The following is a 144,179-nucleotide window of genomic DNA, read 5'->3' as shown; positions in this document are numbered from 1 at the left end:
TCTGACCAAGTCTGTGCAAAACAATTTCTGCCAACCTTCGCTGCCACCGCTCAGAAATCCGGACGGATCGCTAGCTCACAGTCCGCAAGAGCAAGCTGATCTCCTGGCTAAACTCTTTGCCGACAATTCCGTCATCGATGATTGTAGTGCACTGCCACCTACAATACCTGCATGTGGCCATACGATGCCTGACATTAAAATCAGGCAACGTGATGTGCGTGCGGAGCTGCAATCACTTGATGTACGGAAAGCTAGCGGTCCCGATGGAATACCAGCCATAGTGCTGAAGAAGTGCGCAGCGGAGCTGTCTCCTGTGTTAACGCGCCTGTTCCAACTTTCTCTCTCTTCGGGAAGTGTGCCGGAGGCTTGGAGAAGAGCTAATGTGCAAGCGGTTCCCAAAAAAGGGGATCGGTCAGACCCGGCAAATTATCGGCCAATAGCTATCACCTCAGTACTTTGTAAGGTGATGGAACGGATTTTAAACAACCAACTGATCCATTACCTAGAAGATCACTGTCTGATTAATGATCGTCAGTACGGGTTTCGACCAAAACGGTCCACAGGTGATCTTCTAGCGTACGTAACACACCTCTGGGGTGAAGCTATCGACAAGCATGGAGAATCGTTGGCTGTCAGCCTCGATATCTCCAAGGCTTTCGACAGGGTCTGGCACAGAAGTCTTCTCTCCAAGCTACCGGCATATGGTCTGCCTGCTCAGCTATGCACCTGGATTGCCAGCTTCCTACACAAGCGTAGCCTTCGTGTTTTAGTAGATGGTTGCGCTTCACAATTCTATGTAGTGAATGCTGGGGTCCCCCAGGGATCTGTGCTATCTCCCACACTCTTTCTTTATCAATATATAGGGAGAGCATATCAATGATATGCTCTCCCTTGGGAACATACATTGCTATGCAGATGATAGTACAGTGCATGGTGGATACCACGGACGCGCAGTGGCTGGGCGGGCGGAAACTGAGGAGAGGCGGGAGAATCTTGTCATTGAACTCGATAGGACGTTAGAGCTCATCGCCAAATGGGGCTCTGATAATCTTGTTGAGTTTAATGCCAAGAAAACACAGGTATGCGCTCTCACGGCGAAAAAGTCAACATTTTCCCCTCTCCCCTCCCTCTGTGGTACTCCGCTGGTGATGCAAAGCAAAATCGCCATGCTGGGGATTGACGTTCGCTGCGACCTTAGTCCAAGAGATTACATCGAGGCTGTTATAAAAACAGCTTCACGGAAACTCGGAGTTCTGAACAAGGTGCGGCGCTTTTTCACGCCTCAACAACTGTGCCTGCTGTACAAAACACAGGTACGGTCTTGCGTGGAATATTGCTCGCACCTTTGGGATGGCTCCGCTAAGTACCTACTTGAGGCCTTGGACCGGTTGCAGCGACGTGCCGTACGCATTATTGGCGACGTAAAGGTCACAAACACCCTTGAACCTTTACAATTGCGTCGTGAGATAGCAGCACTGAGCGCTTTCTATCGACTGTATCACGGCGAGTGCTCTGAGGAATTATTCTCTCTAATTCCTGCTTCCCCCTTCCTTCTTAAGTCCACGCGAGCTGGTTCTCGATGTCACCGCCTAACTGTGACATCAATTCCGTCGCGAACAAAGAAATTTGGCAACTCCTTTCTTTGTCGCACTTCCAAAAAATGGAATTCCTTACCAGCTCACGTGTTCCCCTCCTCTTACAACCCGGGTTCCTTCAAACGAGGCGTGAAGAGGCATCTTGCGGGCCGGCAAGGCGAAGGCGGCTAGTGCAGAACGTTTTTCCCGTCTGTACTGGCCGTCGTCACGTTTGGACTCTACTACCACTTACCATCAGGTGGAGTAGAGTCATTTGCCCTCCCGGCGAATATAAAAAAAAAAAAAAACATACATAAGAAGCCATTAGTCCCATATTATATTTTCATATATATATATGAAAATATATATAAAAGCGAGCTGGTTCTCGATGTCACCGCCTAACTGTGACATCAATTCCATCGCGAACAAAGAAATTCGGCAACTCCTTTCTTTGTCGCACTTCCAAAAAATGGAATTCCTTACCAGCTCACGTGTTCCCCTCCTCTTACAACCCGGGTTCCTTCAAACGATTTAATTTATAAGTGTTCGGTGAAGGAAATCCATGCATCGAAGCAGGTTGTGGAATAAGCTCAAACCTTCTCCTGAGAAGGAGAGGTTTTAGCCCAGCTGTGGGACATTTATATACTGTAACTGTTTTGAATCATGTTGGAATAAGTTTTGTTCTTAAGAAGAGATATCTTCGACCAACAGGCACTTTTGTACTTTACTAGCAAAACCCGGTAGGTGGCTGTTAATGTGGTACAGCGCCATCTAGCGGCGTTACAACGAAGAGGATATTATAAAATCATCCATGAGACATACATCTAAATTTCAACTATGATGTTGATTCAAACGGTCCGAACTCTATTAATCACAAACAGATACACAAACAGCCATTTTTATATATTAACGAAATTGTTTTGTTACAGAGCCATCGGCCGGGTCACGCAAACCTTCCCGTACATACCATGAATTCTATAGAACACGGCTCCAATGTAAAATTCGAGATCTCTCTAGAATATTCTAGATAAATTAAATATATTAATTGTATCTGTAACCAGTTTTCTTGTCGTGTTCACTTCATGATTGCATGGGAGGCATTTCGCCTTGCGGATTAAATTACAAAAACGACAAACGATGATGGTATTTTTATGTTACATAAAAACAGTGTTGCCAACCTCTTATAAGCATCCTCCTGACGGATGAATTGAAACAAATACAAAATACATTTATAATATGATGTTAAAAAAAAGCAAATCAAGTACTGCAAGTAGCATTAGTAAACTTGAAATATACTCAATTAAATGAAGCTGAAGAGTTAATCCCCGGAGAGAATTTCTTTAAAAAAATGTTCCTCCTAAAAAATGTCTGACCTGAAAATATCCTATTTGATTTCATCTGACATAGCCCTATTTAGGGGGAAAACCCCCAAGTTGGCAACACTGTATAAAAAAATGTGGACCATCCATATAAACTTTCATATATTTAACACTAGCGGACAAATTTTTAATAAACCATCATATGTGATCGAGCAAATTTTCACTCATAACTCATTTTTATTCAGTCAGTTAATTAATCAGTGTCAGAGTTTTTATTACGTATATAACATACATGCAAAACGTCTATGCTTATGTATAAATAATATTGCAATATATAAAGGCTTATATATATATATATATATATATATGAAAATATAATATGGGACTAATGGCTTCTTATGTATGTTTTTTTTTTTTTTTATATTCGCCGGGAGGGCAAATGACTCTACTCCACCTGATGGTAAGTGGTAGTAGAGTCCAAACGTGACGACGGCCAGTACAGACGGGAAAAACGTTCTGCACTAGCCGCCTTCGCCTTGCCGGCCCGCAAGATGCCTCTTCACGCCTCGTTTGAAGGAACCCGGGTTGTAAGAGGAGGGGAACACGTGAGCTGGTAAGGAATTCCATTTTTTGGAAGTGCGACAAAGAAAGGAGTTGCCAAATTTCTTTGTTCGCGACGGAATTGATGTCACAGTTAGGCGGTGACATCGAGAACCAGCTCGCGTGGACTTAAGAAGGAAGGGGGAAGCAGGAATTAGAGAGAATAATTCCTCAGAGCACTCGCCGTGATACAGTCGATAGAAAGCGCTCAGTGCTGCTATCTCACGACGCAATTGTAAAGGTTCAAGGGTGTTTGTGACCTTAACGTCGCCAATAATGCGTACGGCACGTCGCTACAACCGGTCCAAGGCCTCAAGTAGGTACTTAGCGGAGCCATCCCAAAGGTGCGAGCAATATTCCAAGCAAGACCGTACCTGTGTTTTGTACAGCAGGCACAGTTGTTGAGGCGTGAAAAAGCGCCGCACCTTGTTCAGAACTCCGAGTTTCCGTGAAGCTGTTTTTATAACAGCCTCGATGTAATCCCTTGGACTAAGGTCGCAGCGAACGTCAATCCCCAGCATGGCGATTTTGCTTTGCATCACCAGCGGAGTACCACAGAGGGAGGGGAGAGGGGAAAATGTTGACTTTTTCGCCGTGAGAGCGCATACCTGTGTTTTCTTGGCATTAAACTCAACAAGATTATCAGAGCCCCATTTGGCGATGAGCTCTAACGTCCTATCGAGTTCAATGACAAGATTCTCCCGCCTCTCCTCAGTTTCCGCCCGCCCAGCCACTGCGCGTCCGTGGTATCCACCATGCACTGTACTATCATCTGCATAGCAATGTATGTTCCCAAGGGAGAGCATATCATTGATATGCTCTCCCTATATATTGATAAAGAAAGAGTGTGGGAGATAGCACAGATCCCTGGGGGACCCCAGCATTCACTACATAGAATTGTGAAGCGCAACCATCTACTAAAACACGAAGGCTACGCTTGTGTAGGAAGCTGGCAATCCAGGTGCATAGCTGAGCAGGCAGACCATATGCCGGTAGCTTGGAGAGAAGACTTCTGTGCCAGACCCTGTCGAAAGCCTTGGAGATATCGAGGCTGACAGCCAACGATTCTCCATGCTTGTCGATAGCTTCACCCCAGAGGTGTGTTACGTACGCTAGAAGATCACCTGTGGACCGTTTTGGTCGAAACCCGTACTGACGATCATTAATCAGACAGTGATCTTCTAGGTAATGGATCAGTTGGTTGTTTAAAATCCGTTCCATCACCTTACAAAGTACTGAGGTGATAGCTATTGGCCGATAATTTGCCGGGTCAGACCGATCCCCTTTTTTGGGAACCGCTTGCACATTAGCTCTTCTCCAAGCCTCCGGCACACTTCCCGAAGAGAGAGAAAGTTGAAACAGGCGCGTTAACACAGGAGACAGCTCCGCTGTGCACTTCTTCAGCACTATGGCTGGTATTCCATCGGGACCGCTGGCTTTCCGTACATCAAGTGATTGCAGCTCCGCACGCACATCACGTTGCCTGATTTTAATGTCAGGCATCGTATGGCCACATGCAGGTATTGTAGGTGGCAGTGCACTACAATCATCGATGACGGAATTGTCGGCAAAGAGTTTAGCCAGGAGATCAGCTTGCTCTTGCGGACTGTGAGCTAGCGATCCGTTCGGATTTCTGAGCGGTGGCAGCGAAGGTTGGCAGAAATTGTTTTGCACAGACTTGGTCAGACGCCAGAAGCTACGGGAGCCCCTAGGATGCGAAACAAGGTCATGACCAATCTGTACAATGCGCTGTGCATCCGCTCTCGTGTATGCCTTTCTACAGGACTTGGAATTTTTATTATAGTTTGCTTTCAGTGAGTCAATGTTAGATGCCCCGCTAATACAGCCGTTGATCCACTTGCGATATGCCGCCTGCTTAGATGATACAGCATCGGCACATTCACGAGTGAACCAACGGTTACGCGTACTCCTACTGACGAGATCTGAGCTAGGAATGTAGTATTCCATTCCCAGCATGATCTCGCCAGCAACAGCAGCGGCACTAGCTGTCGGGTCATTCCCACTGAAGCAACGTTCCTTCCAAGGGACCGACGCATGGTAATCGCGCATACCGTCCCAATCTGCCGACTTATAGTGCCAAACGCGACTTTTGCATACCGCTAGTGGCGGCAGCTTGGCCTGTGGCAATCTGGTAGAAATAAGGCTGTGATCTGAAGAGCCAAGAGGAGCCTGAACCACAACCTGATATTCCACAGGGTGAGAAGTCAGCAGAAGTCTTCCGGACTGTACTGGCCGTCGTCGCGTTTGGCCCCTACTACCAGTTACCATTAGGTGGAGTAGAGTTATTTGCCATCCCGGGCATATATAAAAAAAAAAAAAAGTTAGGATTACAGTGTTAATGTACCAGGAGATCATAAACAGTGTGTCGGTCTTACCGAACGATTAGATTAAAAGAGTCAATTAGTTCCAGTTAGGATTACAGTGTTAATGTACCAGGAGATCATAAACAGTGAGTCGGTCTCACCGAACGATTAGATTAAAAGATCATAAACAGTAAGTCGGTCTCACCGAACGATTAGATTAAAAGAGTCAATTAGTTTCAGTTAGGATTACAGTGTTTGCATTTGTGTGCATGAACATGTCTGTTTGTATTTACATAAGAAAAGTAGTATATGTAGTGTTGGAGGAAGACTAATATTTTAATTCAGCAACACCACACCTGCCTATATAAGACGAGATGTTGGCGATAAGAGCTCATTATTACGTTAACTTTTGAAGTGTGCGGAAGCTCTGCCCGAATAATTACCGATTTAATTAAATTACTAATTATTTTATGTTTGTTTAAAGTCATAAATTGTGTATGTACTTGAAGCCGAAGGCCAAATAAATCTTTTTTTTATTTTAATAATTGTTTGATTTATAACATCAGAAGCGGGATTCGAAGGCTGTTATAGCCGCAAACACATTTCTGGTGCTATAGATGAAACTTAATTCTACCCTCCCACGCGGTTTAGTAATTTAAATATTCGGGCAATGCTTCCATCCGTGTAATGTCGAACAACGATAAACTTAACAAACGAAGACGTCGAGGACAAACTCCACCCAACTCAATGGAAGAGATCCTGACCAGACTGCGCGCTTTGAGAGCAGTCTCGTGCGTCTGTGGAGACGCAAGCCAGTGCATCAGTCAGTGCTGGCACTAGTCGCGCTGTCGCGCTGCAAAGCGCCACACCAGCAGCCGCATCGACGCCTGGGGCGCCGACTCCGCCACGCGACCACGTGGTTACGCCGCCACCGACTCCGCAAACCAGCCAGACGGGGTTATCGCAGTCCGAAGATGTGGTGACGAATGCTGCCGAGCGGCTCTTGACCGCTATCGGCTGTGCTCAGATCAGATCCAATCGATATGTGATATGTGATGAGGTAGAAAGAGCGCGTATTTTGAACCAATGGGGTGACAAAGAATGCCTTGCTCGCATCGGACATTGTCTGAAAGGGGAATCTCGTACCTGGCTTAGCCAATGGACAAGTGATATTCGCACATGGTCCAATTTCAAACTAGAATTAAAAGCCTTATGCCCACGCTCTGTCGATGTCGCGAATATTCTTTATGACGTTATGCGAACAGAGTCCGACAAATACTCCACATACGCCGAATATGCTCGTAGATCGCTTTTAAGGTTACGCATAGTTAAAGGTCTAAGCAACGAGCTACTTACTGCCATTATTATACGTGGAATCGTAGACCCACAAATCCGCGCTATGGCTATTAACGCTAAATTATCGCCCGATTCTATAGTGGAGATTTTGTCTAGCTTTGTTAAACCTTCTAACAATTCAAATAGAAAAATATCTACTAACTATAGTCGGTTTGATAAATTCTCTAATAATAATAATTTAAATCGCAACCTTTTAAAACGCAAATACAGTTCAAACGATTCAAAATCAATTAAATGTTATCATTGTAAGCAATTTGGCCATAAAAGTGTAGATTGTAGTAAACGATTGAATACAACTACAAATAATAATTACCGATTTAATTAAATTACTAATTATTTTATGTTTGTTTAAAGTCATAAATTGTGTATGTACTTGAAGCCGAAGGCCAAATAAATCTTTTTTTTATTTTAATAATTGTTTGATTTATAACATCAGAAGCGGGATTCGAAGGCTGTTATAGCCGCAAACACATTTCTGGTGCTATAGATGAAACTTAATTCTACCCTCCCACGCGGTTTAGTAATTTAAATATTCGGGCAATGCTTCCATCCGTGTAATGTCGAACAACGATAAACTTAACAAACGAAGACGTCGAGGACAAACTCCACCCAACTCAATGGAAGAGATCCTGACCAGACTGCGCGCTTTGAGAGCAGTCTCGTGCGTCTGTGGAGACGCAAGCCAGTGCATCAGTCAGTGCTGGCACTAGTCGCGCTGTCGCGCTGCAAAGCGCCACACCAGCAGCCGCATCGACGCCTGGGGCGCCGACTCCGCCACGCGACCACGTGGTTACGCCGCCACCGACTCCGCAAACCAGCCAGACGGGGTTATCGCAGTCCGAAGATGTGGTGACGAATGCTGCCGAGCGGCTCTTGACCGCTATCGGCTGTGCTCAGATCAGATCCAATCGATATGTGATATGTGATGAGGTAGAAAGAGCGCGTATTTTGAACCAATGGGGTGACAAAGAATGCCTTGCTCGCATCGGACATTGTCTGAAAGGGGAATCTCGTACCTGGCTTAGCCAATGGACAAGTGATATTCGCACATGGTCCAATTTCAAACTAGAATTAAAAGCCTTATGCCCACGCTCTGTCGATGTCGCGAATATTCTTTATGACGTTATGCGAACAGAGTCCGACAAATACTCCACATACGCCGAATATGCTCGTAGATCGCTTTTAAGGTTACGCATAGTTAAAGGTCTAAGCAACGAGCTACTTACTGCCATTATTATACGTGGAATCGTAGACCCACAAATCCGCGCTATGGCTATTAACGCTAAATTATCGCCCGATTCTATAGTGGAGTTTTTGTCTAGCTTTGTTAAACCTTCTAACAATTCAAATAGAAAAATATCTACTAACTATAGTCGGTTTGATAAATTCTCTAATAATAATAATTTAAATCGCAACCTTTTAAAACGCAAATACAGTTCAAACGATTCAAAATCAATTAAATGTTATCATTGTAAGCAATTTGGCCATAAAAGTGTAGATTGTAGTAAACGATTGAATACAACTACAAATAATAATAACAACGAAAGAGCAATCGCGCTACCGGCAACGTCTCGTGTTGATGTGTTGAAGTGTACATTTTGTAAAAAAGTAGGTCATTCCGAGAATATGTGTTTTGCCAAAGAACGGTCGAGTTCACGAAACAATAATGGTGTTAATTTTTGTCGCGAACTTGTGGGTAGTTATAAAAATCGTGACGTAACAACTGCTGTTATCTCGGGAATCCCGTTAGATGTTTTGATCGATAGTGGTTCATGTGTCTCTCTAATGTCGAAAAATATTGTTAAACATTTTTCATGTCAATTAAGACCTACAAATCAATTATTACGTGGCTTAGGTGATATGGAAGTGAAATCAGAATCATATGTAACGTTGCCCGTTGAATTCAGTGACTTAACAATAGAAATTGATTTTTATATCGTCGATGATAATAATTTAAATGTACCTGTAATTATTGGCACCGACGTGTTAAATAGAAAAGGCATAACTTATGTTAGGACCGGTGATTGTCAGCGTATAATTCGTAGTGAACCTATTGAAAGCAATATTTTGCCAGTAAATTCAATTTGTTTATCCGAACAAGTAAATACGTCTGTGTCTGGAAAAGATAGGGAACGATTATTAGAGATTCTAGCCAAGTATTCAAAATTCTTTTTAAGTGGTACCGCGATCACAACTGTAAAGGATAGTGAAATGCATATTAAACTGACAACTAATGTACCCGTGTATTATAGACCCTATAAATTATCACACGATGAAAAATTAAAAGTTCGCGAAATAGTTAAAGATTTGCTTAATAAAGGTATAATTCGTGAATCTGACTCGGAGTACGCTAGCCCAATTCTATTGGTGAAAAAGAACGATGGTTCTGATAGAATGGTGGTGGACTACCGTGCACTGAATCGGATTACTGTTAAAACTAGACATCCCCTACCGTTGATTAATGACTACATAGACCGATTAGGTAAACCTCGCTGGTTTAGTTCCTTAGATATGGTATCTGGGTTTCACCAACTTAGAGTTGCTGAGGAGTCTATTCATAAGACGGCATTTGTTACCCCGGAAGGCCACTACGAATATTGTAAGGTCCTCTACGGATTAGCAAATGCACCGATTTTTTATCAGAAAACTATTGCTAAGACGCTAAAATCCTTTATTGAGGCCGGACAGGTTGTAGTCTATATCGATGACGTACTTATATTGACACAAAGCATTAACGAAAACCTTATTTTATTAGATTCGGTAATTAAAACTTTGACAGAGGCAGGATTTTCTATCAACTTAAAGAAATGCACTTTTCTAACCAATGAAATCGAATATCTCGGTAGGATTATACGCGATGGTCAGGTTAGGCCGAGCACTTATAAAATTGACGCGTTAGTTAAATCACCACCCCCGAATAATGTCAAACAGGTGCGGCAATTCCTAGGCCTCGCTGGGTATTTTCGTAGATACATATCTAATCACGCGATTAAGACCGCGCGCATTGCAGCCCTAACTAGGAAGGGAATAATTTTTGACTGGACCGACGAACATGAAACGCACGTCAGGAAATAATTTCTTATTTAACAAATGAACCAATTCTAGCTATATTCGACCCTGACTTAATGACCGAATTACATACTGATGCCAGTTCAATTGGCTATGGCGGTATTCTTATGCAAATACATAAAGACGGTTTTAGGCGGGTAGTCGTATATTTTAGTAAATTAACTGCCGGCGCGGAGTCCAAATACCACAGCTATGAGTTGGAGACCCTTGCCGTAGTAAAATCATTGCAACATTTTAGACAATATTTAATTGGCAAAACTTTTAAAATAATCACAGATTGTAATGCGCTAAAAATGACGCAACGCAAAAAGGATCTCCAACCCAGAGTTGCAAGGTGGTAGATGTATATGCAGGATTTTGATTTCTCGCTAGAATATCGTAAGGGCACACTTATGTCACATGTCGATTATTTAATCAGAAACCCGGTCAATGTTGTCGATATCATTCGAAAGCCCCAAAATTGGGCTCAAGTGGCACAAGCAGGTGACGAGGAAACCATTTCTTTGTTAGAGAAATTAAATAACGGTGAATTAGATAACACGCGTTATGTAAAACGTAATGACCTCTTGTATTATAAATACGACGTCACGAGTGAGCAAGCGCGATTCTTGTGTTATGTACCAAAAGCATTTAGATTAAGCTTGTTACGCGTTTTCCACGATGAGCATGAACACATCGATATAGACAAGACGATTGATCTGATCCTACGGCACTTTTGGTTCCCCGGTCTAAGACGATTTGTCGCGAAATATGGCACACACTGCGTTATTTGCATTTCTCATAAACAAACTCGCCGAGCACCTTTACAACCTATATCTTCGTGGCAAAAAGATTCGGTACCATTTGACGTGATACACGCCGACTTAGTCGGGCCGCTGAGAGATGGCAATGGTCATAAACACGTTTTCATTATAATTGACGCATATACAAAATATTGTTTACTGTTCGCGTTAACACGCCAAGATAGTAGTGAGCTAAAGCGTGTAATAACTCAAATTATATCGCTGTTCGGTACTTTTAAAAAGCTAGTGTGCGATAGAAGTCGTATGTTTGATAATTACGAATTTATTAACTGGATATCTGGTTACGGTGTCGAAGTGCATTTTATTACTCCCGAAATGCACCAAGAAAACGGCCAAGTTGAACGTTACTGCCGCACAGTACTTAATATGATAAGGGTTGAAGTAAATTATAATAAAAATGATTGGTCAAAAGTATTGTGGAAATTACAACTAGTATTAAATATCACTAAACATAAGACAACCCAATACCCGGCACTTAATCTTCTCATTGGCACCGATTCGACTACTCCGTTAATAAATAGCTTGATTAAAGACATAACCTACGAAGGTTCAAATCCAAATCGCGACGCGACTCGCGAATTAAAATGGCAACGAGCTGAAGAGCTTATTCGCAATAATTGAAACAAACAAGATGCTAATGTTAATAAAAATAGAAAACCTCCTAAAAAGTATCAAGTAAATGACTTGGTTTACGTGATCAAGAATTCTCAAAGCACCGGGAAACTTGATAGTGGTATGAGAGGCCCTTATAAAGTAACGAAGGCGCTCCCTAATGATAGATACGAAGTCCAATTGTTGGCTGGTGCCTATGGCAAAACTACTCAGGTAGCTGAAACTTGTGCTGCATTTTTTGAAGGTATTTACTTGTTGTGCATGAGTTGTTATTTGTCTTGACTTTATTTATTTATTGTGGCATGTAAATGTGAGACGTGCTAGTGGAAAAGACCCATGTAAAACCTGTGCGCGCGGTATTGGGTTGACCACAATGGTTTCTGGGGTGAGTCAGTTGCGCAGCTGACAACAGACCTGTGTAAATCCATGATGTATAGGTATCTGGGGTGACCTACTATAGACTGATGTAAAACCTGTTCGTACACACGACTTTGTGCGAGGTATTCGGTTGCGTGGGAACAGACCTGTGTAAAACCTATGTAGTCTATTCAAACTGACTTGTGTAGTTGACAAATATACAAATATATGCCTTATTGAGTAATAGAACAGACGTGACTAATGATGGATTTTTGTGTGTTTATTTCCTCAGAAACCAATGATAACAATGCTGAGCAGTTATCGGATGTTGTGGGTGTTACCGGTCCATCCACAAGTTCATCTGAGGGCTTCAGGGACGCAACCCCGTCAGGAGAGGCCGTGTTGGAGGAAGACTAATATTTTAATTCAGCAACACCACACCTGCCTATATAAGACGAGATGTTGGCGATAAGAGCTCATTATTACGTTAACTTTTGAAGTGTGCGGAAGTTCTGCCCGAATAATTACCGATTTAATTAAATTACTAATTATTTTATGTTTGTTTAAAGTCATAAATTGTGTATGTACTTGAGGCCGAAGGCCAAATAAAACTTTTTTTTATTTTAATAATTGTTTGATTTATAACAGTAGTATATCAGTTGTCTGGTTTCCATAGCACGAGTTTTGTACAAGCTTAATTTGGGATCAGATGGCCGTGTGTGAAAATTGTCCCAGGATGTTATTGTTATTAGTTTCAAAGATTTAGAATTAGGATAACGTTGTTAATGTACCAGGAGAACATAAACAGTGAGACGGTTTCACCGAACGATTAGATTAAAAGAGTCAATTAGTTTCATTTAGGATTACAATGTTAATGTACCAGGAGATCATAAACAGTGAGTCGGTCTCACCGAACGATTAGATTAAAAGAGTCAATTAGTTTCAGTTAGGATTACAGTGTTATTGTACCAGGAGATCATAAACAGTGTGTCGGTCTCACCGAACGATTAGATTAAAAGAGTCAATTAGTTCCAGTTAGGATTAGAGTGTTAATGTACCAGGAAATCATAAACTGTGAGTCGGTCTCACCGAACGATTAGATTAAAAGAGTCAATTAGATTCAGTTAGGATTACAGTGTTAATGTACCAGGAGATCATAAACAGTGTGTCGGTCTCACCAAACGATTAGATTAAAAGAGTCAATTAGTTCCAGTTAGGATTAGAGTGTTAATGTACCAGGAAATCATAAACTGTGAGTCGGTCTCACCGAACGATTAGATACACACGTGTGGAGCTGTTAGTTAGCGAATCGTTTAATTAAAATGAATTTTGATAGGCGATTGACATTCAGCGAGATAATTTTTTTTTTATAGAATAGTAAGGCGGACGAGCATATGGGCCACCCGATGGGAAGTGGTCATCGACGCCCATAGGCATTGGCATTGTAAGAAATGTTAATCATCGCTCACATCATCAATGCGCCACCAACCTCGGGAACTAAGATGCTATGTCCCCCGTGCCTGTATTTACACTGGCTCACTCACCCTTCAAACCGGAACACAACAATACCGAGTACCGCTGGTCTGCGGTAGAATATCTGACGAGGGGGTGGGACCTACCCGGACGGGCTCGCACAAAGCTCTCCCACCAGTAAAAATATATCGTATTGTCACCCCGACACCTCAACACGTGCCCCCCCCCCCCCGCAGCTGAAGTGGCGGCTGCGCTCGGGTGGCGGCGCGGCGGTGTACGTGGTGGGCGTGCGCGACTGCGGCGCGCTGCGGGCGTCGCTGCGCGCGCTGCGGGACATGGCGCGCGCGCTGGGCGCCGCGCTCGTGGGCGCGCGGGCCCGCCACGTGGCGCCCGCGCGCGCCGTCGCCGTGGTGTACATCCGCAAGGTGGGCACGACTGGAACTGGTACACTGGGGCCGCGAGGCCGCGATCGAGACGGAGATAGTTTGTCGATGTGTGCTTATAACGTTGCCATAGTGCCCGCGTTCCCTGTTTTGGAAGATTTTCGGGACTTAATTAAAACTAAATAGGGTTATTAAATTTTACTTTTTAATGTTTATTATACATTTTTTTTAATTATAATATTTTTTTGTTTTCCTCCTAAACCCGAAAACCGTTGCATTGTTTGTTTTTGTTTCCGTTATCAATAGTACTTCGGCATCTTTATATGGTACTGGATTAGCGTTCTCCTCATAAAATGGTTGCCACATATATTTCTATTATACCTTTATTAAGCAAATCTTTAACTATTTCGCGAACTTTTAATTTTTCATCGTGTGATAATTTATAGGGTCTATAATACACGGGTACATTAGTTGTCAGTTTAATATGCATTTCACTATCCTTTACAGTTGTGATCGCGGTACCACTTAAAAAGAATTTTGAATACTTGGCTAGAATCTCTAATAATCGTTCCCTATCTTTTCCAGACACAGACGTATTTACTTGTTCGGATAAACAAATTGAATTTACTGGCAAAATATTGCTTTCAATAGGTTCACTACGAATTATACGCTGACAATCACCGGTCCTAACATAAGTTATGCCTTTTCTATTTAACACGTCGGTGCCAATAATTACAGGTACATTTAAATTATTATCATCGACGATATAAAAATCAATTTCTATTGTTAAGTCACTGAATTCAACGGGCAACGTTACATATGATTCTGATTTCACTTCCATATCACCTAAGCCACGTAATAATTGATTTGTAGGTCTTAATTGACATGAAAAATGTTTAACAATATTTTTCGACATTAGAGAGACACATGAACCACTATCGATCAAAACATCTAACGGGATTCCCGAGATAACAGCAGTTGTTACGTCACGATTTTTATAACTACCCACAAGTTCGCGACAAAAATTAACACCATTATTGTTTCGTGAACTCGACCGTTCTTTGGCAAAACACATATTCTCGGAATGACCTACTTTTTTACAAAATGTACACTTCAACACATCAACACGAGACGTTGCCGGTAGCGCGATTGCTCTTTCGTTGTTATTATTATTTGTAGTTGTATTCAATCGTTTACTACAATCTACACTTTTATGGCCAAATTGCTTACAATGATAACATTTAATTGATTTTGAATCGTTTGAACTGTATTTGCGTTTTAAAAGGTTGCGATTTAAATTATTATTATTAGAGAATTTATCAAACCGACTATAGTTAGTAGATATTTTTCTATTTGAATTGTTAGAAGGTTTAACAAAGCTAGACAAAAACTCCACTATAGAATCGGGCGATAATTTAGCGTTAATAGCCATAGCGCGGATTTGTGGGTCTACGATTCCACGTATAATAATGGCAGTAAGTAGCTCGTTGCTTAGACCTTTAACTATGCGTAACCTTAAAAGCGATCTACGAGCATATTCGGCGTATGTGGAGTATTTGTCGGACTCTGTTCGCATAACGTCATAAAGAATATTCGCGACATCGACAGAGCGTGGGCATAAGGCTTTTAATTCTAGTTTGAAATTGGACCATGTGCGAATATCACTTGTCCATTGGCTAAGCCAGGTACGAGATTCCCCTTTCAGACAATGTCCGATGCGAGCAAGGCATTCTTTGTCACCCCATTGGTTCAAAATACGCGCTCTTTCTACCTCATCACATATCACATATCGATTGGATCTGATCTGAGCACAGCCGATAGCGGTCAAGAGCCGCTCGGCAGCATTCGTCACCACATCTTCGGACTGCGATAACCCCGTCTGGCTGGTTTGCGGAGTCGGTGGCGGCGTAACCACGTGGTCGCGTGGCGGAGTCGGCGCCCCAGGCGTCGATGCGGCTGCTGGTGTGGCGCTTTGCAGCGCGACAGCGCGACTAGTGCCAGCACTGACTGATGCACTGGCTTGCGTCTCCACAGACGCACGAGACTGCTCTCAAAGCGCGCAGTCTGGTCAGGATCTCTTCCATTGAGTTGGGTGGAGTTTGTCCTCGACGTCTTCGTTTGTTAAGTTTATCGTTGTTCGACATTACACGGATGGAAGCATTGCCCGAATATTTAAATTACTAAACCGCGTGGGAGGGTAGAATTAAGTTTCATCTATAGCACCAGAAATGTGTTTGCGGCTATAACAGCCTTCGAATCCCGCTTCTGATGTTATAAATCAAACAATTATTAAAATAAAAAAAAGATTTATTTGGCCTTCGGCTTCAAGTACATACACAATTTATGACTTTAAACAAACATAAAATAATTAGTAATTTAATTAAATCGGTAATTATTCGGGCAGAGCTTCCGCACACTTCAAAAGTTAACGTAATAATGAGCTCTTATCGCCAACATCTCGTCTTATATAGGCAGGTGTGGTGTTGCTGAATTAAAATATTAGTTTTCCTCCAACACTACATATACTACTTTTCTTATGTAAATACAAACAGACATGTTCATGCACACAAATGCAAACACTGTAATCCTAACTGAAACTAATTGACTCTTTTAATCTAATCGTTCGGTGAGACCGACTTACTGTTTATGATCTTTTAATCTAATCGTTCGGTGAGACCGACTCACTGTTTATGATCTCCTGGTACATTAACACTGTAATCCTAACTGGAACTAATTGACTCTTTTAATCTAATCGTTCGGTAAGACCGACACACTGTTTATGATCTCCTGGTACATTAACACTGTAATCCTAACTTTTTTTTTTTTTTTATATATGCCCGGGATGGCAAATAACTCTACTCCACCTAATGGTAACTGGTAGTAGGGGCCAAACGCGACGACGGCCAGTACAGTCCGGAAGACTTCTGCTGACTTCTCACCCTGTGGAATATCAGGTTGTGGTTCAGGCTCCTCTTGGCTCTTCGGATCACAGCCTTATTTCTACCAGATTGCCACAGGCCAAGCTGCCGCCACTAGCGGTATGCAAAAGTCGCGTTTGGCACTATAAGTCGGCAGATTGGGACGGTATGCGCGATTACCATGCGTCGGTCCCTTGGAAGGAACGTTGCTTCAGTGGGAATGACCCGACAGCTAGTGCCGCTGCTGTTGCTGGCGAGATCATGCTGGGAATGGAATACTACATTCCTAGCTCAGATCTCGTCAGTAGGAGTACGCGTAACCGTTGGTTCACTCGTGAATGTGCCGATGCTGTATCATCTAAGCAGGCGGCATATCGCAAGTGGATCAACGGCTGTATTAGCGGGGCATCTAACATTGACTCACTGAAAGCAAACTATAATAAAAATTCCAAGTCCTGTAGAAAGGCATACACGAGAGCGGATGCACAGCGCATTGTACAGATTGGTCATGACCTTGTTTCGCATCCTAGGGGCTCCCGTAGCTTCTGGCGTCTGACCAAGTCTGTGCAAAACAATTTCTGCCAACCTTCGCTGCCACCGCTCAGAAATCCGAACGGATCGCTAGCTCACAGTCCGCAAGAGCAAGCTGATCTCCTGGCTAAACTCTTTGCCGACAATTCCGTCATCGATGATTGTAGTGCACTGCCACCTACAATACCTGCATGTGGCCATACGATGCCTGACATTAAAATCAGGCAACGTGATGTGCGTGCGGAGCTGCAATCACTTGATGTACGGAAAGCCAGCGGTCCCGATGGAATACCAGCCATAGTGCTGAAGAAGTGCACAGCGGAGCTGTCTCCTGTGTTAACGCGCCTGTTTCAACTTTCTCTCTCTTCGGGAAGTGTGCCGGAGGCTTGGAGAAGAGCTAATGTGCAAGCGGTTCCCAAAAAAGGGGATCGGTCTGACCCGGCAAATTATCGGCCAATAGCTATCACCTCAGTACTTTGTAAGGTGATGGAACGGATTTTAAACAACCAACTGATCCATTACCTAGAAGATCACTGTCTGATTAATGATCGTCAGTACGGGTTTCGACCAAAACGGTCCACAGGTGATCTTCTAGCGTACGTAACACACCTCTGGGGTGAAGCTATCGACAAGCATGGAGAATCGTTGGCTGTCATCCTCGATATCTCCAAGGCTTTCGACAGGGTCTGGCACAGAAGTCTTCTCTCCAAGCTACCGGCATATGGTCTGCCTGCTCAGCTATGCACCTGGATTGCCAGCTTCCTACACAAGCGTAGCCTTCGTGTTTTAGTAGATGGTTGCGCTTCACAATTCTATGTAGTGAATGCTGGGGTCCCCCAGGGATCTGTGCTATCTCCCACACTCTTTCTTTTGCATATCAATGATATGCTCTCCCTTGGGAACATACATTGCTATGCAGATGATAGTACAGTGCATGGTGGATACCACGGACGCGCAGTGGCTGGGCGGGCGGAAACTGAGAAGAGGCGGGAGAATCTTGTCATTGAACTCGATAGGACGTTAGAGCTCATCGCCAAATGGGGCTCTGATAATCTTGTTGAGTTTAATGCCAAGAAAACACAGGTATGCGCTCTCACGGCGAAAAAGTCAACATTTTCCCCTCTCCCCTCCCTCTGTGGTACTCCGCTGGTGATGCAAAGCAAAATCGCCATGCTGGGGATTGACGTTCGCTGCGACCTTAGTCCAAGGGATTACATCGAGGCTGTTATAAAAACAGCTTCACGGAAACTCGGAGTTCTGAACAAGGTGCGGCGCTTTTTCACGCCTCAACAACTGTGCCTGCTGTACAAAACACAGGTACGGTCTTGCGTTGAATATTGCGGCTTATATATATATATATATATATATATATATATATATATATATATATATATATATATATATATATATATATATATAAGCCTTTATATATTGCAAAAAATGTTCCTCCTAAAAAATGTCTGACCTGAAAATATCCTATTTGATTTCATCTGACATAGCCCTATTTAGGGGGAAAACCCCCAAGTTGGCAACACTGTATAAAAAAATGTGGACCATCCATATAAACTTTCATATATTTAACACTAGCGGACAAATTTTTAATAAACCATCATATGTGATCGAGCAAATTTTCACTCATAACTCATTTTTATTCAGTCAGTTAATTAATCAGTGTTAGAGTTTTTATTACGTATATAACATACATGCAAAACGTCTACGCTTATGTATAATTAATATTGCAATATATAAAGGCTTATATATATATGAAAATATAATATGGGACTAATGGCTTCTTATGTATGTTTTTTTTTTTTTTTTTATATTCGCCGGGAGGGCAAATGACTCTACTCCACCTGATGGTAAGTGGTAGTAGAGTCCAAACGTGACGACGGCCAGTACAGACGGGAAAAACGTTCTGCACTAGCCGCCTTCGCCTTGCCGGCCCGCAAGATGCCTCTTCACGCCTCGTTTGAAGGAACCCGGGTTGTAAGAGGAGGGGAACACGTGAGCTGGTAAGGAATTCCATTTTTTGGAAGTGCGACAAAGAAAGAAGTTGCCAAATTTCTTTGTTCGCGATGGAATTGATGTCACAGTTAGGCGGTGACATCGAGAACCAGCTCGCGTGGACTTAAGAAGGAAGGGGGAAGCAGGAATTAGAGAGAATAATTCCTCAGAGCACTCGCCGTGATACAGTCGATAGAAAGCGCTCAGTGCTGCTATCTCACGACGCAATTGTAAAGGTTCAAGGGTGTTTGTGACCTTTACGTCGCCAATAATGCGTACGGCACGTCGCTGCAACCGGTCCAAGGCCTCAAGTAGGTACTTAGCGGAGCCATCCCAAAGGTGCGAGCAATATTCCACGCAAGACCGTACCTGTGTTTTGTACAGCAGGCACAGTTGTTGAGGCGTGAAAAAGCGCCGCACCTTGTTCAGAACTCCGAGTTTCCGTGAAGCTGTTTTTATAACAGCCTCGATGTAATCCCTTGGACTAAGGTCGCAGCGAACGTCAATCCCCAGCATGGCGATTTTGCTTTGCATCACCAGCGGAGTACCACAGAGGGAGGGGAGAGGGGAAAATGTTGACTTTTTCGCCGTGAGAGCGCATACCTGTGTTTTCTTGGCATTAAACTCAACAAGATTATCAGAGCCCCATTTGGCGATGAGCTCTAACGTCCTATCGAGTTCAATGACAAGATTCTCCCGCCTCTCCTCAGTTTCCGCCCGCCCAGCCACTGCGCGTCCGTGGTATCCACCATGCACTGTACTATCATCTGCATAGCAATGTATGTTCCCAAGGGAGAGCATATCATTGATATGCAAAAGAAAGAGTGTGGGAGATAGCACAGATCCCTGGGGGACCCCAGCATTCACTACATAGAATTGTGAAGCGCAACCATCTACTAAAACACGAAGGCTACGCTTGTGTAGGAAGCTGGCAATCCAGGTGCATAGCTGAGCAGGCAGACCATATGCCGGTAGCTTGGAGAGAAGACTTCTGTGCCAGACCCTGTCGAAAGCCTTGGAGATATCGAGGCTGACAGCCAACGATTCTCCATGCTTGTCGATAGCTTCACCCCAGAGGTGTGTTACGTACGCTAGAAGATCACCTGTGGACCGTTTTGGTCGAAACCCGTACTGACGATCATTAATTAGACAGTGATCTTCTAGGTAATGGATCAGTTAGTTGTTTAGAATCCGTTCAATCACCTTACAAAGTACTGAGGTGATAGCTATTGGTCGATAATTTGCCGGGTCAGACCGATCCCCTTTTTTAGGAACCGCTTGCACATTAGCTCTTCTCCAAGCCTCCGGAACACATCCCGAAGAAAGGGAAATTTGGAACAGGCGCGTTAACACAGCAGACAGCTCCGCCGCGTACTTCTTCAGCACAATGGCTGGTATTCCATCAGGACCGCTAGCTTTCCGTATATCAAGTGATTGCAGCTCCGCACGCACATCACGTTGCCTGATTTTGATGTCAGGCATCGTGTGGCCACATGAAGGTATTGTTGGTGGCTGCGCACTACAATCATCGATCAGAGTTGTCGGCAAAGAACTTAGCCAGAAGGTTCTCCTGCGCACTGTGAGCTAGCGATCCGTCCGGATTTCTGAGCGGTGGCTGCGAAGGTTGGCAGAAATTGTTTTGCACAGACTTGGTCAGACGCCAGAAGCTACGGGAGCCCCTAGGATGCGAAACAAGGTCATGACCAATCTGTACAATGCGCTGTGCATCCGCTCTCGTGTATGCCTTCCTACAGGACTTGGAATTTTTATTGTAGTTTGCTTTCAGTGAGTCAATGTTAGATGCCCCGCTAATGCAGCCGTTGATCCACGTGCGATATGCCGCCTGCTTAGATGATATAGCGTCGGCACATTCACGAGTGAACCAACGGTTACGCGTACCCCTATTGATGAGATCTGAGGTAGGAATGTAGTATTCCATTCCTAACATGATCTCATCAGCAACAGCAGCGGCACTAGCTGTCGGGTCATTCCCACTGAAGCAACGTTCCTTCCAAGGGACTGACGCATAGTAATCGCGCATACCGTCCCAATCTGCCGACTTATAGTACTTTGGCACTATAAGTCGGCAGCAGCTATTAGTCGCGGCAGCAAACGTGACGTTTGCATACCGCTGATGGCGGCAAATTGGCCTGTGGCACTTTGGTAGATATAAGGCTGTGATCCGAAGAACCAAGTGGAGCTTGAACCACAACCTGATATTTCACCGGGTGAGAAGTCAGCAGAAGATCCAGTAGAGAAGGCGCTTGCCCATCAATGTCTGGGATCCTGGTGGGCTGATCAACCAGTTGAGTCAAGTCGTGTGTGAGAGCAAAAGCATGAGCAGTTCTTCCAGCATGGTCAGTTTTGAGGGATTTCAACCATGATTCATGGTGAACATTAAAATCCCCCAAAAACACCAATTCCGCGTTAGGAAACTGCTCTTGCGCAGCATCTGCCACCCGACTAAGATGGTCAAATAATCGGCTTGTCTCCAAGTCACCATTCTGGGATCTGTAGAGGCACACGTAGACTCGAATCTGACGAACCAGGTCCACACGTACCACCAACATGGAGAAGGGGGGTCCTCCAAGCAGCGCAATCGGTGATAACAAACACCCGCCCTGACGAACAAGCATACTCCGGCTTTCGCTTAAAAAGATTCTTCTAGCATGTAGCCGGGATAGTTAAGGTAGCTGGTGTCGGCAGGGCGGAGTATTTGCGTCTCCGTGAGAAAAAGCATTGATTATAATTGAAACTAATTGACTCTTTTAATCTAATTGTACGGTGAAACCGTCTCACTGTTTATGTTCTCCTGGTACATTAACAACGTAATTCTAATTCTAAATGTTTGAAACTAATAATAATAATATCCTGGGACATTTTTCACACACGGCCATCTGATCCCAAATTAAGCTTGTACAAAACTCGTGCTATGGAAACCTGACAACTGATATACTACATATACTACTTTTCTTTTGTAAATACATACTTATACAGAAAATTACACCCAGACTCAGGACAAACAGACATGTTCATGCACACAAATGTCTGTCCTGGGTGGGAATCGAACCCACAACCTTTGGCGTGAAAAGGCAAGTATCTACCAACCGCGCCAAACGTCTCGTCAAAATTAACTCTTTTAATCTAATCGTTCGGTGAGACCGACTCACTGTTTATGATCTCCTGGTACATTAACACTGTAATCCTAACGGAAACTAATTGACTCTTTTAATCTAATCGTTCGGTGAAACCGTCTCACTGTTTATGTTCTCCTGGTACATTAACAATGTAATCCTAATTCTAAATCTTTGAAACTAATAATAATAATATCCTGGGACATTTTTCACACACGGCCATCTGATCCCAAATTAAGCTTGTACAAAACTCGTGCTATGGAAACCTGACAACTGATATACTACATATACTACTTTTCTTTTGTAAATAATACTTATACAGAATACTTATACAGAAAAATACACCCATACTCAGGACAAACAGACATGTTCATGCACACAAAGGTCTGTCCTGGGTGGGAATCGAACCCACAACCTCCGGCGTGAAAAGGCAAGTATCTACCAACCGCGCCAAACGTCTCGTCAAAATTAACTCTTTTAATCTAATCGTTCGGTGAGACCGACACACTGTTAGGTTAGGTTAGGACAGGTTAGGTTATATTTGGGGTGCATGTCAGTCACCTCCACGTGGTGCACCCTGGGCAACGGGGTCGACCAGCAATCCGATGTTTTTCCGGAATGCTTGTCGATCGCGGCTGAGACTGACGCGGCGGAAGTGTCGCGGGCCGCTCCTGGGACTTCTCTGTTGCGCAGAGTTGACCAGCGAGCGGCTCCGTGGCAAATAGGAGGACTCCGGGGTACTTTTGGGCCGCCGGAGAGAGAGAGGAGGAGTTGGTCTCCGGAGTCCTTTCGGGCTGCCGGAGACAGGAGTAGAGGAGTAGAGGAGGAGGGAGAGGCGGGTTCGTCCAGTTTCGGTGTCGATGCTGGGCGGACAGACTTCGGTCACCGCCTTCTCGAACTCGTTTCCCCATCTAGGCGCCAGCCTGTGGTGGGACCGAGGGCCTTGCCTTCACCGGCCGGGTCGAGAGGAGAAAACCTCAATAAAAAACAACAGGTGGGTCGCTCACCCAAAGCGACGGCCGCAGGTGGGGTCACGGTGGTGTGCTAACGCGTTCCCGTAACCCCGCCACCATGCGGTGAGAAGGAAACGAGGAGGTTTTAGTGGGTAGGACGATGGCCTTCTGCCCCGTGAGTCCCACATACCCGTCCCGGTCGTGTCCGGGCGGCAGGCGTAAATGCCTTTCCTCCTCGAAAAAAAAAAAAAAAAAAAAAAAAAAAAAAAAAAAAAAAAAGTTTAGGTTATATTTGGACTTTTTATTTCCCCCATACTCGTGGGATTATACATGGATAAACAAAACAAAACATTTAAAAACAACGGACTCGGCGATAACTTTGACAAAGATAACATGGCGGTGGAGGCGGGCGCCCCGATGGCGCGCGCCGAAACCAAAGACCCTGGCGTGTGTAAAGAACTGGTGGTCCGATTGGAACGACTCTCAGACTCCGACTCGTCGGCCACCAGCATGGTGATGGTCTCTTCAAGAGACCCCGCCTGTCGTCGGCGGAAGGGCGAGAAGCGGCCCCGTCCTGGGCCGGAGAGCTACTCCGGCTCCGAGAGCGACGCGGGTATGAGCGAAGGCGGCTTCTCGGGGTCAGGCATCAGCAAATGGCTGAAGCCCTCCCCCAAAAGGGGGCGTGGTTGACCGCCCACGACGGGCGAATACGTCGGCCTCGGGCGCTCCCGCGAGGAGCTGAAAGCCGCTAAGGCAAAGGAGCGGCGGTACGAGGCGGAGGACGCACTGGCCGCGTACAGTGCGGCGGCCAAGGTGGCCACTGAAGAAAGGGTGGCCCAGATTCTGCAGATTGCCGACAGGTCGGGCAACCTGAAGGGTACGTTCGTTCGGGCCCTGAAGTCCGCCGCCGTCACCATTAAAGGTGCGGTGGCGGATCTAAGGGCCCTCACGGTGACGGAGGAGGTGGCGCGACTGGAGGCGGCTAACACGCGACTCTCCGGCCAACTGGCCGAGTTGCGCCGGGAAGTCGCTGAAATGCGCCAGCGGCCGGTGGCGGCGACGGAGGCGAACCTCCAAAACGTCATGGAGGAGGCGCTGCGCGCGAACCGCGAGCAGTTCAGCACGTTGCTGAACGCTCGCCTCGAGGGCCTCGAGGGCCGCCTCCTTCCGGAGCCTCGGCTGCGGCCTCCACTCGCCGCTGACCGTAGGGTAGCGCAGGCAGCGGCCGTAGCCGCGGCGGGAAAGGAGGCTCCAGCCGCCTCCCACGCAACTGAGGGCGTCGAGGCCAGCGCCGCCAAGCCTGCTGCTGTCAGGCCGAAGCGGCCTAAGAGAAGTATGGCTGCCCAAGAGGCGGCAGCCAGATCAACGTGGCGGTGGTATCGGAGCCCTATTTCGTTCCCTCGCGGGACGACTGGGTCTCCGACCACGAACGGGTCGTGGCCATCGTCGCCCCTGCGGTCGCTGGCGCTCCGGCCATCGAGGGTGTGGCCAGGGGCAGGGGGTGCGTGCTGGCCGTCGTCGGCGGTGTGACGGTCGTCGCCGTCTACGCCTCGCCCAGTCGGAGTCTCGCCGAGTTTGAGCAGATGCTGGCAGAGGTCGGGACTCTGATCGGGCAAGCGGCGCCCGCACCGGTGTTGGTCGCGGGGGACTTCAACGCCAAATCAACGGCTTGGGGTTCTCCTGTGACCGATGCCCGGGGTGAGGTGCTCGAGGAGTGGGCGGTCTCGTTGGGGCTGGCGGTCCTCAACAGTGGGTCGGAGAGCACGTGCGTGCGGCGGCAGGGCGAATCGATCGTGGACGTTACGTTCGCGTCCAACGCCCTGGCCCGCCGTGCTCAAAACTGGAGGGTCGAGACTGGCGTGGAGACACTGTCGGATCACCGATATATTCGGTTCGATGTCTCTGCGTCGGCTCGTTGGGATGTTCGGCCCACTGTTGTCGGAGGAACGGAAGGTCGTCCGCGTTGGTGCCTGGGCCGCTTCGACGGACAGTTGGCGAAGGAGGCGGCCATCGTCGAAGCTTGGGGGGCCGGTTCCGACCCGGTCCTCCGGATCGACCAGGAGGCCGACCGGATCGACGGCGCCCTGTCCCGAGTGTGCGACGCGGCGATGCCGAGGGCTAAGCCGCACCCGCAACGTCGGCGGGTGTACTGGTGGCGTCCGGAGCTCCGTCGGCTGCGCAAGGCGTGCGTGGCGGCACGGCGACGTTACGTTCGGTGTAGGAGACGAAGGGTCCGTGATGACGACGCGGAGGAGGTCTTCTACACCGGATATAGGACCGCCTGCCAGGCCCTACAGAAGGCCATAGCACAGGCCAAAGAGACGGCGTGGGAGGAATGGCTGGAGACGCTCAACGGCGATCCGTGGGGGCGTCCGTATCGGGTCGTGAGACAAAAGCTCCGACCCTGGGCTCCTCCGCTGACCAGCAGTCTCCAGCCGCAGCTCTTGGCGAGGGTTGTGGACACGCTCTTCCCCGAGCGGGGAGAGTTCGTGCCACCGGCCATGGCGCCGCCCGCGAGCAGGCCCCAAGAGGAGGACGACGGGTCACCGGTGACTCCGATCACCGAGGCGGAACTGCAGGCGGCTGTCATCAGACTAGGGTCGAAAAAGACAGCCCCTGGGCCCGACGGAATCCCCGGTCGAGCCCTGAAGATCGCGTAGGAGGAACTCGGCGAGAGCATGCGGCGCCTCTTCACCGCATGCCTGTCTCAGGGTAGGTTCCCGCGACGGTGGAAAACGGGCACGCTCGTTCTGATCCGCAAGGACGGGCGTCCGTCCGATCAGCCGTCAGCCTACCGCCCGATCGTGTTGCTCGACGAGGTGAGCAAGCTCTTCGAGCGGGTGCTCGCTGCCCGTCTCGTCGGCAGTATGGAGCCGGGACTCGACGAGCGGCAATACGGGTTCCGTCCCGGCCGCTCGACGCTCGACGCGATCGCCAGGGTGAGGGGCCTGGCCGAGGAGAAGGTGTCTCGGGGCGGGGTTGTGTTGGCAGTGTCGCTGGATATTTCCAATGCCTTCAACACCCTGCCCTGGGAAACGGTGATAGAGGCCCTACGGTTCCACGGTGTGCCGGGCTACCTGCGGCGTACCGTGGCCGATTACTTCTCGGGCAGGGCGGTGGCCTTCCCGACTGCGGACGGATGGGCCGTCAGGTCGTTGTCGTGCGGTGTTCCGCAGGGGTCGGTACTAGGACCGCTCCTGTGGTGCATCGGCTACGACTGGGTGCTGCGCGGGGCCACGTTGCGGGGGGTCAGCGTCACGTGCTACGCTGACGACACCCTCGTGTCGGCCCGCGGCAGTTCATACCGGGAGGCGGCCTATTGCGCCACGGCTGGGGTGGCGCACGTGGTCCACCGAATCCGCGCGGTGGACCTCGAGGTGGCCCTACACAAATCCGAGGCCCTCGTCTTTCACGGGCCTCGGAACGCGCCACCTCCGGGGGCGGCGATAACGGTGGGCGGAACTTCCATCGCCGTCGGGTCGACGATGAAGTACCTGGGACTCGTGCTCGACGGCAGGTGGAAGTTCGAAGAGCATGTGGCGTCCACCACATGTGCATCCCACTAACATACATACTTACACACATATTATAAACATACATCCAAACAGACATACTACACAACACATTCCAACTCAACATGGAATATTGAATTGACGACACAACGGACGATCGAACGTACACAGTGGACAACCGCATTGTTTATCTCCGTTGTGACGTCGTCCTTTGTTCTATGTTGAGGCCCCGCCTACCGGTGCAAGCGCATTGGAGCGACGGATTTTTTATATGGGCTACGAATGATCCTACCAACGTTTACGACTTACGCATTATTCATTATTCTACCACCGTCATAACCGTTACTTGCGCTTCAAAATAATTCGCTTTGTGTTTAAGTATTGTGTTCGTGTTTATGTGTACATATGTGATCGTCTATGCCTGTATAACGTTATTTCTTCTGTGCGCATATATTGTGTGTATAACGTGTGTATAATATACACGTTTATGGACCATCTGCGTGAGTTTCATTTCTTATTATAATATTCTCACAGACCCTAACACACGCATCATCCACCCATAAGCACTTCCGGCGCTTGGCCCTGGACGGTTTTATATTATAACTGTATGTAGGTATTTTTATATTCGCAATAAATCAGTCACCATCTTGCTCCTGTGTTTGATTGACGTTCCACTGGCGACGAGTCGGTTACATACCACGCGTTTATTTAAAAAGTTACAAATTAGTGTTTCAATAATGCCTATTGGAAAATTAGAACCATTCGATGTGAATTCTAAGCAGTGGCCGGCGTATATTAGAAGAGTAAAACAATACATTGTGCTAAATGAGATTAAAGAGGAACTGCATGTACCGTTATTAATAACGGTTGTAGGAGAGGCTACCTATGCATTAATGTGCGATCTATGTTCGCCGGCACTTCCCGAAACGAAAAACTTCGATCAATTGGTAAAACTATTATCCGATCACCTAGAACCACAACGCTCAGAAATAGCCGAACGCCACGTGTTTCGGTTACGTAGACAACGCCCCGGCGAGCCTCTCATGGATTATCTTCACAACCTTAAATACCTGGCAACAACATGTAATTTTGGGAGTACGCTGGAAGAAAACCTACGAGATCAATTTGTGTCTGGATTGGTCAATGAAGTGATGCGGTCTAGAATATTCGCGGAGAGAAATATCAAATTTAAGGAGGCGGTGGAGTTGGCTCTGGCGCTGGAGGCTGCAGAGAAGCACGCGGAGGTGAGCGGGGCGACGTCGGTCCCGACTACGGCCTCGTGTGCAGGCGGCGAGGGCGCAGAAGCCCTGCATCAGGCGAGCGACCGGCGCTGCCCGGCGCGGCGGCCCTCGGCTGTGGCCGGCGGCGGCGCGCGCGCCCGCGGCCGGAGGGATGCGGACGAGGTGCGCTGTTGGAGATGTGGGAAGTCTCATAGTGCTAATAAGTGTCGTTATGCGCAATATAGTTGCGATAAATGTCAAAAAAAGGGCATTTAAAAGTTATGTGTGAGGAAGTGCGGAATCGTGCATTTGGGCGCAATAGCTATAATAATTATGTTTTAGACGCGAGTGCCTCCGAGGATGAGGACTTCTTCAATATCGAATTGGCGGCTAAAGGTAATGGACCCTATTTTATCAAAGTGATAATCGACGGTCATGTATTAGAATGTGAAATAGACACGGGGAGTCGTATCTCTGCCATTAGTGATCAACTTTTTAATAAATTATTCCCTAATAAAAAAATTAATACAGATAATCTCATTCTACGTTGTTATTCCGGGACTCAAATTAAGTCCCTTGGTTATATTAATGTAAATGCTACTCTTAACGAAATTAAGGCGGAAAATCTAGCTTTATACGTCATAGAAAATGGGTCGCACCCTTTAGTGGGCCGTGATTGGATGCGCGCTTTGAATATTAAAAAAATAACGTTAAAAGAAATTGTAGAAGATAATTTTATAGACTGTTTAATAAACGAATTTCCTGAAGTGTTTACAGATAAGTTAGGTACGTGTAAGAAAACAATTCAATTGCATCTCACAGATAAGGAACCGGTTTATGTAAGGGCACGCCCCGTTCCCTTCGCGCTGCGCGGCCGCGTCGAGAACGAGCTCGAGCGCCTCGAGCGCGAGGCTTATACCTACCGCGTGGACCACTCGGAGTACGGAACTCCGATCGTCCCCGTGGTGAAGGAATGCGCCGAAATACGTATTTGCGGGGACTATAAAATTACGATAAACCCGAAATTAAAACGTGATTATTACCCTTTGCCTCGTATAGAGGAATTGTTTGCAGTATTGAGTGGGGGTGAGGAGTTTTCAAAAATTGACTTGAAACACTCATATCAACAAGTCCTTTTATCAGAGGAATCTCAACCTTATACCGCGATCACTACTCATATCGGCACCTTCGTATATCGCCGCACACCTTTCGGGTTATCATGTATACCGGAAAAATTTCAAAAAATTATGGAAGAGACGCTCCGAGGGGTTCCCGGTACGGTAGTGTTTTTAGATGATATATGTGTGACAGGTTCTAATAGACAAATACATATGAGTAATTTACGAGCTGTGCTGGAACGGTTACGGTCTATGGGTTTCACGGTAAAATTAAACAAATGTAGTTTCTTGAAATTTAACGTCAAATATTTAGGCTTTATTATAGATAGATTAGGCTTGCACCCCGATAATAAAAAAATATCAGCTATATGCGATGCGCCACGACCGGAAAATGTTACTCAGTTAAAGAGTTTTTTAGGAATGCTAAACTATTATGGTAAATTCATTCAAAATCTTAGTATAATTTTACATCCCTTACATAGTTTACTAAAAAAAAATGTTGAATGGAATTGGAACGCGGATTGTGAAGCGGCTTTTTCTAAGGCTAAGAGTGTATTGACAGGGGATAAGGTGCTGGCACACTACGAAGAGGGCCGGCCGTTGGTGTTGTCGGTGGATAGCAGCGCGTACGGGCTGGGCGCCGTTCTCGCGCACCGCTACCCGGACGGCAGTGAGCGCCCCGTGAGCTGTGTGTCGCGCACGCTTAATAGTGCAGAAATTAATTATAGCCAACTTGATAAAGAAGCGTTAGCTATCTTTTTTGGGATTATTAAACATCATCAATATCTTTTCGGTAGACGATTTGTACTACGAACGGATCATCAACCGTTAAGTTACATTTTTAGTCCAAAATGCGGTATCCCTCAAACGGCTGCAAGTCGCTTGCAGCGCTGGGCGGCGCGGTTATCGGCTTACGAATTTTCGGTAGAATTTGTGCGTTCGTGCGAGAACAGTCCGGCCGATGCGTTATCCCGCTTACCCCTGCCGTGCGAACACCGATCATCATCGCCTGCGCCGTTAAGTTATATCAATATAATAGACGATAACTTACCCATTAATTTTAAAGATATTAGTCGCGAAACAAAGAAAGATCCATTATTAAGTAAGATCGTTGGTTATGTGTTGTTTGGATGGCCGTCTTATACGAAATGCGAGGAAGAAAAAGCTTATTTTAGTAGGAAAAACGAAATTGTTTTAGAATTAGGTTGTTTAATTTATAAATATAGAATCATAGTACCGCCACAATTACGTAAAAAGATCTTGAAAGAAATACACGAAGGTCATCTTGGTATAAATAAAATGAAAAATGTATCAAGAAGTTATATCTATTGGCCTAATATTGATAGGGATATAGAAAATTTGTGTCGGAATTGCGAAGCGTGTCGCATGGTTCGAGACGCACCCCCGCGGGCTACTTTGCATCCGTGGGAATTTCCTCTTCATCCGTGGCAACGCTTACATGCGGACTTCGCTGAATGTGCAGGAAAAAAATATTTAATATTAATCGACGCGCACTCCAAGTGGCTGGAAGTTGTATGTATGTTACGAACGGACGCAGATTCGACCATTTCCGTTTTAAGAACTATTTTTGCGAGATTTGGGCTTCCATCGCAACTAGTTACGGATAACGGTCCCCCTTTCAGTTCTTTAGATTTTAATAATTATTGCATTTTAAACTGTATAAAGCATATAGCAACGGCACCATACAGACCTCAAGGTAACGGCGCGGCTGAGAATGCCGTAAAAACCGTAAAAAAAGTCATAAAACGTGCAGTATACCTAAAAGAGGATGTGTCTTTGTCCCTATTGAAATTTCTTTTTCAGTATCGAAACTGTGAAAATGCTACTACGGGAGTTTCTCCGGCCGTCGCGTTGTTAGGACGTCGCTTACGAGGACGTCTGGACGCGTTACGCCCGAACGTGTCAAAGGTTGTGGAGTCGGTGCAAGATAGGCAGGTTGCTAATAAAATGGGGTCAACACGTCAAATTAAAGTAGGTGATGACGTTATGGTACGCGATTATACTAAGAACGGAACTAAGTGAACAGGGGGAACTGTAACAGGTCAATCGGGTCCAGTGTCGTATAAAGTAGACGTGGGACATGGAGTAACGTGGCGTAGACATCACGATCAAGTGATTAACCTAAATAAAAAAGATCGGTTTTCTTTATCGCGGACTAATCAGCACGGCTCGGTAATTAACAAAGGGAAAAATGAGATCGAAAATGTTAACGGGTCGGGGTCGGCTGATAGTGAGGCTGAGGAGGAGAGGTTTGAGGACGCGGCAGGGGAAGCCGAGGACAGTGGCCCGGAGACACGTTCATTGTCACCTGGACCGCGTCCCCCGACGCCTCCCCCTCCGAATGCTACTGCTAGAGATTTGCGCGCTTATAACCGCAGAATAAAAAAAACATTGTTAAACGTAATTTTAAGAGGTGTTTGTTTGTTTAGTTAGTTTAAGTATATATATATTATAATACATGTATAATTGTATATACATACATACGTATATATGTACCTAGAACCTAGATGTAGTTTTTATACCGTTAAATATTGTTTAAATACTGTTTGTTAATTAATAAGAATATAAACTTTACTGTTATAGCTATACTTTAAGTGTTTAAGTAATTTAAAAAGGGGGAAAATGGACGGTTTTATATTATAACTGTATGTAGGTATTTTTATATTCGCAATAAATCAGTCACCATCTTGCTCCTGTGTTTGATTGACGTTCCAGGCCCCAAAGTTGGTGGCTGCAGCCGGGGCGCTAGGGAGGATCCTCCCGAACGTGGGTGGGCCAGGAGGTGCCTGCAGGCGCTTGTACACCGGCGTCGTGCGCTCGATGGCGCTCTACGGGGCGCCGATATGGGCGGACGCTCTGAGCGCCCGTAACGTCGCCTCGCTGCGACGTCCGCAGCGAGCGATGGCGCTCAGAGCGGCTCGGGCGTACCGCACGGTGTCGTACACCGCGGCGTGCCTGCTCGCCGGAAGCCCGCCATGGGACCTCGAGGCCGAGGCTAACTCGAGGGTCTATTGGCGGATCAAGGCGTTACTGAGAGCGGAGGAGAACCGGCCCCACCCACGTGAGGTTCGGACGTGGCGAGAGGAGGCCCGCGAGAGGGTATTCGCCGAGTGGTCGGAGAGAATGGGTGTCCCGGGTGCTAGCCGGGACCTCGTTGCGGCCATTCGGCCGGTGCTGAGGAAGTGGGTCGAGCGCAAGCACGGCCCACCCATGTATCACCTCACACAGCTTTTGACCGGCCACGGTTGTTTCGGCCGGTACCTGTGTGAGGTGGTCGGTAGGGAGCCGACGGTGGAGTGCCACCATTGTGGCGGAGGAGCCGTGGATACGGCGGAACACACGCGCGTAGAGTGCCCGGCTTGGGCGGAGCCTCGCGCGGTCCTATCCACGGCTGTAGGTGGGGACCTGTCGCTTCCGGCCGTCGTCGAGAAGATGGCCGGAAGCGAAGAGATCTGGGCGGCAGTGTCACGGTTCAGCGCATGCGTCATGTCGCAAAAGGAGGAGGCAGAGCGGGAGCGGGAGGACGACGTGGACTCGCTCCCGCAACGAAGAAGGAGACCTCTTCGACGGCGACGTGCCTTCGCAGGCCGGACGCTGCCGCAGAGTTAAGGTGTGGTTGGCGGCGGAGCCAGTTTGTTGATCCGCCGCGGGGCTTCAAGCCCTGACGCCCAGCCTCCAGTGGCGGACTCGGGGGAGTCCGTCACGTAACAGGACGGAAGCACAGAGAGGAGGGAGGCGCGCCCTAACATCCTGGCGCGCTCTCGAGATGGGTCGCCTTATGGCGACGACCGCTGGCGGGGTTGCGGTTGTAAGTCACAACGTTCCCGTGACCCCGCCGCCTTGCGGAGAGACGGAAATCCGGGGAGGTTTTAGTGGGTAGGACGGTGGCCCCTTCCTCCCCGAAAAAAAAAAAAAAAAGGTTAGGTTATATTTTCTGGTTACATTTTCTGTATAAGTATGTATTTACAAAAGAAAATAAAATTGGTCTAATTTTCTGTATAAGTATGTATTTACAAAAGAAAAGTAGTATATGTAGTATATCAGTTGTCAGGTTTCCAAAGCACGAATTTTGCACAAGCTTAATTTGGGATCAGATGGCCGTGTGTGAAAAATGTCCCAGGATATTATTATTATTAGTTTCAAAGATTTAGAATTAGGATTACGATGTTAATGTACCAGGAGAACATAAACAGTGAGACGGTTTCACCGAACGATTAGATTAAAAAAGTCAATTAGTTTCAGGTAGGATTACAGTGTTAATGTAGCAGGAGATCATAAACAGTGAGTCGGTCTCACCGAACGATTAGATTAAAAGAGTCAATTAGTTTCAGTTAGGTTTACAGTGTTAATGTACCAGGAGATCATAAACAGTGAGTCGGTCTCACCGAACGCGGATGGCATTAATCGAAATAAGATCAATGTTCAATATATTCGATTTGGCCCTCAGAACATCCGACGCCGACGATTCCGGCGACGAGTGCTACGGGAGTCTACCCCCGGAGCCTCGTTTCGGAAACGTCGAGTACAAACTGCAGCTGGTCTCGCCGTGCGAGCGACGCTTCCAGCACCTGGTGACGAAAGTGAATAATAAATAATATTAAATATATAACATTATATATAACTTAGGTAGCTAACTGGGTAGGTATCAGCCACTCATCAGATATTCTACCGCAAAACAGCAGTACTTGGTATTGTTGTGTTCCGGTTTGAAGGGTGAGTGAGACAGTATAATTACAGGCACAAGTAACATAACGTCTCAGTTCCCAAGGTTGGTGGCGCATTTGCGATGTAAGCGATGGTTAACATTTCTTACAATGCCTATGTCTATGGGCGTTAGTGACCACTTACCATCAGGGGGCCCATATGCTCGTCCGCTTTCCTATTCTATAAAAAAAAATACCTATGATATCACGGTTATTAATTGATACAAAAGAAACACTTTATTAGGAAAACATTTTCCTTGTTCGAAATATTTTATTAAATCACGACGGTTTTAAAAATATATTAATTTTGACTTTTAACGCTGATAAAACGCAACCACGAGCTACAGTGTGTGCTTTCATACAGACCCTGTGGTCTTGACAGCTCAACGTCACGAGGTAATTCATTTTATAACACGGATTAAAAAAAAACAATAGTGTTTTTATATGTCGCTTAAGCAATATATATGTATATTCAATTTGAGCGTATAATACAAACAATTTTATTGAGGTTGTGCTCGTGAAATATATCGATGCGATGCTCGTAGTTCCACTCGGGGCCGATAGGTGGCGCCGTTTCGAGTGACGTACAACGTTAAGCGGCATGTCAAAAGCATAATGATACACACGTGTGGAGCTGTTAGTTAGCGAATCGTTTAATTAAAATGAATTTTTTGATAGGCGATTGACATTCAGCGAGATAATTTTTTTTTTATAGAATAGGAAGGCGGACGAGCATATGGGCCACCCGATGGGAATTGGTCATCGACGTCCATAGGCATTGGCATTGTAAGAAATGTTAATCATCGCTCACATCATCAATGCGCCACCAACCTCGGGAACTAAGATGCTATGTCCCCCGTGCCTGTATTTACACTGGTTCACTCACCCTTCAAACCGGAACACAACAATACCGAGTACCGCTGGTCTGCGGTAGAATATCTGACGAGGCACCCCCTCGTACCCGGACGGGCTCGCACAAAGCTCTCCCACCAGTAAAAATATATCGTATTGTCACCCCGACACCTCGACCGACACCGACATGGCGCGCGCGCTCGGCGCCGCGCTCGTGGGCGCGCGGGCCCGCCGCGTGGCGCCCGCGCACGCCGTCGCCGAGGTGTACATCCGCAAGATGGGCACGCCTGGAACTAGTACACCGAGGGGCCGCGAGGCCGCGATCGAGACGGAGATGGTTTGTCGATGTGTTCTTATAACGTTGCCATAGTACCCGCGTTCCCTGTTTTGGGAGATTTTCGGGACTTAATTAAAACTAAATAGGGTTATTAAATTTTACTTTTTAATGTTTATTATACATTTTTTTTAATTATAATATTTTTTGTTTTCCTCCTAAACCCGAAAACCGTTGCATTGTTTGTTTTTGTTTCCGTTATCAATAGTACTTCGGCATCTTTATATGGTACTGGATTAGCGTTCTCCTCATAAAGAATGGTTGCCACATATATTTCTATGTTACCCTCTTGACTCGGAATCTAATAATATTATAAATTCATGAAGAATGTTAAATCATGTTGTCGTTAGAAAACTATAAATAGGATAACGAATAAATTAAAATAACATATATACATATAACGAAGCACTTTACTTTATTAATGGACTCCGTATTTATTTGTTTCATTGTCGACGAGTCGATATTTTTTATCGAATATCGGGACTTTTTTTAGCCGATGCTTTCAGAACTTACATGATAAATAATTATAGGTTATGAATAATAAAAACTGGAAAATCATATTATCTTTAGGATTTTAATGCGATATAAGGTATGGCATAAATAAACATCACTGAGAAACTATATTTTGAGACAAAATAGTCGTACTTACGCGTGAAAACACACGCCGGCAATTTTCTTCTTGCTGTCGCTTTAACATGAAATAATACGAAACTGCACCACTGTATAACCATCGCTATGATATAAAGATTGTTTCTCGGCCTTTACACTGGATTAGATTCGTTTTCTAACATAAATATAAGCGAAAATTGAACATAAAGCACAATGAACGCACCAACTGTCAAATTTGTTTCGCTACTTAAGTAGCGAAACAAACACCAACACTGGTTACACAATAAGGGTCAAAAGATTTGATAATTCTATCTCTGTCTAAACCTGTCTACGCTACAGTACGTACTCGGTTCGCAGCTGGCGGACACGCAGCAGAGCATCGAGCTGCAGGTCGCGGTGATGGGGGCGAACGAGGCGGGCAAGTCGACGCTCATAGGCGTTCTCACTCAAGGTACGTTCGTTATTATCTTGTTGAAGTCGTGAGTTCTAGTAACTAAATTAAATATTGAGTATTTAATTACAGGCACAAGGGACATAACATCTTAGTTCCCAAGGTTGGTGGCGCATTGGCGATGTAAGCGATGGTTAACATTTCTTGCAATGCCAATGTCTATGGGTTTGGTGACCACTTACCATCAGGTGGCCCATATGCTATAAGAACAATCCCCCACCCACTTGCAAAGCCCGGGCAAACACCACTGCACTTTGATGTGCTTAATTAATGGGCACATTGTCAGGAGATCTGCTTTTATGGGATGAAGTATTGCTATGTATATCCATCAACCCGCATTGAAACTGCAATTTAGAGCTCCAAATCACAAGTGGAGGGGAGGGCTTAGCCCAGCAGAGGCGTTATTTTTTTATAATAAGTCAATAGAAAAGAAAAGTAAAAGTAAGTTGTACACTAGAAGTGAGATTTGGAAGCATGTAAAGACATTGTTTGCGCCTGAACTCTCTCTAATTATCACCTTGGGATTTTATGTAAATGTCTAAGAAGCACAACTGTGCGCTTCAATGATTCTTAGGGCTATGCCAATAGAGCTACTCATGTTGGATTGGCCTAAGATGAGAAGACAGACCAAGAGAGATACAACCCAAGCCAAGGTGGAACAGCGTACGCCGAGGGCTCCATGGCTAAGGGGGTGCTTAGTCGTTAGTATGCGAACTTTAGAGACAAGGGGACCTCTAATTTAATTTACCCTTATCACAGTGAATGCAGGGCTCTGTTGTGATTGACTTTTATGTCCCTAGCTACTCGTGGGAATAATATGATAACTAGGTCTAAAACTAAAAAATATATACAGGCGAACGAGCCATCGTTAGAAGAAGAGTCCACGCAGACTTCTAATTCATCCTCTAAATCTTTATTCCCATCAATACCCTCTTCATCACCAATTTTGTATGCATCTTCACCAAATTCATCATTAACCGGTGCTCAACTGGCGGATGTTGCACAGGAGACAAATTTTGTCAGTGAACCTGTGCCCAGCACCAGTGGCGTAAAAAAACGTAAAAAATGGAGTATGGAAATGAATAAGTTCATCCTACGTACCTACCTATATCTTACAAATTTAGAATCATACACAAATTCATATATTTCTTCATTACATATAAAATTTATAGATAAATATCCACATATGGAAGAAAGCAGACAGAGAATTGGTGACCAACGTAGAGCTATTATACAAAAGAAATTATTATCACAAGAAACCATTGATCAGATTTACGATGAAGTTAAAACAGAATTGCAAGTAATCCAAACTCAGATACAACAAAACGCCACAAATCTTAAAACATCCCTTAACACACTAACAGGAAAACGTATGAAATGGACAAATGAATGCAATGAAGCAATTATTAGGATTTATTTCAAAATAACACAATTAGAGACTAATAAGACCGCTTATAGAAAACGTTTGTATGAAGAGTTTATAAACTTATACCCAGAGTTTACACACATTACAGAGCAAAGATTAGCGGATCAACGAAGGGCAATAATAAATAATAAATATATTAAACAAGATAGATTAACACTGATTAAACAACAAGTAGCAGATGAATTACATTATACACACACACTAACGGAAGACACAGATAATGAACATTACAAACAACAGAACAAAGTAATATTACACACTACGATGCATTCAAATCTAATTCAGAAACAAACTCACAAGCTAGGAAAATGCAAAACACTACAGTTACATGCACTGATTCCGTTACATCAACCCCTATCGATGAACAAAACATAGAAAGTATCACCCACGATCATGATATGACTTTAGAAGTAAACACTGAAATAGAGAACACATTCGTTCATGCTCTAGAACATTTTTGTGATACTGAACCACCTAGCAGACCATACATTTCTAAACAAAGGACTTCTAAAAAGTTTTCATTAATAATGAAATACATAGATACGATGATACTGACAAAATTTGTAAACACTGATACTGATTTTATCACTCTACAGACAATAATTTACTGTGCAGCATGGACAGCAACTAAATGTAATGGGGCAAGAATGACATTCTTAACACAAAACAACCATCAAAACAAATCATACAGAAAATCTAGCTGGCAAAGAAGATTAGAAAATAAAATAAGGAAGTTGCGAGTCAATATAGGCAGGTTAACACAATTTATTAGAGGAAATAGAAACCGAAAAGTAGTAGCTGCAGTAGAACTCATAAAGACACAATATCAATCACACGCACAATATGAAAATACAAACACGCATATAGAACACTTCTTAGATACCTTAAAACAGAAACTCAATGCAGCAGCTAGTAGACTTTAGAAAACAAAACATTTGCTAACAATGAAAAAATCTTCTATAGAAATTTATTATCTAACTGCAAAGATAATGAGCAAAATCTAGAAATACCTCCCCCTGAAATATTTCGACAATTCTGGGCTAAGACATGGGAAAACCCCATAGAACATAATGAACATGCAGACTGGGTTAACGAAATAACTACACATATTCCAGAGATGGAGTTCAACTTCATACCAATAGAAATATTTATAGATGTCATCAAACGAATGCACAATTTGAAATCCCCAGGCTCAGACAATATTCACAACTATTGGTACAAGAAATTTAGTAGCACACACTCATACATACATAAGTACTTAAATACATTCATTCAATCACCACATTTACTACCGAAATATATAACACATGGAATCACATACTCAGTACCTAAAGATAAACATGATACCACAAATCCAGATAAATACCGACCAATAACTTGCTTACAAACCATATATAAAATTTTATCAGCTTGCATAAGTGAAGAAATATACAAACATTTAACTAAACATAATATATTAGCCGAACAGCAAAAGGGGTGTAGAAAAAATAGCCAAGGTTGTAAGGAGCAGCTTACTTTTGATGCAATGATTTTAAGTAGAGCGGTAAAATCAAAATCAGATATCCGTACTATGTTTATTGATTATCAAAAAGCCTTTGATTCAGTCCCGCAAAGCTGGTTATTGTATGTCTTAAAATTGTATAAAATAAACCCAACCCTCATATCATTTCTTCAAAATTCTATGCAAAACTGGCAAACTGTATTAAAAATAAAACAATCGTCCATGAAATCTCTAACTACTGAACCAATTCGTATCCAACGAGGAGTTTTTCAAGGAGACGCTCTGAGCCCCCTCTGGTTTTGCTTGGCCTTAAATCCTCTTTCACTCTTGTTAAATAAAACCAATACAGGATTCACACTTTACGGTAATAACACCCAATATAACTTATCACACCTCATGTACATGGACGATATAAAACTTTACTCCACTGACAAAAACACGCTGCTTGAGTTAGCAAGCATTACGGAACAGTTCTCCAAAGATATTCATATGAAATTCGGTGTCGACAAGTGCAAAATTCTGTCAATCTCGAAAGGAAAAATCCTTAATAATAGCTACACACTCGAAACTGGTGAACAAATTGAACCAATGGATGAACAAAGCACATATAAATACCTTGGTTTTAAACAATCTAGGCAAATACTACAAACTACGACAAAACAAGAACTGCTTACAAAATTCTCGCACCGATTAAATCTCGTATTAAAGACACACCTTAACTCTAAAAACACAATAAAAGCTATTAACACATTTGCCATACCCTTACTTACGTACTCTTTCGGAATAATACAATGGTCAAAAAGTGACATAAAAAAATTGCAGCGTACTATAAACACTCACTTCACTAAATATAGGAAACATCATCCAAAATCTTGTATTCAAAGGCTCACACTACCACGCAAAGAAGGAGGAAGGGGATTAATAGACATACACAATTTACACAATAAGCAGATACTCTCACTCAGATCATACTTCCATGATAAATCCGAACACTCACCTCTACATAGACATGCAACAGAAATAGACAAAAAGCTTACACCATTAAACCTACATGACAAAAACACTCAAGTAAACGAACGTATCATAAGTACACACCAACAAATGTTGGCATGGACTGAAAAAACACTGCATGGAAGGCACCGAGCCTATTTGAACCAACCCCACGTCGACAAAGAGAAGTCGAACGAATGGCTCAAACGAGGTGAACTGTTCCCTGAGACCGAAGGTTTTATGCTCGCCATTCAAGACCAAATAATAGCAACTCGTAACTATAGGAAGTACATAATGAAGGATAATAATCAACCTACTGACTTATGTAGACAATGTAACGCAGCCTCTGAAACTATTCAGCACATAACGGGGGCTTGCAAATCTCTCGCACAGACCGATTATAAGCATCGTCATGATCAAATGGCTGCAATCATACACCAACATTTAGCATGCAAATATAAACTTATAACAGAAATGAATCCATATTACAAATATAAACCGGAAAGTGTATTAGACACTAGAAACCACAAAATCTACTGGGATAGAACAATAATAACTGACAAAACTATCTGTTATAATAGACCAGATATTACCGTTCATGATAAAATCAATAGAATCGTTTATCTTATCGATATAGCCGTTCCTAATTCACATAACATACAAACCACAATATCTGAAAAGTTAAGTAAATATCAAGATCTCGCCATAGAAATTAAAACGCAATGGAAAGCACAAACAGTACACATAGTCCCAATAGTCCTATCATCCACAGGTATCGTGCCAAAATCCTTGACACAAAGTCTGAACACCTTACAAATGCCAGCGTATATCCTCCATATACTTCAAAAAGCCATAATCCTTAACACCTGCCGCATCACCCGAAAGTTTATATCATCATCCACTTTATCATCAACGTTTTTAATATAAGCAACACTCCTTAACGCTTGACTGCAGCCCGCGTTTTCGGTTTAAACCCTTCGAAAGAAGAGAAACTTTAAAAGTTAAATAGAAATAATAATAATAATAATATTGGACATTATTCACACACGGTCATCTGATCCCAAATTAAGCAGAGCTTGTGTTATGGAAACCAGACAACTGATATACTACATATACTACTTTTCTTTTGTAAATACATACTTATATAGATAATTACACCCAGACTCAGGACAAACAGACATGATCATGCACACAAATGTCTGTCCTGGGTGGGAATTGAACCCACGACCTTTGGCATGAAAGGCAAGTAACTACCAACCACGCCAACCGGCTCGTCAAAAAATCAATACGTCAATACTATCGAAAAATCATTGATTATCGATAGTCCAACACTATCGATTTTATCGATAATGGACTATCGACATGCAACACTACCCGGTATTACTTATACCTAAAATGAGAGTCATATAATGTATTACATTCAAATAATCAGGGTAACGTCGTCAACTACGGTTGTTCCGAGCTGATGACAGCGGAGCGCATCGGAGAGAGGAGCGCCAAGCTGGTGTCTTTCCTGCACCTGGCGGGCCACAGCAAGTACCAACGCACCACGCTCCACGGGCTCACGGGTTACTCCCCGCACTACGCCATGCTCGTTGTAAGTATGTTTATTTATTACTAGTTCCCATACGTGTGGGGGGGGGGCTCAGATTTTAGGTATCCTAAGTCTTTTTCTATAGCCCTGATAACGTGTTTTCAAATTATTATTATGTAAGGATTTTTTTGGAGTCCTGACATATCAAACCAAAAGTTAATTTTCATTTTATTGAATAAATATCTTATCTTAATAATACATTTTTACAAACAGCTCAAAATCAAAATAATTTATTCAGGTAATAATATATAAACCTAACACCGGCTCAAACTGTAGATCCTACCAAAAATTCCCGGTGAGCTGCGTGCGCGGTGCCGGCCTCAACGCGCTGCACGCGTGCCTGCTGGCGCTGGCTCCGCGCCGCGACCTGCAACACCCCGAGGACGTGAGTGAACCATATGTTGCGCAGTTGACTAGTATCCTTTTTATTAAATTATAAATGTTATAATTTATGTCACTTTACAGGAGGCGTGCGAGTTTCAAATAGACGAAATTTTCCACGTAGGGGACTCGACGGGGCCCGTCGTGGGGGGACTGCTCGCGCGAGGGCGACTCTACGAGGGCGACGAAATTATCATAGGTGCGTTGCGTTCTGTTAGTTGTGAGATGAATAGAGCGACGTATATTTAACACCACCCCCCCCCCCCCAGGACCTCTGGAGTCCGGCGAGTTCGTGGAGATATCCGTGCGCACGATATACCGCAACCGCGTCCCGTGCGGCAGCGTGCGCGCGGGACAGTCGGCGTCGCTGGGCCTGGGTCGCTTCCCGCCGGGACTGCGGCAGGGCATGGTGCTGCTAGCGCGACCGGGGGGCTACGCCGCGGGACACGAGCGGCCCACCTTCGGAGGCTGTCCGCCCGGGACTTGCAGAGGACGACAGGTGGGTCGCTAATTCAAACCTTATTACTACATAAAAACTTACATGTATTTAAGACAGAATATATATACGCGGCCAGAAGTGCTATTCTAGAATTTTAGATTCATCACTCTCCGGTGAAATGTTGACATGATGATGATGCGTGTGGTGAAATGTTACAATTATTACCGTTTTCTGCGGTGAGTGAGAGAATGTTCTTACAGAGTACTGGTTTACTGGTTGTAGCTTTATATTTAAAATTATATTATACAAACGATTTATATAACGATTATAAGGTCGAGATGGCCCAGTGGTAAGAACGCGTGAATCTTAACCGATGAACGTGGGTTCAAACCCGGGCAAGCACCTCTGAATTTTCATGTGCTTAATTTCTGTTATAATTCATCTCGTGCTTTTCGGTAAAGGAAAACATCGTGAGGAAACCTGCATGTGTCTAATTTCATCGAAGTTCTGCCACATGTGTATTCCACCAACCCGCATTGGAGCAGCGTGGTGGAATAAGCTCCAAACCTTCTCCTCAAAATGGAGAGGAGGCCTTAGCCCAGCAGTGGGACATTTACAGGCTGTTACTGTACTGAAACGATTTAAAAATGCTTTTTGAATTACAATATATAAAGGCTTATATATATATATATATATATATATATATATATATATGAAAATATAATACATCAAATTTCTAGTTAATATTAAATAATTATATAACTACGTTTATGAAATAACGTACATACACAATGGATATTACATCTTGGTTCCCAATGTTGGTGGCACATTGACAATATAAATGATGGTTAATATTTCTTAAAACGCCAATGACGCGGTGGAGAATTACCACCAAAATTTGAACACATTTCTCAATATCGACGTCAGTTAAAGTGGCTTCCTATCCGACTTCGCCGGAGCTTGCACATATTATTGCTTCTTTTTAATATATTAAACCATGGTAGCCCTGATTACCTACATGAGCGTTTTCTGTTTTGTCCTGCTCGTGAAAGACCAGTACGAGCATGTGTGGCGTCGAAAACTCTTGAGGTACCATTTTTTAATACTACTTCCTTTGGTAACTCGTTTTCCGTTGTTGCCGCTCGCCTATGGAAGTCTCTTCCTGATAATATTTTCCATAATAATGTTACAATAAGATCGTTTAAAATCAGAGTTAAGCAACACTTTCTTTCCACTTAAGTTTAATTTATTTTATATGTATGTATATATATTTTTTTTGTATCTATGTAAGTTGAATGTATATATATATATTATAGATGATGGTATATATTAATATATTTATTTGTATTTAGTGTATAATACATTCATTTATCGTTAAGTCTACTTGAATTTTATAATATAAAACTAATTGATATTGTACCTACACCATAAATATGTATTACAAATAATCTCCACTAGATTCAGGGTTTCTGGAAGAGATCTCTTGTTAGAGATAAGTTATCCCTTTGTACACATTTTTCATTTATATAATTTTCTGTATACTCTGTTGGTACATAAATAAATAAATAAATAAAATAAATAAACAAAATTACATTAGTCTTCCTATTCGAAATTAAAAAAGAGAAACAGAAATAGCAACAGTAAAAGGTTATAAGTCTTTATATTTGAAAATATGTACATTCAAAAACAGTAAATTCTTAGTTATACCATGTTTGCCTATCTACCCTTCCGTGACGCCACGGTGACAGGACTATGATAATCTTATCGTATGTTAAATTGTTACAATAATAACTTATTTAGAAGTTAGTTGACTTAAAATTTCAAATAAACTGAGATTTAAATTAAATATTCTTATTTAAAATCAAAATAGCACTATGTACGTGTTAATATTGTATTTAATACACCTTTAACAATTAGTTGAAATGTATATTTAGTATATTCCAATCGTAGGAGTAAATATAAACTAACTTTATATTCCCATATCCCGTGATAGTCGCTAACAGCTCAGCTTAACTACTTTCTCGAATAAAACGCAATTTTTTCGCAAATCCATAATGAATATCACAGATAACTCAAAATCTCGACCAATGATATCGCGCCAATTCAATGTCGGTTGTTAATTTGCCTTTGTCTACTCTTGTGGCTTTAATACACTAGTTATTTTCTATTTAAATGAAATAACATATTTATATGCATACATATATAACGTAACTGTTTTTAAAATGATAATCACGCCCCAAGGAACAAATCTTTAGGTTTGTATTTTTTTTTTTTTTGTTAATGGTAGCTCTTACAATGCCGATGTTACTTTTGCATTAAGCCGCGCTGATATGTAAGACTCCAATAAAAATTGATTATAAATTTAAAACAATAATGTTGTACGGTAAAATAATTTTTGTATTTATTTAAAAAAAAAAACATGCTTAGCATTTTAAAAACACAAACGTAATGACGCCATTTTGAATTACAATTTTGGCGCCATTAATATAATCACTACCTCAAGAGGTAAACCAAAATTAGCTTTCATATTGTTAGTATTTAAACTTTGTACATTAAATGATATATCCAGTTCCTGTTTATAAATTGCAATTTAAGTTAATGATACATATTTATATAACATTACGATATCTAACTATCAATGATCGGATTATTTAATGCCGATTTTACTTTAGACGATATGACATTGACTTTTTATGATTTGTATTAATTAATATTTTTATAGCTATCTGTGGCATCGATATTAATTAAACTAGAATAATATTAAACATAATTTAATAAAAGCAATTCATGGTTGATAAGTATGGGATAAATCGTTTTTCAATATAAGGGCGCAATAAGATTTTTTTTAAACAAAGATAATTAGTATCATTTACGTTTTTGGTCTAAGAAAACGTGTCGCGTTAAAAGTTATTTTTTTAAATAAAAAAACATATTCAAACCTTTACTAACCTGATTATTATATTACACATAATAAATTAAAAAAAATTGCAGCATAAAATAATGTTAATTATATATAAATTAAAAAATAAACATCCAGGTATTTAGGTATAAGTTGTAATAACTCGGTCATATTTTTTTGAGAACTTCAGGCATTATAAGCACGAACTATTCCCGTCAATCATACTCTGATCAGTTATAAATATAAATGACATTTCGTCTATTACCTAACTTATGCAATACTAAATTTGAATATGTACCAAAACAAAATTATATATTACTATTTTGATAAATTTTTACAAAATTCAAGCGATTCATCACTGCTTGAAAATTATATTTTATTCTTATTAGGCGCCATTTTGAATATATAAGGAATGGCCTGTGTTTAAGAATCTGCGGCAACATGAATGGAAAAAAATACTGCTAAGCTAAATAACAATAATTATTAAAAGAATAGCAGACCTAACATCATAAATAGCATTTGAGTGATAACCATCCTCAAGAATATTAAAAAATGCTCTGTTATATCATATTCTGTTATTTTGAAAAGACCCCATTTTCAAATTCGTATTGTGTTATTTAAGTTTATTAAAATATTAAATATTTTTAAACATAATCATGACGCCATTTTAAATTTAAATTTTGGCGCGATTAATATTATTGTATTGTTGTATACATATCTTTTGTCGAAGTATTTAAATTTTGTACATTAAATCTAAATGATTTTTCTAGTTCCTGTAAGCTGATATAACTTGCTATTTTAAGTTAAATATACGTATTTATGTAACACAAACGTAAGACATTTTTAAGTGACACCATTTTGAAATTCAGAAATATTTATGGGAACAAAATTAATTAAATAATTTGCTGTTTCGTTTTTCATCTGTAAAAACAATTGTAAGTAAATATTTTAATTTATAATTTGTATGAACTAAAAATACCTAAAAAGTAATCCTACTAAAAAAATGTATATTTATAAGTGTATTTTTTACATTTACTCTATATTTATCATCAAATTTGTATTTTATATATATTCCACTAAGATTCATTTTAACTTTGATAAAGTAATGGTAAGCGATGAAATGATGGTGTTAAATAATTAATTGTGTATTATCTGTGGCAGTTCGCTTAGAATATTAATTTGAAACGTGTGTTTCTTTAATTTTTTAATTTTGTCAGAGTAAACGGCCAGTTTTAATAAAAGTAAGCTTCGTGACATCGATTTATGAAAATTTTAGGGTGCTATTAGACTAAATTAATCTTTTTATTTAATTATGCTTTGAATAAAACGTGTGATTGTGACTTAAAAAATAAAACAATGTTTTTTACTGACTTAGAAAAATGTTATATATTAGCAAAGATTAAAAAAAAATTTAAATCAGTCATTCAATATTAAAAAAAAATTAAAACATTTTTTAGCACATCATTAAACTATAATAAAAATAATTAAAGTATGTTGGATTTTTTATTTAAAATCTTTATAATTTAAGCTACACTTTGCAAAAAATAAATTGGCAATTATTGTGTCAACCCGCGTTCATAAGAAAGTTTCACGACAATGCGCGCTTGCTGAGTTGGTGATAATTAATCAAGTAGACTTATAAGTACATTCGAATTATTTCACAAAGGTTTAAAGCTACTAGTTGTGGATATATGCAGATTCTACCAAGAAGAACTGAACCGAAGAAAGAAACTCAATAGTAAATCTTGTAGCGTTAATCGAATTCCATACATTAGTATATAATCATAAATATCATTGTACCCATTTAGTCGATTATATGATTTAATTAATGATTAAACGAACTTACCATAATGTCTAGCATAATGTTACATGTAGTAGACACTAGATATCGCCAGTCTGCACTGTATTTGGATTTTTTATTATTATAGTAGTAGCACAACTTGGTGCTGGTGCCGCTTTCTACTATCTTCATTATGTTCAGAGCATCTTCTTTGCAAATATTGATATTTCAGTATCAAGTAGATGGTTAATATTTGTCTCTGGTCAGACACTCTCTGTCCAATAAAAAATAATGTATTATAAGGGAAATGGTAAATGGGGTGGTTGAGATGCTAATCTATTCTCTTCAAAGTCCTCGTATAATTATGACTGCCTCGTTGGTGTAGTGGCTTGATGTAAGGCAGACCCCCTCCGGGTCAATTCCCAGGTCGGGCAAATAAAAAAAGCTATTGGGTTTGTCTGTCAGAAAATTCTGAGTAGCAGCCCGGAGTCTGGAAGTTGGAAATGTGTACACTCCCGTGCCTCGGAAAGCACTTAAAGCTGATGGTCCTGCGCCTGAACACTTTCCGGTCGTATTGGATTGCCGTCCCATCGGATTATGAGAGTTAGGGAATAGGGAGTGCACCTGTGTTTGCGCACACACTTGTGCACTATAATATCTCCTGCGTATTTGGCTAATCAATCTTGAGATTGGCCGCCGTAGCCGAAATCGGTCTGGAGGACATTATTATTATAATTCAATTATAGATTAAAAGAGTCAATTAGTTTCAGTTAGGATTACAGTGTTAATGTACCAGGAGATCATAAACAGTGTGTCGGTCTCACCGAACGGTTAGATTAAAACTATAAAACTCCTGGTACATTAACACTGTAATCATAACTGAAACTAATTGACTCTTTTAATCTAATTGTTCGGTGAAACCGTCTCACTGTTTATGATCTCCTGGTACATTAACACTGTAATCCTAACTGAAACTAATTGACTCTTTTAATCTAATCGTTCGGTGAGACCGACTCACTGTTTACGTTCTCTTGGTACATTAACCACGTAATCCTAATTCTAAATCTTTGAAACTAATAATAATAATATCCTGGGACATTTTTCACACACGGCCATCTGATCCCAAATTAAGTTTGTACAAAACTCGTGCTATGGAAACCTGACAACTGATATACTACATATACTACTTTTCTTTTATAAATACATACTTACATAGATAATTACACCCAGACTCAGGACAAACAGACATGTTCATGCACACAAATGTCTGTCCTGGGTGGGAATCGAACCCACGACCTTTGGCATGAAAGGCAAGTAACTACCAACCACGTTAACCGGCTCGTCAAAAAATCAATACGTCAATACTATCGAAAAATCATTGATTATCGATAGTCCAAAACTATCGATTTTATCGATAATGGACTATCGACATGCAACACTACCCGGTATTACTTATACCTAAAATGAGAGTCATATAATGTATTACATTCAAATAATCAGGGTAACGTCGTCAACTACGGTTGTTCCGAGCTGATGACAGCGGAGCGCATCGGAGAGAGGAGCGCCAAGCTGGTGTCTTTCCTGGACCTGGCGGGCCACAGCAAGTACCAACGCACCACGCTCCACGGGCTCACGGGTTACTCCCCGCACTACGCCATGCTCGTTGTATGTTTATTTATTACTAGTTCCCATAAGTGTGGGGGGGGCTCAGATTTTAGGTATCCTAAGTCTTTTTCTATAGCCCTGATAACGTGTTTTCAAATTATTAATAGGTAAGGATTTTTTTGGAGTCCTGACATATCAAACCAAAAGTTAATTTTCATTTTATTGAATAAATATCTTATCTTAATAATACATTTTTACAAACAGCTCAAAATCAAAATAATTTATTCAGGTAATAACATATAAACCTAACACCGGCTCAAACTGTAGATCCTACTAAAAATAATCGGCAAAAAACTAAACTCTTTTGCTACAATTAAACTATGTAAGAGTTTAAACACAATTTTTTATCATATTTATAAACCCTTATCGAGCAATACGTCTTATTAATGAAAGTTTTTTAAGAGAGAGAGTTGGTTCCTCCTAACTGGCCTAGGCCAGTCTGGGTACGGGCCGCGGGGTTGCCCCTAACCTGTCGTGTCTTTAATTTTTGGCCCGAGGGGCCAGGGTCACAGCGACCCAGTGGCTGTAAGTTTTTTAATTCAGCTACAAGATAATATTATAGATGGCACTGTAGTCATATTATCAATTTGTACTATAAAGTTTTTTTTTTATTTCTAGATTTCGGCAACAGCCGGTATAACTCGCATCACAGAAGAACACATCGATCTTCTGCTGGCTTTGGACATGCCGTTCTTCGCAGTCATCAACAAGTGTGAACTGGTTAGCAACATCAATGCTGTTGTGGCGAGGCTGGCTCAATTGTTGGAACCCGCTAATAAGGTCAGTGATTTTATTTTAAATAGCATCTTTAAAGACTAGCTTATAAACTAGGTTATAATTTCTTACATCAATGCTTTTGGGTGATGGTGACCACTTACCATCAGGTGGCCCAATTGCACACATATAACATAAAGAGAAGCCGGGGGGGGGGGGGGAAGTTTAACAGACAAACAGATATATTTACTTTCCCATTTATAATATTAGTTTATATTGTAATTGGAAACATGCAGGTTTCCTCGCGATGTTCTTCAAGGAGCACAAGATGATAAATCAGGGATGCTGTATAATTTATAGATTTATTTAAATTTAAAGTAATGGTATAGTATTATTACAGAAACCGCTGTTAATAACTGACGAGAATATGGCAAGGAACTGCGTTGCGCCGCAAAAGTCGATACTGGACACCATAGACAATCTAGACGAGGAAATCAAAAAGGATGAGGAGTGAGTAGCTTCACAAGCCTTTATTTAACCCGAAGTGTTTCTGGGTGAACTCGTATGTATGACCTTAAAATGAGTTCCATACTATTGTTAATGGTAATAGTATTGTCTATAGCTACGCCAACCACCCTTGCTAGATACTTGCCTTTCACGCCAAAGGTTGTGGGTTCCGTTCCCACTCAGGACAGACAATTGTGTGCATTAACATGTCTGTTTTTCCTGACTCTGTGTGTAATTGTCTATACAATAGTATATCAGTTGTCTGGTTGCCATAGTACAAGCTCTGCTTAGTTTCGGATCAGATATATATATATATATAGTTGAACGCAAATCACAGTAGTGTCGGCCGGCAGGGTGGCCGTGTTCCCGGTGAGCTGCGTGCGCGGCGCCGGCCTCAACGCGCTGCACGCGTGCCTGCTGGCGCTGGCGCCGCACCGCGACCTGCAGCGCCCCGAGGACGTGAGTGAACCATATGTTGCGCAGTTGACTAGTATCCTTTTTATTAAATTATAAATGTTATAATTTATGTCACCTTACAGGAGGCGTGCGAGTTTCAAATAGACGAAATTTTCCACGTAGGGGACTTGACGGGGCCCGTCGTGGGGGGACTGCTCGCGCGAGGGTGACTCTACGAGGGCGACGAACTTATCATAGGTGCGTTGCGTTCTGTTAGTTGTGAGATGACTGGAGCGACGTATATTTAACACCCCCCCCCCGCAGGACCTCTGGAGTCCGGCGAGTTCGCGGAGATATCCGTGCTCACGATATACCACAACCGCGTCCCGTGCGGCAGCGTGCGCGCGGGACAGTCGGCGTCGCTGGGCCTGGGTCGCTTCCCGCCGGGACTGCGGTAGGGCATGGTGCTGCTAGCGCGGCTGGGGGGCTACGCCGCGGGACACGAGCGGCCCACCTTCGGAGGCTGTCCGCCCGGGACTTGCAGAGGACGACAGGTGGGTCGCTAATTCAAACCTTATTACTACATAAAAACTTACATGTATTTAAGACAGAATATATATACGCGGCCAGTAGTGCTATTCTAGAATTTTAGATTCATCACTCTCCGGTGAAATGTTGACATGATGATGATGCGTGTGGTGAAATGTTACAATTATTACCGTTTTCTGCGGTGAGTGAGAGAATGTTCTTACAGAGAACTGGTTTACTGGTTGTAGCTTTATATTTAAAATTATATTATACAAACGATTTATATAACGATTATAAGGTCGAGATGGCCCAGTGGTAAGAACGCGTGAATCTTAACCGATGAACGTGGGTTCAAACCCGGGCAAGCACCTCTGAATTTTCATGTGCTTAATTTCTGTTATAATTCATCTCGTGCTTTTCGGTAAAGGAAAACATCGTGAGGAAACCTGTATGTGTCTAATTTCATCGAAGTTCTGCCACATGTGTATTCCACCAACCCGCATTGGAGCAGCGTGGTGGAATAATAAGTATATGTAGTATATCAGTTGTCTGGTTTCCATAGCACGAGTTTTGTACCAGCTTAATTTGGGATCAGATAGCCGTGTCTGAAAAATGTCCCAGGATATTATTATTATTAGTTTCAAAGATTTAGAATTAGGATTACGATGTTAATGTACCAGGAGAACATAAACAGTGAGACGGTTTCACCGAATGATTAGATTAAAAGAGTCAATTAGTTTCAGTTAGGATTACAGTGTTAATGTACCAGGAGATCATAAACAGTGAGTCGGTCTCACCGAGCGATTAGATTAAAAGAGTTAATTTTGACAAGACATTTGGCGCGGTTGGTAGATACTTGCCTTTTCACGCCGAAGGTTGTGGGTTCGATTCCCACCCAGGACAGACATTTGTGTGCATGAACATGTCTGTTTGTCCTGAGTCTGGGTGTAATTTTCTGTATAAGTATGTATTTACCAAAGAAAAGTAGTATATGTAGTATATCAGTTGTCTGGTTTCCATAGCACGAGTTTTGTACAAGCTTAATTTGGGATCAGATAGCCGTGTGTGAAAAATGTCCCAGGATTTATTATTATTAGTTTCAAAGATTTAGAGTTAGGATTACGTTGTTAATGTACCAGGAGATCATAAACAGTGAGTCGGTCTCACCGAACGATTAGATTAAAAGAGTCAATTAGTTTCAGTTAGGATAACAGTGTTAATGTACCAGTAGATCATAAACAGTGAGTCGATCTCACCGAACGCGGATGGCATTAATCGAAATAAGATCAATGTTAAATATATTCGATTTGGCCCTCAGAACATCCGACGCCGACGATTCCGGCGACGAGTGCTACGGGAGTCTACCCCCAGAGCCTCGTTTCGGGAACGTCGAGTACAAACTGCAGCTGGTCTCGCCATGCGAGCGACGCTTCCAGCACCTGGTGACGCAAGTGAATAATAAATAATATTAAATATATAACATTATATATAACTTAGATAGCTAACTGGGTAGGTATCACCCACTCATCAGATATTTTACCGCAAAACAGCAGTACTTGGTATTGTTGTGTTCCGGTTTGAAGGGTGAGTGAGACAGTATAATTACAGGCACAAGGGACATAACGTCTCAGTTCCCAAGGTTGGTGGCGCATTTGCGATGTAAGCGATGGTTAACAGTTCTTACAATGCCTATGTCTATGGGCGTTAGTGACCACTTACCATCAGGTGGCCCATATGCTCGTCCGCTTTCCTATTCTATAAAAAAAAATACCTTTGATATCACACAACGGTTATTAATTGATACAAAAGAAACACTTTATTAGGAAAACATTTTCCTTGTTCGAAATAATTTATTAAATCACGAAGGTTTTAAAAATATGCTAATATTGACTTTTAACGCTGATAAAACGCAACCACGAGCTACAGTGTGTGCTTTTATACAGACCCTGTGGTCTTGACAGCTCAACGTCACGAGGTAATTCATTTTATAACACGGATTAAAAAAAAAACAATAGTGTTTTTATATGTCGCTTGAGCAATATATATGTATATTCAATTTGAGCGTATAATACAAACAATTTTATTGAGGTTGTGCTCGTGAAATATATCGATGCGATGCTCGTATTTCCACTCGGGGCCGATAGGTGGCGCCGTTTCGAGTGACGTACAACGTTAAGCGGCATGTCAAAAGCATAATAATGCCCCGGATACACACGTGTGGAGCTGTTAGTTAGCGAATCGTTTAATTAAAATGAATTTTGAAAGGCGATTAACATTCAGCGAGATAATTTTTTTTTTTATTTATTTATTTATTTAGTGTACAGGAAACAAACAGTGAAATAATTACAATAAAATAAAAAATATAAAACAATTCATAAACCAAAACAGTTTCCATTTATAAATTAATCATAAGTAATTACAAAACAAGACATTTTTTATATTTAATAGGTGCATGAAATTATATAATTCATTTATATAATTTAATTTAATATAAATTTAATTTTTAAATCAAGAAAACATAATTTAATAATAAATAATCAATTTATAATTAATTAATTAAAAATGCATGAGTAAATTAAGGCTCTTGAGAGTATAATATTTCTTTTACTTGCAGTTTGAATTTTTTAAGGGAGAGATGAAATATATCACATTCAATAAATGTTTTATTGTACTGTTTAGATGATCTATTAATAAATGCATTTGCTGCATATTTAGTCTTTGTCAATGGAAAATCAAAAATAGATTTATTGCGACTACCAGGGCGAGGACACTTGATATTTATTTTAGAAAGGAGATAAGGGGAATCAAATATGTTGTGGATCAATTTATATAAAAACACCATATCACGTTCAAGTCGTCTCTGTTCAGTTGTCGGTATCTTTTCTATTTGATTCAATTTATTTATAGACGCAAATTTTAAATATTTTAAAAACTTTTCCTGAATATTTTCGATGAATTCTATATATTTACTATACTGTGGATTCCAGACAGTGCAAGCGTATTCTAGAATAGGTCTCACTAATGATTTATATAAAAGAGCAAAAGTTGAAACACGCTTAAACTCTCTGGAAATCCTCAGCACAAATCCTAGCATACGAAACGCTTTAGAAGTTATGGAATTTATGTGTTCATCGAAAAGAAGTTTAGAATCGAGTGTTATTCCAAGATCTTTGACCACTGATACACGTTTTATATCATCTTCCTTAAATCGGTAGTTGTAAATGATCACTTTTCTTTTTCTGGTATATGTTATACAATTACATTTCTTTATATTCAAAAACAGCGAATTGGTAGTACAATAATCGCTAAGTAAGTTCAAATCTTTTTGCAGACTAATACAATCATCAACACTCTTAATAATTTTATAAGTTTTTGTATCATCAGCATATAATAGAAATTTAGAAGATGCAAATACCGAAACAACATCATTTATATATATATATTAAAAAACAGTGGTCCAAGATGTGAGCCTTGAGGGACTCCAGATGGAACGGGTAGAAAAGATGAGCAATATCCTTTCACAGTCACGGCTTGACTTCTATTCAATAAATATGACTTGATCCATCTAAGGAGGTCACCATGTACACCGATGAACTCCATTTTTGCTATTAAGATAGAATGAGAGATTTTGTCAAACGCTTTGGAGTAATCGGTGTACACAACGTCCACCTGATATCCTTTGTCCATTGCAGTCAAAACATAGTCAGTGAATTCACACAAATTAGTTTCAGTTGATTTCTTGTTAATAAATCCATGCTGCTGGTCAATAATTATGGGACGTATGCTTGGAAAGATTTTGTCATAAATTATACGTTCAAAAAGTTTTGGAATTGAACTTAATTTCGAAATAGGACGATAATTTTTGATATCATGTCTATCTCCATTTTTAAAAATAGGCACAACATAAGACTGTTTCCAAATTGAAGGCATAGTACATGTATGAAGGGAAATACAAAACAATAAATGTAAAGGAATAGATATAGTCATATAGCATTTACTTAGAAAAAGAGGTGGTATACCGTCGGGTCCGCTACCTTTTTTAATATTTAAGGTTTTCAAATACTTACGAACATCAGCAAGTGAAATATCAACAGATGACAAATTAATTGTATTAGCATATCCACTATTATTTTGACTGTTACAGGAAAAATTGTTAAGATGTGTACTATGTTCAAAGGATGTATAGAAATATTCATTAAATAGATTGCTTATTTGCTGACCGTCACTTGTTGAGATATCGTTATAATACAGCCGCTCAGGTATGTCATTTGTATTCTGTTTGGTCTTGACAAATGTCCAAAAACACTTAGAGTTTCTCAAAATATTATTTTCCGCAAAATCAAGATAGTTATCGTAGCATGTCTTTTCAACCCTTTTTTGTCTATCACGAAGTAATTTAAAAGTACTGTAATCACTGTAATTATCATACATTTTCCATTTTTTGTGATATTTTAGTTTTTCTTTAATAATTTTAATAAGTGCAGGAGAATACCACGCTGGATACTTACTAAGATCAACAACCACTTTAGAAGGAATATTCTTTGTAATTATATCATTGATTATGTAATAGAATTTCTCAACGGATGTGTCAATATCATAGTAATCAGAAATAACCGACCAATCAATGTTAGCCAATAATTCATTAATTATTTTATAGTCAGCTTTATGAAAAAGTTTAACAATACGAGGAGGGCTAAGAAAGCTACTAATGTTAATATCTATTAACATAATATCCAACGTGGGATGGTGTAAATCTTCCTTTACTAAAGGTGTTTCACAGCGCATAACCCTACAATTTGAGTTACTGAAGACAAGGTCTAATTGGCTATTATTGATGTTTGAGACTAAGTTATATTGGGAAAAGTTATTTAAGGACATGAAGGAAGACATTGCATTGACCATTGAGTTTCCAATATTCTCACAGAGCTCAGCGGATGTGGACGAAGGAGACCAAATAGCACTGGGAACATTAAAATCACCAACTATTAAAAATATATCTTTCGGATTCAATATCACTAGGTATGGAGTCAATGTAAACGGCGAGTACATCTCACACCTTCGATTTGCCGACGATATCGTCATCATAGCAGAGTCGCTGGAACAACTCACCGAAATGCTGCGTAGCCTAGGCGAGTCTTCCCGGTGTGTCGGTCTCGGTATGAACTTGGACAAGACCAAGGTCATGTTCAATAGGCATGTCGTGCCGAGACCGATATACGTCGAGGGGAAACCTCTCGAAGTTGTTAGTGAATATACCTACCTAGGACAGATAATACAAGTCGGTAGGAACAACTTCGAGAAGGAAGCCGATCGAAGAATTCGCTTGGGATGGGCAGCATTTGGCAACCTTCGTCAAGTCCTCAAGTCGTCTATACCGCAATGTTTGAAGACGAAAGTCTTCAACCAATGCGTCTTACCTGCCATGACATACGGTGCCGAAACGTGGACACTAACTGCGGGACTAGTCCACAAATTCAAAGTCGCTCAGCGTGCTATGGAGCGAGCTATGCTCGGAGTATCTTTGAAGGATAAGATCAGAAATGAGATTATCCGGAAAAGAACCGGAGTCACCGACATAGCTTGCAAAATTAGCAGGCTGAAGTGGCAGTGGGCTGGTCACGTATGTCGTAGGACCGATGGCCGTTGGAGCAGACGAGTCCTAGAGTGGAGACCGCGAATCGGCAAGCGCAGCGTAGGGCGCCCTCCAGCCAGGTGGACCGACGACCTTAAGAAGGTGGCGGGCACCAACTGGATGCGGAAGGCGGAGGACAGGGAGCTTTGGTGCACCTTGGGAGAGGCCTATGTTCAGCAGTGGACAACGATTGGCTGTTGATTGATTGATTGATTGATTCAATATCACTAATTCAGAGATACGTTCATAAAAGTTCAACTGATCTTGAAATTGTGAACCCGACTGAGGAAAATAACAACAAAAAAATCTACAATTAACGGGCTTACCTTTTGTCCTTAAAGCTATGCATAATGAAAAAACGTCACAGGAAACAATATCGTTTGACGGCAAAAAGACAGGGTCTTTAACAACGAGTCCGTTACGCACCGCAATCAGGACACCGCCTCCCATTTTATCGTTACGTTCATTGTAGTTACGATCACATCTATAGACCGAGTAGCGACTATCAAAAATTTCTGAATCAAAAATTCCAGGTAATAACCACGTTTCAGTTAGACAAATTATGTCATGTTCACAATTTAATATATTCGAAAAAAACTCAGAAGTTTTTGTTCTAAGACCTCGCACGTTTTGGTACAAAATCGCTATTTTGGATACCATTGCGAAATAAGTAATTTATAAATCATATAAGACTTAAGAATTATACTAAATACATTTAAACTGACCATTTCATCTAAATTAATTATAATAATTCTCCTTTCTAAAATTATACAAATAGAATAAACCTTAAACAGATTTAGTAGTTTCATCTCTCTCTCAAAGCCTAATAAAATTACAATCAAATAGAAAAGCCAACATAATTTTAGTAAATTTATAAAGAAGCCACCAAACGTACTTATATATAATATGTTGGATAAATTAATTGCGTGTATTACAATTTTTTTAAATCACATTCGTTAAGTATATGAATAACTGGGCTAGTGTCAGTTTTTCTAGCCATAATAGAACAGTTTTTTACCCAAATATACGTATATTTTTTATCGCGAGCTATTTCTTTTGTTTTACGAAGAAGCGCCTTATTAGCACTTGTTAGATGATCGTTAAAGTAAACACGATTAGTATTTCCCACGTAGCCAAGGTCGCAAGCCCTGATATTCTTCTTTGCTCGTAATCTAGCAAGGAAATCATCCTTCTTCCATCTAGACAAAAATCGAATAATTACGGGTCTTGGTTTTTTAGAATCATTGTTTTTAGGGGCCACGCGGGTTATAAAATCGATGTCCGAATGACTGTAAGCTGAGTGATCCACCAGTTCCGATAACTTATTCATTGTTGTCATTAAATTTTCGTTTTTGGATTCGGGAAGGCCAATAATCTCAACATTAGAACGCCTGGACCATTGTTCCTTATTATTAATTTCATTTTGGAGGTTTATCATAGATAATTGGCAGTTTTTTACATCGGAATATAATGCATCACACTTTTTTATCCCATTCTCGGCTGTTTCTAGTCTCTTAAGAATCGCATCATGAGTATCACTTAAAAATTTCACAGAGTTTTGGAGTGACAAAATTTCCTTTTTAACATCCTCAAGGATATTTTGAAATCCAGAAAAAGCCTCTTTAAACTCAGATTTAATAATATTTCGAATTTCATCTCTTGATATTTGTAGCGCAGTGAGATTTACCTTATGTGTATTTTTTTCAGAAGACGTACTCTTATCAGTTTTTTGCTTGGACCGCTTTGTGACATTGCGAATTGGGGTATCAGATTTGTTGTCCCGAGAATTATTTGAGGTACACGATGAACACCGCCAGGAGAGTCTAAGATCATCGTCCGGTTTTAGTTCTTGATCTTTTAGCTGTAGCATACAAGCTACATGGAATTCCCTATCGCAAGATGTACATACAATAGGATCTTCAGCATCTTTTATTGATTTGCTACAGCAGGCGAACTCCATATTATTACTTCGTAACCAAAAAAAAAAAAAAGTAACGATGCGCACAAGTGAGATTTGAGTATTAAGTTGACCGGGCAAAAATAGTTATCAGTTTTGTACGTTGTTTATGTGTGGTCAATGACCTATCGGTTGCGGTATGTTTTTTCAATATGAAGCTCATTAACGTCTTGACGCACGAAGTAGATCACGATGCACTTGTCCAACGTTAAACATATGTAAATCACTTTTATATTTGCAAAGTTATTGTTGAAAACTATTATATTTTGGCACTGAAATTGTTATAAGTTTACTTATTCTTTTAAACGAAGATATACTACGTATTTAGATCTTAATTTTCGAGAAAACTGTTAGCAAAATCACTGATTTTTACAACAATATTAAAGCACCAATAGTCAATACGTCTTGTCGCTATGTAACAAACAGTGCAACGGTTCCCCGGTCTAAGACGATTTGTCGCGAAATATGTCACACACTGCGTTATTTGTATTTCTCATAAACAAACTCCCCGAGCACCTTTACAACCTATATCTTCGTGGCAAAAAGATTCGGTACCATTTGACGTAATATACGCCGACGTACTCGGGCCGCTGAGAGATAGCGATGGTCATAAACACGTACTCATTATAAATGACGCATATACAAAATATTGTTTACTGTTCGCGTTAACACGCCAAGATAGTAGTGAGCTAAAGCGTGTAATAACTCAAATTATATCGCTGTTCGGTACTTTTAAAAAGCTAGTGTGCGATAGAAGTCGTATGTTTGATAATTACGAATTTATTAACTGGATATCTGGTTACGGTGTCGAAGTGCATTTTATTACTCCCGAAATGCACCAAGAAAACGGCCAAGTTGAACGTTACTGCCGCACAGTACTTAATAAGATAAGGGTTGAAGTAAATTATAATAAAAATGATTGGTCAAAAGTATTGTGGAAATTACAACTAGTATTAAATATCACTAAACATAAGACAACCCAATACCCGGCACTTAATCTTCTCATTGGCACCGATTCGACTACTCCGTTAATAAATAGCTTGATTAAAGACATAACCTACGAAGGTTCAAATCCAAATCGCGACGCGACTCGCGAATTAAAAAGGCAACGAGCTGAAGAGCTTATTCGCGATAATTGAAACAAACAAGATGCTAATGTTAATAAAAATAGAAAACCTCCTAAAAAGTATCAAGTAAATGACTTGGTTTACGTGATCAAGAATTCTCAAAGCACCGGGAAACTTGATAGTGGTATGAGAGGCCCTTATAAAGTAACGAAGGCGCTCCCAAATGATAGATACGAAGTCCAATTGTTGGCTGGTGCCTATGGCAAAACTACTCAGGTAGCTGAAACTTGTGCTGCATTTTTTGAAGGTATTTACTTGTTGTGCATGAGTTGTTATTTGTCTTGACTTTATTTATTTATTGTGGCATGTAAATGTGAGACGTGCTAGTGGAAAAGACCCATGTAAAACCTGTGCGCGCGGTATTGGATTGACCACAATGGTTTCTGGGGTGAGTCAGTTGCGCAGCTGACAACAGACCTGTGTAAATCCATGATGTATAGGTATCTGGGGTGACCTACTATAGACTGATGTAAAACCTGTTCGTACACACGACTTTGTGCGAGGTATTCGGTTGCGTGGGAACAGACCTGTGTAAAACCTATGTAGTCTATTCAAACTGACTTGTGTATTTGACAAATATACAAATATATGCCTTGTTGAGTAATAGAACAGACGTGACTAATGATGGATTTTTGTGTGTTTATTTCCTCAGAAACCAATGATGACAATGCTGAGCAGTTATCGGATGTTGTGGGTGTTACCGGTCCATCCACAAGTTCATCTGAGGGCTTCAGGGACGCAGCCCCGTCAGGAGAGGCCGTGTTGGAGGAAGACTAATATTTTAATTCAGCAACACCACACCTGCCTATATAAGACGAGATGTTGGCGATAAGAGCTCATTATTACGTTAACTTTTGAAGTGTGCGGAAGCTCTGCCCGAATAATTACCGATTTAATTAAATTACTAATTATTTTATGTTTGTTTAAAGTCATAAATTGTGTATGTACTTGAGGCCGAAGGCCAAATAAATCTTTTTTTATTTTAATAATTGTTTGATTTATAACAGTAGTATATCAGTTGTCTGGTTTCCATAGCACGAGTTTTGTACAAGCTTAATTTGGGATCAGATGGCCGTGTGTGAAAAATGTCCCAGGATGTTATTATTATTAGTTTCAAAGATTTAGAATTAGGATTACGTTGTTAATGTACCAGGAGAACATAAACGGTGAGTCGGTCTCACCGAACGATTAGATTAAAAGAGTCAATTAGTTTCAGTTAGGATTACAGTGTTAATGTACCAGGAGATCATAAACAGTGAGTCGGTCTCACCGAACGATTAGATTAAAAGAGTCAATTAGTTCCAGTTATGATTACAGTGTTAATGTACCAGGAGATCATAAACAGTGAGTCGGTCTCACCGAACGATTAGATTAAAAGAGTCAATTAGTTCCAGTTATGATTACAGTGTTAATGTACCAGGAGATCATAAACAGTGAGTCGGTCTCACCGAACGATTAGATTAAAAGAGTCAATTAGATTCAGTTAGGATTACAGTGTTAATGTACCAGGAGATCATAAACAGTGAGTCGGTCTCACCGAACGATTAGATTAAAAGAGTCAATTAGTTTCAGTTAGGATTACAGTGTTAATGTACCAGGAGATCATAAACAGTGAATCGGTCTCACCGAACGATTAGATTAAAAGAGTCAATTAGGTTCAGTTAGGATTACAGTGTTAATGTACCAGGAGATCATAAACAGTGAGTCGGTCTCCCCGAACGATTAGATTAAAAGAGTCAATTAGTTTCAGTTAGGATTACAGTTTTAATGTACCAGGAGATCATAAACAGTGAGTCGGTCTCACCGAACGATAAGATTAAAAGAGTAAATTAGTTTTAGTTAGGATTACAGTGTTAATGTATTAGGAGATCATAAACAGTGAGTCGGTCTCACCGAACGATTAGATTAAAAGAGTCAATTAGTTTCAGTTAGGATTACAGTTTTAATGTACCAGGAGATCATAAACAGTGATTCGGTCTCACCGATCGATTAGATTAAAAGAGTCAATTAGTTTCAGTTAGGATTACAGTGTTAATGTACCAGGAGATCATAAACAGTGAGTCGGTCTCATCGAACGATTAGATTAAAAGAGTCAATTAGTTTCAGTTAGGATTACAGTGTTAATGTACCAGGAGATCATAAACAGTGAGTCGGTCTCACCGAACGATTAGATTAAAAGAGTCAATTAGTTTCAGTTAGGATTACAGTGTTAATGTACCAGGAGATCATAAACAGTGAGACGGTTATTATAATAATAATGTCCTCCAGACCGATTTCGGCTACGGCGGCCAATATCAAGATTGATTAGCCAAATACGCAGGAGATATTATAGTGCACAAGTGTGTGCACAAACACAGGTGCACTCCTTATTCCCTAACTCTCATAATCCGATGGGACGGCAATCCGATACGACCGGAAAGTGTTCAGGCGCAGGACCTGGGAATTGACCCGGAGGGGGTCTGCCTTACATCAAGCCACTACACCAACGAGGCAGTCATAATTATACGAGGACTTTGAAGAGAATAGATTAGCATCTCAACCACCCAATTTACCATTTCCCTTATAATAAATTATTTTTTATTGGACAGAGAGTGTCTGACCAGAGACAAATATTAACCATCTACTTGATACTCAAATATAAATATTTGCAAAGAAGATGCTCTGAACATAATGAAGATAGTAGAAAGCGGCACCAGCACCAAGTTGTGCTACTACTATAATAATAAAAAATCCAAATACAGTGCAGACTGGCGACATCTAGTGTCTACTACATGTAACATTATGCTAGACATTATGGTAAGTTCGTTTAATCATTAATTAAATCATATAATCGACTAAATGGGTACAATGATATTTATGATTACATACTAATGTATGGAATTCGATTAACGCTACAAGATTTACTATTGAGTTTCTTTCTTCGGTTCAGTTCTTCTTGGTAGAATCTGCATATATCCACAACTAGTAGCTTTAAACCTTTGTGAAATAATTCGAATGTACTTATAAGTCTACTTGATTAATTATCACCAACTCAGCAAGCGCGCATTGTCGTGAAACTTTCTTATGAACGCGGGTTGACACAATAATTGCCAATTTATTTTTTACAAAGTGTAGCTTAAATTATAAAGATTTTAAATAAAAAATCCAACATACTTTAATTATTTTTATTATAGTCTACTGATGTGCTAAAAAATGTTTTAATTTTTTTTTAATATTGAATGACTGATTTAAAAAATTTTTTAATCTTTGCTAATATATAACATTTTTCTAAGTCAGTAAAAAACATTGTTTAATTTTTTAAGTCACAATCACACGTTTTATTCAAAGCATAATTAAATAAAAAGATTAATTTAGTCTAATAACACTCTAAAATTTTCATAAATCGATGACACGAAGCTAACTTTTATTAAAACTGGCCGTTTACTCTGACAAAATTAAAAAATTAAAGAAACACACGTTTCAAATTAATATTCTAAGCGAACTGCCACAGATAATACACAATTAATTATTTAACACCATCATTTCATCGCTTACCATTACTTTATAAAATTAAATTAATTCGGATTAATTGATACTTTGAGGCAAGTCGAGATGGCACAGTGGTAAGAACGCGTGAATCTTAACCGATGAACGTGGGTTCAAACCCGGGCGAGCACCTCTGAATTTACATGTGCTTAATTTCTGTTTATAATTCATCTCGTGCTTTTCGGTGAAGGAAAACATCGTGAGGAAACCTGCATGTGTGTAATTTCATCAAAATTCTGCCACATGTGTATTCTACCAACCCGCACTGGAGCAGCGTGGTGAAATAAGCTCCAAACCTTCTCCTCAAAAAAAGGGAGAGGAGGCCTTAGCCAGCAGTGGGACATTTACAGGCTGTTACTGTTGAGGCAAAGAGATCTAATAAAATACGTACTTAAAATTTATGCAATAAGGACTATTATTGTATAAACATTAAGATATATAAGAAAATTTTAAGTCGTTAAGAAGAAGATAAAAGTTAAAATGAATCTTAGTGGAATATATATAAAATACAAATTTGATGATAAATATAGAGTAAATGTAAAAAATACACTTATAAATATACATTTTTTTAGTAGGATTACTTTTTAGGTATTTTTAGTTCATACAAATTATAAATTAAAATATTTACTTACAATTGTTTTTACAGATAAAAACGAAACAGCAAATTATTTAATTAATTTTGTTCCCATAAATATTTCTGAATTTCAAAATGGTGTCACTTAAAAATGTCTTACGTTTGTGTTACATAAATACGTATATTTAACTTAAAATAGCAAGTTATATCAGCTTACAGGAACTAGAAAAATCATTTAGATTTAATGTACAAAATTTAAATACTTCGACAAAAGATATGTATACAACAATACAATAATATGAATCGCGCCAAAATTTAAATTTAAAATGGCGTCATGATTATGTTTAAAAATATTTAATATTTTAATAAATTTAAATAACACAATACGAATTTGAAAATGGGGTCTTTTCAAAATAACAGAATATGACATAACAGAGCATTTTTTAATATTCTTGAGGATGGTTATCACACAAATGCTATTTCTGATGTTAGGTCTGCTATTCTTTTAATAATTATTGTTATTTAGCTTAGCGGTATTTTTTTCCATTCATGTTGCCGCAGAGTCTTAAACACAGGCCATTCCTTATATATTCAAAATGGCGCCTAATAAGAATAAAATATAATTTTCAAGCAGTGATGAATCGCTTGAATTTTGTCAAAAATTACCAAAATAGTAATATATAATTTTGTTTTGGTACATATTCAAATTTAGTATTGCATAAGTTAGGTAATAGACGAAATTTCATTTATATTTATAACTGATCAGAATATGATTGGCGGGAATAGTTCGTGCTTGCCTGAAGTTCTCAAAAAAATATGACCGAGTTATTACAACTTATACCTAAATACCTGGATGTTTATTTTTTAATTTATATATAATTAACATTATTTTATGCTGCAATTTTTTTAAATTTGTTATGTGTAATATAATAATCAGGTTAGTAAAGGTTTGTAAATTCAAAATGGCGTCATGACGTTTGTGTTTTTAAAATGCTAAGCATGTTTTTTTTTAAATAAATACAAAAATTATTTTACCGTACAACATTATTGTTTTAAATTTATAATCAATTTTTATTGGAGTCTTACATATCAGCGCGGCTTAATGCAAAAGTAACATCGGCATTGTAAGAGCTACCATTAGCAAAAAAAAAAATACAAACCTAAAGATTTGTTCCTTGGGGTGTGATTATCATTTTAAAAACAGTTACCTTATATATGTATGCATATAAATATGTTATTTCATTTAAATAGAAAATAACTAGTGTATTAAAGCCACAAGAGTAGACAAAGGCAAATTAACAACCGACATTGAATTGGCGCGATATCATTGGTCGAGATTTTGAGTTATCTGTGATATTCATTATGGATTTACGAAAAAATTGCGTTTTATTCGAGAAAGTAGTTAAGCTGAGCTATTAGCGACTATCACGGGATATGAAAATATAAAGTTAGTTTATATTTACTCCTACGATTGGAATATACTAAATATACATTTCAACTAATTGTAAAAGGTGTATTAAATACAATATTAACACGTACATAGTGCTATTTTGATTTTAAATAAGAATATTTAATTTAAATCTCAGTTTATTTGAAATTTTAAGTCAACTAACTTCTAAATAAGTTATTATTGTAACAATTTAACATATGATAAGATTATCATAGTCGTGTCACCGTGGCGTCACGGAAGGGTAGATAGGCAAACATGGTATAACTAAGAATTTAATGTTTTTGAATGTACATATTTTCAAATATAAAGACTTATAACCTTTTACTATTGCGATTTCTGTTTCTCTTTTTTAATTTCGAATAGGAAGACTAATGTAATTTTGGTGGTATTTCTCCACCGCGTCATTGGCGTTTTAAGAAATATTAACCATCATTTATATTGTCTATGTGCCACCAACATAGGGAACCAAGATGTAATATCCATTGTGTGTGTACTTTATTTCATAAATCTAGTTATATAATTATTTAATATTAACTAGAAATTGGATGTATTATATATATATATATAACCCGCCTGCCAAGCGTGGTGACTAAGGCAAAAACCCCCCTATGAGCGACGACAAAAATTCACGACCCCCAATTCCCGGTAATCACACTATTCCTGGCCACGGTACCGGCCATGGTAACGGTGCGATGGGGGGTGCTAAGAATCCCCCGGCTACGGCAGGGTACCACAAACGGCGACTGTTTCTGGCCACGTATAATGGACGCTCTCTGCGGCTGGACGAACATCTGACAGAATTGGAAGTAGAGTTAAGTCGTATTAACTGGGATATAGTAGGTCTATCAGAAGTCCGAAGACAGGGCGAGGACACGATGACACTAGATGCCGGTCACTCTACTTCCGAGAAGGACACCAACCTTCCCAAGGTGGCGTCGGCTTTTTGATCCACAAGTCACTCAGATGCAATGTCGTGGAGGTTGGCAGTGTGTCGGCGAGGGTGGCATACCTTGTCTTAAAGATAACCGAGAGGTATGCCTTGAAGGTTATACAAGTGTATGCCCCAACGTCTACATACACTGACGAAGAGGTCGAAGCCATGTACGAAGACATAGTGAAAGCTATGTCTCGTACCAATACCTTCTACACAATTGTTATGGGTGACTTCAATGCCAAAGTGGGAGTACAAGAAGATGGTGAATCGAGGGTAGGAAAATTCGGCTATGGGCGCAGAAATCATCGGGGACAAATGCTGGTAAACTTCCTCGAGGCTCGGCGATTATTTCTGATGAATTCATTTTTCCAGAAAAAGCCCCAAAGGAAGTGGACCTGGCGAAGCCCCGATAACATAGCGATGAATGAGATCGACTTCATTTTATCCAATAAGCGCCAAATATTTAGGGATGTCTCCGTGATCAACAGGGTAAACACTGGAAGTGATCACCGCCTGGTAAGAGGCACCCTGAATATTAACACTAAAATAGAACGATCGCGGTTAATGAAGTCGACTCTTAGACCAACTCTGCCTCAGGTCGAAGCTGGTTGCGAAAGCTTCCAGCTGGAACTACAGAACCGATTTGCCATGTTGGAAACCAGGCAGGGCATTTGCGACGCCACCAATGGTCTGGTGCGTGTCATCCGCGAGGTAGGCCAGAATTACTTTCGACAAAAGAGCAATGGACGTAAGTCAAAGCTCTCAGGCGAAACTCTGAACGAGATGACGAGGAGACGAGAACAGCAGAACATGACGCCATCTGAGTGTCAGGCACTTAACAGGAAGGTTAAAAAACTAATAAGGCGTGACACAAGACGAGCGAATACCCGGAATATTGAAGATGCTATAGCACTCAATAGGGGCTCAAAGGTTTTTGCAAAGTCACATACCTCCTGTTGTCACCTGACAAAACTCAGAACCATACAAGGCACAACCGTCACCTCAAAACCAGAGATTCTAGCTGAAGTCGAAAAGTACTATGGCGATTTATACTCATCACGAGTACCTCCACCTGAGTCCCACAGTGCGGATGACCCACGAGCCAGACTAACACGCCATCTATCAGACGATCTTCCCGACATCGATTTGGGCGAGATTAGGATTGCTCTCGGGCAACTTGGAAACAAAAAGGCTCCAGGAGATGACGGAATTACCTCAGAGCTTCTCAAAGCAGGAGGCACACCAGTTCTGAGAGAGCTGGCTAACATCTTTAATTCCGTCCTCCACAATGGTATAACACCGAAGACATGGAGCAGAAGTGTAATGGTGCTGTTTTTCAAGAAGGGCGATAAAGCTCTTCTGAAAAACTACCGCCCCATTTCACTTTTAAGCCATGTTTACAAATTGTTTTCGAGGGTAATCACGAATCGTCTTGCCCGAAAATTCGATGACTTCCAACCCGTGGAGCAGGCTGGGTTTCGAAAAGGCTTCAGTACCGTAGACCACATACACACACTAAGGCAAATAATACAGAAGACCGAGGAATATAATCAGCCTCTATGCCTAGCGTTTGTGGACTACGAAAAAGCCTTCGATACCATCGAGACCTGGGCTGTTCTGGAATCCATGCAGAGATGCCTAATTGACTGTCGGTATGTCCAGGTGGTAAAGTGTTTGTACGAAGCCGCAACCATGACCGTCCAAGTACAAGATCAGAGCACAAGACCAATCCAATTGCATCGCGGGGTAAGACAGGGAGATGTAATATCACCGAAACTCTTTACCAATGCATTGGAGGACGTCTTCAAGACGCTCGATTGGAACGGACGCGGCATTAATATAAATGGCCAACACATTACACATCTGCGATTTGCCAACGACATTGTCATCATAGTGGAGACTCTGCAGGATTTGGAAGAGATGCTAAACAGCCTGAGCGATTCTTCAAGACAAGTAGGTCTCGGGATGAACATTGAAAAGACCAAAATTATGGCAAACCGTCATGTATCCCCGAGACCAGTGGTCGTAAATGGCTCTCCACTTGAAGTTGTGCAGGAATATATCTACCTGGGCCAAACTATACAACTTGGCCGGCACAACTTTGAGAAGGAGGCTAAAAGAAGAATACGTTTGGGCTGGGCGGCATTCGGGAGGTTACGTCATATTTTTGAATCGTCGATCCCACAGTCGCTTAAGACCAGGGTCTTCAATCAGTGCGTCCTACCTGTAATGACTTACGGTGCCGAAACGTGGACACTTACCGTAGGACTGGTCCACCAATTTAGGGTCGCTCAGCGAGCAATGGAACGCGCGATGCTTGGGGTTTCTCTGGCAGATAGAATCCGAAATGAGGACATTCGCCAGAGAACTAAAGTCACCGACATCGCGCTTAGAATTAGCTCGCTGAAGTGGAAGTGGGCTGGTCATGTCTCCAGGCGCATTGATGGCCGATGGAGCCGACACGTGTTGGAGTGGAGACCACGCTTAGGCAAACGTAGTGTAGGACGCCCTGTGAGAAGATGGGCCGACGATTTAAAAAAGGTGGCAGGTTCGGGATGGATGCGGACTGCCCAAGATCGGGATGGTTGGCGTTCTATGGGGGAGGCTTTCGTCCAGCAGTGGACGGCAAAAGGCTGAAAAAAAAAATATATATAAGCCTTTATATATTGCAATATTATTTATACATAAGCAAAGACGTTTTGCATGTATGTTATATACGTAACAAAAACTCTGACACTGATTAATTAACTGACAGAATAAAAATGAGTTATGAGTGAAAATTTGCTCGATCACATATGATGGTTTATTAAAAATTTGTCCGCTAGTGTTAAATATATGAAAGTTTATATGGATGGTCCACATTTTTTTTATACAGTGTTGCCAATTTGGGGGTTTTCCCTCTAAATAGGGCTATGTCAGATGAAATCAAATAGGATATTTTCAGGTCAGACATTTTTTAGGAGGAACATTTTTTAAAGAAATTCTCTCCGGGGATTAACTCTTCAGCTTCATTTAATTGAGTATATTTCAAGTTTACTAATGCTACTTGCAGTACTTGATTTGCTTTTTTTTAACATCATATTATAAATGTATTTTGTATTTGTTTCAATTCATCCGTCAGGAGGATGCTTCTAAAAGGTTGGCAACACTGTTTTTATGTAACATAAAAATACCATCATCGTTTGTCGTTTTTTGTAATTTAATCCGCAAGGCGAAACGCCCCCCACGCAATCATGAAGTGAACACGACAAGAAAACTGGTTACAGATACAATTAATATATTTAATTTATCTAGAATATTCTAGAGAGATCTCGAATTTTACATTGAAGTGTGATGGAGATGCGTGTTCTATAGAATTCATGGTATGTACGGGAAGGTTTGCGTGACCCGGCCGATGGCTCTGTAACAAAACAATTTCGTTAATATATAAAAATGGCTGTTTGTGTATCTGTTTGTGATTAATAGAGTTTGGACCGTTTGAATCACCATCATAGTTGAAATTTAGATGTATGTCTCATGGATGATTTTATAATATCCACTTCGTTGTAACGCCGCTAGATGGCGCTGTACCACATTAACAGCCACCTACTGGGTTTTGCTAGTAAAGTACAAAAGTGTCTGTTGGTCGAAGATATCTCTTTTTAAGAACAAAACTTATTCCAACATGATTCAAAACAGTTACAGTATATAAATGTCCCACAGCTGGGCTAAAACCTCTCCTTCTCAGGAGAAGGTTTGAGCTTATTCCACAACCTGCTTCGATGCATGGATTTTCTACACCGAACACTTATAAATTAAATATGTGAAAGTCAGTGGAGCTAGCGATCTCGGATACCAACACTGAGCTGACGATATACTTTATTGGCTCAACAATTCAACTGTAATTAGAAGTTATCGTTGGGTTCGTTGAGCGGTACCTGGTCCCCAGCCCCGCCGTGAACAGCAGCTGGCGGCCCCGCACGAGGTACTTCGGACAGCGGGCGAACCTGAACAGCACGGAGGCCCACTCGCCCGTCCTCAGCACGTTGTTCGGAGACATTATACCCTAAAGCGAAAAATATATCCGTGTCAGCGATGAGATGAGCAACCCGATGGTAAGTGGTCACCACCGCCCAAAAACATTGACACCGCAATAAATATTAACCATCGCTTACATCAACAATGCGTCACCAACCTTGGGAACTAAGATGTTATGTCCCTCGTGCCTGTAGTTACACCGTTTTACTCACCAACAACAATGCTATTGCTGTTTGGCGGCAGAATATATTATAAGTGTGTGTGGTAACTGGTGGTAAGGGCATTGTGCAAACCCGCCTGGGTAGGTACCACCCACTCATCAGATATTCTACGGCTAAACAGGAATATAACATAAAAAAATAAATATCATTATCATACTTAAGTATTTTACGCAACATCACAAATTATACCAAAATTAAACTATTTAATTCCATTCCGCAAAGTGAGTTTGATGTATGTATTCGTTACCTCGATAATGGCCGTCTGACGCACGTTCCCGACATGCACAGAGCACTGGAACCCTGGGTAGATGGCCGTGGAGTGTCTCAGGACATGCACGGATGCCTGTTACATTCAATCAAATTTAATTCATGACCGCATTACATATTATATTGCACAGTCTGTGCTAATATTGCTAGCATATAAAAAAACAGCCAAGATGGTTCAGGCACCACTGAATTTTCATGTACTTAATTTGTGATTATAATTCATCTCGTACTTTACGATGAAGGAAAACATCGTGAGGAAACCTGCATGTGTCTAATTTCACTGAAATTCTGCCACATGTGTATTTACCAAACCGCACTGGAGCAGCGTGGTGGAATAAGCTCCAAACCTTCTCCTCAAAAAAGGGAGAGGAGGCCTTTAGCCCAGCAGTAGGACATTCACGTGCTGTTACGGATAAAAAAACACACACACACACAATGTGCTGTGCAAACATATACAAGTCTATAGTCGATTCGAATTCGAAATTAATTCGAATTTGGTCGAAATCTTAATATTCTGTGGTATTGACTATGGATGTGCCGTGTAGTACCGGCTTAGAATAGTACTCCCCCAATCTCATCCCGTGGGTGTCGTAAGAGGCGACTGAGGGACGGGGAAAAGGGGGGATGGGCAGCAGCGTCCCCCCTCCCATAAACATCTTACCCCCCTACTGCGCTCGCCAACACGCCTGCCCAGCGCGGCGAGTATGGGCAAACCACTCCCTTAATGGCAGATGCGCCCAAAAAAAAGGCCCCCAGTTACCGGCAAGCCCGACCAAGGTAGCGGTCACGGTATCGGCAGGGCAGGGGGTGCTAAGAATCACCGGTTCACGGCAGGCTACCGTATAAAACGACTGAACATGGCAACGTATAATGGACGCTCGATGAGGCTGGACCATCACCTCGCCGAATTAGAAGTAGAGTTAAGTCATATAAACTGGCATATACTGGGGTTATCTGAAGTCCGAAGACAGGGGGAGGACACGATAACTCTAGAGTCCGGTAACTTACTCTACTTCCGCGAAGGTGATAACCTCTCCCAGGGTGGTGTCGGTTTTCTAGTCAAAAAGGATCTCATTAGCAGCATTGTGGAAATCAGTAGTGTGTCGAACCGGGTAGCGTACCTTGTCCTAAAACTTTCCGACAGGTACTCCCTGAAGGTCGTAAAGGTATATGCGCCAACTTCGACATACTCTGATGATGTGGTCGAAGCGATGTACGAGGACATCGCAAAGGCCCTCAACGACACCTCGAAGGCCATAAATATGATAAAAAATTGTGTTTAAACTCTTACATAGTTTAATTGTAGCAAAAGAGTTTAGTTTTTTGCCGATTATTTTTAGTAGGATCTACAGTTTGAGCCGGTGTTAGGTTTATATATTATTACCCGAATAAATTATTTTGATTTTGAGCTGTTTGTAAAAATGCATTATTAAGATAAGATATTTATTCAATAAAATGAAAATTAACTTTTGGTTTGATATATCAGGACTCCAAAAAAATCCTTACCTAATAATAATTTGAAAACACGTTATCAGGGCTATAGACTTAGGATACCTAAAATCTGAACCACCCCCCCCACACGTATGGGAACTAGTAATAAATAAACATACTTACAACGAGCATGGCGTAGTGCGGGGAGTAACCCGTGAGCCCGTGGAGCGTGGTGCGTTGGTACTTGCTGTGGCCCGCCAGGTCCAGGAAAGACACCAGCTTGGCGCTCCTCTCTCCGATGCGCTCCGCTGTCATCAGCTCGGAACAACCGTAGTTGACGACATTACCCTGATTATATGAATGTAATACATTAAATGACTTTCATTTTAGGTATAAGTAATACTGGGTAGTGTTGCATGTCGATAGTCCATTGTCGATAAAATTGATAGTTTTGGACTATCGATAATCAATGATTTTTCGATAGTATTGACGTATTGATTTTTTGACGAGCCGGTTGGCGTGGTTGGTAGTTACTTGCCTTTCATGCCAAAGGTCGTGGGTTCGATTCCCACCCAGGACAGACATTTGTGTGCATGAACATGTCTGTTTGTCCTGAGTCTGGGTGTAATTATCTATATAAGTATGTATTTACAAAAGAAAAGTAGTATATGTAGTATATCAGTTGTCTGGTTTCCATAACACAAGCTCTGCTTAATTTGGGATCAGATGACCGTGTGTGAATAATGTCCAATATTATTATTATTATTATTTCTATTTAACTTTTAAAGTTTCTCTTCTTTCGAAGGGTTTAAACCGAAAACGCGGGCTGCAGCCAAGCGTTAAGGAGTGTTGCTTTGTTGCGGATTTTGATAGTATTCAACGAGTATTCAACGAGTAGTTTAGTTGCAATGAAAATTTTATTGTGTTACATATTTTTATGACAGGGTAGGTAAAAAATTACAATAAACAAAGTGCCTTATATCTAAATCGTTCCGTAACGTCCATATACTAAATTGCTTCACAGTTTTAACAGGCGCTTGCGCCCACATACCCCCGGACGTTGAAAGATTCCCTTTCAACCAGAATTTCCATCTTCAGAAAGGTCGGGCAATGGGCAAATTTTGCTAAATGATCTTCGAACTACGCCATTGGACGTCTTGACATCTGCAACTCTGATGATCCCATCTGGACCGGGATGGACAGCCACGATTCTCCCCATTCTCCATTTTAGTGGCGGCAAGTTATCCTCTTTTAAAAGAACCAAAGAGGTGAGTTTCAGCGAACCCTTACATGACCTCCATTTGGTTCTTATCTGAAGTTCCGATATATGTATATTCCTTGCTCCATCAAGTCCAAAAATGTTGTCTCAGCTGTTCTATTCGTTGGAAGCGAGTTAAGGAATTTACAGGGCGATGTTCGTAGTTTGGCGATGGTAATGATACTAAGGGGCGTCCAATTAAAAAATGTCCTGGCATCAATGGCGTTAAATCATCGGCATTTGATGATAATGGCGTCAGTGGTCTCGAGTTCAAGACAGCTTCTATTTGGACTAAAGTAAGAGAGGTTACAAAGGCCCAACACTCTAACTAAATGATGTTTAGTTGATTTTACGCCAGCCTCCGCAAGACCAGCAAAATGAGGGGAGTATGCCGGGATAAAATGAAAGTTTATACCTTCCTTTGACATCTCTTCAGTTACCGAATCACAATTTGTTTTAAGAAAGCTCGAAAGGTCATTGTATGCACCGACAAATGAACGGCCGTTATCGGAATATATATTTTTCGGCTTTCCTCTACGTGAGATGAACCTTTTTAAAGCTAAAATAAATGTATTACTAGATAAATCACCTACTAACTCGAGGTGAATTGATTTTGTTGTAAAACAAATAAATATGGCAATATAAACTTTAACTAATTTTGTACCTCGACCTTGTCGAACTGCTGATTGGATTGGACCTGCATAATCCAAACCAATATTTTAAAAGGAAAACCACCTAGAAGTCGCTGCTGTGGTAAGTAACACATAGTGGGAGTAACTGTTTCACCTCTGAATCGACAGCACCGCGTACATTGTAAGTAACATTTTCGAGCTAAATTCCGTCCTCTAATAGGCCAATATATTTCTCTAATAGAAGATAATAATAATTGAGGGGCAGCATGAAATAACCTTTTATGTTCATATTCAAATACTAACACTGTAAACCGATGATTGGAATGTAGAAGAATAGGATGCTTTTTATCATACTGATAGTTTGAATTTTGGAGTCGACCACCGACACGCATGATATTTTGGTCATCTAAAAATACTTTGAATTTATTTAGTGGACTTTTCTTAGGCAACTCTTTTTTATTTATTAATAAAGTATATTCTATAAATGATTCACTTTGAGATGCCCGAATTATTACATTTAAAGCTCTTTATAAGTCTTTACTCCTAAAAGGACCAATATTCTTTATCTTTTTGCATTTCAGATCAACAAATCGTAAAACCCAAGCTAAAGTACGCCTAAGCCGTAGAAAATTTGAAAAAGAGTTAAAATTAATTAATCTATTTAATTCATCATTGTTGGCCAAAGCATGTAAAATAGTAATATTTGATTTCATTTCCGGTAGTGTATCATCATCTGTATGTAAAAGTTTAGTTGGCCAACATGACATATCTTTCATCAAAAATTCTGGTCCGGACCACCATTCTTTCAAATTCCGTATTAACTTAAATGCGACACCACGTGAAATATAATCCGCGGGATTTTTATCGGTAGGAACGTGTCTCCACTCACAACTGGGTGTCTTATCTAAAATTTCTGCAATTCTGTTCCGGACAAAGGGTTGAAGCTTATTTGGCAACATTTTTAACCAGCCTAGCACTATCATAGAGTCACTCCAAAAAAAGGTTTGTGCTACTCGTACTCGTAATGATGCAACAACCTTTTCATAGATACGAACTCCTACCAGGGCACCACAAAGTTCCAACCTCGGAATAGTTGTGGGTTTAAGCGGAGCAACTCGACCTTTAGCTACTAATAAACGCACTAATACATCACCCTCATCACTAACGCTACGTACGTATAGGCACGCACCGTAGGCTCGTTCAGACGCATCGCAGAAAATGTGAAATTCTAAAAAATGGTATGAATCAATAATAACACGTCGTGGAATCCTAATTTTATTTAATTCCGGTAAATCAACAATCAATTCGGACCAAAGTTTATTAACTTCCGGAGGCAGTTGTTCATCCCAAGACAGTTTGTGTAACCATAATTTTTGAAGCAACATTTTCATTGTCATTACACAAAGACTTAGAAGGCCTAGAGGATCAAAGATCTGTGAAATAACAGAAAGCATTTCACGTTTACTATTACTGTCGATAACTGAATCACTGATGGGAAAACATAATTCATCAGACATTGCCTGCCATCCTAAACCTAATGTTTTAGTCGATTCAAGTCCTCCAATATTTAAGTCTAGCGAAGACTGCGACATGTCACATCCGTTAACTAACTGCATGTTTGACTTCCATTTCCTTAAATTCATTTGGGCTGATGCTAGAGTTAAAGTTATCTCTTGACGCAAGTGCTCGACTTCAACCATGTCATCTCCGCCTGTAAGGAGGTCATCTACATAAAAATCATGAAGAATAATTTCTGAAACTTTTTGATTATCACACTCTAGACCTAATTGACGAAGACATCTGATTGCTAAGAACGGAGCACTAGCTGTGCCGTAGGTTACAGTATTTAGTTGATAAGTTTGTAGTGGAGATAGAGGGTTATCACGCCAGACAATCTGCTGCAAGTGTCTGTCATTAGGATGAACCACTATAGTTCGGTACATTTTCTCGATATCTCCGGCGATTATATTTTTATGTTGTCTAAATCTAATTAGGATAGATAACAGATCATCCTGTACTACGGGTCCTATCATTTGTAAATTATTAAAAGAAACACCAGTATTTGTTGGGCTACTAGCATTAAAAACCACTCTTAATTTTGTTGTAGTACTACATTCACGCATCACTCCATGATGCGGAATAAAATATGCGTCTTTGTTTGTAGTGTCACATAGTGACATGTGACCTAAGAGCTCGTATTCGTTCATAAAACTTTTATACATTTCACAGAATTGTAAGTTACCCTTAAATCTGCGCTCTAACGATGAAAAACAATGCTTTGCTCGAGATAAAGATTCACCTAGGAGGTCAGAAGGATATTTTAAAGGAATTTTTACACAAAACTGACCGTTTTCTAAACGCGTAGTATTTTTTACAAAATGATCTTCGCATGTTATTTCCTCAGGTGAAGGATTGATGATGTGCAAACATCTTCTAGTTGCCAAAACCGCGTAACCAAATGTTGAATATTGTCGTTCAGATTATCCTCATCATCTGAGATGAGCTTTGTGAAGTTGCACTTACCTTTTGTAAAGGGCAATGGCATAGCAGTACCCGTTGGCCCAGAAACTAACCAACCTAGCTTAGTTTTACAAAGAATGGGTTGCCCTGGTCCTAATTTTATTATCTTCGATCCTAACAGGTCCCAAAATATATCAGCACCTAGTAATATGTCTATCGGGGCCGGCGTATTAAAATTTGGATCAGCCAAACAGATATCAGATGGGATTTTAAGGCTGGATGGATTTATATAGTTATTAGGAACATTCTCAGTTATGGATGTTAACACAAAACAATTTATCTTTACCATATAGTCATTATTTATAGATTTTATTGCCACAAAGCACATTTTATTAATTTGCGACAAGGAATTATTGATGCCCATCACTGAATTACTTACATTGTAACCAGAAAGTCCCAATCGTTTGTACAATGCTTCGGTCATAAGACAGGACGTGCTGCCGCTGTCAAGAAGAGCACGAGCGGTGTAAACTATATTGTTTCCCCCCATCACATTTACTAATGCGGTCGAAAGTAAAACACTTTGTTCAATTTTTGCCGTTAACGATAAGTTTGCGCTTTGATTTGATTGAGCGGACATAGTTGCATTATTACCAGTATCATTACCATTAACAGTTTTGTGAACAGAGGGAGTATTTTTAAATTTTGAATGTTCAGAAACGTGTACAAGAGTGTTGTGTTTGCGACGACATATTTTACAGCCTGCCTTCTTACAGTTGTTGGCATAATGACCCACAGACAAACAATTAAAGCATACCTTATAGCTAGGTAAAATTTGCAAACGTGCTTCACATGACAGTGCCAAAAATTCAGGACACGAACTCAATTTATGGTTACCGCTACACTTTTGACACTTTTTAGGTTTAAATAAAGCAGAACTTAAATTATTTTTATCATCACCAGAGTTACCTTTATTGTTGTAATCTTGTACAATCATTGTCTTGACTTTAACATTTTTAATGTGCTTGCATTTTTATTAGCTGAGGAATTTGAAAGTTCTAATGTTTCTATTATATCAGTTCGATTCTTAATAAAAGTTAAAAATATGGAAAACGTAATTTTTGAATTCTTTTCGAGATTGCCTTTGTACTCCTCCCATTCACGATACGTTTTACTGTCTAATTTATGTGTAATAATATAGATTAAAAGAGTATCCCACTGATTAACAGGTTCACCTAGTGATTCTAATGCACGCAAATTTTTATTTATCTGATCTATTAAATTTTTCAATGTTACTGACGACTCCTTATGAATGACATCCATATTAAATAATGTTGATACATGATGTTGAGTTAATAAATGCTTATTATCAAATCGATCACAAAGAAGTTGCCAAGCCACAGAATAATTCGCAGCAGAAAACTGAATTGAGTTAATTACCACAGCAGCAGATCCTTCTAGCGAGGATCTTAAATAATGAAATTTATTAATATCATTCATGTCATCATTTGAATGTATTAAACTCACAAAAGTGTCATGAAACTCTAGCCAGTTTGTGTAGGATCCGTTGAATTTTGGTAATTGAATCGTTGGTAACTTTACAAATTTATGATTGCTAGAAATTAATGTCGCGTCACTATTTGCTTGATCCTTTTTCTTATGATTTGCAAGTATTTCTTGAGCTCGAGATATAGACTTATAATAAAAGGATTCAAACTCGCTACGTTCTGACAATTGACTATCCATATTGTCAGTATTGCATTCTAATGACATCTGCACTTCATCGTATTGTTCATACATAGCCTCGAGCTTACTCAAACGCAACTGTAACTCACTAACCTCAGAGGTGCTCAAAGTTGAAGGATCCAATGAATTTAAATAGTTAGAAAAGAAAGTTAACCTTCCTTTGTAACTCGCACGTTTCCTAGTAAGCTCCTTATCCTCAGGCATTGCGTAGGCTGGTGTAACAATCTGGAATTTATACAAATCAAAGTGAGAATTTATACAAATCAACAATTTATACTAGTTACAGACTGTAATAATAAGCAATACGACAATATTTTAAAGATTTAACAGTACAACAAATAAAATTTAAATAACTACAGGTTACAAGTTAGCACGTGCTCTAAGAACTTAACAAAATTACCTTAACTTCAATATTAATAAAGCTAAATAAACTGAAATCTTAATAAATTATAACCGTAAAGTGATGTTGCAATTAATTTTTATGACCTAACAAAGCGTTTATAATGCAGTTATTTTATACTCTTTGATAGATCTTTACAACATAATTAATAAAATAATTAAACTAGGCTTGATTAAGTTAAATTAACTTTATTATAATAATATTCGTAGAATTTTATTCACGTTACAGTATTAACAAAGATATACTAACCTTAAGCAAATTATTTTACGTTAAATACTACCTTAGAGTGTTGGGAATTAATAATCATCAAGATCTTTATGAGTTTACCACTGGGTACTCTGCTATCCTGACCACAGAATCTTCTTATTATATCAGCGTCCAAGTTATCCTCTGGATGACGCAACAAAATCATGCAGTGATTCCCAGCTGCGTATATAATATTTCTTGATGTCCAACAATTTAATAAATCCTTGATAAATTTTCTTTAATTTGAACTGGTTTTTTCACATCCAGGCTCGAAACGGACCATTGGCGCAATCGGACAGGTGTTAAGGATTATGGCTTTTTGAAGTATATGGAGGATATACACTGGCATTTGTAAGATGTTCAGACTTTGTGCCAAGGATTTTGGCACGATACCTGTGGGTGATAGGACTATTGGGACTATGTGTACTGTTTGTGCTTTCCATTGCGTTTTAATTTCATGGCGAGACTTATAGTACTTAGTACTTACTAGTAGTAGTACTTCCTATAGTTACGAGTTGCTATTATTTGGTCTTGAATGGCGAGCATAAAACCTTCGGTCTCAGGGAACAGTTCACCTCGTTTGAGCCATTCGTTTGACTTCTCTTTGTCGACGTGGGGTTGGTTCAAATAGGCTCGGTGCCTCCCATGCAGTGTTTTTTCAGCCCATGCCAACATTTGTTGTTGTTTACTTATGATATGTTCGTTTACTTGAGTGTTTTTGTCATGTAGGCTTAATGGTGTAAGCTTTTTGTCTATTTCTGTTGCGTGTCTATGTAGAGGTGAGTGTTCGGATTTATCATGGAAGTATGGTCTGAGTGAGAGTATCTGCTTATTGTGTAAATTGTGTATGTCTATTAATCCCCTTTGAATAAGACTCATGTGTTTCGTACAACGGTTTATTGCAGACAAAAAAAAAATCAAAAAATACATCGTCACTACGATACGGTGACCCGCGTAAAACCCAATCTACCCACAACTTTTTATATTAACGGGCGTCAACATGCCGCCTCCCAAGAACGCAGTTCTTAAGGAGCATATACATTAAACAAAATTTACGCATTTTATTTTTACAATATTAACAATTTTTCCCTTTTACAACATTATTGTTTACATTTGATCATAATTATGCAATTTAAAACTTAACAAAAAAAAAAATTGTTTTAATTGACAAAATGGACTGTATCGTGAAATATATGTAAAGAAGTTTTAGTGAAATTAGTCTGCAATCGGTAAAATTAATAATTTAGAAATTGCTCGTTTAATCAAATTACTTTTACACCGAATCGGGATGCTTTGCTTCTTTTCTACCATATAACCATTTTGCTGGAGGAAGATTGTCTTCTTTAACAAGTACAATGTCACCAAATTTTGGTTCTGGTGACACTTTTGCCCATTTGTATCGCTGATTAAGTTGCGTAAGGTATTCTGATGACCATCGTCTCCAGAAATCCTGCACCATGCATTGAAACGTTGGCAATTGGCCAACGTTTCAATGTACTAATAGTTGACATTTCAAAGTTGTAATCTGGAGGTATAACCAATGGACCACCCACTAAAAAATGTCCTGGTGTTAGTGGCATTTCCGATTCTGGGTCATCTACACTTTGACGTGCAATAGGTCTTGAGTTAAGGCATGCTTCAATTTGACATAGAACCGTAGTCAACTCTTCAAAGGTGAGCGTGGAATTACCGACGACTCTTTTTAAGTGGTATTTGGTTGACTTGATGCCCGCCTCCCATAATCCACCGAAATGAGGTGCATGTGGAGGAATAAATTGCCAAGATGTTTCATTGTTAGATAAACTCTCTGATATATCGGGCATCAAATTGGAATTTTCTTTGGAGAATAAAGTTTTCAATTCCTTAGAAGCACCTACAAAATTGGTTCCATTATCACTCCAAACTTGACCACAGTGACCTCTTCTAGCTACGAATCGTTTAAATGCTGCTAAAAAACCTTGAGATGTAAAATCACTAACGACCTCAAGATGCACTGCACGCGTAGCCATACATACAAACACACAAACATATCCTTTGTGGGAATGGTGGCCACGGCCCTTGGTTGTTCTTATTTGTATGGGTCCTGCATAATCCACTCCACTAACAAAAAATGGACGATTAACAGAGATGCGTGCTGTAGGTAATTGACCCATAAATTGTTCATGAGTAGAAGCTCTAAAACGTGCGCAAATGACACATTTCCTGTACTGTTCCTTGACTAAATTTTTTATACCAATAATCCAATATTTTCCTCTGAGGAAGCTGGTCATCATTTGTGGTCCTCCGTGTAATGTTTTTTCATGTGCATCTGCAACCATTAACTTCGTAAAATGACCACTTCTTGGTATGATAATTGGATGTTTGACCTCATCACTGACATTCGAATTGTCTATTCGACCCCGGACTCTCAATAATCCATCTTCATCTACAAATGGGGTAAGTGAATATAGTTTACTCTTTTTAGGCATTACTTTCATTTTATTAAAATATAAAATATCTTCGGCAAATTCCTGTCGTTGACATTGTTTTATACATGTTATTAATGCAACTTTTAATTCTTCACACGTTAGCAAATAAGTAAACTGAGGTCGAGGTTCCTTAGATTTCTTGAAATGTAAGAAGCGCCTACAATACGCAATTACTCGAATCATTCTTTTTAATCGCGAAAATCTTTCACAAAGTGATTGAAACGTTTCATTTATATTAATACAATAAGCTTTAATTTTCCTTTCTTCTAAATTAGTACCGACATCTGATTTGTCATAATGTACAATATAATTACAAAGCCAACTGGGTCCGTTCATCCATAAAATATTGTTTTGTAAGTCACTAGGAGTCATCCCACGTGACGCGATGTCTGCTGGGTTTTTACCAGACTTAACATGTGACCATTGATTACTTTCAAGTGTTGTCAATATATCTGATACTCTATTCGCTACAAAAGTTTTCCATCGACTAGGGTGGCCACGCAGCCATGCCAGCACTATTGTCGAATCGGTCCACGCATGTATATTGGATGGTTCTACGTGTAGCATTGTTGCGACTTCTTTTAATAATTTTGTAAGTAACGTTGCACCACACAGCTCTAATCGAGGTATTGATATTTGCTTTATTGGTGCTACTTTTGTTTTGGACGTGAACAAGTTTACATGAATTCGTCCGTCTTTATCGAGCACTCTTGCATAAACAACAGCAGCATAGGCTGCATTTGATGCGTCACTAAATCCATGCAATTCTAATTTTGAATTAGTTGATTGGAGTCCAATCCAACGCTTTATTTCGACTTCAGACAATTTTTTTAAACTCTTGCGATACTCTTCCCATTCCTTTTTCAACGAAGATGGTAACTCCTCGTCCCACGAGATACCTGACATCCACAATTTTTGGATTAAAATTTTTGCTGGTATAATACACGGCGAAATCCATCCAAGTGGATCATAAAGCTTAGATATATCCGAAATCACACGTCGTTTAGTAACTGGAATAATTTGTTCTTCTAGATGTACTGAATATACGAATTTATCTGTTTATCTATTCCAAGTCAGCCCTAAAACCTTTGTTATATGGTCGGTTATCATTTCCATAGATTCTTTACTTTTTTCATTTTTGCTCAAAATTTTCATAACTAATTTGCTATTACTTGACCATTTTTGTAGCTTAAAGCCGCCTCTCATCATCAAATTATTTAATTCCTTGTACAGAAATATTGCTTCATTAGACGTGTCACAAGTGGTCATAAGGTCATCGACGTAAAAATCCTCCAAAACTCTTTTAGCAGCAAAAGGAAATTGTGTACCTTCATCCAAAGCCAATTGCTGTAATGTTTTGACTGCTAGATAGGGAGCTGCGGATGTGCCAAAGGTAACGCGAAGAAGTCTGTAATCTTTTAAGTCATCCTCTGGATTTCTGCGCCAAACGAGTCTTTGATAGTCCACATCCTGTTGAGCTACTTTAACCATTCTGTACATCTTCACAATATCCGCGACAAGGCAAATTGGACCTAGGCGAAATTTCATAATTAAATGTCGTAGATCTGGTTGTAGACGTGGTCCTATCATGAGATCGTCATTAAGAGAAATGCCATTCTCACCCTTACATGATGCATCAAAGACTACTCTCACTTTTGTTGTAGCCTTATCTTCACGAATCACTGCATGATGTGGCAAGTAAACAGCTTCTGTATTTTTATTAAATTTGATTTGTTCCGTAATCCGTAACAGCCTGTGAATGTCCCACTGCTGGGCTAAAGGCCTCCTCTCCTCTTTTTGAGGAGAAGGTTTGGAGCTTATTCCACCACGCTGCTCCAATGCGGGTTGGTAGAATTCACATGTGGCAATTTCAGTGAAATTAGACACATGCAGGTTTCCTCACGATGTTTTCCTTCACCGTAAAGCACGAGATGAATTATAATCACAAATTAAGCACATGAAAATTCAGTGGTGCTTGCCCGGGTTTGAACCCAAGATCATCGGTTAAGATTCACTCGTTCTTACCACAGGGCCATCTCGGCTTTTGTTCCATATGACCTAATTGCAAGTATTCTTCAATAGTGTCATCATATTGTTTTTCAAATCAGTCTGCGGTTCTATCAGTAATATAATATCAGTCTGCGGTTGATCATCACTAAAATGCATTGACTCAACAGCATGGTTAACAGGTACCGCAGACGCGATCGATCGATTTGGTTTTTGAGGATGAAGTAGTGTATGGTGTTTACGGTTACAGATCCGACATGAGGTACGTAAGAAACAAGATTTTACACTATGGTTAGACCCAAAACAATTAAAACAAAGCTTTTGCTTTTGCACAAAATCTATATGAGTCTTATAATCAGCATGATGAAATTTTTTACATTGAAACATTTTATGATTTTTCGAGCAAAACGGACATACGGTAGATGAAGCAGAAGAGACGTGATGTGCCTTAGGTTGATTATAATTATTTGATTTAAATCTACTTGTAGTAGGTTCCAAGAATTCCAATGCTCTAAAACGACTTATTAAAAATTCTTCGAATTGAGAAAAGGTAGGTAAATCATCGGTTAACTCATTTGATTTTATTTCCCATTGTTTGCGGGTATCACAATCTAACTTTTGACAAACTAAATAAATAAGTAACACATCCCATGAATCGGTACAGATACCAATATTAGACAATGCATTTAAACTATCTTTCGTTGTGTCTAAAAGGTTCTTTATACCATTGGCCGATTGCATGGTTAAATTATTTTGCGAAAATAAACGTTTAAAAATACAATTAGCTAAGAATCTTTTATTATTATATCGCTCTTGTAATTGTGACCAACACGTAATATAATTAGCATCAGTAATAGAAATATGTCGTAACAGCTGTTCGGCTTCTCCCGATAAATTAGTTTTTAAATCATGCAATTTTTGAACATTATCTAATTGCTTATTATTATGAATAACTGATACAAATAAATCTCTAAACGTCGGCCATTCCGTGTACTTACCAGAAAAAACGGGTAGTTTAATATCCGGTAATTTTATAGGAATAGGATAACTGCCATTTTTAGCTATAGTCGATGATTCCGATTTTTCTGATAAGTTAACACTTTTAACTTTTAATAAATAATCTTTAAGTTCACATTTATATGCAGTATACTCTTCTTCAATTAACTCATACATATTCATACTAAAATAATCACAATTAAACTTAGATTCCTGGGTAGCTATGTCAATTATTTGCTTATGAGTGACCTTAACCTCACTCCAAATATCATTTAATATTTCAAGTCTAGTTTCTATATAGGATTGCGTAATTCTAGACTTTGGTGACTTTTTAAAGTTTGCCAAATTTCTTTGTATTTGACCCCGATGATCTTCTTGGTACTTAACAAATTTTTCCATATTTATTGTTATAATAAAGTTCGTTTGTATAATTAATTAAATTTTCCAATTAATTATTAAATTGTACTATTCAAATAAATTATTATACTAAATAATTGTTGATTAACTTATAACTTAGTTCACTAAATGTTTTTATAAAATCGTTACGATTTTTTATAAAGTTCAAATTATCATTTATTTTCCACGTTACTTCACGTTCACTTTTATATAAATAAACTCAGTACCTCGGTTTATAAACTTTCCTCATCTGGAAATGCTCGCAGCCAGCAGTAACTTCTTGAACTAGCAAAGCTTGGTTTTCAATGACGACTAACGGCACCCGGCACCCGACACCCGGCACCCAGCTTCGGATACCCAGCACCTGGCATACAGCAAGCAGCACCAGCGACCCGGCCTCAGCAGTCTTGACTTTGTTTCTATTTCAACTTTGTCAGGTCTTGGCTCCTGAACAACTTTTGGTTGGTCACACAGGAACTACTCACGTATTAATAGCCGTTTTGCTTATATCTGTATGTTATCTCCTTTATATTCTCTTCATTTTTTCATTACTTGATTAATTTATTTTCAACTAATTTGTTATTTATCCGGCTCGAAGAACCATGAATAAAACTCATGTGTTTCGTACAACGGTTTATTGCAGACAAAAAAAAAATCAAAAAATACATCGTCACTACGATACGGTGACCCGCGTAAAACCCAATCTACCCACAACTTTTTATATTAACGGGCGTCAACACCCTTCCTCCTTTTTTGCGTGGTAGTGTGAGCCTTTGAATACAAGATTTGATGATGTTTCCTATATTTAGTGAAGTGAGTGTTTATAGTACGCTGCAATTTTTTTATGTCACTTTTTGACCATTGTATTATTCCGAAAGAGTACGTAAGTAAGGGTATGGCAAATGTGTTAATAGCTTTTATTGTGTTTTTAGAGTTAAGGTGTGTCTTTAATACGAGATTTAATCGGTGCGAGAATTTTGTAAGCAGTTCTTGTTTTGTCGTAGTTTGTAGTATTTGCCTAGATTGTTTAAAACCAAGGTATTTATATGTGCTTTGTTCATCCATTGGTTCAATTTGTTCACCAGTTTCGAGTGTGTAGCTATTATTAAGGATTTTTCCTTTCGAGATTGACAGAATTTTGCACTTGTCGACACCGAATTTCATATGAATATCTTTGGAGAACTGTTCCGTAATGCTTGCTAACTCAAGCAGCGTGTTTTTGTCAGTGGAGTAAAGTTTTATATCGTCCATGTACATGAGGTGTGATATTGGGTGTTATTACCGTAAAGTATGAATCCTGTATTGGTTTTATTTAACAAGAGTGAAAGAGGATTTAAGGCCACGCAAAACCAGAGGGGGCTCAGAGCTCCTTGAAAAACTCCTCGTTGGATACGAATTGGTTCAGTAGTTAGAGATTTCATGGACGATTGTTTTATTTTTAATACAGTTTGCCAGTTTTGCATAGAATTTTGAAGAAATGATATGAGGGTTGGGTTTATTTTGAACAATTTTAAGACATACAATAACCAGTTATGCGGGACTGAATCAAAGGCTTTTAGATAATCAATAAACATAGTATGGATATCTGATTTTGATTTTACCGCACTACTTAAAATGATTGCATCAAAAGTAAGCTGCTCCTTACAACCTTGGCTATTTTTTCTACACCCCTTTTGCTGTTCGGCTAATATATTATCCTCCTCTCCTCAAAAAGAGGAGAGGAGGCCTTTAGCCCAGCAGTGGGACATTCACAGGCTGTTACTTTTTTTACTTTTTAATATATTATGTTTAGTTAAATGTTTGTATATTTCTTCACTTATGCAAGCTGATAAAATTTTATATATGGTTTGTAAGCAAGTTATTGGTCGGTATTTATGTGGATTTGTGGTATCATGTTTATCTTTAGGTACTAAGTATGTGATTCCATGTGTTATATATTTCGGTAGTAAATGTGGTGATTGAATGAATGTATTTAAGTACTTATTTATGTATGAGTGTGTGCTACTAAATTTCTTGTACCAATAGTTGTGAATATTGTCTGAGCCTGGGGATTTCCAATTGTGCATTCGTTTGATGACGTTTGATCTATAAATGTTTCTATTGGTATGAAGTTGACCTCCATCTCTGGAATATGTGTAGTTATTTCGTTAACCCAGTCTGCATGTTCACTATGTTCTATGGGGTTTTCCCATGTCTTAGCCCAGAATTGTCGAAATATTTCAGGGGGAGGTATTTCTAGATTTTGCTCATTATCTTTGCAGTTAGATAATAAATTCTATAGAAGATTTTTTCATTGTTAGCAAATGTTTTGTTTTCTATTTTACGGGCAGTACACGTCAAATATCTCTTAAGTCTACTAGCCGCTGCATTGAGTTTCTGTTTTAAGGTATCTAAGAAGTGTTCTATATGCGTGTTGGTATTTTCATATTGTGCGTGTGATTGATATTGTGTCTTTATGAGTTCTACTGCAGCTACTACTTTTCGGTTTCTATTTCCTCTAATAAATTGTGTTAACCTGCCTATATTGACTCGCAACTTCCTTATTTTATTTTCTAATCTTCTTTGCCAGCTAGGTTTTCTGTATGATTTGTTTTGATGGTTGTTTTGTGTTAAGAATGTCATTCTTGCCCCATTACATTTAGCTGCTGTCCATGCTGCACAGTAAATTATTGTCTGTAGAGTGATAAAATCAGTATCAGTGTTTACAAATTTTGTCAGTATCATTGTATCTATGTATTTCATTAGTAATGAAAACTTTTTAGAAGATCTTTGTTTTGGAATGTATGGTCTGCTAGTTGGTTCAGTATCACAAAAATGTTCTAGAGCATGAACGAATGTGTTCTCTATTTCAGTGTTTACTTCTAAGGTCACATCATGATCGTGGGTGATACTTTCTATGTTTTGTTCATCGATAGGGGTTGATGTAACGGAATCAGTGCATGTAACTGTAGTGTTTTGCATTTTTCTAGCTTGTGAGTTTGTTTCTGAATTAGATTTGAATGCATCGTAGTGTGTAATATTACTTTGTTCTGTTGTTTGTAAATGTTCATTATCTGTGTCTTCCGTTAGTGTGTGTGTATAATGTAATTCATCTGCTACTTGTTGTTTAATCAGTGTTAATCTATCTTGTTTAATATATTTATTATTTATTATTGCCCTTCGTTGATCCGCTAATCTTTGCTCTGTAATGTGTGTAAACTCTGGGTATAAGTTTATAAACTCTTCATACAAACGTTTTCTATAAGCGGTCTTATTAGTCTCTAATTGTGTTATTTTGAAATAAATCCTAATAATTGCTTCATTGCATTCATTTGTCCATTTCATACGTTTTCCTGTTAGTGTGTTAAGGGATGTTTTAAAGATTTGTGGCGTTTTGTTGTATCTGAGTATGGATTACTTGCAATTCTGTTCTAACTTCATCGGAAATCTGATCAATGGTTTCTTGTGATAATAATTTCTTTTGTATAATAGCTCTACGTTGGTCACCAATTCTGTCTGCTTACTTCCATATGTGGATATTTATCTATAAATTTTATATGTAATGAAGAAAGATATGAATTTGTGTCTGATTCTAAATTTGTAAGATATAGGTAAGTACGTAGGATGAACTTATTCATTTCCATACTCCATTTTTTACGTTTCTTTACGCCACTAGTGGTGGGCACAGGTTCACTGACAAAATTTGTCTCCTGTGCAACATCCGCCAGTTGAGCACCGGTTGATGATGAATTTGGTGAAGATGCATACAAAATTGGTGATGAAGAGGGTATTGATGGGAATAAAGATTTGAAGGATGAATTAGAAGTCTGCGTGGACTCTTCTTCTAACGATGGCTCGTTCGCCTGTATATATTTTTTAGTTTTAGACCTAAAACCTCACCGCCTAACTGTGACATCAATTCCATCGCGCACAAAGAAATTTGGCAACTCCTTTCTTTGTCGCACTACCAAAAAATGGAATTCCTTACCAGTTCATTGTGTTCCCCTCCTCTTACAACCCGGGTTCCTTCAAACGAGGCGTGAAGAGGCATCTTGCGGGCCGGCAAGGCGGTGACAGCTAGTACAGAACATTCTTCCTGACTGTACTGGCCGTCGTCGCGTTTGGACTCTACTACCACTTACCATCAGGTGGAGTAGAGTCATTTGCCATCCCGGACATATAAAAAAAAAAAAAAAACAAGCCCCACCACGTCGGCAACGTAAAGATACGTAGGTGGGGTTATTATTATTATTATTATTATTATATTATTGCTTTCTCAAGATAAGTAATGTAGTAGGCCCAGTAACAACACTATTATTAATGAAGTTTTATTAAATCGTTACTATCGAATGAATACCTATGGATTGCTGTTATCAATATTATTATTAATAATAATAATAATGTTCTCCAGACCGATTTCGGCCACGGCGGCCAATCTCAAGAGAGATTAGCCAACTACGCAGGAGATATTATAGTGCACAAGTGTGTGCGCAAGCACAGGTCTCCCTAACTCTCATAATCCGATGGGACGGCGACCCGACACGACCGGAAAGAGTTCAGGCGCAGGACCAACGGCTTTACGTGCTTTCCGAGGCACGGGAGTGTACACACTTCCAACTTCCGGGCTCCGGGCTGCTACTGAGAATTTTCTAACAGAAAAACCCAATAACTTTTTATTGGCCCGATCTGGGAATTGAACCCAGGACCTCCGGGGTCTGCGGTCTTATATCAAGCCACTAGACCAACGAGGCAGACAAACGAGTTATAAATAGTATTGTGAACAGAGAGCTATAGTAATTATCGATAATATCGACAATATTGACACAAGACGATATTTTCGGAAGTACTGTCGATAATAGTTTTCGAGGTCAAACTATCGATAGTTCTGCAACACTGATACCTGGGATTAGGTAAATGAAACTACAACCTTCTTAAAAAAAGGGAGAGGAGGCTTTAGCCCAGCAGTGGGACATTCACAGGCTGCTACGGATACGAACGGTTTAGACAACTGCACGGGACTAATAATAGTACTTGTGTGTGCGTGCAAGCACAGACAGTCTCTATTCCCACACACTCTTAATCCTATTGAGAACCGAGATGGTAGTGAATAGAATGTGTAAATCGTTACCAATGATAGCGTGTTAAAACCCAGATTAGCACCACTAAATTGGAACAGCGTATTGGTATAAGCTCCTCATCAAAGGGAGAAGAGGGAGGGATTAGCCCAGCCGAGACGTTATGTCCCTTGTGCCTGTAATTACACTGTCTCACTCACCCTTCAAACCGGAACACAACAATACCAAGTACTGCTGTTTTGCGGTATAATATCTGATGAGTGGGTGATACCTACCCAGTTAGCTACCTAAGTTATATATAATGTTATATATTTAATATTATTTATTATTCACTTGCGTCACCAGGTGCTGGAAGCGTCGCTCGCACGGCGAGACCAGCCGCAGCTTGTACTCGACGTTCCCGAAACGAGGCTCCGGGGGTAGACTCCCGTAGCACTCGTCGCCGGAATCGTCGGCGTCGGATGTTCTGAGGGCCAAATCGAATGTATTTAACATTGATCTTATTTCGATTAATGCCATCCGCGTTCGGTGAAACCGTCTCACTGTTTATGTTCTCCTGGTACATTAACAACGTAATCCTAACTGAAACTAATTGACTCTTTTAATCTAATCGTTCGGTAAGACCGACTCACTGTTTATGATCTCCTGGTACATTAACACTGTAATCCTAACTGAAACTAATTGACTCTTTTAATCTAATCGTTCGGTGAGACCGACTCACTGTTTATGATCTCCTGGTACATTAACACTGTAATCCTAACTGAAACTAATTGACTCTTTTAATCTAATCGTTCGGTGAGACCGACTCACTGTTTATGATCTCCTGGTACATTAACACTGTAATCCTAACTGAAACTAATTGACTCTTTTAATCTAATCGTTCGGTGAGACCGACTCACTGTTTATGATCTCCTGGTACATTAACACTGTAATCCTAACTAAAACTAATTGACTCTTTTAATCTAATCGTTCGGTGAGACCGACTCACTGTTTATGATCTCCTGGTACATTAACACTGTAATCCTAACTGAAACTAATTGACTCTTTTAATCTAATCGTTCGGTGAAACCGTCTCACTGTTTATGTTCTCCTGGTACATTAACAACGTATTCCTAATTCTAAATGATTGAAACTAATAATAATAATATCCTGGGACATTTTTCACACACGGCCATCTGATCCCAAATTAAGCTTGTACAAAACTCGTGCTATGGAAACCAGACAACTGATATACTACATATACTACTTTTCTTTTGTAAATACATACTTATACAGAAAATTACACCCAGACTCAGGACAAACAGACATGTTCATGCACACAAATGTCTGTCCTAGGGCGGAATCGAACCCACAACCTTCGGCGTGAAAGGCAGGTACCTACCAACCACGCCAAACGGCTCGTCATATAATATAAATACCATACTGCTAGGCTTCAAATTAGTTCCGCCCGAGGTTTTATTCACATTGCTTTTTTTATAAACAAATTAGTCTCATAAAATGCTCGAATTCAGAGCGTCATTTTGTTTAACTTGAATTGGATAGAATTCGAATAAAACTGCGGGACAGCGCTTGTATATTTTGAAGTTTTATTTTAACAAATAAATATTGAAAATCGATTTCATAATTATATTATTGTAAAATAAAAGCTTTATAAATTGTTTTGGCAACACACCATATTTTCATTTCTGGCATTGGTTATTTTTTTTTAATTGAAGTGGTATATTGCTGTTGCGGCGCTTCACTATCTATCATCGCGGGGTGCGGGGACGCGCCTACCAACTTAACTTCACTTGTCGTCTCGACTCGCGTGCGCGACACACATCAGTTCTTATAATTATTTATCATTAATACAAGTATTCAATTTCCAAGGTCTTTGTTATTTTTACCACCACAAAAGCAGCTATCGAAGCTAACAAAATGGTCCTTCGCCCGTGAAATATTAACGAATACTTATATACAAAATACTAAAACCTCTTCCGTACTGCTTTCCACAGCGTTGGTGCATCACCTTCACCAATAGGTTGGTAGATTCTATAGGGAGACTTCGCACAGCTCGCGTTCTACTAGACAACGGCAGCACTTCTAACTACATCACGCAGCACCTCTGCGAGAAACTAGGTTTGACGAAACATGATACGAGCTCCACTATTGTAAGTATAAACAATCAATGTTCCTATAGTGCAGAGTCTTACGTCATAACTATCCAGTCTATTTCGGGTGGTTATCATGTTAATTTAAAATGTTTTGTTCTCCCAGAAATAACAAAATTATTACCACATAATTATATAGATATCACACATTTGCCTCTTCCTTCGAGCATTCAACTAGCAGACCCCTCTTTCAATATTCCCTCGACTGTAGACATACTGCTCGGGGCAGAAATATTTTGGGAAGTTATAACTAACAATTACATAGATTTAGGTAAGCAGCGTCCTAAGTTGCAAATGACTAAATTAGGTTGGTTAGTTTCAGGCATTATACATACACACACAAAACATAACAACACAAATAATAATACAGAACATTCTTCTTCTTGTCACTTTCTTCAAAATGATGAGTCAATACTTAACCGGTTCTGGGAGCTGGAGGCGGTATCTTCCGAGCACTGCTTATCACAGGAGGAACGAGCTTGTGAGCGAACCTTCGCGGAGACCACAGCACGAAACAGCGACGGCAGGTTTGTAGTCACGATACCATTAAAAGACTCACCTGAAGTACTCGGGGATTCCTATGCAGCGGCGAAGCGTCGTCTTCTTTCCTTGGAGCGCAGATTTTTACGTGATTCACTTTTAAAAGAAAGGTATTTACAATTTATGTCAGAATATCTAGCCTTAGGGGATACGTCAGAAAATAAGCAAATTATGTCAGATAAAAATATTAACCATTACTTACCTCATCATGGGGTGATTCGGGAGTCGAGTACAACGACCAAATTACGAGTTGTCTTCGACGCGTCAGCAGTCACAACTACGGGTAAGTCTTATAACAACATACAGATGGTAGGACCGATTGTACAAGACGATCTCTTATCAATTTTACTCAGATTCAGACAACATAAATATGTAATCTCAGGCGATATAGAAAAGATGTACCGAGCTATTCTCGTTACACCTTCTCAAAGCCACCTACAACAGATTTTATTTCGATTTAATTCTATAGAACCAATTAAATCATATACACTTAACACAGTAACGTACGGCACGTCATCAGCGCCATACCTCCCGACTAAATGTTTAGTTACATTAGCAGATACATGCACTGATATTGAAGTAAAAAATTCAATTCGCAGAGATTTTTATGTCGACGACTACCTCAGTGGGGGCGACTCTGTCGCTTCTGTCATCGAACTAGCTAAAAATGTTACAAAAGTTATGGATACTGCTAAATTTAATTTAAGAAAATGGCAATCAAACAATACAACTATATTACACTCTATTTCGCAAAACACAAATCAACAACAATCAGAAAAAACCTTAGACTTGAATGATTCACTTCCCAATAAAACATTAGGGTTAAATTGGGATTGTAACTCAGACAATCTTTTCTTTTCTATAAACGTTCAGACTAATAAAAAGAAAATATCGAAGCGCGTTATTTTATCTCTTATCAGTCAAGTCTTCGACCCTCTAGGTTTATTAGGCCCGTGTACAGTCGAGGCAAAAATTCTAATGCAGAAATTGTGGCTCGAAAAATGCAACTGGGATGACGAGGTCTCTTATGATATTCAAATTAAATTTTTAAATTTTATTAATTCACTTGTAACTTTAAATTCACTTCGCATACCACGTTGGGTTTGTCTCGATGCGTCAGTTACGTACGAACTACACACATTTACAGATGCCTCGGAACGTGCATACGGATCATGTGTGTACGTGAGATCAGTTGATGAGCAAGGGAGAGTTTGTGTCCGTCTTCTTGCTTCCAAAAATAAAGTAGCACCCTTAAAACCTGTCACTATAGAGATACACTGGAGTTATGCGGCGCTTTACTCGGTACTAGGCTTTGCACTAAAGTTCTACAATCACTAACAAAAACTTTTAATAATTGTTATTATTGGACAGATTCGATGATAGTTCTTGGTTGGCTAAATACATCGTCTAGTCGCCTAAAGACTTTCGTTCGAAACAGAATCGGTGAAATTCAAAACACTACATCTGCTAATAGTTGGAGCTACGTACCATCTAAATTGAATCCCGCAGACCTGGTCTCTCGTGGAGTAAAAGCTACTCACCTCATCGATTCTTGTTCGTGGTGGACGGGTCCCAGCTTCCTTCATCATTCATACATAAACTTCCCACAAACACCAACAAAACAGAAAGATATACTACTTCCAGAAATTTCACTTCATACCAAACAAACAAACATAAGTAAAGAGAATATTATATTACACTTAGTACAAAAAAAATCAAACTATACAAAATTAATTAGAACAGTAGCTTATATATACAGATTCATAAATAACTGCAGAAATACTTTAAATAAAACTGTAGGTATTTTGTTATTATCAGAACTTAACGTTGCAGAGTCAGTTGTATTACGCACGACACAACAGGAGATGTTCCCGGATGAAATAAATTCACTATTATTAAATAAATCGTTAACAAAGAAAAACAGATTAATTTCACTGTCTCCGTTCATTGACAGTAATGGTTTATTACGCGTTGGTGGACGCCTTAACAACTCATACTACACTTACGATGTCAAACATCCTATTCTTTTATGCTCCAAACATCACCTCACGAAAATCATTTTTCACAAATTTCACACAGATTCCTTTCATGCGGGGCCTAACATGCTACTATCTCACGTTAGACAGAAGTACTGGTCATTGGGGGGGAGGAGCCTCGCCAGGCGTACTGTTCATGGCTGCATACGTTGCTCTAGGTTTAAACCAAAACCTATTCAACCCATAATGGGTGACTTACCGCGAGATAGAACGCACCTTGTATTTCCGTTTCTACATACGGGTATCGACTACGCTGGGCCGGTGCTGATTGCCGATCGAAAGGGTAGGGGCTGTAGGCTTACGAAGTCATATATATGTATTTTTGTGTGTTTTGCAGTTAAAGCCTTACATCTGGAGCTTGTGACAGATTTATCAAAAGAATCGTTTCTAGCTGCTCTTCATCGTTTCATCGGTCGTCGTGGAAGGCCTCAAACCATCTCCTCAGACAATGGAACTACCTTTGTTGGTGCGAGTAACGATATTTATAACTTTTTTAAAACTTATTCAGATGATATACAGACAGAAGCTACAAATAAAGGTATCGAGTTTAAATTTATTCCGCCCTACTCTCCACACTTCGGTGGATTGTGGGAATCCGCTGTGAAGTCCGTCAAACATCACTTACGGCGCACTTCCCTAACTCACTTAACGTTTGAAGAGATGTCAACCTGCTTAGTTCAGATAGAGGCAATCCTTAATTCCCGTCCTTTAATAACTCTATCCTCAGATCCTTCAGACCTTTCCTGCCTTACCCCAGCCCACTTCCTCATAGGACGAACTTTTCTAACTGTTCCTCAGCCACCACTAGACAATGAAAACATTCAACAACTGCAACGCTATGAACGAATTGAAAAACTAAAACAGCATTTTTGGCAGCGTTTCTCACACGAATACGCTGCCAAAAATGCGCGCGACTGCGCTGCAACGGAAGGTCAAGTGGCGGCCTTCCAACGGGGACCTGGAACTGGGTTCCATGGTTCTCGTCCGGGACAGGACTCAGCCACCGCTCTTATGGGTCTTGGGCAGGATAACAGGACTTCATCCTGGACCAGACGGGGTGAACAGGGTCGCTGAGATTCTAACCAAAAAAGTGACTATTCGGAGAGCGTACAATAACATATGCCCTCTTCCGGAGACATCTAGCTGTTGAAGAATCCTTCAACCCCGGGGAGTATGTTGCGGCGCTTCACTATCTATCATCTAACTTAACTTCACTTGTCGTCTCGACTCGCGTGCGCGACACACATCAGTTCTTATAATTATTTATCATTAATACAAGTATTCAATTTCCAAAGTCTTCGAAGCTAACAGCTGTTAATGAGCAGGCCGTGTCCCGAGGGCGGCAAACGGTAGCTCAAGTTCATTAAGCTTGACACAATGTACGTCCAAATAAGAATGAAGTGATATCTAGTTTATTAGTGTAGTGATTACCAGTGAAGTGCGTTATTAGTGTTTCTGACATTAACGGAATAACTATTGATTAATTAAGTGATTGTATCATTTTAAATGTTTCTTAATGTTTGATCAAAACTTGAAATTATCAACCCACCTATCAAGATTGTTATTTAAATAAATGTGTAAACGTAACTATTTGATAGATTCAGAAATTAACTATATTCTATGATTATCATTTAAATAAATGTGTAAAAACTCAAGTACGGTGTACTAGGTATTTACTGTAATATTTACTTTTGATTTTTTTTTTTTTTTTTATTATATAATTTACTTTTCATTCAATGTAACTCGGGTTTTCTACCTAAATTTATTTAATTAAATATCTTATCTTAAAACTTAATATATAAAATATACATGTACTCTAAAATTTGTCGTATGTGGTCATACTCTAATTCGAATGGCCGAGCATTATTTGGAATGGGGACATTCCAATAGCAGAATGGCCGTCTGTTAGCGTTTGTAGGAATATAGGAGGGTAGTAGTGGGAGGAAGTGTATTTAAAGGAGGGTGGACGGTAGACAGGTCTCTTTTTGCTATCGTGTGTTCGGTCTATTGGTGTCATACTGTGTTATTTTTGTAATCCATTGCGATTAAGGTTGTAAGTGTCGTGTTGCTAAGAGTCATTCGATCGGGGGCGACAGCGAATGAGAGTGTGTCCCGTGTGAATTGTGTCTGTGACATTTTAAAATAAAAACTGTTAATAGATTTGATTGTGTTTTCCTACAATTCATTTGGAAAGTTCGGATTCACCCATTAAATATCTGTTCCTGCTAGTGACTTTCAACATCAGAAGTGGGATCTGAATTCCATTGGCGCTCAATGTTCGCGATTCAGCAGAGAAATAGAGCAACCAGATGCTGATCCACGTGCTTGGTGTGCTACGATTGATATTTGCGTTAATGAACGTCCACTGGAAGGTGTATCGCTCATCATAGCTCTCAGTAAGGCACTGAAGGGCAGTGTCTTGTCGTGGCTGTCACAAATCTCCCATGCGGCATATGCAAGACGTGTGATGACGTCACTGTTGACTAGATGGAAGGATTAAGTCACGAAGAAATCGCTATGTCATATGTGCTGGCCCATATTGCCCAGTTCGATTCGCGTCTGTATCGCTTAGCATTTACAAGACAAATGACAAACGACATGTAAGAAATGACGACAAGAAGTGATAATAATTTGTGGTAACGTATTATACAATGAAAAAATCTGGTACGTTCCAATTTGTTTAAAACCGAAACTGTGTCTTACTATGTGTTGTACATCATAAGTTTCTTAGTAACTTCACAAGTTAGCTTGTACCTACATTGCGATAATTTCAATTTTATTTATCTACCCTGCTTTGGATTATTAATTAACAATGATCTTGTGCAATAATAGCTAAGAAACTTGCCTAATAACAATCGCTTACCATGGCTCTCGTTCCAGAAATCGATTAACGTCATTGAAAGAATAAACCGTTCACCTCCACGAGGGACGCTACCGCGACCGCGAGTAGTGCTTGTGACTATGGTGGAGCATCAGGATTCTGCGGCATTGTCTTCGCCAAGGCTGTGAGCTCTGCCACGAACCGCGATGCTGGTGCTGCCGATCGTATCATTGATGCGATACGATCTATCAATACTTCGGTGAGATCCAACCAATATTTTTATATTTCTAATTTCGACATTGATATTTGGTGCGAGGAGGCAAATCGTGCTAAAGTTTAAAGTAAATGGAGTGATAACGAGATTGGTCTCACATTGGCAATTGTGTTCTGAAGCGTGTTCGGCGCTTTTCGATTAAGAGTATAAGGAAAAGACTGTACTGGCCCTACTAGTCTGTCTTTATTGTTAACGGTATGTCAAGTCACTTTTAGTAAATAATTATAATTAGCAACTGCTAACGAATGCGTTGATATTGTGTCCAAAGTCACTCAAGACTGATAGATGTGTGGGTTTTTCTATTAATTTAAAGAAGTGCCTTTTTAGCAATTAATATAGAACTCTAAGGTTGCACTATCAGTTAAGGTCAGGTACAGCCGAGCGAACACGTTAGTTACGTGTCGACCACTTCGAAGCTGTGCGTGAGGTGCAAAGGCAACGGGCATTAGAGCATCTAGCAAACTCTACTGGCAAGCTTAATTCAGGCATGCGTGGGCCCTATCATGTGGTCAAGGCGATTCCCGATGGTCGTTACGTGCTGCGCTGCTGGCTGGCTCGTATGGCAAGTCGACTCAAGCGGCTGCGGAATATATTTGTCGCAATCGTATCATCTCTGGAACGCTAGCGCCATCTGTCGGCGCTCGACGGAGTCAATGATTCACCGGCTGAGCGGCGCATACGACACTTCTTGTGCAGCGGCCGGACGGTGCGGTCGAGTGTTGGAGCCGACGCGCGTTCCTGGATGTAGTGCTGACGTTTGGAAGCTGTGGACCGTGCTGATGAGGCTGAGGCTCATCCTCCGTAGTATTGTTCCGTGGCGGGGTGAGTGGACCCCGGATACATGCGAGGCGTTCTTCGGGACTGAAGAGAATGATGTTGATGAGGAACCGTCAAGTGAGGATGGACTACAAAGAGACCCTGCTGCAGAAATCCAAGCTGACGAGGCCGTTCAGCTGTCAGAAACGGCCGTCTTAGAGGAAAATTCCTCTCAATCTAGTACATCGGCGCGATGACGTCAGGTGGAAGGAATAGCAACACGAGAACGGAGCAATACCGTGCGGCGCTTCACTTTTTGCATCGGCGCTGGGGCGAGACGGTTGTGTGGTTGTGCTCTCAAGTGCTATTCGTAATATTGGTGATCGCTAATTCTGATTTCATTTATTTGTACTAATTTTGTTTTTTTAGTTCCTATTTAGTTTATTTTGTGATTTGCTCATGTTAAGATTATTTGAATAAATAGAGGTTAGGATTGTTATTGTCTTAATTTGATCTTACCTTTATAAGATCAGAAGTGGGATGAACGTTCGAGGATACCCACAGTTTAGGTCTGATGTCTTAATCGATCAGGGCAAGTGATTACTGAATTAAATATTTCCCGAAATTATTTAAAAAAAAAAGAGACAATCCCATGAAATGAAGAGTAAAATCGAATATCAGGCCGTGTCCCGATGGCGGCAAACGGTAGCTTCATTATGCGACGTATAAGCAGGCCGTGGTCCGATGGTGACAAACGGTAGCTTCGTTATGTGACGTATGAGCAGGCCGTGTTCCGATGGTGACAAACGGTAGCTTACCTCGACTATGTGCTGTTAATGAGCAGGCCGTGTCCCGAGGGCGGCAAACGGTAGCTCAAGTTCATTAAGCTTGACACAATGTACGTCCAAATAAGAATGAAGTGATATCTAGTTTATTAGTGTAGTGATTACCAGTAAAGTGCGTTATTAGTGTTTCTGACTTTAACGGAATAACTATTGATTAATTAAGTGATTGTATCATTTTAAATGTTTCTTAATGTTTGATCAAAACTTGAAATTCAGCGTTCAGCGTCGTTCAGCGGTGCACACCGCTCAGAAATCCGGACGGATCGCTAGCTCACAGTGCGCAGGAGAAAGCCGACCTCCTGGCTAAACTCTTTGCCGACAACTCTGTGATCGATGATTGTAGTGCGCAGCCACCAACAATACCTTCATGTGGCGACACGATGCCTGACATCAAAATCAGGCAACGTGATGTGCGTGCGGAGCTGCAATCACTTGATATACGGAAAGCTAGCGGTCCTGATGGAATACCAGCCATTGTGCTGAAGAAGTGCGCGGCGGAGCTGTCTCCTGTGTTAACGCGCCTGTTCCAACTTTCTCTTTCTTCGGGATGTGTGCCGGAGGCTTGGAGAAGAGCTAATGTGCAAGCGGTTCCCAAAAAAGGGGATCGGTCTGACCCGGCAAATTATCGACCAATAGCTATCACCTCAGTACTTTGTAAGGTGATGGAACGGATACAAAACAACCAACTGATCCATTACCTAGAAGATCACTGTCTAATTAATGATCGTCAGTACGGGTTTCGACCAAAACGGTCCACAGGTGATCTTCTAGCGTACGTAACGCACCTCTGGGGTGAAGCTATCGACAAGCATGGAGAATCGTTGGTTGTCAGCCTCGATATCTCCAAGGCTTTCGACAGGGTCTGGCACAGAAGTCTTCTCTCAAAGCTGCCGGCATATGGTCTGCCTGCTCAGCTATACACCTGGATTGCCAGCTTCCTACACAAGCGTAGCCTTCGTGTTTTAGTTGATGGTTGCGCTTCACAATTCTATGTAGTGAATGCTGGGGTCCCCCAGGGATCTGTGCTATCTCCCACACACTTTCTTCTGCATGATCAATGATATGCTCTCCCTTGGGAACATACATTGCTATGCAGATGATAGTACAGTGCATGGTGGATACCACGGACGCGCAGTGGCTGGGCGGGCAGAAACTGAGGAGAGGCGGGAGAATCTTGTCATTGAACTCGATAGGACGTTAGAGCTCATCGCCAAATGGGGTTCTGATAATCTTGTTGAGTTTAATGCCAAGAAAACACAGGTATGCGCTCTCACAGCGAAAAAGTCACCATTTTACCCTCATCCCTCCCTCTGTGGCATACCGCTGATGATACAAAGCAAAATCGCCATGCTGGGGATGGACGTTCGCTGCGACCTTAGTCCAAGGGATTACATCGAGGCTATTATAAAAACAGCTTCACGGAAACTCGGAGTTCTGAACAAGGTGCGGCGTTTTTTCACGCCACAACAACTGTGCCTGTTATACAAAACACAGGTACGGTCTTGCGTTGAATATTGCTCGCACCTTTGGGATGGCTCCGCTAAGTACCTATTGGAGGCCTTGGACCGGTTTCAGCGACGTGCAGTACGCATTATTGGCGACGTAAAGGTCACAAGCACCCTTGAACCTTTACAATTGCGTCGCGAGATAGCAGCACTGAGTGCTTTCTATCAACTGTATCACGGCGAGTGCTCTGAGGAATTATTCTCTCTAATTCCTGCTTCCCCCTTCCTTCTTAAGTCCACGCGAGCTGGTTCTCGATGTCACCGCCTAACTGTGACATCAATTCCATCGCGCATTAAGAAATTTGGCAACTCCTTTCTTTGTCGCACTACCAAAAAATGGAATTCCTTACCAGCTCACGTGTTCCCCTCCTCTTACAACCCGGGTTCCTTCAAACGAGGCGTGAAAAGGCATCTTGCGGGCCGGCAAGGCGGTGACGGCTAGTACAGAACATTCTTCCCGACTGTACTGGCCGTCGTCGCGTTTGGACTCTACTACCACTTACCATCAGGTGGAGTAGAGTCATTTGCCATCCCGAACATATAAAAAAAAAAAAAAAATTATCAACCCACCTATCAAGATTGTTATTTAAATAAATGTGTAAACGTAACTATTTGATAGACTCAGAAATTAACTATATTCTATGATTATCATTTAAATAAATGTGTAAAAACTCAAGTACGGTGTACTAGGTATTTACTGTAATATTTACTTTTGATTTTTATTTTTTTTTATTATATAATTTACTTTTCATTCAATGTAACTCGGGTTTTCTACCTAAATTTATTTAATTAAATATCTTATCTTAAAACTTAATATATAAAATATACATGTACTCTAAAATTTGTCGTATGTGGTCATACTCTAATTCGAATGGCCGAGCATTATTTGGAATGGGGACATTCCAATAGCAGAATGGCCGTCTGTTAGCGTTTGTAGGAATATAGGAGTGTAGTAGTGGGAGGAAGTATATTAAAGGAGGGTGGACGGTAGACAGGTCTCTTTTTGCTATCGTGTGTTCGGTCGATTGGTGTCATACTGTGTTATTTTTGTAATCCATTGCGATTAAGTTTGTTAGTGTCGTGTTGCTAAGAGTCATTCGATCGGGGGCGACAGCGAATGAGAGTGTGTCCCGTGTGAATTGTGTCTGACATTTTAAAATAAAAACTGTTAATAGATTTGATTGTGTTTTCCTATAATTCATTTGGAAAGTTCGGATACACCCATTAAATATCTGTTCCTGCTAGTGACTTTCAACATCAGAAGTGGGATGAACGTTCGAGGATACCCACAGGTATGTTTTCTTATTTTATGTACTTATCCATCTGGAGATATTTATGTTCAGCGGTCAGCTATGTGGTGGCCGCGATCTATATTGTAATAATGTATCTAACTATCCACCTCCACCAATAATATATATCAATGGAAATTAAAGCAAAGTTGTGAGGATGGGTAGGTAGGTATACATATTAATATCTCCTTCAATGCATTCCCTTTGTTTGGCCTGGTACAAATAAAGAGGCTATAATGTTGTTGTTAAGTGGTTACCTACCTGGGAACATTTCATCATCAAAATATCTACTATTGTCATAAATAAACGCCTACTACAATTTAATATCAATTATAATGTAAGTATAAACTTATTATACTGGTGGTAGGGCTTTGTGCAAGCTCGTCTGGGTAGGTACCACCCACTCATCAGATATTCTACCGCAAAACAGCAATACTTGATATTGTTGTGTTCCGGTTTGAAGGGTGAGTGAGCCAGTGTAATTACAGGCACAAGGGACATAAAATCTTAGTTCCCAAGGTTGGTGGCGCATTGGCTATAAGCGATGGTTGACATTTCTTACAATGCCAATGTCTAAGGGCGTTTGGTGACCACTTACCATCAGGTGGCCCATATGCTCGTCCACCTTCCTATTCTATAAAAAAAAAAAATTATCCATAAAACTACTGCAAAGTTCATACATAGTTTTCTAGATTTACGTCAAGACCATGTGAATTTCAATAAGAAGCTAGTACAGATTAATGTATATTTAAATAGTTTTTGTTTATAAATACACATCTTGATAAAATGGAAAGCACCGAAACCGTTACAAATATATCGTCGTAATTGTAACGTAAACAATTTGTTTAAGTAACATTTTCAACTCAGTCGCGCGTTCTTTTTAATTATCTACCCTCCAAAGTTGTGACAGTATATAACTAGGTATATATATATATATATATATATATATATATATATATATATATATATATATATATATATATATATGTGTGTGTGTGTGTGTGTGTGTGTATATATATATATATGAATATTTTAAGTTTTAAGTAATACAAGAATTCTTACGGAACTTGTACAGTATAAATATACATCAATATTTACATACATACATGCCTATTTTCATGTTCGTAATAATGCGTACATGCCTTACCAAAGTTGTTTACTACTGGATACGTGTACGAATTATCTATGCAATCACAATGAACGATTATGTCTCATTCAAGTAATTATGTCTACTTTATTTGGGTAACTTATTTACATAATAATTTTCTATTTCTTCCTATTAATTTTACTTACCACAACTGGCATTTTATGTCATAATCACTGTAGCCTCCATTGAATAATCACTGACCTGAAAAGAAAGTACCCATAGGGACATTATGTCGGATAGGTCGACGCATACCCCTCCCATTGAGGAAAATATAATTCCTAGACCAAGCAGGCGTTCCAGATGTAATGTAAGAGCTCAACCAACTACAAGTTATCGCAAGCGGTATCGCAAGTTACGATACCCTTATCAGGGTTGTAGTAGTCTCGAGACATCGGATACGTCGGAAAGTGAAACGCGTGGCTGTTCAAAGGGTCATCGCATAATGTCACGACGCATACGTCGTTATAAAAGACCATCAACAATATCAAGTAGCTCGATTTCGAGTAGCAGTTCCGATGACTCATCTATTTCTGACTCGTCTCGCAATGATCATGAAACAGATTATCCAAGAAAGTCACGTGACAAGAAGCGTAAATCGAAAAGTAATGAAAGGAGTCGCAGGACGAATACCAAGTTAGGTAGAAAACGAAATCGATCTAGATCTGAAAGTATTGATAGTAATCACAGTTACGTTTTTTTTTTCAAAAAATTCGTAAAATTTCTTGATGGAAAAGCTAAAGCGACTCTTTTTGACGGGGCACAAAATGTAATACCAGAATTTAATCCTGATGCCAATACACAAACTGCTGCCGATTGGATTAAAAAGGTTAATGATACCGCAACCATTTACGGATGGAGTGACAAGCAGAAGATCTATCATGCAATACCCAAACTGGCTGGATATGCAAAGAAGTGGTATCAGGGTCAGACCACTGTCAATATGAGTTGGAAACAGTGGCAGCGAAAGATACTAAGAATTTTTCCAGACGACAGAAACTATGCTGATAGACTCTATGAGATGTTAGAACGAAAGAGTAAAAGGAATGAATCTCTTGAAGAATACTTCCACGACAAAGCCCGACTAATAAAGATGTGTGGTATCAGAGGTAGAAACGCAGTTGATTGCATAGTTAATGGGATCTTCGACAACAATATAAGGTTGAATGCACAGGGATCGAATTTCAAGAGGCCATCGCAACTATTAGTCTACTTACGCCGAATTTCGAAGAAAATTACCGCCAGTCTCGTTAAACGAGCTGCCTTCCAACGCACAGATGCTAAAGATGATGGGCGGGCACGATCAACTTCTGCCTCTAAGCCGTCTGGTGATTCACCTCGCAACACATTTAAAAGTACACGCTGTTACAATTGTAACGAGTTTGGTCACACTGTACATTCATGTTCAAAACCAATTAGGAAGTGTGACAAGTGCTCACGCCTGGGACATAATGCTCCCGATTGCACAAAACCAAGGCTTCGTCCCCAAGAAATGCCGACGACTACATATGTGCCACAAAGCGCGGACACCAAAAATGTACTCAATATTACTAAGGATGAGAAAGATAACGGCAAGTATTTTAAGACTATTAAATTAAACGGCGTTACACATACAGCATATATAGACTTTGGCAGCCAATGTACACTTATAAAACGTACAGTAGCAAAACAGTTGAATTTAGAGTTAGATATGACACAGCTTCCGGTTATAAAAGGTTTCGGCTTAGGCAGCGTAGTACCATCCGGTGGTGTCACGGTAACAATAGAAGTGGATGCTGTGAAAGCTGACGTGAAGGCATATGTAATAGACGATGAATTCATGAATACAAATGTTCTGATAGGTCAATCCTTAACCGAATTGCCATATGTGACCGTCTACAAGACTAGTACGCAACTGACACTGTATTGTGACGACACTAATGTAAGCAGATTAGGAGTAAAAGTGACTACAGACGTTACGTTTAATGGTCTGAGAGCGATCTCGGTGTATATAGACAACTCGGAATTTAACGGTCCCCTTTTCATTCCTGGGAATATTTGCATGAAACCAGGTGCAGAATACTGCTTACTTCAGGGTATATATGAGTTTCATGAAGGGAGAGGAAGCGTATTCGCCCTAAATTTTTCGAGTAAGCCCATTACAGTAAAGGGCGGTAGCCTCTTATCCCGGCCATAACATGCAGCACGTAGATGCATTGAGTCGGAACCCAGTAACCCCAGCAGATGACGCCGAAGATTTAGAGGTTTCACAAATATCCACTGAGGATTGGCTCCACACTGTACAAATGACCGATCCCCACTTGAAACATATAAAGGATATTCTTGACATTAAAGAGTGTGATTTTAAAGATATCCGACACAATTATGTTTTGCGTAACGGTAGAATATATCGAAAAGTTGGGCGTGGCTTAAAGTGGGTAGTACCAAATGGGGCTCGTTGGCGTATTTGTCAGTTAAACCATGACGAGGCAGGGCATTTTGGTTTCGATAAAACTCTGGAGAAGATAGGCTCGGACTATTGGTTTCCCAAAATAAAAAGATTTATTGAAAAGTATGTGTCGGCATGTATTAGCTGCGCTTATAATAAAGAGGTGACAGGCAAAAAGACCGGGTTCTTAAATCCAATACCCAAGACTCCTTGTATCTTCCATACTATACATATAGACCATCTAGGCCCATTTATAAAAAGTAAACGCGGAAATACATACATTTTAGCTGCAGTAGACGGGTTTAGCAAATATATATTCATTAGGGCTGTAAGGAACACAAAATCTAAAACATCAATAAAGATTCTTGAGGAAATCTTCGCTAATTTTGGTTGTCCGAATGTACTTATATCTGATCAAGGCACAAGCTTTACTTCACGGGAATTTAAAGATTTTGTGACATCTAGAGGTATAAAACATGTCCTTAACGCTGTAGCGACTCCCCGGGCAAACGGACAAGTTGAGCGCTATAATCGATCCATTCTAAACTCCTTGGCCGCTATGAACCACGGACTTCATGAAAGGGATTGGGACATTAATATTCATAAATTACAATGGAGTTTTAATAATACTTTAAATAAAGGTATCGGGAAATCTCCAGCAGAAGTAGTTTTAGGTAAACGGACAAATAATCCTGCTGAAAATATTTTAAAGGGGGCTGTAGAGGATGGTCATGAAAGGGAAATCGGAGAAAATAGGGAAAAAGTTAGAGAAAAGGTAGCTGAGAATATAATAGAAAATCAAAAGAAAATGAAAATGACATTTGATAGAACTAGGGCTCCTACAAAACTCTTTAAATGTGCTGACTTAGTTATGATCGCTAACTACAATTCGGAAAAAGGTAAAAGTAAGAAATTGGCACTAAAGTTTAAAGGCCCGTTTAGAGTAACAACTATTTTAGATAATGATAGATACGAAATTTCTAGTATCGAAGGTCATACCGGGAAAAAGTACAAAAATTTATATCCTGCTGATCAACTAAAGCCGTGGGTAACTTTCCAAGTTTCTCCTTCAATAAGCGGGAGTAATGACAGTAGTGGCGAGACTAACAGTGATTAGATTAACCTATCCTATAATATCCTCTCCTTACCATTTACAGTTTAGGTCTGATGTCTGAATCGATCAGGGCAAGTGATTACTGAATTAAATATTTCCCGAAATTATTTAAAAAAAAAAAAAGAGACAATCCCATGAAATGAAGAGTAAAATCGAATAGCAGGCCGTGTCCCGATGGCGGCAAACGGTAGCTTCATTATGCGACGTATAAGCAGGCCGTGCTCCGATGGTGACAAACGATAGCTTCGTTATGTGACGTATGAGCAGGCCGTGTTCCGATGGTGACAAACGGTAGCTTACCTCGACTATGTGCTGTTAATGAGCAGGCCGTGTCCCGAGGGCGGCAAACGGTAGCTCAAGTTCATTAAGCTTGACACAATGTACGTCCAAATAAGAATGAAGTGATATCTGGTTTATTAGTGTAGTGATTACCAGTGAAGTGCGTTATTAGTGTTTCTGACATTAACGGAATAACTATTGATTAATTAAGTGATTGTATCATTTTAAATGTTTCTTAATGTTTGATCAAAACTTGAAATTATCAACCCACCTATCAAGATTGTTATTTAAATAAATGTGTAAACGTAACTATTTGATAGACTCAGAAATTAACTATATTCTATGATTATCATTTAAATAAATGTGTAAAAACTCAAGTACGGTGTACTAGGTATTTACTGTAATATTTACTTTTGATTTTTATTTATTTTTTTTGTTATATAATTTACTTTTCATTCAATGTAACTCGGGTTTTCTACCTAAATTTATTTAATTAAATATCTTATCTTAAAACTTAATATATAAAATATACATGTACTCTAAAATTTGTCGTATGTGGTCATACTCTAATTCGAATGGCCGAGCATTATTTGGAATGGGGACATTCCAATAGCAGAATGGCCGTCTGTTAGCGTTTGTAGGAATATAGGAGGGTAGTAGTGGGAGGAAGTGTATTTAAAGGAGGGTGGACGGTAGACAGGTCTCTTTTTGCTATCGTGTGTTCGGTCTATTGGTGTCATACTGTGTTATTTTTGTAATCCATTGCGATTAAGGTTGTAAGTGTCGTGTTGCTAAGAGTCATTCGATCGGGGGCGACAGCGAATGAGAGTGTGTCCCGTGTGAATTGTGTCTGTGACATTTTAAAATAAAAACTGTTAATAGATTTGATTGTGTTTTCCTACAATTCATTTGGAAAGTTCGGATTCACCCATTAAATATCTGTTCCTGCTAGTGACTTTCAACATCAGAAGTGGGATGAACGTTCGAGGATACCCACAGGTATGTTTTCTTATTTTATGTACTTATCCATCTGGAGATATTTATGTTCAGCGGTCAGCACTGTGGCGGCCGCGATCTATATTGTAATTGTAAGGACGGGACTAGGTAAATAAAGTAGATGTTTAAGGTTTGAAGATAAATTTATTACTGCCTCTCAATACCATGTGTCATCTGCTTATATACTACACTACATGCCCTACCAAACAAAAAAAAATGTTGGATACATTAACATTTTTTTTATCATATAATAATAATTAAACAAAATAAAACAAATATGTAAACAAAGGTATAATAATGCAGTGCTGATATTTAATATCAAATATCATAATAGGTACAGTCATAATCACAAGTCTTAATAAACAATATGTTTAATGATCATTCAACATAAAGTCTTGTCCTATTTTTATGAACAGTTTTTTCTTTACCGTTGACTAAAATTACAACATTCGGTGATAAATCTTTAACAACTGTATATGGACCTAAATATAATGGATCAAGTTTGCTAATATTTTCATTTTTAACCAATACTAAGTCTCCTTGTTTATACTCCACTGGGTTTATACTTCTATCATATTTTATTTTTCTTAAAGTTTTACAATTTATGAGGTTTGTTTTAGCATCATTTTGTGACTTTTGTAACCGGTATTTTAGTTCTATTGCATAATCATCAAAATTGTAAATTGGATCTATTGTCGGCCTAAAATTACTTGGTAAGTTACATTGTTTGCCAAACACTAATTCGTATGGAGTAAATTTTGTACTCGAGTGTACAGAAGTGTTATACGAAAAACACCAGTAAGGAATCCGTGAACTCCATTCCTGACTATGACTGTTAACTTGCATTAAATAAAATGTTAAATGTTTATGACTATTTTCAAGTGATCCTAAGGTCTGACGGTGGAAGGCTGTAGACTGTAATTGACTTATATTTAAAATTTTACAAACCTCTTCCATTGTAGAATTTATAAATTCAGTTCCTCTATCGGTCACGATCTGCCGAGGGATGCCATATTTAAGTATAAAATTATTTACTAGAGTTGTAGCTACTGTGCGCGCATCCTTACCTGCTATCGGATATGCCTCGACATATTTGGTGAGGTCGCATTGGAGCGTTAAAATGTAATTATAATTATTATCTCTTGTCAATGGACCTACCAAATCTAAATAAATCTTATCAAAAGCTGAATTTCCACAGTCCGTTATGGTCATAGGTTCTTTTATGGTATTTAAATATTTATAACGTTGACATTTACTACATTTTTTTTACAAAAAGCTTAACATCATGCTCTAATCCTGGCCAAAAATATTTTTTGCGAATGTTATTTAACATACGTCTTATTCCTGCGTGTCCGCTAGTGGGCAGGATATGATAATCGTTTAATATAACTCTTTTCATATCGTCGTCTATAATTTTTTCAAACTCCTTTAATTACGCATAAACGGGGTCCGGACCACTTACGCATTTTATTTATACTAGCTCTTTAATTATTTGAAAATTATTCTCATCTTTTATTACATCTAACGTATTTATTTTTAAATCGATACAAAATGATTCCATTTCCCTCACAGAGACAGCTCGTGTACACTGGGATTGGGTAAACAGTTTCACAAAAATTGTACGATTTGACGACGAGTATGCATAATCACCACGCTCTAATGATACGCATTTTTTAACCTTTCTCCATTCTTCTTCATTCACAAATACCAACTTCGTGTAATACTTCGGTAGTTTTAACATCTCTACAACTCTTGGGTGATCAGTCCAATCGTCAGTAGAAATATTAGAATCCGAAGTAGAATTACAAGGTTTTTCATCAAGCTTCTTCTTTTGTGCCCTTGTAAGTACTGACAAAATATGATCATTCATCGCCTTTAATTCTTCACTACTAATTTTTATGCGTGACAATGCATCTGCAGCTACATTATCACACCCTTTCACATAAGTAACCTTAAAATCATACTCTTCAAGTATTAGCCGAAATTTTAACAATCTACTGGAAGGATCTGTCATATTGTATAAAAATATTAAGGGTCTATGATCCGTTTCTATAATGAACTTTCGTCCATAGAGATACGGTCTAAAATATTTAACAGACCAAACAATCGCTAAAAGCTCTTTCTCAATCGTTGGATACCTACGTTCAGCTTTATTTAAACTACGACTGGCGTAAGCTATTGGTCTACGATCAGCATTACATAAAATCGAACCTATTGCATACCCTGAGGCGTCTGTCTGTAGTATAAATGTGTTATTATAATCGAAAATAGGATATTGTAATATTGGTGGGCTCATTAACATTTCTTTTAAAGTACTAAATTTTTGACAGTTTTTATCCCAATTAAATATTACATTTTTACGACATAAATCATTTAATGTAATACAGATTTGGGCGAAATTCGGAATAAACTTTCGATAATAGTTCGCAAAGGCTACAAATCGTTTGAGCTCGTCTACGCTTTTAGGAACCGGATAATTAATTAATGCCTTAATTTTTTCTGGATCTGGTTTAATGCCGTCCGCTGATACCACGTGTCTGAGGTATAAAATTTCTTTTCGAACAAAATCGCACTTATCAGGATTTGATTTTAAATTAACTTTTCTAAGCCTTGTTAAAATATCTAACAAATTTTTATTATGACTATCTAAATTTCTTCCGAAACAAATTAAATTATCCAAATATACAAAACATTTATCGTAATTAAGTCCCGACATTGCTACTGTCATTAAGCGTAAAAATGAACCAGGACTGGTTTTCAAACCCATAGGCATACGGGTCATTTGATACTGGCCAGACGGTGTTGTGAATGCGGTATATTTCCTACTGTCAGCATTTAGCTTCGTTTGATAATAAGCTTGTGTTAAATCTAATTGAGAAAAATAAATAGCTCCTGAAAGTGAGTCTAATATATCACTTATATTCGGAAGGGGAAATTTGTCATGCATTATACAATCATTTAATTTCCGAAAATCTATCACTAAACGCCAGCTTTTATTATTATCTTCTGATTTTTTAGGTACTAATAGTACTGGGCTAGACCATTCGCTGTTAGCGGGTTCGATAATATCATTGGCCAACATTTTTTGAACTTGTTTTTCTATTTCATCACGTTGAGAAAACGGTAATCTATATTGTTTAGTATAGACCGGATTCGTATTAGCTTTTAGTTGTATATTTTGTTCGTAAAGATTACACGTACCTAACTTGTCTCCTGGCAAGAAAAATACGTCAGCATATTTCGCACAAATACTTTGTATACTAATGCTTTCTTCTTTGTTCAAATGATTCAATTTAATTAATGATAATAATTTCCGAACTCTTTTTCCGTCCAAATTTTCTTTGTTAAACGAACAAATATTATAATTCGATAATAAATCAATTTCAAGCCTAAAATAACTAAGATTAATTTCTGTTTCGCGAGTATTTAAAATTTGAATAAATATTTTTCCCTCTTTCGGTTGACAGATACTTCCAGCGATAAATACACCTTCACACAATTCTCTGGGAAATATAACACACGATTCATTCAAATAAGAATCAACTTGAAAAAACTTTTCACACCTCGGAGGTACCTTTATAAATGTATTTTTACCTAATTTTCTTAAACCTAAGGAGAGCGTAATTGGTTTGTCGAAGCTATTTAAAGTAAATGTATTATTTTCGTAATTTAATACACAATTATAATTAGTTAAAAATTTTTATCCGATTAAACCATCTTGAATACAAGGCAAATTCTTTAAGATATAAAACTTATGTTTGAATTCTATTCCACATAAGGTAAACGGTATGTAAACATAGCCCTCGGTGTACGAGGTGCCACCAATACCATTTACGGCTACGCGTTTTGGATGTATTGGAATATTCCTATCTCTTATTATATCGTATTTAATCACTGACATCGAGGCGCCCGTGTCACCTAGCATTCTTTATTTGGTACCTAATATTGTAAACTCTACGAAATTATTATATGTATTGCATGCTAGAATAAAGTTAGGATCGAAAAAACTAAGTTTTGGTTATTTTCCGAGGTAGTAACCTGTATATCGTTTTGGGATTGATTCATAAGATACCCATGCTGTTTTCTACCGTTATTATTTCTACCTCGCGATACTGCACGTTCAAAATTATGTCCGCGTCCTCGAGAATTACTTGTGGATCCTCTATTGTTTCCTCGGTGGTATAAACTAGATGTTTGATTCGGCATCGGCCTAAATGAACGATTTGGCGTGTAATGTTGGCGTGCGTTGTTTAATACTCGACCTCTACTATGCCCCCTATAAGATGGTTGGTACTTACCTCGATACTGAGTCGTGAAAATCGTTTCAGCTGATGTAAAAGAGCCTTGACGCGACAGTTCCTCGTCTTTGGCTGCTCTTATAACATCTTTCAGCTCTGAGTAGTTGCGGGCCGCTAAAATAGTGCTTAATCGACTGTTTCTCAAACCTTCGGTGAATCGCTGTATTGCTAATTTTTCGTTTACGGGTCTCAATATTTTAAACGCGTTATCGTCACCGTTAGCTTGGGAAATATTCAATTCAACAAATAAATCCTCAAGTTTCTTACCAAATTCCTCAATACTCTGCGAACCTTGTCTAGATTTTAACATTTCTATTTGAATAAAACTCATGTGTTTCGTACAACGGTTTATTGCAGACAAAAAAATCAAAAAATACATCGTTACTACGATACGGTGACTCGCGTAAAACCCAATCTACCCACAACTTTTTATATTAACGGGCGTCAACATGCCGCCTCCCAAGAACGCAGTTCTTAAGGAGCATATATATTAAACAAAATTTACGCATTTTATTTTTACAATATTACCAATTTTTCCCTTTTACAACATTATTGTTTACATTTGATCATAATTATGCAATTTAAAACTTAACAAAAAAAATAATTGTTTTAATTGACAAAATGGACTGTATCGTGAAATATATGTAAAGAAGTTTTAGTGAAATTAGTCTGCAATCGGTAAAATTAATAATTTAGAAATTGCTCGTTTAATCAAATTACTTTTACACCGAATCGGGATGCTTTGCTTCTTTTCTACCATATAACCATTTTGCTGGAGGAAGATTGTCTTCTTTAACAAGTACAATGTCACCAAATTTTGGTTCTGGTGACACTTTTGCCCATTTGTATCGCTGATTAAGTTGCGTAAGGTATTCTGATGACCATCGTCTCCAGAAATCCTGCACCATGCATTGAAACGTTGGCAATTGGCCAACGTTTCAATGTACTAATAGTTGACATTTCAAAGTTGTAATCTGGAGGTATAACCAATGGACCACCCACTAAAAAATGTCCTGGTGTTAGTGGCATTTCCGATTCTGGGTCATCTACACTTTGACGTGCAATAGGTCTTGAGTTAAGGCATGCTTCAATTTGACATAGAACCGTAGTCAACTCTTCAAAGGTGAGCGTGGAATTACCGACGACTCTTTTTAAGTGGTATTTGGTTGACTTGATGCCCGCCTCCCATAATCCACCGAAATGAGGTGCATGTGGAGGAATAAATTGCCAAGATGTTTCATTGTTAGATAAACTCTCTGATATATCGGGCATCAAATTGGAATTTTCTTTGGAGAATAAAGTTTTCAATTCCTTAGAAGCACCTACAAAATTGGTTCCATTATCACTCCAAACTTGACCACAGTGACCTCTTCTAGCTACGAATCGTTTAAATGCTGCTAAAAAACCTTGAGATGTAAAATCACTAACGACCTCAAGATGCACTGCACGCGTAGCCATACATACAAACACACAAACATATCCTTTGTGGGAATGGTGGCCACGGCCCTTGGTTGTTCTTATTTGTATGGGTCCTGCATAATCCACTCCACTAACAAAAAATGGACGATTAACAGAGATGCGTGCTGTAGGTAATTGACCCATAAATTGTTCATGAGTAGAAGCTCTAAAACGTGCGCAAATGACACATTTCCTGTACTGTTCCTTGACTAAATTTTTTATACCAATAATCCAATATTTTCCTCTGAGGAAGCTGGTCATCATTTGTGGTCCTCCGTGTAATGTTTTTTCATGTGCATCTGCAACCATTAACTTCGTAAAATGACCACTTCTTGGTATGATAATTGGATGTTTGACCTCATCACTGACATTCGAATTGTCTATTCGACCCCGGACTCTCAATAATCCATCTTCATCTACAAATGGGGTAAGTGAATATAGTTTACTCTTTTTAGGCATTACTTTCATTTTATTAAAATATAAAATATCTTCGGCAAATTCCTGTCGTTGACATTGTTTTATACATGTTATTAATGCAACTTTTAATTCTTCACACGTTAGCAAATAAGTAAACTGAGGTCGAGGTTCCTTAGATTTCTTGAAATGTAAGAAGCGCCTACAATACGCAATTACTCGAATCATTCTTTTTAATCGCGAAAATCTTTCACAAAGTGATTGAAACGTTTCATTTATATTAATACAATAAGCTTTAATTTTCCTTTCTTCTAAATTAGTACCGACATCTGATTTGTCATAATGTACAATATAATTACAAAGCCAACTGGGTCCGTTCATCCATAAAATATTGTTTTGTAAGTCACTAGGAGTCATCCCACGTGACGCGATGTCTGCTGGGTTTTCACCAGACTTAACATGTGACCATTGATTACTTTCAAGTGTTGTCAATATATCTGATACTCTATTCGCTACAAAAGTTTTCCATCGACTAGGGTGGCCACGCAGCCATGCCAGCACTATTGTCGAATCGGTCCACGCATGTATATTGGATGGTTCTACGTGTAGCATTGTTGCGACTTCTTTTAATAATTTTGTAAGTAACGTTGCACCACACAGCTCTAATCGAGGTATTGATATTTGCTTTATTGGTGCTACTTTTGTTTTGGACGTGAACAAGTTTACATGAATTCGTCCGTCTTTATCGAGCACTCTTGCATAAACAACAGCAGCATAGGCTGCATTTGATGCGTCACTAAATCCATGCAATTCTAATTTTGAATTAGTTGATTGGAGTCCAATCCAACGCTTTATTTCGACTTCAGACAATTTTTTTAAACTCTTGCGATACTCTTCCTATTCCTTTTTCAACGAAGATGGTAACTCCTCGTCCCACGAGATACCTGACATCCACAATTTTTGGATTAAAATTTTTGCTGGTATAATACACGGCGAAATCCATCCAAGTGGATCATAAAGCTTAGATATATCCGAAATCACACGTCGTTTAGTAACTGGAATAATTTGTTCTTCTAGATGTACTGAATATACGAATTTATCTGTTTATCTATTCCAAGTCAGCCCTAAAACCTTTGTTATATGGTCGGTTATCATTTCCATAGATTCTTTACTTTTTTCATTTTTGCTCAAAATTTTCATAACTAATTTGCTATTACTTGACCATTTTTGTAGCTTAAAGCCGCCTCTCATCATCAAATTATTTAATTCCTTGTACAGAAATATTGCTTCATTAGACGTGTCACAAGTGGTCATAAGGTCATCGACGTAAAAATCCTCCAAAACTCTTTTAGCAGCAAAAGGAAATTGTGTACCTTCATCCAAAGCCAATTGCTGTAATGTTTTGACTGCTAGATAGGGAGCTGCGGATGTGCCAAAGGTAACGCGAAGAAGTCTGTAATCTTTTAAGTCATCCTCTGGATTTCTGCGCCAAACGAGTCTTTGATAGTCCACATCCTGTTGAGCTACTTTAACCATTCTGTACATCTTCACAATATCCGCGACAAGGCAAATTGGACCTAGGCGAAATTTCATAATTAAATGTCGTAGATCTGGTTGTAGACGTGGTCCTATCATGAGATCGTCATTAAGAGAAATGCCATTCTCACCCTTACATGATGCATCAAAGACTACTCTCACTTTTGTTGTAGCCTTATCTTCACGAATCACTGCATGATGTGGCAAGTAAACAGCTTCTGTATTTTTATTAAATTTGATTTGTTCCGTAATCCGTAACAGCCTGTGAATATCCCACTGCTGGGCTAAAGGCCTCCTCTCCTCTTTTTGAGGAGAAGGTTTGGAGCTTATTCCACCACGCTGCTCCAATGCGGGTTGGTAGAATTCACATGTGGCAATTTCAGTGAAATTAGACACATGCAGGTTTCCTCACGATGTTTTCCTTCACCGTAAAGCACGAGATGAATTATAATCACAAATTAAGTACATGAAAATTCAGTGGTGCTTGCCCGGGTTTGAACCCAAGATCATCGGTTAAGATTCACTCGTTCTTACCACAGGGCCATCTCGGCTTTTGTTCCATATGACCTAATTGCAAGTATTCTTCAATAGTGTCATCATATTGTTTTTCAAATCAGTCTGCGGTTCTATCAGTAATATAATATCAGTCTGCGGTTGATCATCACTAAAATGCATTGACTCAACAGCATGGTTAACAGGTACCGCAGACGCGATCGATCGATTTGGTTTTTGAGGATGAAGTAGTGTATGGTGTTTACGGTTACAGATCCGACATGAGGTACGTAAGAAACAAGATTTTACATTATGGTTAGACCCAAAACAATTAAAACAAAGCTTTTGCTTTTGCACAAAATCTATACGAGTCTTATAATCAGCATGATGAAATTTTTTACATTGAAACATTTTATGATTTTCCGAGCAAAACGGACATACGGTAGATGAAGCAGAAGAGACGTGATGTGCCTTAGGTTGATTATAATTATTTGATTTAAATCTACTTGTAGTAGGTTCCAAGAATTCCAATGCTCTAAAACGACTTATAAAAATTCTTCGAATTGAGAAAAGGTAGGTAAATCATCGGTTAACTCATTTGATTTTATTTCCCATTGTTTGCGGGTATCACAATCTAACTTTTGACAAACTAAATAAATAAGTAACACATCCCATGAATCGGTACAGATACCAATATTAGACAATGCATTTAAACTATCTTTCGTTGTGTCTAAAAGGTTCTTTATACCATTGGCCGATTGCATGGTTAAATTATTTTGCGAAAATAAACGTTTAAAAATACAATTAGCTAAGAATCTTTTATTATTATATCGCTTTTGTAATTGTGACCAACACGTAATATAATTAGCATCAGTAATAGAAATATGTCGTAACGGCTGTTCGGCTTCTCCCGATAAATTAGTTTTTAAATCATGCAATTTTTGAACATTATCTAATTGCTTATTATTATGAATAACTGATACAAATAAATCCCTAAACGTCGGCCATTCCGTGTACTTACCAGAAAAAACGGGTAGTTTAATATCCGGTAATTTTATAGGAATAGGATAACTGCCATTTTTAGCTATAGTCGATGATTCCGATTTTTCTGATAAGTTAACACTTTTAACTTTTAATAAATAATCTTTAAGTTCACATTTATATGCAGTATACTCTTCTTCAATTAACTCATACATATTCATACTAAAATAATCACAATTAAACTTAGATTCCTGGGTAGCTATGTCAATTATTTGCTTATGAGTGACCTTAACCTCACTCCAAATATCATTTAATATTTCAAGTCTAGTTTCTATATAGGATTGCGTAATTCTAGACTTTGGTGACTTTTTAAAGTTTGCCAAATTTCCTTGTATTTGACCCCGATGATCTTCTTGGTACTTAATAAATTTTTCCATATTTATTGTTATAATAAAGTTCGTTTGTATAATTAATTAAATTTTCCAATTAATTATTAAATTGTACTATTCAAATAAATTATTATACTAAATAATTGTTGATTAACTTATAACTTAGTTCACTAAATGTTTTTATAAAATCGTTACGATTTTTTATAAAGTTCAAATTATCATTTATTTTCCACGTTACTTCACGTTCACTTTTATATAAATAAACTCAGTACCTCGGTTTATAAACTTTCCTCATCTGGAAATGCTCGCAGCCAGCAGTAACTTCTTGAACTAGCAAAGCTTGGTTTTCAATGACGACTAACGGCACCCGGCACCCGACACCCGGCACCCAGCTTCGGACACCCAGCACCTGGCATACAGCAAGCAGCACCAGCGACCCGGCCTCAGCAGTCTTGACTTTGTTTCTATTTCAACTTTGTCAGGTCTTGGCTCCTGAACAACTTTTGGTTGGTCACACAGGAACTACTCACGTATTAATAGCCGTTTTGCTTATATCTGTATGTTATCTCCTTTATATTCTCTTCATTTTTTCATTACTTGATTAATTTATTTTCAACTAATTTGTTATTTATCCGGCTCGAAGAACCATGAATAAAACTCATGTGTTTCGTACAACGGTTTATTGCAGACAAAAAAAAAATCAAAAAATACATCGTCACTACGATACGGTGACCCGCGTAAAACCCAATCTACCCACAACTTTTTATATTAACGGGCGTCAACACCCTTCCTCCTTTTTTGCGTGGTAGTGTGAGCCTTTGAATACAAGATTTGATGATGTTTCCTATATTTAGTGAAGTGAGTGTTTATAGTACGCTGCAATTTTTTTATGTCACTTTTTGACCATTGTATTATTCCGAAAGAGTACGTAAGTAAGGGTATGGCAAATGTGTTAATAGCTTTTATTGTGTTTTTAGAGTTAAGGTGTGTCTTTAATACGAGATTTAATCGGTGCGAGAATTTTGTAAGCAGTTCTTGTTTTGTCGTAGTTTGTAGTATTTGCCTAGATTGTTTAAAACCAAGGTATTTATATGTGCTTTGTTCATCCATTGGTCCAATTTGTTCACCAGTTTCGAGTGTGTAGCTATTATTAAGGATTTTTCCTTTCGAGATTGACAGAATTTTGCACTTGTCGACACCGAATTTCATATGAATATCTTTGGAGAACTGTTCCGTAATGCTTGCTAACTCAAGCAGCGTGTTTTTGTCAGTGGAGTAAAGTTTTATATCGTCCATGTACATGAGGTGTGATATTGGGTGTTATTACCGTAAAGTATGAATCCTGTATTGGTTTTATTTAACAAGAGTAAAAGAGGATTTAAGGCCACGCAAAACCAGAGGGGGCTCAGAGCTCCTTGAAAAACTCCTCGTTGGATACGAATTGGTTCAGTAGTTAGAGATTTCATGGACGATTGTTTTATTTTTAATACAGTTTGCCAGTTTTGCATAGAATTTTGAAGAAATGATATGAGGGTTGGGTTTATTTTATACAATTTTAAGACATACAATAACCAGCTATGCGGGACTGAATCAAAGGCTTTTTGATAATCAATAAACATAGTATGGATATCTGATTTTGATTTTACCGCACTACTTAAAATGATTGCATCAAAAGTAAGCTGCTCCTGACAACCTTGGCTATTTTTTCTACACCCCTTTTGCTGTTCGGCTAATATATTATGTTTAGTTAAATGTTTGTATATTTCTTCACTTATGCAAGCTGATAAAATTTTATATATGGTTTGTAAGCAAGTTATTGGTCGGTATTTATGTGGATTTGTGGTATCATGTTTATCTTTAGGTACTAAGTATGTGATTCCATGTGTTATATATTTCGGTAGTAAATGTGGTGATTGAATGAATGTATTTAAGTACTTATGTATGTATGAGTGGAGTATGCCGTGGAGTACCGGCTTAGAATAGTACTCAATCTCATCCCGTGGGTGTCGTAAGAGGCGACTGAGGGACGGGGAAAAGGGGGGATGGGCAGCAGCGTCCCCCCTCCCATAAACATCTTACCCCCCTACTGCGCTCGCCAACACGCCTGCCCAGCGCGGCGAGTATGGGCAAACCCCTCCATTAATGGCAGATGCGCCCAAAAAAAGGCCCCCAGTTACCGGCAAGCCCGCTAGGCCCGACCAAGGTAGCGGTCGCGGTATCGGCAGGGCAGGGGGTGCTAAGAATCACCGGTTCACGGCAGGCTACCGTATAAAACGACTGAACATGGCAACGTATAATGGACGCTCGATGAGGCTGGACCATCACCTCGCCGAATTAGAAGTAGAGTTAAGTCATATAAACTGGCATATACTGGGGTTATCTGAAGTCCGAAGACAGGGGGAGGACACGATAACTCTAGAGTCCGGTAACTTACTCTACTTCCGCGAAGGTGATAACCTCTCCCAGGGTGGTGTCGGTTTTCTAGTCAAAAAGGATCTCATTAGCAGCATTGTGGAAATCAGTAGTGTGTCGAACCGGGTAGCGTACCTTGTCCTAAAACTTTCCGACAGGTACTCCCTGAAGGTCGTACAGATATATGCGCCAACTTCGTACACGTTATCAGGGCTATAGAAAAAGACTTAGGATACCTAAAATCTGAGCCCCCCCCCACACTTATGGAACTAGTAATAAATAAACATACAACGAGCATGGCGTAGTGCGGGGAGTAACCCGTGAGCCCGTGGAGCGTGGTGCGTTGGTACTTGCTGTGGCCCACCATGTCCAGGAAAGACACCAGCTTGGCGCTCCTCTCTCCGATGCGCTCCGCTGTCATCAGCTCGGAACAACCGTAGTTGACGACATTACCCTGATTATATGAATGTAATACATTATATGACTTTCATTTTAGGTATAAGTAATACCGGGTAGTGTTGCATGTCGATAGTCCATTATCGATAAAATCGATAGTTTTGGACTATCGATAATCAATGATTTTTCGATAGTATTGACGTATTGATTTTTTGACGAGTCGGTTGGCGTGGTTGGTAGTTACTTGCCTTTCATGCCAAAGGTCGTGGGTTCGATTCCCACCCAGGACAGACATTTGTGTGCATGAACATGTCTGTTTGTCCTGAGTCTGGGTGTATTTATCTATATAAGTATGTATTTACAAAAGAAAAGTAGTATATGTAGTATATCAGTTGTCTGGTTTCCATTACACAAGCTCTGCTTAATTTGGGATCAGATGACCGTGTGTGAATAATGTCCAATATTATTATTATTATTATTTCTATTTAACTTTTAAAGTTTCTCTTCTTTCGAAGGGTTTAAACCGAAAACGCGGGCTGCAGTCAAGCGTTAAGGAGTGTTGCTTATATTAAAAACGTTGATGATAAAGTGGATGATGATATAAACTTTCGGGTGATACGGCAGGTGTTAAGGATTATGGCTTTTTGAAGTATATGGAGGATATACGCTGGCATTTGTAAGGTGTTCAGACTTTGTGTCAAGGATTTTGGCACGATACCTGTGGATGATAGGACTATTGGGACTATGTGTACTGTTTGTGCTTTCCATTGCGTTTTAATTTCTATGGCGAGATCTTGATATTTACTTAACTTTTCAGATATTGTGGTTTGTATGTTATGTGAATTAGGAACGGCTATATCGATAAGATAAACGATTCTATTGATTTTATCATGAACGGTAATATCTGGTCTATTATAACAGATAGTTTTGTCAGTTATTATTGTTCTATCCCAGTAGATTTTGTGGTTTCTAGTGTCTAATACACTTTCCGGTTTATATTTGTAATATGGATTCATTTCTGTTATAAGTTTATATTTGTATGCTAAATGTTGGTGTATGATTGCAGCCACTTGATCATATCGATGCTTATAATCGGTCTGTGCGAGAGATTTGCAAGCCCCCGTTATGTGCTGAATAGTTTCAGAGGCTGCGTTACATTGTCTACATAAGTCAGTAGGTTGATTATTATCCTTCATTATGTACTTCCTATAGTTACGAGTTGCTATTATTTGGTCTTGAATGGCGAGCATAAAACCTTCGGTCTCAGGGAACAGTTCACCTCGTTTGAGCCATTCGTTCGACTTCTCTTTGTCGACGTGGGGTTGTTTCAAATAGGCTCGGTGCCTCCCATGCAGTGTTTTTTCAGCCCATGCCAACATTTGTTGTTGTTTACTTATGATATGTTCGTTTACTTGAGTGTTTTTGTCATGTAGGTTTAATGGTGTAAGCTTTTTGTCTATTTCTGTTGCGTGTCTATGTAGAGGTGAGTGTTCGGATTTATCATGGAAGTATGGTCTGAGTGAGAGTATCTGCTTATTGTGTAAATTGTGTATGTCTATTAATCCCCTTCCTCCTTCTTTGCGTGGTAGTGTGAGCCTTTGAATACAAGATTTTGGATGATGTTTCCTATATTTAGTGAAGTGAGTGCTTATAGTTCGCTGCAATTTTTTTATGTCACTTTTTGACCATTGTATTATTCCGAAAGAGTACGTAAGTAAGGGTATGGCAAATGTGTTAATAGCTTTTATTATGTTTTTAGAGTTAAGGTATGTCTTTAATACGAGATTTAATCTTCTTTGCCAGCTAGGTTTCCTGTGCAACATCCGCCAGTTGAGCACCGGTTAATGATGAATTTGGTGAAGATGCATACAAAATTGGTGATGAAGAGGGTATTGATGGGAATAAAGATTTGAAGGATGAATTAGAAGTCTGCGTGGACTCTTCTTCTAACGATGGCTCGTTCGCCTGTATATATTTTTTAGTTTTAGACCTAGTTATCATATTATTCCCACGAGTAGGTAGGGACATAAAAGTCAATCACAGCAGAGCCCTGCATTCACTGTGATAAGGGTAAATTAAATTAGAGGTCCCCTTGTCTCTAAAGTTCGCATACTAACGACTAAGCACCCCCTTAGCCATGGAGCCCTCGGCGTACGCTGTTCCACCTTGGCTTGGGTTGTATCTCTCTTGGTCTGTCTTCTCATCTTAGGCCAATCCAACATGAGTAGCTCTATTGGCATAGCCCTAAGAATCATTGAAGCGCACAACTGTGCGCTTCAATGATTCTTAGACATTTACATAAAATCCCAAGGTGATAATTAGAGAGAGTTCAGGCACAAACAATGTCTTTACATGCTTCCAAATCTCACTTCTAGTGTACAACTTACTTTTACTTTTCTTTTCTATTGACTTATTATAAAAAAATAACGCCTCTGCTGGGCTAAGCCCTCCCCTCCACTTGTGATTTGGAGCTCTAAATTGCAGTTTCAATGCGGGTTGATGGATATACATAGCAATACTTCATCCCATAAAAGCAGATCTCCTGACAATGTGCCCATTAATTAAGCACATCAAAGTGCAGTGGTGTTTGCCCGGGCTTTGCAAGTGGGTGGGGGATTGTTCTTATAGCATATGGGCCACCTGATGGTAAGTGGTCACCAAACCCATAGACATTGGCATTGCAAGAAATGTTAACCATCGCTTACATCGCCAATGCGCCACCAACCTTGGGAACTAAGATGTTATGTCCCTTGTGCCTGTAATTAAATACTCAATATTTAATTTAGTTACTAGAACTCACGACTTCAACAAGATAATAACGAACGTACCTTGAGTGAGAACGCCTATGAGCGTCGACTTGCCCGCCTCGTTCGCCCCCATCACCGCGACCCGCAGCTCGACGCTCTGCTGCGTGTCCGCCAGCTGCGAACCGAGTACGTACTGTAGCGTAGACAGGTTTAGACAGAGATAGGATTATCAAATCTTTTGACCCTTATCGTGTAACCAGTTTTGGTGTTTGTTGAAACTTGACAGTTGGTGCGTTCATTGTGTTTTATGTTCAATTTTCGCTTATATTTATGTTAGAAAACGATTCTAATCCAGTGTAAAGGCCGAGAAACAATCCTTATATCATATCGATGGTTATACAATGGTGCAGTGTCGTATTATTTCATGTTAAAGCGACAGATAATATAGTTTCTCAGTGATGTTTATTTATGCCATAGCATGACGGAACCTTATATCGCATTAAAATCCTAAAGATAATATGATTTTCCAGTTTTTATTATTCATAACCTATAATTATTTATCATGTAAGTTCTGAAAGCATCGGCTAAAAAAAGTCCCGATATTCGATAAAAAATATCGACTCGTCGACAATGAAACAAATAAATACGGAGTCCATTAATAAACTAAAGTGCTTCGTTATATGTATATATGTTATTTTAATTTATTCGTTATCCTATTTATAGTTTTCTAACGACAACATGATTTAACATTCTTCATGAATTTATAATATTATTAGATTCCGAGTCAAGAGGGTAACATAGAAATATATGTGGCAACCATTCTTTATGAGGAGAACGCTAATCCAGTACCATATAAAGATGCCGAAGTACTATTGATAACGGAAACAAAAACAAACAATGCAACGGTTTTCGGGTTTAGGAGGAAAACAAAAAATATTATAATTAAAAAAAATGTATAATAAACATTAAAAAGTAAAATTTAATAACCCTATTTAGTTTTAATTAAGTCCCGAAAATCTCCCAAAACAGGGAACGCGGGTACTATGGCAACGTTATAAGAACACATCGACAAACCATCTCCGTCTCGATCGCGGCCTCGCGGCCCCTCGGTGTACCAGTTCCAGGCGTGCCCATCTTGCGGATGTACACCTCGGCGACGGCGCGCGCGGGCGCCACGCGGCGGGCCCGCGCGCCCACGAGCGCGGCGCCGAGCGCGCGCGCCATGTCGGTGTCGGTCGAGGTGTCGGGGTGACAATACGATATATTTTTACTGGTGGGAGAGCTTTGTGCGAGCCCGTCCGGGTACGAGGGGGTGCCTCGTCAGATATTCTACCGCAGACCAGCGGTACTCGGTATTGTTGTGTTCCGGTTTGAAGGGTGAGTGAACCAGTGTAAATACAGGCACGGGGGACATAGCATCTTAGTTCCCGAGGTTGGTGGCGCATTGATGATGTGAGCGATGATTAACATTTCTTACAATGCCAATGCCTATGGACGTCGATGACCACTTCCCATCGGGTGGCCCATATGCTCGTCCGCCTTCCTATTCTATAAAAAAAAAAATTATCTCGCTGAATGTCAATCGCCTATCAAAAAATTCATTTTAATTAAACGATTCGCTAACTAACAGCTCCACACGTGTGTATCCGGGGCATTATTATGCTTTTGACATGCCGCTTAACGTTGTACGTCACTTGAAACGGCACCACCTATCGGCCCCGAGTGGAACTACGAGCATCGCATCGATATATTTCACGAGCACAACCTCAATAAAATTGTTTAATGTTTAATTTGAGCGTATAATACATATACGCTCAAATTGAATATACATATATATTGCTTAAGCGACATATAAAAACACTATTGTTTTTTTTAATCCGTGTTATAAAATGAATTACCTCGTGACGTTGAGCTGTCAAGACCACAGGGTCTGTATGAAAGCACACACTGTAGCTCGTGGTTGCGTTTTATCAGCGTTAAAAGTCAAAATTAATATATTTTTAAAACCGTCGTGATTTAATAAAATATTTCGAACAAGGAAAATGTTTTCCTAATAAAGTGTTTCTTTTGTATCAATTAATAACCGTTGTGTGATATCAAAGGTATTTTTTTTTATAGAATAGGAAAGCGGACGAGCATATGGGCCACCTGATGGTAAGTGGTCACTAACGCCCATAGACATAGGCATTGTAAGAAATGTTAACCATCGCTTACATCGCAAATGCGCCACCAACCTTGGGAACTGAGACGTTATGTTACTTGTGCCTGTAATTATACTGTCTCACTCACCCTTCAAACCGGAACACAACAATACCAAGTACTGCTGTTTTGCGGTAGAATATCTGATGAGTGGGTGATACCTACCCAGTTAGCTACCTAAGTTATATATAATGTTATATATTTAATATTATTTATTATTCACTTGCGTCACCAGGTGCTGGAAGCGTCGCTCGCACGGCGAGACCAGCTGCAGTTTGTACTCGATGTTTCCGTAACGAGGCTCCGGGGGTAGACTCCCGTAGCACTCGTCGCCGGAATCGTCGGCGTCGGATGTTCTGAGGGCCAAATCGAATATATTGAACATTGATCTTATTTCGATTAATGCCATCCGCGTTCGGTGAGACCGACTCACTGTTTATGATCTCCTGGTACATTAACGCTGTAAACCTAACTGAAACTAATTGACTCTTTTAATCTAATCGTTCGGTGAGACCGACTCACTGTTTATGATCTCCTGCTACATTAACACTGTAATCCTAACTAAAACTAATTGACTTTTTTAATCTAATCGTTCGGTGAAACCGTCTCACTGTTTATGTTCTCCTGGTACATTAACATCGTAATCCTAATTCTAAATCTTTGAAACTAATAATAATAATATCCTGGGACATTTTTCACACACGGCCATCTGATCCCAAATTAAGCTTGTGCAAAATTCGTGCTTTGGAAACCTGACAACTGATATACTACATATACTACTTTTCTTTTGTAAATACATACTTATACAGAAAATGTAACCAGAAAATATAACCTAACCTTTTTTTTTTTTTTTTTTTTGGGTAGGAAGAGGCAGAGGGCCACCGTCCTACCCACTAAAACCTCCCCGGATTTCCGTCTCTCCGCAAGGCGGCGGGGTCACGGGAACGTTGTGACTTACAACCGCAACCCCGCCAGCAATCGTCACCATAAGGCGACCCATCTCGAGAGCGCGCCAGGATGTTAGGGCGCGCCTCCCTCCTCTCTGTGCTTCCGTCCTGTTACGTGACGGACTCCCCCGAGTCCGCCACTGGAGGCTGGGCGTCAGGGCTTGAAGCCCCGCGGCGGATCAACAAACTGGCTCCGCCGCCAACCACACCTTAACTCTGCGGCAGCGTCCGGCCTGCGAAGGCACGTCGCCGTCGAAGAGGTTTCCTTCTTCGTTGCGGGAGCGAGTCCACGTCGTCCTCCCGCTCCCGCTCTGCCTCCTCCTTTTGCGACATGACGCATGCGCTGAACCGTGACACTGCCGCCCAGATCTCTTCGCTTCCGGCCATCTTCTCGACGACGGCCGGAAGCGACAGGTCCCCACCTACAGCCGTGGATAGGACCGCGCGAGGCTCCGCCCAAGCCGGGCACTCTACGCACGTGTGTTCCGCCGTATCCACGGCTCCTCCGCCACAATGGTGGCACTCCACCGTCGGCTCCCTACCGACCACCTCACACAGGTACCGGCCGAAACAACCGTGGCCGGTCAAAAGCTTTGTGAGGTGATACGTGGGTGGGCCGTGCTTGCGCTCGACCCACTTCCTCAGCACCGGCCGAATGGCCGCAACGAGGTCCCGGCTAGCACCCGGGACATTCTCTCCGACCACTCGGCGAATACCCTCTCGCGGGCCTCCTCTCGTCACGTCCGAACCTCACGTGGGTGGGGCCGGTTCTCCTCCGCTCTCACTGCCGCCTTGATCCGCCAATAGACCCTCGAGTTAGCCTCGGCCTCGAGGTCCCATGGCGGGCTTCCGGCGAGCAGGCACGCCGCGGTGTACGACACCGTGCGGTACGCCCGAGCCGCTCTGAGCGCCATCGCTCGCTGCGGACGTCGCAGCGAGGCGACGTTACGGGCGCTCAGAGCGTCCGCCCATATCGGCGCCCCGTAGAGCGCCATCGAGCGCACGACGCCGGTGTACAAGCGCCTGCAGGCACCTCCTGGCCCACCCACGTTCGGGAGGATCCTCCCTAGCGCCCCGGCTGCAGCCACCAACTTTGGGGCCAAGCGCCGGAAGTGCTCTTCGAACTTCCACCTGCCGTCGAGCACGAGTCCCAGGTACTTCATCGTCGACCCGACGGCGATGGAAGTTCCGCCCACCGTTATCGCCGCCCCCGGAGGTGGCGCGTTCCGAGGCCCGTGAAAGACGAGGGCCTCGGATTTGTGTAGGGCCACCTCGAGGCCCACCGCGCGGATTCGGTGGACCACGTGCGCCACCCCAGCCGTGGCGCGATAGGCCACCTCCCGGTATGAACTGCCGCGGGGGGTCAGCGTAGCACGTGACGCTGACCCCCCGCAACGTGGCCCCGCGCAGCACCCAGTCGTAGCCGATACACCACAGGAGCGGTCCTAGTACCGACCCCTGCGGAACACCGCACGACAACGACCTGACGGCCCATCCGTCCGCAGTCGGGAAGGCCACCGCCCTGCCCGAGAAGTAATCGGCCACGGTACGCCGCAGGTAGCCCGGCACACCGTGGAACCGTAGGGCCTCTATCACCGTTTCCCAGGGCAGGGTGTTGAAGGCATTGGAAATACCCAGCGACACTGCCAACACAACCCCGCCCCGAGACACCTCCTCCTCGGCCAGGCCCCTCACCTTGGCGATCGCGTCGAGCGTCGAGCGGCCGGGACGGAACCCGTATTGCCGCTCGTCGAGTCCCGGCTCCATACTGCCGACGAGACGGGCAGCGAGCACCCGCTCGAAGAGCTTGCTCACCTCGTCGAGCAACACGATCGGGCGGTAGGCTGACGGCTGATCGGACGGACGCCCGTCCTTGCGGATCAGAACGAGCGTGCCCGTTTTCCACCGTCGAGGGAACCTACCCTGAGACAGGCATGCGTTGAAGAGGCGCCGCATGCTCTCGCCGAGTTCCTCCGACGCGATCTTCAGGGCTCGACCGGGGATTCCGTCGGGCCCAGGGGCTGTCTTTTTCGACCCTAGTCTGATGACAGCCGCCTGCAGTTCCGCCTCGGTGATCGGAGTCTCCGGTGACCCGTCGTCCTCCTCTTGGGGCCTGCTCGCGGGCGGCACCATGGCCGGTGGCACGAACTCTCCCCGCTCGGGGAAGAGCGTGTCCACAACCCTCGCCAAGAGCTGCGGCTGGAGACTGCTGGTCAGCGGAGGAGCCCAGGGTCGGAGCTTTTGTCTCTAGACCCGATACGGACGCCCCCACGGATCGCCGTTGAGCGTCTCCAGCCATTCCTCCCACGCCGTCTATTTGGCCTGTGCTATGGCCTTCTGTAGGGCCTGGCAGGCGGTCCTATATCCGGTGTAGAAGACCTCCTCCGCGTCGTCATCACGGACCCTTTGTCTCCTACACCGAACGTAACGGCGCCGTGCCGCCACGCACGCCTTGCGCAGCCGACGGAGCTCCGGACGCCACCAGTACACCCGCCGACGTTGCGGGTGCGGCTTAGCCCTCGGCATCGCCGCGTCGCACACTCGGGACAGGGCGCCGTCGATCCGGTCGGCCTCCTGGTCGATCCGGAGGACCGGGTCGGAACCGGCCCCCCAAGCTTCGACGATGGCCGCCTCCTTCGCCAACTGTCCGTCGAGGCGGCCCAGGCACCAACGCGGACGACCTTCCGTTCCTCCGACAACAGTGGGACGAACATCCCAACGAGCCGACGCAGAGACATCGAACCGAATATATCGGTGATCCGACAGTGTCTCCACGCCAGTCTCGACCCTCCAGTTTTGAGCACGGCGGGCCAGGGCGTTGGACGCGAACGTAATGTCCACGATCGATTCGCCCTGCCGCCGCACGCAAGTGCTCTCCGACCCACTGTTGAGGACCGCCAGCCCCAACGAGACCGCCCACTCCTCGAGCACCTCACCCCGGGCATCGGCCACAGGAGAACCCCAAGCCGTTGATTTGGCGTTGAAGTCCCCCGCGACCAACACCGGTGCGGGCGCCGCTTGCCCGATCAGAGTCCCGACCTTTGCCAGCATCTGCTCAAACTCGGCGAGACTCCGACTGGGCGAGGCGTAGACGGCGACGACCGTCACACCGCCGACGACGGCCAGCACGCACCCCCTGCCCCTGGCCACACCCTCGATGGCCGGAGCACCAGCGACCGCAGGGGTGACGATGGCCACGACCCGTTCGTGGTCGGAGACCCAGTCGTCCCGCGAGGGAACGAAATAGGGCTCCGATACCACCGCCACGTTGATCTGCCACTCTGCCATGCTTTGGACTAGGAGGTCCTGAGCCCTGGCAGAGTGGTTGATATTGGCCTGGAGGCAGCGCAGGGCCATCACTGCGTGATCTCCATCGGCTCCGCCTCTGTGCGTGGAGACGCGGCTACCGGGCCTTTCGTCGCCACCTCCCTTGTCTTTTCCTTCTGCGCGGCGCCCTTTCCGCCCTGGCACGACTTGCTGCAGGCGGCATGGGCAGCTGGCTTACCGGCCGCAGTGCAGACCACGCAGCTGGCTACGGCGGCGGAGCACTCCCGAGCCTTGTGACCGGGCTGACCGCAGCGGAAGCACAGACGGATTCGGTCGACGTCCCGGTCACACTTTGCCCCCATGTGCCCCCGCTCGAGGCACCGGAAACAGTGCAGCGGTCTGGGGTCGAGCAGCATGACTCGCGCCGACACCCACCCGACCCTTATGCGACCTACCTCCACGACCTTCTTCGCGGCCGAAACGGGGCAGCTCAGCCACAGAGAGCCCGAGCCGCTCGAGCCGCGAGCGATGATGCCCGCTTTAATGGCCCCGGTAGGGCAGCCGCCTTGTTCAGCGACCGCCGCCACGGCTTCCGCCACCGTCACGGAGTCGTCCAGGTCTAGTACCCTTAATTCGACACACTTTGTGGGTCGATGGGTCTGGACGATCTCCGGGCTGAGGGCCTCGCGGAGCTTTTCCGCCAGGGTATCCGCCGCCTTCTCGGCCTCGTTGGTGCCCGGCGGCACCTCGAGCATCCGCGCTCCCGTCGCTGCGGTCCGGAACCGTACCGCCGTCAAGCCGACCTCCCGGAGGCTGATCCGGCTTTTGGCCAAGGACAGAGCCTTCTCGTAGCTCCACCCCTTTTCCTCAGCACCGGGCTTCAGCGTCAGCGTTATCGCTGCGGAGCGCCCGCCTCCACCGCCATGTTATCTTTGTCCAAGTTATCGCCGAGTCCGTTGTTTTTAAATGTTTTGTTTTGTTTATCCATGTATAATCCCACGAGTATGGGGGAAATAAAAAGTCCAAATATAACCTAACCTTTTTTTTTTTTTTTTTTTTTTCGGGGAGGAAAGGCATTTACGCCTGCCGCCCGGTCCGGGGGGACCGGGACGGGTATGTGGGACTCACGGGGCAGAGGGCCATCGTCCTACCCACTAAAACCTCCCCGGATTTCCGCCTCTCCGCAAGGCGGCGGGGTCACGGGAACGTTGTGACTTACAACCGCAACCCCGCCAGCGGTCGTCGCCATAAGGCGACCCATCTCGAGAGCGCGCCAGGATGTTGGGGCGCGCCTCCCTCCTCTCTGTGCCTCCGTCCTGTTACGTGACGGACTCCCCCGAGTCCGCCACTGGAGGCTGGGCGTCAGGGCTTGAAGCCCCGCGGCGGATCAACAGACTGGCTCCGCCGCCAACCACACCTTAACTCTGCGGCAGCGTCCGGCCTGCGAAGGCACGTCGCCGTCGAAGAGGTCTCCTTCTTCGTTGCGGGAGCGAGTCCACGTCGTCCTCCCGCTCCCGCTCTGCCTCCTCCTTTTGCGACATGACACATGCGCTGAACCGTGACACTGCCGCCCAGATCTCTTCGCTTCCGGCCATCTTCTCGACGACGGCCGGAAGCGACAGGTCCCCACCTACAGCCGTGGATAGGACCGCGCGAGGCTCCGCCCAAGCCGGGCACTCTACGCGCGTGTGTTCCGCCGTATCCACGGCTCCTCCGCCACAATGGTGGCACTCCACCGTCGGCTCCCTACCGACCACCTCACACAGGTACCGGCCGAAACAACCGTGGCCGGTCAAAAGCTGTGTGAGGTGATACGTGGGTGGGCCGTGCTTGCGCTCGACCCACTTCCTCAGCACCGGCCGAATGGCCGCAACGAGGTCCCGGCTAGCACCCGGGACACCCAGTCTCTCCGACCACTCGGCGAATACCCTCTCGCGGGCCTCCTCTCGCCACGTCCGAACCTCACGTGGGTGGGGCCGGTTCTCCTCCGCTCTCACTGCCGCCTTGATCCGCCAATAGACCCTCGAGTTAGCCTCGGCCTCGAGGTCCCATGGCGGGCTTCCGGCGAGCAGGCACGCCGCGGTGTACGACACCGTGCGGTACGCCCGAGCCGCTCTGAGCGCCATCGCTCGCTGCGGACGTCGCAGCGAGGCGACGTTACGGGCGCTCAGAGCGTCCGCCCATATCGGCGCCCCGTAGAGCGCCATCGAGCGCACGACGCCGGTGTACAAGCGCCTGCAGGCACCTCCTGGCCCACCCACGTTCGGGAGGATCCTCCCTAGCGCCCCGGCTGCAGCCACCAACTTTGGGGCCAAGCGCCGGAAGTGCTCTTCGAACTTCCACCTGCCGTCGAGCACGAGTCCCAGGTACTGCATCGTCGACCCGACGGTGATGGAAGTTCCGCCCACCGTTATCGCCGCCCCCGGAGGTGGCGCGTTCCGAGGCCCGTGAAAGACGAGGGCCTCGGATTTGTGTAGGGCCACCTCGAGGCCCAACGCGCGGATTCGGTGGACTACGTGCGCCACCCCAGCCGTGGCGCGATAGGCCGCCTCCCGGTATGAACTGCCGCGGGCCGACACGAGGGTGTCGTCAGCGTAGCACGTGACGCTGACCCCCCGCAACGTGGCCCCGCGCAGCACCCAGTCGTAGCCGATGCACCACAGGAGCGGTCCTAGTACGGACCCCTGCGGAACACCGCACGACAACGACCTGACGGCCCATCCGTCCGCAGTCGGGAAGGCCACCGCCCTGCCCGAGAAGTAATCGAAATATAACCTAACCTGTCCTAACCTAACCTAACAGTGTGTCGGTCTCACCGAACGATTAGATTAAAAGAGTTAATTTTGACGAGACGTTTGGCGCGGTTGGTAGATACTTGCCTTTTCACGCCGGAGGTTGTGGGTTCGATTCCCACCCAGGACAGACCTTTGTGTGCATGAACATGTCTGTTTGTCCTGAGTATGGGTGTATTTTTCTGTATAAGTATGTATTTACAAAAGAAAAGTAGTATATGTAGTATATCAGTTGTCAGGTTTCCATAGCACGAGTTTTGTACAAGCTTAATTTGGGATCAGATGGCCGTGTGTGAAAAATGTCCCAGGATATTATTATTATTAGTTTCAAAGATTTAGAATTAGGATTACGTTGTTAATGTACCAGGAGAACATAAACAGTGAGACGGTTTCACCGAACGATTAGATTAAAAGAGTCAATTAGTTTCCGTTAGGATTACAGTGTTAATGTACCAGGAGATCATAAACAGTGAGTCGGTCTCACCGAACGATTAGATTAAAAGAGTTAATTTTGACGAGACGTTTGGCGCGGTTGGTAGATACTTGCCTTTTCACGCCGAAGGTTGTGGGTTCGATTCCCACCCAGGACAGACATTTGTGTGCATGAACATGTCTGTTTGTCCTGAGTCTGGGTGTAATTTTCTGTATAAGTATGTATTTACAAAAGAAAAGTAGTATATGTAGTATATCAGTTGTCAGGTTTCCATAGCACGAGTTTTGTACAAGCTTAATTTGGGATCAGATGGCCGTGTGTGAAAAATGTCCCAGGATATTATTATTATTAGTTTCAAACATTTAGAATTAGAATTACGTTGTTAATGTACCAGGAGAACATAAACAGTGAGACGGTTTCACCGTACAATTAGATTAAAAGAGTCAATTAGTTTCAATTATAATCAATGCTTTTTCTCACGGAGACGCAAATACTCCGCCCTGCCGACACCAGCTACCTTAACTATCCCGGCTACATGCTAGAAGAATCTTTTTAAGCGAAAGCCGGAGTATGCTTGTTCGTCAGGGCGGGTGTTTGTTATCACCGATTGCGCTGCTTGGAGGACCCTCCTTCTCCATGTTGGTGGTACGTGTGGACCTGGTTCGTCAGATTCGAGTCTACGTGTGCCTCTACAGATCCCAGAATGGTGACTTGGAGACAAGCCGATTATTTGACCATCTTAGTCGGGTGGCAGATGCTGCGCAAGAGCAGTTTCCTAACGCGGAATTGGTGTTTTTGGGGGATTTTAATGCTCACCATGAATCATGGTTGAAATCCCTCAAAACTGACCATGCTGGAAGAACTGCTCATGCTTTTGCTCTCACACACGACTTGACCCAACTGGTTGATCAGCCCACCAGGATCCCAGACATTGATGGGCAAGCGCCTTCTCTACTGGATCTTCTGCTGACTTCTCACCCGGTGGAATATCAGGTTGTGGTTCAAGCTCCACTTGGTTCTTCGGATCACAGCCTTATATCTACCAAAGTGCCACAGGCCAATTTGCCGCCATCAGCGGTATGCAAACGTCACGTTTGCTGCCGCGACTTATAGCTGCTGCCGACTTATAGTGCCAAAGTACTATAAGTCGGCAGATTGGGACGGTATGCGCGATTACTATGCGTCAGTCCCTTGGAAGGAACGTTGCTTCAGTGGGAATGACCCGACAGCTAGTGCCGCTGCTGTTGCTGATGAGATCATGTTAGGAATGGAATACTACATTCCTACCTCAGATCTCATCAATAGGGGTACGCGTAACCGTTGGTTCACTCGTGAATGTGCCGACGCTGTATCATCTAAGCAGGCGGCATATCGCACGTGGATCAACGGCTGCATTAGCGGGGCATCTAGCATTGACTCACTGAAAGCAAACTACAATAAAAATTCCAAGTCCTGTAGGAAGGCATACACGAGAGCGGATGCACAGCGCATTGTACAGATTGGTCATGACCTTATTTCGCATCCTAGGGGCTCCCGTAGCTTCTGGCGTCTGACCAAGTCTGTGCAAAACAATTTCTGCCAACCTTCGCTGCCACCGCTCAGAAATCCGGACGGATCGCTAGCTCACAGTGCGCAGGTGAAAGCCGACCTCCTGGCTAAGCTCTTTGCCGACAACTCTGATCGATGATTGTAGTGCGCAGCCACCAACAATACCTTCATGTGGCCACACGATGCCTGACATCAAAATCAGGCAACGTGATGTGCGTGCGGAGCTGCAATCACTTGATATACGGAAAGCTAGCGGTCCTGATGGAATACCAGCCATTGTGCTGAAGAAGTGCGCGGCGGAGCTGTCTCCTGTGTTAACGCGCCTGTTCCAACTTTCCCTTTCTTCGGGATGTGTTCCGGAGGCTTGGAGAAGAGCTAATGTGCAAGCGGTTCCCAAAAAAGGGGATCGGTCTGACCCGGCAAATTATCGACCAATAGCTATCACCTCAGTACTTTGTAAGGTGATTGAACGGATTCTAAACAACCAACTGATCCATTACCTAGAAGATCACTGTCTAATTAATGATCGTCAGTACGGGTTTCGACCAAAACGGTCCACGGGTGATCTTCTAGCGTACGTAACACATCTCTGGGGTGAAGCTATCGACAAGCATGGAGAATCGTTGGCTGTCAGCCTCGATATCTCCAAGGCTTTCGACAGGGTCTGGCACAGAAGTCTTCTCTCCAAGCTACCGGCATATGGTCTGCCTGCTCAGCTATGCACCTGGATTGCCAGCTTCCTACACAAGCGTAGACTTCGTGTTTTAGTTGATGGTTGCGCTTCACAATTCTATGTAGTGAATGCTGGGGTCCCCCAGGGATCTGTGCTATCTCCCACACTCTTTCTTTTGCATATCAATGATATGCTCTCTCTTGGGAACATACATTGCTATGCAGACGATAGTACAGTGCATGGTGGATACCACGGACGCGCAGTGGCTGGGCGAGCGGAAATTGAGGAGAGGCGGAAGGATCTTGTCATTGAACTCGATAGGACGTTAGAGCTCATCGCCAAATTGAGCTCTGATAATCTCTTTGAGTTTAATGCCAAGACAACACAGGTATGCGCTCTCACGGCGAAAAAGTCACATTTTCCCCTCTTCCCTCCCTCTGTGGTACTCCGCTGGTGATGCAAAGCAAAATCGCCATGCTGGGGATTGACGTTCGCTGCGACCTTAGTCCAAGGGATTACATCGAGGCTGTTATAAAAACAGCTTCACGGAAACTCGGAGTTCTGAACAAGGTGCGGCGCTTTTTCACGCCACAACAACTGTGCCTGCTGTACAAAACACAGGTACGGTCTTGCGTGGAATATTGCTCGCACCTTTGGGATGGCTCCGCTAAGTACCTACTGGAGGCCTTGGACCGGTTGCAGCGACGTGCCGTACGCATTATTGGCGACGTAAAGGTTACAAACACCCTTGAATCTTTACAATTGCGTCGTGAGATAGCAGCACTGAGCGCTTTCTATCGACTGTATCCTGGCGAGTGCTCTGAGGAATTATTCTCTCTAATTCCTGCTTCCCGCTTCCTTCTTAAGTCCACGCGAGCTGGTTCTCGATGTCACCGCCTAACTGTGACATCAATTCCATCGCGCACAAAGAAATTTGGCAACTCCTTTCTTTGTCGCACTACCAAAAAATGGAATTCCCTACCAGCTCACGTGTTCCCCTCCTCTTACAACCCGGGTTCCTTCAAACGAGGCGTGAAGAGGCATCTTGCGGGCCGGCAAGGCGAAGGCGGCTAGTGTTTAGGCGTTTGGACTCTACTACCACTTACCATTAGGTGGAGTAGAGTCATTTGCCCTCCCGGCGATTATAAAAAAAAAAAAAATAGTAGTGCGGGGAGTAACCCGTGAGCCCGTGGAGCGTGGTGCGTTGGTACTTGCTGTGGCCCGCCAGGTCCAGGAAAGACACCAGCTTGGCGCTCCTCTCTCCGATGCGCTCCGCTGTCATCAGCTCGGAACAACCGTAGTTGACGACATTACCCTGATTATATGAATGTAATACATTATATGACTTTCATTTTAGGTATAAGTAATACCGGGTAGTGTTGCATATCGATAGTCTATTATCGATAAAATCGATAGTTTTGGACTATCAATAATCAATGATTTTTCGATAGTATTGACGTATTGATTTTTTTGACGAGCCGGTAGGCGTGGTTGGTAGTTACTTGCCTTCCATGCCAAAGGTCGTGGGTTCGATTCCCACCCAGGACAGACATTTGTGTGCATGAACATGTCTGTTTGTCCTGAGTCTGGGTGTAATTATCTATGTAAGTATGTATTTACAAAAGAAAAGTAGTATATGTACAAGCTCTGCTTAGTTTCGGATCAGATATATTTATATATAGTTGAACGCAAATCACAGTAGTGTCGGCCGGCAGGGTGGCCGTGTTCCCGGTGAGCTGCGTGCGCGGCGCCGGCCTCAACGCGCTGCACGCGTGCCTGCTGGCGCTGGCGCCGCGCCGCGACCTGCAGCGCCCCGAGGACGTGAGTGAACCATGTGTTGCGCAGTTGACTAGTATCCTTTTTATTAAATTATAAATGTTATAATTTATGTCACTTTACAGGAGGCGTGCGAGTTTCAAATAGACGAAATTTTCCACGTAGAGGACTCGACGGGGCCCGTCGTGGGGGGACTGCTCGCGCGAGGGCGACTCTACGAGGGCGACAAACTTATCATAGGTGCGTTGCGTTCTGTTAGTTGTGAGATGAATAGAGCGACGTATATTTAACACCACCCCCCCCCCCTGGACCTCTGGAGTCCAGCGAGTTCGCGGAGATATCCGTGCGCACGATATACCGCAACCGCGTCCCGTGCGGCAGCGTGCGCGCGGGACAGTCGGCGTCGCTGGGCCTGGGGCGCTTCCCGCCGGGACTGCGGCAGGGCATGGTGCTGCTGGCGCGCCCAGGGGGCTACACCGCGGGACACGAGCGGCCCACCTTCGTGGGCTGTCCGCCCGGGACTTGCAGAGGACGACAGGTGGGTCGCTAATTAAAACCTTATTACTAAATAAAAACTTACATGTATTTAAGACAGAATATACATACGCGGCCAGTAGTGCTATTCTAGAATTTTAGATTCATCACTCTCCGGTGAAATGTTGACATGATGATGATGAGTGAGAGAATGTTCTTACAGAGTAGCCATACTGGTTGTAGCTTTATATTTAAAATTATATTATACAAACGATTTAAAAATGCTTTTTTGAATAACGTTTCTACCGCCAAATAGCAATACTTAGTATTATTGTGTGCTAGTTTGAAAGATGAGTTAGACAGTGTAACTATAGGCACAAGAGACGTAATATCTTAATCCCCAAGGTTGATGGCGCATTACGATGTTAGGGGTGATTAATAGACTGTGACAAAATCTATGGGTAGTGACGACCACTTACCATAAGGTGGTCATTTGCCAGCGTACCTATACGAAATTAAAAAAGTGATATATTTTTTTATTTTCAAAATTCATTGTTACAGATATCAGAACTAGTCCACTCGTCGCAAGCTTCGGAGAAGAATCGAAAGAACGCGAGGAGACAGAACAAGAATATCCTCCAGGACATCGCCAACGTGAAGAACAGCCTCACGAAGACATCAGACACGAAGTGCACGAACGTGTACGTGTCGGACGACGGGAGCAAGTACAGCGACGCGCACGTGTCGAGCGACACGCAGGACAAGTGCGTGTGTGACGACCTGGTGTTCCTCGAAGACCCAAACGACCCTAGAGGCTGTATATACTTTCAGGTGAGCAGAAAACTCTACTCGTTTTTCGTTAGATATGCGATTCCATGCGATTCGCTACCAGCTCTGCTGTATTGTACACTACAAAAACTTCTCGATCAATATATCTCTATATACAACACGACACTGTTACACTTAACTACTTGTATACACTTTAGTTTTACTTACAAAGTTCCGATAACAACTTCACAGATAACCAAAACGCTAAATTTTTCGCGAATCCATAGTCAATACCACAGAATATTAAGATTTCGACCAAATTTCAAAGTCAAAGTTGCTTATATACTCTACTTGCTATTGGAATCGACTATAGTTTTGTATGTGTTTGCACAGCACATTGTGTGTGTGTGTGTGTTTTTTTTTTATCCGTAACAGCATGTGAATGTCCTACTGCTGGGCTAAAGGCCTCCTCTCCCTTTTTTGAGGAGAAGGTTTGGAGCTTATTCCACCACGCTGCTCCAGTGCGGTTTAATGGAATACACATGTGGCAGAATTACAGTGAAATTAGACACACGCAGGTTTCCTCACGATGTTTTCCTTCATCGTAAAGTACGAGATGAATTATAATCACAAATTAAGCATATGAAAATTCAGTGGTGCCTGGACCATCTCGGCTGTTTTTTTTATATGCTAGCAATATTAGCACAGACTGTGCAATATAATATGTAATGCGGTCATGAATTAAATTTGATTGAATATAACAGGCATCCGTGCATGTCCTGAGACACTCCACGGCCATCTACCCAGGGTTCCAGTGCTCTGTGCATGTCGGGAACGTGCGTCAGACGGCCATTATCGAGGTAACGAATACATACATCAAACTCACTTTGCGGAGTGGAAATAAATAGTTTAATTTTGGTATAGTTGGTGGTGTTGCGTAAAATACTTAAGTATGATAATGATATTTATTTTTTTATGTTATATTCCTGTTTAGCGGTAGAATATCTGATGAGTGGGTGGTACCTACCCAGGCGGGTTTGCACAATGCCCTTACCACCAGTTACCACACACTCATAATATATTCTGCCGCCAAACAGCAATAGCATTGTTGTTGGTGAGTAAAACAGTGTAACTGCAGACACGAGGGACATAACATCTTAGTTCCAAGGTTGGTGACGCATTGGTGATGTAAGCGATGGTTAATATTTATTGCGGTGTCAATGTCTATGGGCGGTGGTGACCACTTACCATCGGGTTGCTCATCTCATCGCTGACCACGGGTATATTTTTCGCTTTAGGGTATAATGTCTCCGAACAACGTGCTGAGGGCGGGCGAGGGGGCCTCCGTGCTGTTCAGGTTCGCCCGCTGTCCGGAGTACCTCGTGCGGGGCCGCCGGCTGCTGTTCACGGCGGGGCTGGGGACCAGGTACCGCTCAACGAACCCAACGATAACTTCTAATTACAGTTGAATTGTTGAGCCAATAAAGTATATCGTCAGCTCAGTGTTGGTATCCGAGATCGCTAGCTCCACTGACTTTCACATATTTAATTTATAAGTGTTCGGTGAAGGAAATCCATGCATCGAAGCAGGTTGTGGAATAAGCTCAAACCTTCTCCTGAGAAGGAGAGGTTTTAGCCCAGCTGTGGGACATTTATATACTGTAACTGTTTTGAATCATGTTGGAATAAGTTTTGTTCTTAAGAAGAGATATCTTCGACCAACAGACACTTTTGTACTTTACTAGCAAAACCCGGTAGGTGGCTGTTAATGTGGTACAGCGCCATCTAGCGGCGTTACAACGAAGTGGATATTATAAAATCATCCATGAGACATACATCTAAATTTCAACTATGAAGGTGATTCAAACGGTCCGAACTCTATTAATCACAAACAGATACACAAACAGCCATTTTTATATATTAACGAAATTGTTTTGTTACAGAGCCATCGGCCGGGTCACGCAAACCTTCCCGTACATACCATGAATTCTATAGAACACGGCTCCAATGTAAAATTCGAGATCTCTCTAGAATATTCTAGATAAATTAAATATATTAATTGTATCTGTAACCAGTTGTCTTGTCGTGTTCACTTCATGATTGCGTGGGAGGCGTTTCGCCTTGCGGATTAAATTACAAAAACGACAAACGATGATGGTATTTTTATGTTACATAAAAACAGTGTTGCCAACCTCTTATAAGCATCCTCCTGACGGATGAATTGAAACAAATACAAAATACATTTATAATATGATGTTAAAAAAAAGCAAATCAAGTACTGCAAGTAGCATTAGTAAACTTGAAATATACTCAATTAAATGAAGCTGAAGAGTTAATCCCCGGAGAGAATTTCTTTAAAAAAATGTTCCTCCTAAAAAATGTCTGACCTGAAAATATCCTATTTGATTTCATCTGACATAGCCCTATTTAGGGGGAAAACCCCCAAGTTGGCAACACTGTATAAAAAAATGTGGACCATCCATATAAACTTTCATATATTTAACACTAGCGGACAAATTTTTAATAAACCATCATATGTGATCGAGCAAATTTTCACTCATAACTCATTTTTATTCAGTCAGTTAATTAATCAGTGTCAGAGTTTTTATTACGTATATAACATACATGCAAAACGTCTATGCTTATGTATAAATAATATTGCAATATATAAAGGCTTATATATATATGAAAATATAATATGGGACTAATGGCTTCTTATGTATGTACACACATAAATCCAATTTCTAGTTAATATTAAATTATTATATGACTAGATTTATGGAATAACGTACATACACAATGGATATTACATCTTGGTTCCCAATGTTGGTGGCACATTGACAATATAAATGATGGTTAATATTTCTTAAAACGCCAATGACGCGGTGAAGAATTACCACCAAAATTTCATTTGAAATTAAAAAAGAGAAACAGAAATCGCAACAGTAAAAGGTTATGTCTTTATATTTGAAAATATGTACATTCAAAAACATTAAATTCTTAGTTATACCATGTTTGCCTATCTACCCTTCCGTGACGCCACGGTAACAGAACTATGATAATCTTATCGTATGTTAAATTGTTACAATAATAACTTATTTAGAAGTTAGTTGACTTAAAATTTCAAATAAACTGAGATTTAAATTAAATATTCTTATTTAAAATCAAAATAGCACTATGTACGTGTTAATATTGTATTTAATACACCTTTTACAATTAGTTGAAATGTATATTTAGTATATTCCAATCGTAGGAGTAAATATAAACTAACTTTATATTTCCATATCCCGTGATAGTCGCTAACAGCTCAGCTTAACTACTTTCTCGAATAAAACGCAATTTTTTCGCAAATCCATAATGAATATCACAGATAACTCAAAATCTCGACCAATGTATTGTTGTATACATATCGCGCCAATTCAATGTCGGTTGTTAATTTGCCTTTGTCTACTCTTGTGGCTTTAATACACTAGTTATTTTCTATTTAAATGAAATAACATATTTATATGCATACATATATAACGTAACTGTTTTTAAAATGATAATCACGCCCCAAGGAACAAATCTTTAGGTTTGTATTTTTTTTTTTTTTTGTTAATGGTAGCTCTTACAATGCCGATGTTACTTTTGCATTAAGCCGCGCTGATATGTAAGACTCCAATAAAAATTGATTATAAATTTAAAACAATAATGTTGTACGGTAAAATAATTTTTGTATTTATTTAAAAAAAAAAACATGCTTAGCATTTTAAAAACACAAACGTAATGACGCCATTTTGAATTACAATTTTGGCGCCATTAATATAATCACTACCTCAAGAGGTAAACCAAAATTAGCTTTCATATTGTTAGTATTTAAACTTTGTACATTAAATGATATATCCAGTTCCTGTTTATAAATTGCAATTTTAAGTTAATGATACATATTTATATAACATTACGATATCTAACTATCAATGATCGGATTATTTAATGCCGATTTTACTTTAGACGATATGACATTGACTTTTTATGATTTGTATTAATTAATATTTTTATAGCTATCTGTGGCATCGATATTAATTAAACTAGAATAATATTAAACATAATTTAATAAAAGCAATTCATGGTTGATAAGTATGGGATAAATCGTTTTTCAATATAAGGGCGCAATAAGATTTTTTTTAAACAAAGATAATTAGTATCATTTACGTTTTTGGTCTAAGAAAACGTGTCGCGTTAAAAGTTATTTTTTTAAATAAAAAAACATATTCAAACCTTTACTAACCTGATTATTATATTACACATAATAAATTAAAAAAAATTGCAGCATAAAATAATGTTAATTATATATAAATTAAAAAATAAACATCCAGGTATTTAGGTATAAGTTGTAATAACTCGGTCATATTTTTTTGAGAACTTCAGGCATTATAAGCACGAACTATTCCCGTCAATCATACTCTGATCAGTTATAAATATAAATGACATTTCGTCTATTACCTAACTTATGCAATACTAAATTTGAATATGTACCAAAACAAAATTATATATTACTATTTTGATAAATTTTTACAAAATTCAAGCGATTCATCACTGCTTGAAAATTATATTTTATTCTTATTAGGCGCCATTTTGAATATATAAGGAATGGCCTGTGTTTAAGAATCTGCGGCAACATGAATGGAAAAAAATACTGCTAAGCTAAATAACAATAATTATTAAAAGAATAGCAGACCTAACATCATAAATAGCATTTGAGTGATAACCATCCTCAAGAATATTAAAAAATGCTCTGTTATATCATATTCTGTTATTTTGAAAAGACCCCATTTTCAAATTCGTATTGTGTTATTTAAGTTTATTAAAATATTAAATATTTTTAAACATAATCATGACGCCATTTTAAATTTAAATTTTGGTGCGATTAATATTATTGTATTGTTGTATACATATCTTTTGTCGAAGTATTTAAATTTTGTACATTAAATCTAAATGATTTTTCTAGTTCCTGTAAGCTGATATAACTTGCTATTTTAAGTTAAATATACGTATTTATGTAACACAAACGTAAGACATTTTTAAGTGACACCATTTTGAAATTCAGAAATATTTATGGGAACAAAATTAATTAAATAATTTGCTGTTTCGTTTTTAATCTGTAAAAACAATTGTAAGTAAATATTTTAATTTATAATTTGTATGAACTAAAAATACCTAAAAAGTAATCCTACTAAAAAAATGTATATTTATAAGTGTATTTTTTACATTTACTCTATATTTATCATCAAATTTGTATTTTATATATATTCCACTAAGATTCATTTTAACTTTGATAAAGTAATGGTAAGCGATGAAATGATGGTGTTAAATAATTAATTGTGTATTATCTGTGGCAGTTCGCTTAGAATATTAATTTGAAACGTGTGTTTCTTTAATTTTTTAATTTTGTCAGAGTAAACGGCCAGTTTTAATAAAAGTAAGCTTCGTGACATCGATTTATGAAAATTTTAGGGTGCTATTAGACTAAATTAATCTTTTTATTTAATTATGCTTTGAATAAAACGTGTGATTGTGACTTAAAAAATAAAACAATGTTTTTTACTGACTTAGAAAAATGTTATATATTAGCAAAGATTAAAAAAAATTTAAATCAGTCATTCAATATTAAAAAAAAATTAAAACATTTTTTAGCACATCATTAAACTATAATAAAAATAATTAAAGTATGTTGGATTTTTTATTTAAAATCTTTATAATTTAAGCTACACTTTGCAAAAAATAAATTGGCAATTATTGTGTCAACCCGCGTTCATAAGAAAGTTTCACGACAATGCGCGCTTGCTGAGTTGGTGATAATTAATCAAGTAGACTTATAAGTACATTCGAATTATTTCACAAAGGTTTAAAGCTACTAGTTGTGGATATATGCAGATTCTACCAAGAAGAACTGAACCGAAGAAAGAAACTCAATAGTAAATCTTGTAGCGTTAATCGAATTCCATACATTAGTATATAATCATAAATATCATTGTACCCATTTAGTCGATTATATGATTTAATTCATGATTAAACGAACTTACCATAATGTCTAGCATAATGTTACATGTAGTAGACACTAGATGTCGCCAGTCTGCACTGTATTTGGATTTTTTATTATTATAGTAGTAGTACA

Source organism: Nymphalis io, chromosome 28, assembly GCF_905147045.1.
Source record: "Nymphalis io chromosome 28, ilAglIoxx1.1, whole genome shotgun sequence".
Lineage (NCBI taxonomy): Eukaryota > Metazoa > Arthropoda > Insecta > Lepidoptera > Nymphalidae > Nymphalis > Nymphalis io.
The sequence above is the reverse complement of the archived record's forward strand: the minus strand, read 5'-3'. Positions refer to the sequence as shown.